The sequence below is a fragment of the Mixophyes fleayi genome, chromosome 2 (assembly GCF_038048845.1).
Source record: "Mixophyes fleayi isolate aMixFle1 chromosome 2, aMixFle1.hap1, whole genome shotgun sequence".
NCBI classification, from domain to species: Eukaryota; Metazoa; Chordata; class Amphibia; order Anura; family Limnodynastidae; genus Mixophyes; species Mixophyes fleayi.
In genome coordinates this window covers 170860946-171005124 of record NC_134403.1, presented here as the reverse complement: position 1 = coordinate 171005124, position 144179 = coordinate 170860946, and the positions used below count along the sequence as shown (strand labels likewise).

Below are 144179 nucleotides of genomic sequence, written 5' to 3'. Positions count from 1 at the left end.
AGTGGTGTCCTTTTATAATATTATATAAGATAAAGCTTTACTATATATTAATCATCCACGTCATCCTATCATCCACGCACTCATCATCTCCCGCCTCGATTATTGTAACCTCCTCCTCCCTGGCCTCCCCCACTCCCGTCTCTCCCCCCTCCGCTCTATACTCAATGCGGCCGCAAGACTCCCCTTCCTCTCACGCCGCTCCTCCTCTGCCTCCCCTCTCTGCCTTGCCTTACACTGGCTCCCCTTCCCCTACAGAATCCTTTTCAAACTCCTCACCACCACTTACAAGGCTCTCTCCAACTCTACTGCCCCTTATATCTCTAACCTCCTCTCTATTCACACTCCTGCCCGCTCCCTGCGCTCGGCCAACGACCGCCGCCTCTCCTCCACTCTTATCACCTCTTCCCACTCCAGAATCCAACACTTTTCCCGTGCAGCCCCCTTCTCTGGAACGACCGCCCTCGTTCCATCCGTCTCTCTCCTACTCTGTGCTCCTTCAAAGTGCACTCAAAACTCACCTCTTCCTCAAAGCCTACCAACCATCTACTTAACCCCCATCTCCTCCCTTTAGCTTGTCCTCCCTTCTCTCCTCTTGCCTCAACTGGCTCCTCTTGTGCCTGGTCTGTTTACCCTCCCTTAGGATGTAAGCTCGTATGAACAGGGCCCCCTCCCCTCCTGTCTCCATACTTGTTCTTCCGCTCCGTCTTTACTGCATATGACTAGCCGGAGTTTCTGAAGTATTGGTACTTTTTGTTCATTGTTCTGTATGGTTTCACCCTGTATAGTCTACTGTTAGTACTGTGTGCTGCGCTGCGGATACCTTGTGGCGCTTAACAAATAAATGATAATAATAATAATTAAATACATACATACATTATACACAATGACTACATTGTAATGGAAAGGCTGTCACTTCACCATGCTTATAAGGGTGGCAGTCTGAAAGGGGAAGTGCTCAGGGACTCCTGAAAATAGATGTACCAGTGATTGATATACACAGACAAGATTCTATCTTGATGAAAAAGTGCTTTAAGATGTTATCATTTGGCCAATATGTTACAATAATGTTTTCTGCGTTTTACATGGTGCAACTCTTTGAACTATGCAATTTTACAGCATGAAAAAATAGATGGTCTTTTATGGGTTTATTTTCCTCTGTACCACTGTCCTACAAAACTGGAAACTTTTTTTTTTTTTATAAAAAATTACTATATTGCAAAATGTAAACCAACTTCCATTACGAAAACAGTGATGTTCTCTTACCATAATGTTATAAGGGAAGAGTGTGAAAGTAGGCTTTCGGACAGGCTAAAAACAGGTCTTGCATCATTTTCAGATAGAGGCAGGCTGACAGATGGAGTTGGGTGTAGAGTCCCAAATTCCGTAAATTATCTCTGATGTTCTCTGATATGGACCAATAAATGTCATACCACAAACTATGAAACATTAACCGTTAGGAACCACAGAGATAGATAATATTTGCAACATTTCAGTGGGTTGGGAAAGCCTGGTGTGACTGATTGTAATTTGCCACGATGTTGGATGGTTCTGCGGTATTACAGATTTGTTTAACTCTTACCCTCAATACCTTGCAGTTACTATCCACTCCCCCTGTTGCTACTTGGTGCCCCCACTGTAGGAGAATAGGTGCTGTCCACCTCCAGGCTCCCTTATCAAATCCTGTAACCAGGTTTAATCACTTAACTTTCATGGAAATCAACTGGACCATGTCTTTACTTCTACCACTGTACTCCATATTGTGGGGGAGGGTGTTAGTTATGTATCACTGATTTCTACCAATAATATGATATAAAGAGCAATAAGTAAAAAAAAAAAAAATAGCCACGCCCTGATCAGTTTGACATTTTCCATTAAGGTTCCATGCAAACTGATTTTTCACCTGACAATGTTTTAGTTGCAGCTTATTTCTGATGAGTGCGTTCTTGGCAAGCACTGAGCTGCAGTAGTAATTTTCTTCTCCCCTCTTGGACAGTAATGCTTAGTGTATGGCAGCTAAGCTGGTGGTAGCACAGTGCTCCACATTATCAGAGCTTTTCACAGCTGTTTGAAATCTGTGTACAGTGTATTGTTAATTGAACATGATGCCCTTAGGAGTAATAAATGTTGAATGTGGCAATTTCTGCTGGGATCTGTCGCACAGAATTTTAAAGACTGTGATCCTTTCAAACACAAGTATTGATGGTCGGGGCCTACTTTACCTGTCTTAAACTTTTGGGATTTAGCTAAAAGGTTTTAAATGCTCACCCCCCAACCATAACTTTTGTGTCTGCTATGGAATGTCCTGTAGTATAAATTACCTGCTACATTAATGTTTTCAGGTCCATCTAGTCTACCTTTTGTTTTGGGTTTCTGTTTTCTTATATTTTAAATTTATCTAATGTTTACAGATAAATCTAGATAGATCTAAAACATAATCTAGTCATGTGTTTGCCCCATGCATTCTTGAATTATTTTATAATTAGGTTCTTCAAAAGTGCAAAGTAAAAAAAAGTTCCTGCTTGTGTTACCTTGTTACCATTAAGTTTTCTGTCCTTCAATTTGAAAGTGTACCCTTGTTCTAGAAATCTTGTAAAATACGGTCTTCCTCAACTCTCTACATTATTTGGATGTATTGTAATATTTCGATCATGCCACTTCTGTTGCTTCTCTCCTCTAAGCTGTACATGTTCAGCTCTTGAAGGCTTTCCTGATGGCTTTTGATAAACAGCCTTTGCATCATTTTAGTAGCCCTTCCCTGAAATTTTATTTTATTAATGCCAATTTCAGATGGGACCTCCAAAATTGTAAACCTTCACCAAGGTCTTTCCAGTGACCTATAAGGAGGTTATAGAACCTCTCTCTTCCTGTTAGATCTACCTTCCCACTGTTTGACTACAGTGCTTGCTTACCTTATATCATCTGAAACAAACTCATTTTCCTCTGTTATTGATATGACATCTTTCATTCTGTATTCTGCCTTTGGATGTTTGCGATTTATTTAATTTTGATGTATTAAACTTAGGATTTTATATACTTGTGTTCTGTAAATCACAGGGCATGTGACATACACCTTCTGGGGTATAAACCCTGCTAAAAAAAAATTCTTTCATCCTATCGGGGGGATCACTGCTACCATGGGTTGTGAGAGTGGAGGGGGTGTTGGCACTTAACAAGTTCACTTTGTTAATGTATCAAAGCTGACAAACCCCTCTCTGCAACCCCTGTAGCTCCTCAGTCTTAGTTGAGTGCCCAAGGGAGTTGGACTTGCTTTTAATGACAGGAAGAAATATTCCTCCTTTTCTAATTATATTTTGTTTTAATTTTTGCAGCTGTGTGCACTGTTAACTATACAGAACACACTTATCAGTCAGTAAGAGCCGGATGGCTCTCACTAACATCGAAAATCTTTTTTTTTTTTTTTCCTTTCTTTTAAAAACCACTCAGAGCTGACAAGGGGCTTAAAGCACCTACCACGCTGATTCAATAGCGATACACTGGTGCTGCCAGAAACGGCGAAGAGCGTCGGTAATCAGAACGCCGCTCCCTGCCATATTGAAAGATACCAAGTCCCCCCTTCAGCAAAGGAGGGGGGGCGCTCGTTCCTCTGGAAAAACGGCCACCAGGAATCTGCTATTAACGACTGCTACATAATATAGATGTAGCAGATCGCCTTGTGAGCAGCAGAAAATTCGAGAGGAACAGGAAAACTGTGCAGTCGAAGGGTACTAATGACAGTCTCAAAAGCCCCCCCACAGTCTGCAGCAAGTGAGATATTCCAAGGGCACCAAAAATTCCTGTGAAAAAGAGCAGTAGACATTTTCTGGGACACTGAGTTGCTGACAGACCTCTCCTGCTCCAGAAGACATCTTAGCCTGATTGGAAGTACCATTTTTTTCTTATATCTCTATATCATAGATAGGGGTATATTGAAATAAAGCTGTTGTTGCAATAGCATGTTTGATAAAATATAGAATACTAATTGCATAACACATAGCCTGGGTATACTAATTTTTGACTCTGTCAAAGATTAATTAGTACCTTTCTGTTTGCCTGTGAGTGATTGCCTGTATTTATTCTTTTACTGTTATACTGTTTCCTTAAAAAAATGTCTGATAAGGGAACGGCATCTCGGGCAAAATATTACACCTGTTCCAAGTGTACAGATAAGTTACCAATGGAACTACAGGATCCGAGGGTGCTTTTTCCTGACTGCAGTGACGGTACCCGGGCCGTGCATTCTCAGGTTAGCGCACCGCCACTAGCGGAAACGTCAACATGGACAAATGCCCTGACACTGGCGGTTGAGACATTGGTTAAGCTGCTATCTAAACCACCAGATTCCAGCTGCTGCAGCAGTTCTCCCCTCTACCTCAGTAGCCATTGACCCCTAGTAACAGGCAGGACTACGGAAACTGCCAAATCCACAGACTTGGGACAGGCTGGGATTCTGTCTGTCCTAACCTCACAAGGAAGGAGAACCAGCTTGGTTCGCTTCCCTAGTTAGAGGACTTGATAAGATAAACCGGTTCTTGGATGCGCCAAGACCGTTACCCAAAAATAAGACACACCAAACCACTAACTCCCTTCTGTTCCTCTCTGATTCGAAGGGATCGTCAGAAGAGGGTGAACTGATAGATGACTCTGATTCTACACAGGTCACACACCCAGAAGAGTCTTCCAGATATCAGGGTATTGACGACCTGGTGGTAACAGTTAGTCAGACATTTTGGTATTCTGGATCTAGAATAGACAAGAACATCAGAACAAAGTCTCTTCAAAAAAGGTAGGAAACATGCGATTCGCTTTCCTCCATCAGTCGAACTGAAGGAAATGGAAGCATCCTGGAAACAACCAGATAGGAAATTTACTGTTCCGCGAAGGTATTGGCTTTATATTCATTACAGACGGATGATATCAACCGTTGGGAATAGGTTCGAAGGGTTGATTCACCGGTGGTGCGCTTAGCACCACACTCCCTGTCCCAGGGGCAGCCACCCTGCAGGATAATACTGACCACAAAGCAGAGGGTTTTTTGTTTTTTTTAAAGTCTATCTGCACTGCGGCAGGTACGTCATTCAGACCTATGTTTTCATCAGCATGGGTTGCCAGGGCTATGGAAACATGGGCTGACCAATTAGCATCGGGTCTGCAAAATTCGGAATTGCTTCCCCTTGCCCTGCATCTCAAGGAGGCTTCTGGATACTTATACGAGGCCGCTTAGAATGCAGCCTCCATTTCTTCTTCAATTTCTACAACTGCAGTAGTGGCCAGGAGAACCTTTTGGCTCAGGTCCTGGGATGCAGACACGGAATCAAAAAAGTTGTTAGAATCACTCACTTATTCAGGGGGAATGTTATTCGGACCTGAACTGGACAGCATAATTTGCCAGGCCATAGGAGGCAAAAGCAGCTTGCTTCCTCCCTGTAAATGTTCCTAAACTTAGGACATTGAGGTTTGGTTCATTTCGGCAGTCCTTTCGTGGGGGCTCTGCTGGCCTGGCCCAGACACATAGACTGAGAACTTCGCGCTCTAGAGGACAATCGTAGAGAGGTAGCTCTTCCTCATCCACAAAACATTCATCTCCCAAGCTTCCGGAAAAGCAGTCAGTTTGACTGTCTCCCTCTCCTCGCTATTGTGGGAGTGGGTGGATGTCTGCGCTTTTCAGAGATCAGTGGGCAGCATCCTCAGAAGACCGTTGGATTTGAGGGATCATGATGAGAGGATACATGATAGATCTATCAGATCCACCTCCTCATCGGTTCTTCGCAATTAGCTTACCCCCGCGACCGTCAAAAGAAAGAGGTGATGCTTACATGTGTTGTCTCTCTTCTTTTCGTCAGTCATCCGCCAGGTTCCGGAACACCAAAAGAGACACATTCTACTCCAATCTCTTTTTGGTCCCAAAGCCGCACAGCTCGTTCTGGCCTATGCTAAATCTAAAGCATTTTAACCGATACCTATGGGTGGTCAGGTTTTGAATGGAATCTCTCAGGTCAGTCATCAATGGATTGGAACCAAATCAATTCATGACGTCTAGAGACATCAAATATGTCTTCCTTCACATACCTATCTGGAGGGCTCATCAGGCCCTTCTCAGATTTGCAGTGGGACTATCTCACTATGAATTCAGAGCTCTCCCATTTGGCCTTTCGACAGCACCAAGAGTGTTTGCAAAAATAATGGCAGCCTGTCTTCATTCCAGGGGAGTGCAAATAGTGCCCTATGTGGATGATCTGCTCATAAGCCTCCTCGGCTCTCCTGCTGAATCAGCACCTGGTCCTTACTATCAGGACCTTGGAGACGCACGGATGGCTCATAAATCGAGAAAAGTCACAATTGTTTCTGTGCCAGAAAATTACCTTTGTGGGACTAATGGACACCAACAAATAAGGTTTTCCTTCCGGAGGACAAATCTTAATTCCTGAGGAATCTTGAAGGCTCGGATTATGAACTACCGCAGGCAGTCGGTCCACTTGTACATGCGTCTGTTAGGAAAGATGCTTCTCTCCCCATCAACATTCTGGAGCTAAAGGCCATGCTAATGGCTTTAGAGAGCCCCCAGGCAATACTTCACATACACCCAGTCCGTCTGCAGTCCGACAAGACACTGTCGTCGCATTGTCGGACTGACTGGGCACCAGGAGCGCAGGGGCAATGAGGGTGGCTGATCGGAGAACCTCGTCCCTGCTATATTTGCAATCTTTATCCCAGGAATCCAAAACTGGGGAGCAGACTTTCTCCGCTGGCATGCGATGTTGCCGGGCGAATAGTTGCTCCATCCCGAGGTCTTCCGGCGGGGGATTCCGGACCTGGACTTAATGGCATCATGTTGCAACAGGAAGGTACCTCAATTTTGCTCTCGAGCAAGTGACCCCTTGGCCATCAACGTAATGGCGATGCCATGGGACTTCAGGTTGGGATCTGTTTCCTCCAGTCCCTAAGATTCCCAGAGTCCTTCAAGTGAAGGAAGGGGGACGCCCAGTCGTTCTAGTGGCTCCCGCTTGGCCAAAGAGAGTTTGGTACGCAGAAATTTTGGTGCTAGCGATAGGTCCAGGTCTGAAATTACCTCTTCGAGAAGACCTTCTTCAGCAAAGAACATTCACACATCAGGAATTGACTCTGCTCAATTTACCGGCATGGCAGTTGAGGCCAGCCTGTTGGAGGTCCAGGTTCTCTCCACGAGTAGTGAACACCCTCCTTCGGGCTAGAAAACCAGTTTTGGCACGTATTTACCACCACATCTGGAAAACCTACATTAGATGGTGTGAAAACCGATCATGCCACACGGCTACCTTTCGTCTTCCACGGGTTCTGGCTTTTCTTAAGGATGGCTTGGATGCTGGCCTTAGTCTAGTTAGTGAATTAGTTCATTGTGGCATACTGTAGCAAATGCCCTGCTAAGATCTAAGTAAACTCACATATCCTTTTTAGTTATCGAGTCAAAAAAATCTGCTACGTTTAATTTGATCTCCCAGCAACAAATCCACTTTTTATAGTAAATTTATTTGTCTACAATATGCCAGTGTATACCTTTCCCCTCTAGTGTAGATTACCCATTTCAATTTCCAACAGTAAATACAGAGCAAACAGTTAGGGAGTTTGCTATTTCTGTGTTCTTAAACATATCCACACTTTTTCAATTTTTAGCCTTACTATTTCTCCCTTTTTTGTTTTTTTTCCCTTTCATTAATGTATCTTAAGAATGTTTTGCCATCTTTTTTATCGACTGTAATCTTGTGTTCTGTTTGTGGTTTAATATGAATTATTGAGGTCATGCCTGAAAATAGGCATTTTTATGTCTAGTACATCAATCCAGTCAACAAAAGCAAATAAATAGAATTGTGTGTTTAGTCGATTTTAATTCTCTTCCTGTTTGTGTTGGTCTGTACTTCTTACATGTAGTCTTTTTAGCACTGTCAATTCCTTGAAAAATTATACTGACTTTCTCTTTTTTAGCACAAAGTTTTGTTGCATTTCATTATTTTTTTTTAAGTTTACTACACTGTTCCTGCACTCCACCTATCATTGTCCACCTATAAGAGAGTCAATTTAATATTTTCTCATTTGACTAGGCAGCCTTTCTAAAATCTAAAACCTATGTTTTAGCGCAGTTCTGCTTTACTGCTGTCTGTATATTTAACCATGCTAGACCTAAGTTCTCTTCTATGCATACATTTGACAATATGGGCACACTTCTAAGCTTAAATTGCACTGTTAATTAGTGTGCATTCTTACGAAAAAAGTATAGGTTTGTATGCAGACTTAAGTAATTACGCTTAGAGGCGCGGAACAGGAGAGGGAAAGGTAGACTGGCAAGCATAGGGTAAGTAAGGTTTTGCACACTTTACTTACTATGTAGAGGTGGAAGCAGCAGTAGATATGCCATTCAAGAGGACTATATGTGGTGGATGCTTCACTCCAGGTGCTAAATCCGTGCTAATGATGATCCTTGGCATGAACCATGCTAGTATGTTTTTTTTTGTTTTGTTTTTGGGTTTTTTTTTTCCCCCTTTAAAAAAAACAAAACTTGTGCACAATTTCCTATGAGCTCAAATTGATTATGAAAAATCAATTGATGTAGCATTCCCCAACACTTTCCATAGACCGTTTTCTCTGTTCAATTGCGGTATCAGTCAAAGTTTTCCCATCGGTGACCTATTTGGAAAAGTTTGTAAGTATAGAACTTGCTTGTCTACTTTCCACTACTACCAAATTGGCCTTACAAAAGATCATTTGTGTCCAAAATGTGGATTTCCTAGGTCAGACCTAACCCACTGCTTCTAGGAGTGTCCACCAATTAAACGGTTCTGGGCCCAGGTCTGGAGATTCTCATTTAATCCGTTAATTATTTCCCACAATCACCGGAATGGGCAAAGAGTACAAAGCTAAGAAAAACTGCAGAAACAACACTCCCAACTAGCAGTATCAGCACGGAAAAGTATTGTCCAAGTTGGGTCCAGAGCTCACCTCCTCCATCTCACTATTCAGAGAGAAACTGTTTCACATGCTTGATGGATTGGATGGAATTGGCACTGTAGAAAGAGACACAAGTACAAAAAAAATTTAAGACATGGGAAAGCTTTATTGACACTCAGAGTTGGTAAAAACAAAGGTTTGCAAATGCTTCTGCCAACCGACATTGTTTAAAACTCGCATTTGTATTCAGGATCCACCAGTCTTGTTGGGGTGATTTAGACTAGCCCATAGTTTCCAGGGGATGTTCCCACACTCTTCACTGAGAACAGCTAGATTATGGTACAATAATCTGCTATAGTCTAATGTACTTGGATGATAACCGTTAACTGATATGTTATAAGCTGTATTTGCTACTTCTGTTATTGCATTTTTTGGGTTTTATATTTTATGCTATGTATAATTAATATGTATTCATTGTTATTTGCGTCAGTAAAAATATATTTTAAAAAAATATGTATCTTGAAGGCTCTACCAGCACTAATTCTCATAGCCTGGTGTTGGCAAAATCAGGGGGATGAAAATGCCTATACCAGCACTAGGCTATGTCAGGCAAGGTCCTCCTGCCATAGTGCTGTGGGTTTGGGGACGGGTTATGAAAAAGTAGATGTAAACATTTTTAAATAGCGAACTACAGGTCCTAGCAATCTCTGGCTTACTTAAATTGCTAGAGCTTTTACTACTATTGCCACTTTTCCTTAATCTACCACTATTACCAATACACAGTTAATTATCTTTAAGAGATCTACCATTTATCAGCCTTCCCCCATTAACTAGTTTAAGTAACAAAATAAGAATTCTTCACTAAGAATCTGTTCCCCTAGTTTTGAACCGCATTGTATCCTTTCCAACTCAATACTGACAATGCCATACCATTCCTCCTTGCATCATTTCTTTAATGGAATGTTAAGTGTCTATCTTCCTCCTTCCTATAAACAGGCAAGTCTTCTGAGAAAGAAACTGAGGGTGCTGCCTGCCCAAGCTCCTTAAACAGACAGAAAGCAGAAAGCTCTCTGCACTGCTAGACATCACTGATCATCATTAGTTACATCTTGTATATAGCATCTACCTCTCCATATTGATCACTGATTCAACAATATTTGCCATATGCTTTTGGTAGGCAAACAACTCCACTATTTAAGAGTGAACTTTAATGATTTTAACACAGACTATTACATTAATAACATCAACCATAAACTATAATGCTGTGTCATTTAGCATTCAGGAATTTTAGAACTGGAAAGTTTTTGTATGAGCAGATCCTTATTTTGTGATTTCAAGGATATGATGGTTGGTTCTGGTCACCATCAATATTATGACATTTTGTTTTTGCCTTAAAGTAGGCCCCAGTATCCTTTTTATAGCCTCTTTTACCGTGAGATTCATGTATGTGATGTGTGCATATTCTGTTGAGTGACGTCTTTTATACTGTGTCTTAAGCCGGACAAACATGTTAAGTTCAGGATCTGTGTTCAATTTGGACACACTTTAAAAACTCAACTGAAAAGATCAGATTGTTTGTCAGGGAAGCTAAATGTAGGCTAATGATGGCACACACCTTGAGAGAGCAGCGCCCAGTCATGTTTATTTCCCAGAAGGATTTTGATTTAGTCACCTGGATTGCATGGGGTAATAGTAAGCTGGATTTCAGCTCAGGGAGCTGGGAGCTGAAATCCAGCGAGAAAACTACCGTAATAATTGTTTTTACGCGCACTATTATTGTAATAACGGTAATAGTGCGCACGTTGCAAGATTTTCGCCGTTTCCGCCGACAATTGAATATGCCCCAAAATGTTCAGTCAAGGTATGGAAATTGAAGACCTTTAAATCAACATAATATAATCTGTAATCTCATTTGTTTTCTTGTGCAAACAACCATAAGTTATGAGAATCTTCAGCATGTGACTGCTGTACTTTTACAACTAATAACTTCTAATAGAAGCTTAGATTAAACACGTGCTTTAGCAATCAAAAGAGAAAAATAAGAAGGATAATTAACCACTTCATGGCCACTGGTTTGTTTGATAGATCATCTCTTTAGCAAGCCCTAAACAATTAAAATGTAAGCCAGGTCTAATAGAGCTTCGGTACTATCCAGTTTACATAGATGTGATAGTGCTAGCACTTCTCTTCAGTACTGATCTGGGACTGTTGTCGGCATGTCACTGAAGTGGTGTCACAGGAAGTCTTCTACAAATGGATGCTTTATGCTCTATTTATGGTATTGGGAAGTTAATGAATACGTTTCTGGCACTCTCTTGAATCCCTCTGCTGGTCATTGACAAACTGACAAAGGGGTGTGTGGTTGGCAAGTAGAGAAACAAGTGAGAGAGAGATAAAAGTAGACAACCTGAAGTTATTTGCCACTTGGCCCATAAAGATTTGGCCACCTACATGTGTTGCCCAGTTGGCCATTGTTCCTGCTGTCTGTGTTTTTGCACTAAACGGCAGTATCGGACCACGTGTTAACGGCTTCTGCTGTGGAAGTTATACAATAAATGTATTGGGACTAGTCAGAACCCCCGGTCTGAGGAAGATTTTTCCATATGTTTGAATTAAACTTGTTTAATTGACTTCTGAAAATTGGCGCCTTCAGCCAATTGACACATGTGAGGTGACTATGACTGAATTGTGCACAATGCAGAGATATTTGTTCTTTATGACAATAATTTGCAAGGACTCACACTGGAAAGCAATTATGGAATATTTGTGATAGTCAAAATAGTTAAAATACAATAAATGTAGTGAAACGTGAGACCATCGCTTGGCCGCCGTTAGCATTTAGTTTTTGAGATCTGGAATAAACCACATATATAATTTAATTTATACTTTCTTCTATTGACTCCTCTGTACAATGGTATCTTTGTTTCTGCTCCAGGCACTAATATTGTACTCTATTTCCAAGTTCAATTACATGCTTTGAATTAGTATCTTAAATACTTAACAAATTCAGCAACTTAATTTTTCTCCAGTGTGAACAAGTGTTTGTTTGCAGCAAATATGAATTATTTTTTTCCTTTAACCTCAGGCACAAGCATGTGCTCTTCTTCTGAAAGCTCTGCAGAACCCCAATCTAAAGCAGACCCTCTCCCATTCAGAGTGGCAAGATCTGATCACAGAAGGCGTGTCTCAGGTTGCAGAGGTAAGTCCATTTAATACAGACTATAAAAGCCAGAAGAATACAGTAAAGCTACCCATGATGATTTTCCTAAGGAAGCATGTTGTTCGTGTCCCTTTTCCGCGTATTTAAAATGGGCACATTTTAATATGGTGTTCAAAATTATAAACTTTATTTTAAAAAAAATAATAATAATCATAATAAACAATCAGCTTTTAGACCTCTTGGAAAATGTTTCTATTAGTTATTTCTAGTTACTAATGACATAGTAGACTGCATCATCATGAATATTGGTTCAGAACACAAAATAGCTTCCTCTCTTGTGTGTGCTCAATGTTTGTCACATGATTTATTCTGAAAGTGTTTTATGATGGAATGGAGATCAGTCAGTAAAACCCAGTTAGATGCTGTATGAGGGTCATCTCATTCCAGCAACTTGGTATTGTTCAGATATGTCATTTCTTTATGCATATGAGTGATGGTGCGCCCATTAATGATCTGCTGATCTAACCCTGACTGTACAAGGATGCAGGTACCGTTTCTTCCATCTGGCAACCTGCTTTCCTGATGATAAAAAACCATGCCCAAAACGGTTCAGACTTGCATCAGTGTAAAGTGGTGGTAAATGATGCTCATCCACAACAGACAATAAATGAGCATAGGAGGTTTAGGTGAGATTATTAGTTTGCATCAGGGTCTAAAAATCATATATGGTTGGTGGGAGCATATAGTGCTACACTGCAGGGTTCTATAAAACCATTGCCAGAGAGTATAGCCCTGGTTTCTGTAAGTTTATACTAAATGTCTCCATAAGTGATTTGTTTATTAAGCACAGTTACCGATGTGGTCAAGTTTTTCCAAAATAGAGAACTGGTAGAGTTTTTTTTATTTATTTTTAATAAAAAACATAATAAACTGGCTCACAAATGCAGTCTTCGTTATTGTCCGTTATAGGGTCAGACTCCCTTCACTTCCTCTGTGCTTTTCTAAAAAAAAAAAAAAAAAAAGGTCAGGGCTTTTCAGTTGAACAGGCATGGGAGTGTGACAGAAGATGCAGAGCTGGCAAGTAACAGTGTTTGTCATAAACCTAATGAATTCCCAGTGTTTTATTCACAATGGAAGTGAGGGTCCTATATTGGTAGGGAATTGATTAGGGTGAGAGTGTAAATAATAACTGGGAGTTGGCAAACTTGCTTGCAGTAAATAGTTGAGAAAAAAAGGCTGGGTCTGAACAGGTTCTTGTGTTGAGCGCACTTAGAACAAACAAGCAAACAAAAAACTATGAATTCTCGACGGTGGATTTAAATGGAATAAGAAGAGCCCCCTCTGGGCAGTGTTGTCTGCTTAGTGGATTACAGAAATGATTTCTTTAGTTGGATTAGAGCACGTGAGGTGGTGATATACTAGAGCGAGATGAGCACGGTAAATCAGGACTCATTTGGAACTATGTAGGATGTTGTAAACTCTTCGAGTCCCATACAGATTACATTTCTGTGCTACAATCTGACTAGACAAGATTTACTCACTGCTAGATCATGAATGCTTATCGAACGTGTAATTTATTTTTTTTAGGTATGATTGTGGGCAAATAGTTTTTAGTGCAATATTTTGTAAAACATGGCCTCCAGAGGGCACTCACCTGTGGTCTGACGTCCTCTGTATAAGGGTCAGACCCCATGTAAGTAACCTTTGGTCACTGGGTTTCACTTTCCAATTTTCCAACCAAAAGCAGATTTTCACTTTTCGGTGTAATTATACCTAACTTTTTATCAAAGTTAAAAGGATAAGAACTTTTGGCTCAGTAGAAACTTTTATTTAATCAAACTCTATTATTAAGTGATGATCTTGGATAATCGTTAAAATTGTAGATTAAACATTTTTTTATGAGCAACTACTAAATAGTTTAACTTTTTTGACAATAAACAAATAAGTTAAAATAAAAGTGGAGAAATGTAAACAGCACAAATAATTTTCTTGTTTGTTAAATTTTAATATTGCATCTTATTAAATAGTTTTCTATGGCTTGTACAACAGTTGTAGTGTATTGTTATCTTACAGTTGATTCATTGTTTTGCCAACCATAACATTACCTGCAATCTAAGAATTTGTTCTTTGTTTGCAGACTTTGCAGAACATGGAAGCGATTAAAGTGAAAGTTGACCAGGAGAAAGTAATAAAGTGCTTTGAGCTACTGAACTTCCTAATTAAAATTATAACCCAACAGGTATGTATAAAAAACAAACTACATTTTCAATATCAAGTTTCATTACATTACTGTTTCAAGGAATGTAACAATCAGTGCTTGAGTTTCATCTCCTTCACCAAGCATTTTATTAATTGCATTGTTTGATTTGTTGTGACTAAGGGTGCTCACCAAGGGCCCAATAGTGTGCATGACCTAGTGCGTCTAGATACAAATGTGGTTTTTTTTAAAAAAAAAAAATTTAAATGAGTCTTGTGGTGAAGAGAGGTGTCTCAAGGAGACAAATAAAAGGCCAAGAAAGCACATGTTTGTAGTCAAGTACAGAGATGATTCAGAATGTTCATGATCCTTAATTCCAAATATGTGGTTTTTACATGGGCTTCCAAAGACTCTTGTAGTCTTCAGGGAAGAATAGCCATTACCTTGGTGAACACCTGAATGCAGACTTCACTATAAAATGGAAAGGCTTGAATTGGTTCTTTTCCATGGAGAACTGTAGGTGTTTCCCGTGGCACATGGTTATGTGGAGACTGGAGTCCAGAGTATCTGTGGAACCCATAAAGTCCCCCTGATTGGATAGCTATAAAAAAAAGACATTGAGGGCCTTGAGGACCAACAAATGATTGAAAGTCATTCTTGGGCATTAAATACAAATTAAAGTGAAAACCAGAGCCTCTGATACAGAGGGAAGAGGACTACTACTTTTGGAGTGAAACAGACTGTAGTCACTTGTGTGCTATTCAGGTCTCTGCGCTTGTGAATAAGCAAAAGGGACGAGGTTCCTCAAACTCTTGAGGTAGCTTTTAGGAAGGACAGGCAAAACCCAGTGACCCACCAGGAGCTCTCCTAGGAGTTCTTGAATGTGGTCCTTCCTCATATCTAGAGGGAAAAGTTAGGAAAATGTGATTGATTCAGCAGGCTCTGTATGCATTCTCTTGGCTGACCAAAAGTGATCTTCCCTGCGCCTTGCCTCAGAAGTATTTGCTGAGAAATAACTTCCACTAAAGGAGGGTTTTCCAGTAAATGAAAGGGAAACCATAATTCTTAATTTCAGGAAGCGTCTTTGTTCAGCAGACCCCATTTCTGTCTTGGCAGTTGGAGCATATCCTGCAGGCCTTTACTAACCAGAGGATATTGAGGGAGTAGTGTAAAGCTACCCCAACAATAACAAGCATAACATTTAGTAGACTTTTACAACTCCTGTCCATAGAATCCTTGTAGTGTTTTCAACACTTTTTAGCGGACTTTCATTCAAACTAAACTAACCAAAATGATTTCATTATGACAAGGACTTTTCATCCTTAAACAGTCCTGTGTCTGTGGAGTAGTCTGATAGTGACAGGTGTAGGATGGTTTTGAGAGCGTGCAGCAGCTGGTTACTTGGAAGGGGGTCTCTGGGTCCTCTCTTATGACGTCAAGGTTGATATATTGATCTGTGTCACTCCTGGGCTCTCCTTCTCCTGGTTAGAAAAAAATATTCGGGTTAACTCTATGAATACTCTTCTTAATCATTGTTGAAAAGTTCTTGGCAAGGCTCTGTCTTCCTCTCTTTGGGCACGTACAGAATGAAAGAGTGGTTCTTCACTACATGTTCACCAGAGCTGGATTTAGTATGTAAGCTTGCTGATGAACCATTAGTGAAGGAGCCATAGGTAATAGAAAGAGGAACTTGCTCATTGAAATGTATTTAAAAGTTGAAATCCCCTTTGATGCTATTTACAGTTGATACAGAATGTATTTTTTACTTGTGCTACAGTCTCAAACATCCATCTGTTTTCACCTGGGGTAAATCTTCATTAAAGTTTGCATTACAGTAATATGATTTTATTTATATAAGCTACAGTATTTACCTAACTGAATGTGATTAATTTGCAGAAACTGGCTATTAGTCTTGCAGAGCTCCATCCAGTTCTCCAAACACTGCATGAAAAAGAGGGATTTGGGAAAACGCGACTGGAAGACATGTACTGGAATATAATGAACCTACTTGGATTTGCGTATGTATATTTTGTATGGGTTTTAATATTGTGTTTTTGTTTTTTAAATACATGGAAATGTTAAACTTTCTTGTCTGAAAGCATACACTCTTCATAACAATAGTCCAAGTTCAATTCACAGATACTACTTTATTTTTATAGTAAATTGTTGATTGTGGGGCTTAAATAATCCACTGAGACAATGCAAACAATATTTTTATATCCAAATGTGCTAATGGATTAAGGGGTCTTGGAAACAGAAATAACCGATCTTACGTTGTTTCAAAAACTCTTGGGATATAAATTATATCCCTTTCAACAAAACCTTGTAAGTGTGGTGTAATTCATTCAGTACTATGGAGCATTTTAAGATTCAGCCAAACACCTCTTTTATAGGTGAAACCAATGCTGATAAAATAATTGATCAAATAATGTAATGTTCAATAAACATCTGTAACTGTTTTCCAGCTCTTTGTAATTTTATCATTTTCACTCCCAAGATTTACAAATCTAGTTATCTATGTAGATTGTACTCTAGTAACAGGGATAGGGGAAGTGGATGCGGTCGCACCAAATGTATGGAGTGAAAAAAACCCTCTAGGTAATAATAATTCCAAAATTATGGTTCCTTATTAGACGAGGGGTGCATCATAGCCCATGGGCAAGATTAAAGTAATAAAGAGAACAGAAAAAGAGGGGTTTTAATGAGATGCACTATTCACATCCATGTAATGGGATAGGGATTGTGTGAGAGTCTCCAATGTTAAAATATAACTTTTATTAATTACTTATAAAATCACAGCGAAATATAAATTCAAAGTAATATAAAATAGAATACAAGTGATTAAAAAAGATTGAGTTGATTCTCCCTTCAATAGTCTCAATAATTTGTAATTTCTACGGGTAAAATAGAATTATAATCCCGTAAGAGTATATCAAAAAGCTGAATCCTAAATTCAAAATCAATTATCTAAATTCCGAAACCTCATATTCCATAATGGAAGAGGTTGTTCCTGTTCATATATTGGAGAATATTATGTAATTCCTTAGGAGTCTGAAATGGAGCTTTATTAAAAGAACAATGCCGTGTTCGGGATTCCTTCTTAAATATTGGAGTCAGACTAACCTTATTTATATATTTAAAATGGTAGTCTATATTATAATCAATATTACGGCGAGTATGAGGTTGGTGATTAATCAAAGTCCTCCATAGTTGGCTGGTTTAATTATTTCTCCAAAACATCCCCTTGAAGTTTATAAATTCTTATGCACACTACATGTAACAAGCAGGTAGATTGTATTTATGATGATCACATTGATAATAGAAAGAGCGGGCAGAATGTACAAAGATCATTTATGTAAAATCCGGGTATTGTCCCTGTGTCAGATATTTTAATCAAGTACTAGTTCGCTTCGTACATGAACTGTTGGCTTAATTTTATAACTCTTATCACAAAGTGCTTGTAATATTGTGATTATGTAGCAAAGTGCATTATTTATAGGAAATAATGTGGCGAGCAAGTTTATTTTGGTGCCTAGTGCCCGTGGGGAACCCAAGGGGTAGAATGAAAAATTTAGGGTCGAAGGGTAAGGGGGTTTGAATTAACATTTCTATCAAAGCTTTAATTTCGCGCCAGAAGGGAATCCGTTTCGGGCAGTCCCACCATATATGTCGGAGGAATCAGGCCGTATCTTTTGTAGTCAAGTAGGAACATAGTACCATCGGTAGAGGAGTTTGTAAACATTTTCCTTTATTCGGATGCAGATTGAGCTGGAGGCAGCATTGTCCCAAATTTCTGACCACTCATCATCAAGAGGAGAGCCCAGGTCATGTTCCCATGACATCTCATGAGGGTCTCGAGAAGGAGTAGAGGGAGCAATTAGTTCAGAGTAGATATTAGAAATAAGACCTGACGTCGATGCCTGGCGCAGACACAGTTTTTCTATTGTTGTGAGATGTAGAGAAATAAGACGTAGTTTGGAGAAGGAGTGAAAATTGCGAATTTGCAGGAATTGATAAAATATCCGTGTGGGCAGGCCAATTTTAGATTAAATGTCCGTAAATTGGGGAAATGTTATGTCGCGGGTTATGTCATTTAGGAAACGTATCCCTCGGGAATGCCACGCAAGGAATGCGGAATGGTGTAGGCCAGGAGGGAAATCAGGGTTATTAAAAAGGGGGATAATTGGTGATGGATACGGAGAGAGACCATAGAGCCTGATTGATGAGTCCCATATAGCCAGAGAGTGGGAGATTATGGGATGAGACAATGCTTTTTTGGGGCGACGTGCCCACAGAAGGAAAGCAGGAGTAAGCATCCCCAGACTCTCCGCCTCTAGTGTCACCCAGACCCTAGCAAAAACAGGACCGTTCCATAGGACACACTGAGCGATTTGAGCCGATAGATATTATTTTCTAAAGTTCGGTATACCTAGACCACCACCCCGCGAGGATCTCTGTAAATCCCTGAGTCGTACTCGTGGGCGTCTACCTGCCCAAATAAATTTAGAAGACTCAAATTGGAGGAATTTAAATACATAGGGGGGAATTCGAATAGGTAAGGTTTGAAAAAGGTATAACAGTCTGGGAAGAATATTCATTTTAACAGAGTTTATACGACCTATCCAGGAGATAAGTTGGAGGGACCAGGTGTTGAAATCTTTCTTAATTTGGGAAAGGGTATGGGGGAAATTAGCTTGGAATAGATGGGAGGGATTTTTGGTAAGGAAGATCCCCAAGTATTTTATTTTATGGCGATGCCAAGTGAAGGGGAATGTCTGATCTAGGATTGCTTTATCTGATTTAGAGATACAGAAATCCAAAGTTTCAGTTTTGGCAGGGTTAATTTTATAGCCGGAGAAGTGCCCATAAGTATCTAATTCCGAAAGGAGGGGGGGAAGAGAGGTAATGGGGTTAGACATGCTAATGAGGACATCATCTGCATACAAAGCAATTTTGCTTTCTGTAGAACAGACCTTTATACCGGAAATGGATTGGTTGCAACGAATTCTGGCAGCTAACGGTTCGATTATAAGGGCGAAGATCAATGGGGAGAGGGGGCTATTTCGCTGTGATTTTATAAGTAATTAATAAAAGTTATATTTTAACATTGGAGACTCACACAATCCCTATCCCATTACATGGATGTGAATAGTTCATCTCATTAAAACCCCTCTTTTTCTGTTCTCTTTATTACTTTAGATTGTACTCTAATCATTCATTACTATAATTTCTCAGTTCATTCAGAGTCCTAACAGTAGCTCATTTTATCCTGATTGATTTCTGCATGTAATGCATTATGTTTTAAACTATATTCCCCACTCCTGGACACCATTTGCATAGGTAATACTTCTGGCTGCCCTCACAGAAACATTCTTACAATACCTTTTCTATTTTTAATTCTAGGCGTCCAAAAAAAGAAAAGACAAAAGCAGTGAATGATGCTGTCCCTGAAGTCGAGAGCATATCAAAGAAAAAGAAAGGCTTCTTGCCAGAGAGCAAGAAACGCAAGAACCGGAAGAAGGCCAAGTCTGAAGGTGAGCAGAGTGGTGCAGATGGCAAAGTGGTGCATTGCGAGGGGCAGGAGCAGCCAGATACCAAGCCTAAGAAAAAGAAGAAGAAGAACAAGAGGAAGTCTGGGCACCAGGAAGGTGGAGCACAGGAGAGCTCAGCCGGGGCACCAGCAAGCAAGAAAGCCAAACCTAATGCACAGGCCATGAGCAAGCCAGCCATATCTGCAGGGAAAGGAAAAAAGAAACAAAAGAAGGCAATAGACAGCTAGATATGGATGCCACAGCGTTTTGTCAATGAGCAGACTTTTTTAGTCAGATCTTGTACAGTGTTTTTGGTGTTTTGTTTTTTAAACTCCGGCTTTGTTCCTTTTTATGTTCTCTCATTTCATTAAAACACAACTTTGGTAAACTTTAGATGCCAAAGATTAAACAAAATAGGAGTCCAATATTTTGCGGTAATGTATTATAAAGCTGTTAGATATGACTGCTTTTTTATAATCGTTATGGAACTGAGTTTTATGATAAAAGCTGTAGAGAAAATTTTATTTTTTATAATACGAGTTGTAGTTGTAGAATTCTTGCAATAAGAAAATTGAAACGTTTTCTTTGCTGGAGTCTAATACAGAAGTATACATCTGCTTGTTATGGCTTTATACAGCGCATCTGTACAGGCCATGAGCAAATTTGGCCCATGGAATTTGTTTGATGCTTCATTGCCTTTTCTCCTTTATATTTCGGACACTGGTCATACCCCACCCCATGCCTCTAAGATATTGTATTGTGAGGATCACACATGGAAACGAGTGACACAGGGGTTGTAAGGAGAAAAGCATGGCACTCTACCTATTTTCTAGGAATGGGTGGGTTACTAAATCTGTTTGAACAGCTCACCATTCAGTAAAGTTCCGTAATAAGCATGTTATTCTCAATATACATGTAATTACACATCCCTGATCTTTTATCTGGAAAACTGTTATCCAGAAGGTTTCAAAAGTCAGGCTTCTAGTAAAGGCTGCAATTGGGTTAAATTGTAAACGAGGTATAAATTTGTGAAAACCCTTCTAACTAGACCTTTCTTTACACATAAATCCATAAAGGAAATATGGAGACATGTGAGATCTTGTTTATTAAGGGTAACAAAAGGTCTCGCTTGATGATGCCTCAACAGGTGCAGGGAATTGTTGTGTGTGCAGCTTTCAGAGTTTGTACTGACCCCACCCCTCCCCCCAAATGTGATGGAATGCAAACATGCTGGCTCAATGTTCCATTTTTATTATTGCCTCAAGGGGTTATCAAGGCACTAAGAAATTGTGGATCCCTGTCAGATCAGTCAGGGGAACTCAAACTAGGTGGACTTTATGGGAAACCTATCATTTGTAGTCTGAGTGTATGTAACAGTCATGCATGGTAATATTTGACTTCCAGGCTTCATTACAGAAGTGGAAGTTGCTCAATCAATTTATAGGTTCATGGCAGGTGCTTGAAAGGCTGAGGTTATCCAGCAAGGAGCAAATACAGAGAAAAATCCCTCAGCACACTGCTATACCCAGCAAAGGAGTTGCTATTTCTGTTTGTACATAAAAATGCAGACATTTCGGTTGCATACACTTGTAAATGTTGGGAAAGCCACCCGCCACTTCACGGCACTTCTGCTAATAGGGTGTTCCTATCTTTAAATAATGAGTCCCTATTTTTGGCCCATACATATGTGTTTTTAAATTGAAAGCTAACTTACCAAGAGGTGCCACTTGGAGTAGTTTGGGGTACGTCTTGGTAAGATAGCTCTCAGACATATATGTATGTCCCAAAAATAGGGAGACGCTTTGTTAACGTTCGGACCACCCTATTAGCAGAAGTGTCTTTAACTGGCGGATGGCTTTGCTGGTTATAGCAGTGTGCTGGGAGATTTTTCTCTTTCAAAGATCATAGTAGAGCTCTGTTTAGGACAGGATCATTTGCCTTTATTTTTAAATGCCTGAAGACCGTGGCATTGCATGGTTTGAAAATTATATAGTAACCTAGGCAGTATGTACGGTTTTAAAATGTACCATACACAATGCCTTGAGAGCACATTGCAGTCAGCCAGTAAATACTAATTAAAACTGTCCCCTAATTTTAAATAAGCGCAGAAGTCTTAGTTACACAGACTTGTAAATACATGATCAGCCACAACATTAAAACCACCTGCCTAATATGGTGTAGTTCCCCCTCGTGCCACCAAAACAACTCTGACCCCTCGAGGCAAGGACTCCACAAGACCTCTGAAGGTGTCCTGTGGTATCTGGCACCAAGATAATGGCAGGAGGTCCGTTAAGTCCTGTATGTTGCGAGGTGAGACCTTCATGGCAGAAATTTGTTTTTCCAGCACATCTCACAGATGCTCTATAGGATTGAGATCTGGGGAATTTGGACACCAAGTCAACACTTTGTCATGTTCCTTGGACCATTCCTGAACAATTTTTGCAGTATAGCAGGGCTCATTATCCTGCTGAAAGGAGACACTGCTATCGGGGATTTCCGTTGCCATGAAGGGGTGTACTTGGTCTGCAATAATGTTTAGGTAGGAGGTACGTGTCAAAGTAACATCCACAGGAATGCCATGACCCAAGGTTTCCCAGCAGAACAGCCATATATGCACTATGGAGCTTTGTGTATTTTTTAAACATCCCTTAAACGTTAATCGCCAAGTGTAGCAAGGCAGTCTCCTCTGTGATAACTTTTAGTCTAAGTACAAAGCCCTGTTAAAAAACAAAAAACAAGGTGCCTAGTAATATGCAGTATCCTCTTTATATTTAAAACCACTATGTGTGCACAAATTATGTATATAATCAATCCTCTTCAACTCTTGCTCTATCTATGTACATCTATCAATATACAGTGTGTGTAGATAGATATTACGAGCTTCGCCTAACCCTATAGTGAAGGGTTTAGTGTGCACAGTAACTTTACAGTGAGGGAGTTACAAAATTAGAGGTATATTGTCTACTATTGATTATACCAATCTCTTTACTATGTGTTCTCCATTGCTCATTATCTGCCTTTCCATACTGTTGACCAATTAAGCAGTGGGTTTAGTTTTACAGGTAGTCCAGTTAAAGCTGGATATATGCCCTAATGTGGGATTGGACAACCTGTGGCATAGTTTGAATGTTTTCTGATCTTCTGTCTTAATGGTTCATAAAAGAAACAGCAAACTTTTTTTTACAACAAAAAAACAAAACACCATTTTCCACTTTACAACATTGCAGACATTTATTTTAATCCTCCCCTTGCTCTAAAAATAATGTGGATCACCTAGTGGTAATTAAAGGTTTGCAAATTTACTTGTCTCTAAATCACCAGCATTGATACTATGTAATTATGTTGTGGTATTTTCTATGCAGAATTAAATATACTTTTTTTTTTTTCCCCTTGGAAATGTTATATTCAAGATTACTACAATTTCATAATTTGTCATTTGCAGATTACTCATACATGTGTTTTCATCTATTTAAAACATACACATTGATATTTATAGTATATTAGGTAATGGTTAAATGTAAGATAATGGCTTTAAAGCTGTGTTAGGGTGTCCTTTAAAGTTGTACTACCACCTGGTTAAACAAACGTGCTCCAGCACCATTATGGAGCCTTAGGGGGCCACATGAAGCCTTTTTTCCTGCGACGTTTGTTTCTCTCCTAACACAAACCAAAGGGTATAAGTAGGAACACCAATCATCATCATCATCCCCATTTATTTATATAGCTCCACTAGTTCCGCAGTGCTGTACAGCGAACTCACTTGCTCATTAGTCCCTGCCCCATTGGAGCTTACAATCTAAATCTCTAACATAATACACAATCACACACACACACACACAGATTAGGGTCTATTTGATAGTAGCCAATTAACCTACCAGTATGTTTTTGGATTGTGGGAGGAAACCGGAGCACCCGGAGGAAACCCACGCAAACACAGGAAGAACATACAAACTCCACACAGATAAGGCCATGGTCGGGAATTGAACTCATGACCCGAGAGCTGTGAGGCAGAAGTGATAACCACTAAGCCACTGTGCTGCCCCATGCTGACCAATCACAATCTCCAGCCACCCAGGTCAACATTGATTTGACAATTGTATAAAAGGCATGGAGCAGCCTCTGGGGCTCCAGCTATGGGGAGGTGCACATTAGTAAAACTTTCTGTAGGCGGTAGTGCAGCTTTAATTACATTTCATAGAATAGTCATAAATTTCAAAAATATCCTTGTTAACTACCTTTCAAGGAGTGCCAGTAAATTGTCCAAAATATTGACGTTCCAAATGAGTTTTTAATGAGTCATGTGCATATGAACGGTGCAATGTTATTGTCAGACAGATTAAGATAATATTTCACTTTGTTTTAGGACATGCTTCATCCTAACCACATAGTGACAGATATAGGGATATAAGTATGTATATAATACATTTACTACTGTAAAATGTATGGATATTTGTAGTCACTGGGAATATAAAAAGCATGTGACTGTAGGCTGAGTGCTTTTATTAAAGTGAGTGAAATCCAAGATGACTTCTAATCTCCATAATTTACTACAGGCAGTGCATTATGCTATTTTATACATATTATTTACAGGAATTTACATATATATTTACATGTTTTGTTTTTATAACCACATATTTCAGAATTATTCATCCATTGTGTTTCCTGCCCCTTTTCTTCTTCATTAATCACTTCTCCATATTGATTACTGCAGCCAGAGGTAATACATCCGGAGTGGTCTTAACAATTGTAATTACCACCATTCACTTGCACAATTTTAGCCATTCCCTTCATGTACGACCGGTCAGAAAACACCCATACAAACATAGCTATTTGGCTGCTTTCTGTAATTTAAAATAAGAAAATACCATTGAGTATGCTTTAAAAAAAAAAAAAAAAAATGCTTTTGTATGGTCACAGCATCATCAGTGCTATCTAATGTTTATTTCATTGTATGAGCCTCAGTATCTAGACTTTGTACATACATACAAATATATGATATTATTGAATGTGCAGGTGTTTGATGTAAAGCCTGAAATCATGTCCGACCCCATGCTTCACAGAAGGTATGGGGGTAAATGTATAAAGCTGAGCGTTTTGCGGCGGGTTTGAAAAACCAATCAGAGTCTAGCTATTCTTTAGTACATTCTACAAAATGACAGCTAGAATCCGATTGGTTGCTATAGGCAACATCTCCACTTTTCAAACCCGCCAGCAAACTCTCAGCTTGATAAATTTACCCCGTGGTGTTCTTTGGGTGATGAGCTGCATTGTCTTTGCATCAAACATACCTTTTAGAATTAAGGCTAAAACATTCAACTTCGGCCCCATCAGGCCATAAGGTCCCTTCATGGCTCGGCAGGTCTAAATGTATTGTTTTGGAAAACATGTTTGGATGGGTTTTTTTTATGAGGCATGGCTTCCATCTTGTCAACCTACCCACAGTGCAGACTATGGGTGATTGTCACATTTAAGGAGGAACCAGGTCCCGACAGCAATTCCTGCAGCGCCTGCTGTAGGCCTCTTGATAGTCTCCCTGACGAGTTTCCTCTTTGTCTTGCTATCAACTTTGGAGTGACGTCCTGATCTTGGCAATGACAGTGTTATACCACATTTTCTCCAATTAGAGGTGATAGTCTCAACAGTGTTCTATGGGGCATGTACTGCCTTTGAAATGCTGCTATAACTCTAATCTGATTGTTACCTTTCACAAATGAGATCTGATAGATGTTTTGTAAACTGTCTCTGGGCAATGCCTATCCCAGTAGGATGCAAACCTGAAAACTGCAAAAAATAAATCCTACAGGAACAGTTTATCTTTATTTGGGGTTAAATGCAATAGCTTTCATTGATGGCAGGTGTGTGCTAATTACATTTGAATGTGATTGGTTAACTCTGAACATCCTCAACACTTATGCAACTAGGAAATTGTAGGGGTTTGTTTTTTTTTCTTAATTTAGTTTTTCTCTTGAGTTTTCTTGGCTGCAGTGTCGCATTTAAATTGTTTTATTATATTGTCTTTGTTTGAGGGTTCCACCGTATAATATGTAAATAAATACACTGCTCATCATACACAAATCATTTGAATGCATATTTTAGTAACTTATATTTATTGTAATTATGTAGAGATCTGGTCTGACTTTGATGGTCAGGCTGAATGGCTGGTGTATATGAAATGTGACAGCTGTAGGGGTTCCAAACATTACATGATACCCTGACCCTACTCCAGCTGGTTTTTCTTTAATATTCTAAAAGTAGAATGGGTCATATTGAAAGAAAATCACTGTGTTATAGATGCCTTTTACGGCCAGCATCCAGGTGTACATGTGGTATATGGAGCCCTAGTCCTGTGTGCCGCTGGTGACCACACACAGCTACAGTGATCACTGCCCAACTGCATTTATTGTCAACAGGCCAGTTATGGCGGTCATTGGAGTCCCCCACATGTCGATCTTGGGCGTTAAACATGGCTCTTTATTCATGTGTGGTTATGAGACCAGAAAATGAAAGCATGCCACACAAACTGCCAGCTAACCCCCACAGGACAAGTATAGAAAAGTGAATTAGAAAGTTCTCTTTTCCAGTATGGTTTGTCACAGTATATATTTACAATGATTCAACAGCAGGAACCCACAGAATGACTAAACATACAGCCAAATTACTTTAATCATGGTGGAGCAATAAAAAAAAAAAAAAAATACCATACAAAACATTGCCTTAAATAGTTTATTTTGTATATCATTTACATAAATGTATATATTTGGCTTTCTCTTAGACTCTGAGGTTTACAATTTCTAAAAAATAAAATAGTCCTTTTTTCCCTGACATAAATCAGGAAACTATTTTACTTGAGTTCTTGTATGACAAGAAAGCACCACTCGCATACATAACATAGTAAAAGTGGTTACTGTAAGTGCTGGTTATACCCTCTAAAGGAACCAGCTGTACCTTACAGTAGGAAACGGTTAGTAGCAAAACAAACAACATTGTCAAAATATACAAAACCATCAATATTCTTGTGTCGGACAAAGCCTTCATTACTGGGTTGTAAACTAGTTAGTATTAAGGAGGCAGCGATTGTGGGGTAAGCAGCTGGTTAGGAAAAACTTATGTGCATTTCAATTGTTAAAATAATACAAGTTGCTAAGAATACTGATATCGCATGATATAACAAAATGAGAAATACACGAAGACAGACAAGTAGCAGTTAATGGATTTTGTTTTGGACTGATCAGACACCAAGCATAAGTCTTTAAAGAACACAAATGTATTTGGAAAATATCCCACTAGAAATAGAATTGGACTAGGGCTCAACCAACATTTTACCCCAAATTAATAGTAATGAATTAGCATTATGGGTAAATTCTCATTTCCATTGTGCAGCCCAACTCAGAATTTGTAGTGCAAATTCTATGTGAATTCTGGTATTAAGAATAAAAATAACATTTATACACATGCTATCTATATGAAAATCTTATGTTTGAGGATTTTACTTATTTCCATGCATGAAAAAAAAATTCATCCCAAAAAGTGTAAACAAACCAGCAGCTATACTTGCTGCAACAAATTGCTACTGCCACATTACATGTTATACAATATAGTGAGTCGTATGATACAAACTACCCTAGCAACTGACGGACACTTTACAACATTCTGAGCCTGGTGCAACTTGCATGCAAAAAATGAAGGATGTGATTTGTGGCATGCAACTATAAGCACATGAATTACTAAGGTGTAAAACTAGAATATGGCCGATCACAATCTGGGTTTCTTAAAATATAGTACATGTAACCACAGGGCATCGCCCACAGATTTTAAGGTTATTTCATAGTCTTCAATTAAAATATCTACATTTCTTTTTATTAGCATAAGTGGGAGCTTCTTGGCAGAAATGTCAGCGGTGTATTTACACTGGCTGATCAGAGACAGAAATTAATATTAAGTAATTTACAGCACCCATAGGGGCATGATTTATCATAAGTTATTGAATATGTAATAAGAAATGCTGTAAACTCAGCCCCCAGCATATTATCTCCTTTACCCCTGACACAAAATGCTCTGGACATAAACTTATCACTTTTTCTTTCGTGGTTACCTGTGCTGAATTAATTAGTGGGTGTTAATTCATCATTTAATTACTATAGGCTAGGTTACTGTTCTAGGAAAAGAAGTGGAACGTTTGGGAGCAGATCAATGTAGAGGGTGGTAGGGTGTGTATATTAGACTGTGAATTAAATTGATGTAAATAATATTTCTTTTTTTAAACCAGGGTATGTGTTCACTATTTACAAACTGAAGGGGTTTCATTTATAAAGTTACACACAGAGATTAATAGGGAACTCTTTTCAGACCGACATAAGAGGTCAACTCTGCTTTAAATAAAGAGCTGATTGAAGTTTTAACAGTGTGTGGATTCTGCAAATTAAGGTATTCCTATTCCAGATGCGACTGCTAAAGATAGCAGAATCAACATTTTATCCAGCTCAAACACAGGCCAGAGCTTAGAGGTAAATTTTGCTCTATATTCACTTTACTTTTGCTTTCACCTAAAAATAGCATTTGTGAACCAGTTGTTCTCAAACCTAAGCCCAGGAATCCATAAACAAGATAGGTTTCCAGAATTCTAAACATTAGTGTATTTGTTAGTGTTGGACTTATTCTAAGAGACTCACATGTTCTATATAATGTTTATAATGGAGTTCTTTAAAGATATAAGGAAAACTTGCACTGTTGGGAATGTAAATGAGCTTTGAACCATTGTCCTAAAATAATGTAGTCTCGTGAGACAATGGTAAATACAACAATCGCCAATCATCATAATATTTGTGAAACTTAAAACTACCATAGCTTTCTGTAAGACAAAGGATGCCAAACTATTACAGAAATTTCAACGTGATTCTTTTCAAATTACACACAATACTCTGCGCTTGTTCTTCCCACTTTGTTTTTTTCTTTGAAAAAAATACAACTTTAATAAGTTGTATGACATAAAGTATCAATAAATAAATTTTGAACGGGTTATGGTTAGTATTAGAAGGGGTTGTCCTCTTCTGCATTTTAAATTGTTTCGAATGGGTTATGTAAAGACCTAGTTAGAAAAACAGATGAAAGCCAAAATGATCAGGCAATGTATATTGATTTGTACATATCCCTTATCAAGAAGTTAAACTTGATGTGGAATGCACGTTTAGTTACCCTTACACGGACACAGATACTGAATGACGCTTCAGAACTTGTGTTTGTATACTAGATATTCTGAACTTGTTCTGAAACTCCATTCGTTAGTGTCAGTTTAAGAGCAGTCAAGTGCTACATTAGATGCACAACTATGTAGTTTATGAGAGCAGAGGATTGTGTGACAGATGTAATAAGTTTTGCTCAAAAAACAAGAGATCCTGGAGCATGTAGTTAGATATAGACTCAAGAGCCCAGAAATACACAATTGTTATATCAATATGCCTCATAAGTAATGTAGTGCTGTACAAAGCATAAGGTTACTTAAGAACATGCTGCAAATAGCACCAATGTGTTGTAACACTACCATTGTAAACTCCAGTCCTTAAGTTCCCCTAACGTGCCATATTTTGTTGATTTCTTTAGTCGGGTACAGGTGAATTTGACTAGGCAAATACAGAGGTCAGTAATTAAATAAGTGAAGCAGCACTAACAAGCGTAAAAGCAGTATCTCAGCCCCCACGCCTGCTTTTATACCATTTTTTATTTTTTTTTATTTATAAGTCGCCACAGATTCCGTAGTGCCGGATACAGAAGCAAGTAACAACTAGATGAGGTAATACACGTAAGTAGCACAGATAAGTGTGCGTAATGCTATGGGGACTCAAACAGAGTGCAGCAAAAGATGTGACAGGACGAGGGAGGGAGGGAGGCAGCAGACAGACATTGGACAATAGGTAGAGAGGACCCTGCAGTCTAGAAGGAGGAGTGGTGAGAGTCAGAAGAAAATGAAGATGGCAGAGAAGGAAGAGGAGGTGATGGTTAGGAGGTGGTAGGATAGGCGAGCTTGAAAAGGTGAGTTTTGAAGGACTGGGATTTATGACCTTGTGCGGCAAGCTGGTCACTTTACTGTGAACTAATATCTGTGAAGATTGAAATTCTAACACTCATGTCCATCCTTAATATATTACAGTCTGATGTTACACTTGTTTTTGTTGTTATTCTAGCTGATGGACTAAATGGGGTCCAAACAGATAATGCACCATATATCCACCTACTTTAACACATAAAATTAATAATCTATATTTAAATAACTAGCAAAGCAAATATTTTCCCAGGAAACGTTTGTATTTTTGTTTTATTTTTCAAAATGCAAAGCTGGTAGGGAAGGGTCGTTATTACTGCACAACTCTGTGTGTAAGGTTTTGGCAGTAAGCTACAACCCACATCATCCATTGAAGCTTTGCATGCATTTACAGCTAGTGTTTGAATTCTGCTAATACCTGCAACGCTAGTACTAAGGGGGAGATTGCTGCCGGTGATGTGGGACATGGACATTGCGCTTCCCACATTGCCGGCAATTACCGTAGAGGTGCGAGAATAAATGAGCGGAGATTTCTGTCAAATCTCCACCGCGAGTGTCTCATGTTGCTAGATCTGCCCCTGTCAACTGTAAGTGCTGTTATTGTGAAGTAGAGCCGTGTAGTAGAAACAACAGCTCAGCCGCAAAATGGTAAACTACAGGCGAGCTGGACGAACCCGTATTTGCCGGATACAAGAACACTTCCTATCCAAATGCGTACTACCAACTTTAAATTTGGTGGCTGTGGAATAATGGTCTGGGGTTGTTTTTCATGGTTTGGCCTGAGCCCCTATGTTCCAGTGACGGGAAATCTCAGACATTGCAACATTTTTGTGTATGAAGTGTAATCATGTCAGCATTCCACTTTTCTAGGGGACAGAGCAGCGATTAAGTCATGGGAGGGTTGGCAAATACGGTGCAAAAAGAAAAAAAAAAAAAAAGAAGAACATTGTTACGAGAAAGCAGCATTTATATACACAAAGCAGCACCTGTCTGCTTTATGTGTGCAGGAGTATGCCTTTACGTTCTATAATGCACCTGTACAAACAAAGTGTTTAGAGTAAGAAAACCAATATATATGACACTTGAAATAAAGTCTCTGAATTGCTAAGTGAAGGTCTAACAGTACATTGCTGCAATCTGTGTGCATTGGAATGTTATACAGGAAATGCCCAATGATTGTGTACTACATCTGAGCAGATGGGGCAAAACTTTACTCCTTGGTGAGTGAATCTATTTAAGCTTGGCACAACAAGGCTAATATGTAGGCAGTAGCACTACCAGACATTACACATTGTTAAACAGTGTGTTTACTTTATGACATTTGGCAATTTCTGATTGGTTGCAGCACATTTATGCTATATGCACTTGTTAAGTAAACCTTTTATAGGCTAATAACATAAACTCTAATACTGGTGATCGTTTCAGGATTTATGTAAAACAAAACAAATACTGCAATCTATAGACAATAACGTATACTCAATCTCTTCCATAGCCATAGAAAGACATCTGACTGCTAAATCATACCTCCAAGCATTCTAAGTTTGGGATTTAGGACACGGCCATGTCCCCTCCGGAAAAGGGGGTCCACATCATGTCCGCAGGGGGCATCACTAGTGCTGTTACAGCGCTAGGCCACCCATATACTCCCTCACCTAAAAACACTCCTGCCACTGGTGTGCGTGGCACACATACCTCCCAACATCCCCGGCAGTCACGGCAAAAGTCAGCTGGGGGGTATTGCAAATTCATACCATGGATTTGCATATTTAAGAAGGTAATTCTATAGGTAGTTAATTCAGTGTTTAAATTGCAGTTCCACAGATCAGTGATCTGTGGAACTGCAAACTACAGAGAATAAATAGCCATTATCTGTAGAAAACACAAGCGAGTATGATGCTCAAAGTTTAAATAAAGAATAAGTGTTTGTAAAATATATACATTATATATATATATATCTTTATATACAATAAAAAAAATATATACACTATTATACATGTGATATAATAATTTTGTCTTCCTCAAAAAAAAAAAAAAGTATCCTTCAATTAGATAGTTACACTTTTAACCTTGCATGTGTTTCTTGACATTTCTTGGCAAGGTAGAGGTTAATTGGGAGGGTTTGGATTTTCTTCATTGGCCTCATTGATCACAGTGTTATGTACTGTACACAGTGGCACCTCAGAATGATGCATTTCAGTGCATCCAATTTATCATGTAGGTAATTCTTCTGCTGGCCACCGGAGGCTGTCACTTCACATATCCGGAGTCACTTTGCATAGTCTAAACTTTACCACCTTCAGGAATTACAAAAATGTCCACTTTCAGCATGAGCTACTTTTCATTTTTAGGGTGTTTATACCCTATTGGAGCAATTTCCTGGGCTTTCAGGCCAATGTTTTAACGTACAATCCCTTGTGCTGACTTTTTCTTTTTATGATGCCACATTTATGTCCAGGAACTGTTGTCCTCCACTCTTGGTATTGACCTGTAAACAATAAAAGACTTTAATTAAAAATTAAATAGCACTGTAAACAATACAACATACCTCTGTTGGTGGTCATTAACCACAGTATAAATTCCTGAAAAATAATATTCATTACTTAAAAACATACTGTACCAAATGCACAAAGCTATGTAATTACTATTGGATTGTGATAATAATAATCAGGACAGCACTCAGAACAACTGGCATCAGCATTCATTCTCAATTTTTTCAACATAAATCACAAGTATAAATACTACATAAGATGCCCAAGTCATATCTCTCAACATTTAGAATCACGAAAACGGGACAAAATAAGCCCTGCCCTGTTGCTACCAAGCTCCACCCACATATGTGCAGAGTTTTGTTAAGTCCCACCCTTTTTCAGCTCGCGAATCAGAATGTTCTGCCAAAATCAGGACAGCTGGGAGGTATGCCAACTTACCTACCAAATTCTTAAAGCCAAATACAAGATGCTTATTGATATTAACATATATATATATATATATATATATATATATATGTAATTATTTTTTTCTGTTGAAATTAACTGTCTTTATCATTTTATATCACTTCCTTAGCTACAACCATGACATCAAACTGTTTTAGACTGCAAATTGTTTTAGGCCAGTGTAAAATTCCTATTTGTCTTCAGTTTCCTGGCCTATTATGACAGGCTGTCCTAGGGGTATATTTACTAAACTGCAGGTTTGAAGAAGTGGAGATGTTGCCACTAGCAACCAATCAGCGCCAGATTATTGAAATGAGATAAAGGGATAGATAGGGTACATTTCCAGAGGCGTTCCTTGTCCTGCCCACCCATTCCCCCTCCAAAAAAAGAACTTGAATTTTGCATCAGTTGTAGAGTTTGGGATTAGTCCTAATGAGACAAAATACTTCCAATATTTTATTTTTCCTCCATTTGGACTTAAAGTAAAATCATTGTTTCTGCTTTCTTGATTATTTAATAAACTAGTGAACAAGGGTTTCGGGAATTATTTTATTCAATGAACGTTTATATGAAAATCTGTGACCTCTGGGAGGAGTGATGTGCCATGATTTTTGCAGCTCCCCTTTCTCCCCATGGAGTCACCAGCCCTGTGACGACCAGCCTGGGTATGATTTTCACTATTGCAGGGGAACCCCACGTTCATGGTCTCACTCTTATAGTGGAAACAGTCCTAGGCTGTCTAGTGCTGGGTGGAGTCATGATGTCCCTCATTCTCAGAAGAGAAAAACTGGAAACTGTTCAATTAAAAGGTGATGTACTAAAGAGTATAGAGCAGTGTTTTTCAACTCCAGTCCTCAGGACCCACTAACAGTGCAGGATCTCCAGGTGACCAGTGAAATAATTATACCACCTGCTACACTGTGTCAGTCAGTAATGAATACACCTGTGCTCCAGCAAGGAGATATGGAAAACATGTACTGCTAGGGGGTCCTGAGGACTGGAGTTAATAAACACTGGTATAGAGATTGTACTTACAATGCGAGTCATCGAAGCACACTTTAAGCCTGGAGAGGCTGCTCCAGAGTGTGGAAATGAGGGTGTGATATGGTGCCCTTCATAACCGATGTCCATACCAATTACTCTGCATTGTCACAACTACTTTGCAGCTTCACATTTGGGAACAGCATAACCAAGGCACACCAGTAAACCAAGTTGGTATTGATTGTACATTACTATGTATATACATTATGAAATGTGTATGCACTGCATTAAATATATCATTTTAGCCTCTGCAACAGATCCCCATGTACATAAGTAGAATAAAGTCCAGTTCATCCTTTAAATAGATACACACAGCCTCATGAGCAAAACTAGAAGAAAGCTTTGTAAACCTCAGCATGTGACCAGTTTAATTCATTTGCAACGATCAAAGTGAATACAAACACTACTATACAATTACAGTCTTTCAGGTTCTAGAGATGTAATGAGGCAGACACAGTAGGGGCACTAGTGACTGCTTCAGAGCATAGGCTATGAAAAGCACCCAGGTGAGAAAAAATGTGCACTCTAGGGCATTAAATGCGGGTTAGCAGCTGAGTGCCAGCAACAAAGTTAAATGAGACACGATCGGTACATAGCCAATCACCCCTACAAACACACCAACTGAATAAACCACCTCTGTGAAGCTGGAGTAACAAGGACAGACACTAACCCCTGTCTTAGGTAACCGTACATCTGCCGTACTTTAATGTAATAAATGTTCAATAATAGAAAATAATAGATTATATACCACAAAAGTGATGACTTAAGACATCTCAACGCCAAGCCCCTATGGTGGCACATGGGCCATATTTTGGATGAACAGGGTAACCATTTGCTTGGGCTGTTATATACTGATAATCTGTTTCACAATAGATTGCAGCATACAATGGATAGTGTGCAAGTAGTCGGTGTTTCCTACAGGTCATACAGTAAAAGCAGTAGAGGGTCTCTGCAAAAGAATATTGTTGTCCTCGTTTTCACCATCCAGTGATACATTGTCCCTATGCTCTTCATAGTCACATATTTGTACTGGCACTGTTATCAGTATGGACTGACACTTCCTTTTGGCTAATCAGTACAATATGTGTTGTGTCCCTTTGCTAGGAAACCAGAATGCAAAGCAGCCCGAGTTGTGTACAAGCCACCAGGCTGACGTAAGACGGGTCACATAATGGTCCCTAGTGCTGCAAGACCTCTTGTGCAGCTGTGCATGTTCATTGCAGAGTATAACAAATGTATGTATTGTTGCAGCCAAACCCCATATATATGCCTCCTATATCTAGATAAATAGATATGCAAATTAATACAAAATACACAAATCTATAGAGGCCAGACCATGCATATATCAGGGCAAAGCACGTAATTATCCTCAGATTTGCTTGTGAATGTGTCCTAGTCCCATATGCCAATGATGACTTTACCTTATCAGACTTTCACAGAAGCCGGTGGCATCATGAGTTGACTCACCCTAGATAAAGGACAAACAGCAAATGTCATTTTTAAGAATAGCAAGAGGACAAGACGTGAGATGTCAGGGGTCTCAGTATTTGGAGAGTGCTATTCCACCTTGTATCTAAGAGCGGTCAGCTCAGCCTTATTTTCTTCACTGCATTCCTCACTATATATTGATTAAGATAGAAGAGTTATCGGGCCCGATTCATTAAGGAAAGTAAGGCAAAAAAATTAGTACGATTTCTCTTGGACAAAACCATGTTACAATGCAAGGGGTGCATATAAGATAAATACTGGCTGTTTGTTCATGCAGCACACAAATACTTGATAGCTTTATTTTTACACTGAAATTTAAAGTTGATCTAGTACATGCCCTACCCCAACTATAAATATGTCCCCACATTTTAAATTTACCACCTCTTCCAATGCAACATGGTTTTTCCAAGGTGCAAAGTTGCTCAATTTGTTTGCTTTACTTTCCTTAATAAATCAGGCCCATTGTGTACAAATATATATCGGAACAGCAGAAAGACATTTTATTATAAGAAGTGCATCCAATGGGAAAACACACTGTAAAACTAAGAAGTGTTTATACAGTATGTAAATGTTTGGATTAGCTCAGCAGCCTATTGGAATGGCTTTTGGAAACATATCTTGGGTCGACTAATAATTTCCTACTTATACTTTGTCTATATACCTTTTTGGCAATTCCAGTAAGAAGAAACGTTATCTAGTACGTCTTTTATGCAATTAACTGCAACTTCCAGTTTTATGCACACACTTTTTATGCAATGTTTAACCTACTACAGTAGGTTTTCTACATGGTTTTGTGTACCTCCTTTGATGCCTTAAGCATAATTAATTTAGTTATAAATGAAGAATGGAAACTCCCCTTACCAGAATACTTTCATGTTTTCTCTACCTACATGTGGCCACTAAAAAAAATGATCAATTAGAAGAGGAAGCCAGATGCTTGAGCAATTGTTCACCTCCGAATATTTCCCAAAATCTGCGTCCATGACTGGCCTGTACCCATACACACAGACAATACCAATTTCACATATTCTTGTGGGAATCACACAAGAAAGGGAGAGGAAGGAAAAGTGCACTGCCCCTTTCATCCTGACAGAGGAAGGTACTATTTTCAAATAAATTCTAAGCAGTAGTGCGGGAATAGTTTTATTCTATTTTCGGAATTCCCAATCGTTGCATGACAGAGAATGTAACGGCGGATGAGAAGTTAAAATAAAAAAAGACTGTCGTTGTCAGAAACTCTCAGCAAACAGAAGTGCTAATAGTTATTTAAGGGTTCCCTTACAATAAAGCCATTATGTCTGCCAGCCGGAGTTCTCAAAATTACAGGATATTAAAGGTGTAAAACCCTCTAGTTGGTTATTTAATTCTATACTATTATCATTGAACTCTTGGCTATGTCGTGACTGCACGGTCAAATTAAAAGCCTAAAGGTCCAAAAGTGGGCAGGAGGTGAAAATAATCTACAGACAGATAAATACAGTGGGGCCTGTTGGTTGGTTGTACATCTGTTTGCATAATGTAAAGTCCGCATATTTGTACTGCGCATGCAAACAAAACAAGTCATAGACGTCTGCGGATTTGCTCGCATCTGACATCTACACTTGTTTGCGACTGGAGGGGTTGGATGAGAGAGGGAAGGTGCAGTCTAGATTAGACGGAGTACAACAAGGAAATGTTTGCATTATTGTGAACAGACGCAGACAGGCACAGAGTCCCATATAAACCTGTCAGTAGCCATATCAATTGTGGTGTCTGATATGAATAAGTCGGCGTATATTAGCAAGATTTTGTTTTTTATTCATGCACGAGAAGGAGATTTATACCTACTGTACTCTAGAGGGTTTTTTTCAGTTTATTCCAAAGTAATAGTGAATGTGTTTTTCCCAATCAAAACAAATGTTTAAAAAATTAAGTAGAAGTGTATCTGGTGTACAACGTGGTCCAAACACTATTTGTGCAGGGCATTTTGTTTGTGAACTCATATGCATTCAAAATCAGCATCAGCCCCAGAGTGTGAAAGAAATGTCATACTATACTTATTATCTGAAGTTATTCTCACTTCACTAAAACTGCCTTCTAATGTAGTAAGACCTATGTGTATTGATGTCACAGCTGGGAAAGAAAGGTAAGTGAATGCAGATTAGGCAAATATTTTGTTTTTCCTGGAGGTATCCACATCAATATAGCATAAAGAGAAAAATTCAGATTTGGAAGATCAAGTAAGAACATGCCAGCTTTCATATATATCATCTTCAAAGTGCAGTGTTTCTCTCCCCCCCCCCCCCTATTCCTGTTTAGTGGAGGTGTCATCATCTGAACCTCCTTCTACATACAGGTGACTCTGGAAGAAATCAGTCATCTACGCTGTCCTGACACTAGATGGTGTTTCCAAGATAAATAACTTTAGCATCACATTTTAAAGAAACTTTGTACATTTAGTTTAATAACTTATGTGACATGTTTAGAATAGGTTCACTTGTCCTTTTAGATGTGATACCAGATACAAAGGAATGTATTTGTTCATCAAAACTGGTTATATTAACAAGTAAGGGATACACAGACCAGGGCTGTAATTGATCACTATACCCTCCCACTTTCTAAGCCCTCAATACGTATAAGTATTCATGGCAGACATTACACATTTGATCATTTAAGCCATAACAGCCACCTCCCAATAGTTCCATCTTGTTGTTAGACATTCCGTTGTTTCCTCTGACAGAAGGGCTTTGATCTACAGGGCTGGGACCAGTGTAGACTGATAGTATGACTGGCTAAGTTTGTCCCAGTTTTTACACCCCACCCAAATGCTCTGGAGTCTATTTGAGATTAGTGCCTGAGTTTAGTACAAATTGAAGTCTGCAGTAGACATTGAGCAAATTTATGGGTACACTAAGACCAAAGCGCCAAGCCCAAAAATGTTGAGTGACAGACTATGAAACAAGGGAGTTTGAGCATAATAGTAGAGCCCAGGTATCTAATCTGTGTGATGCCCATGTTTAGAGAGAAAAGAGACAAGGGACACTTAAATAATATGGGAACAACCAGACGCTGAGAGATGTTAAAAAGGACAGTTTCGAGGTTGACAGTTAGAGTCTCAGCGGAGGGGCAGAGTGGCAGCTTTTGTATACCATCTGTGGGACACTGTCCAATATTTAATTGTAACTAGTAAGTATGCTCTGGAAGTTTTTAATAAAGCTTTATCAAGAGATGGTTCATCATAACACCCATTCATCATAACAACTTTAAGGTGAACTTTACTGCTACATCGTTGACATCTGACATCTTGGTTTTCCAACTTGCATCTGTAAGTTCCCTTTCCACATTTTAACCCACAGAACTCAGGGATGTAAAGAGATCAGTTGGCCTGGGGGACAAATGAAGGACACCACAATGGATTCTGATTGTTGGGTCCTTTAAAACTTGGGGTCTTCGGCCAGTGCATAACTTGCTTTTCCCATCTAGATGTTCCATGTGATTAAGTCCTTGGCCTTTATGTTTATAGTTCATGAATTGGGTTGGAGCATCATGTTTATTAAGATAATATAAGACATATATGATTTTATGTGCCAAATTAATACATATGGTATAAGTACATGCTGCAGAACTTTAAGTAGACATGTTCGTATAATCTCTCTATGAACAAGCTGTAGTTCAGGCTATATACTCAATGCAGTAAGCAACCAGCCTGTACTGTATAAACAGCTTCTGAATGGATGCAGTAATGTCTCAGCAACAGATCCTGATTATGTCTATATGGATGTTGAACCACATGGTCAATATACTGAGAACTACAAGTAGAATATTAGAGACTTTACAACATAGCACAATTCACCAAATACACCGGCTGTGCACTTGTGTTTCCCACTTATATTTCTACAGCAGTAGCCTGTGCTAAATCAACTGATGCTAAAGGTGCTTTATACACCAATTAATGCAGAATAAGTAATTGCAAGAAATGTGGGAAGAACAGGGAGTCTATATATGGGTCATGTTCAAAGGTACAATGCAGTACAGCTCATACAATATTATTTACACAATACATTTATTTCCTTAAAAGCTAGTATTAAGTAGCCCATGTGGAAATGGGTAATAACACAGAAGTGTGTGATACATCATTCATACCCCATTACATTAATGCATTATACAATTTTCACTCTCCATCACTTATATTATATCCTAGATGTGCTCAACATATATCAAAGACAGTGTAAAAAACTACTACAACTACTACTACTACTACTACTACTAATACTAATAATGATAACTGTATTTTTTCCATCATAAATACGTCAATAGTTTGTTTTTAAACAAATCATAAGTAGTAATTCTGACTGTCATTCATGGGGGTATATGTATCAGCGGTTCTGGTAAATCGATGATTTTCTACGACATTGCCAGCAAGATATAAAATGGCAATTTAATTAAAGGCTAAAATGTTTCAGATGTTCCCTCTGGAGTTAAAACTTTCAAAGGAGCAGGTACAAAATATTCTTCCTTTTTCATAAAGCATTCACCCAGTGGTCTCAAATGCATGCTTTTAGACGCGTCTTTTAAAAGCATGTCAACTGGTATGGGGATGGAATCTTCTTTCATTGGTCCTGAACTAATCAAAGTGGAATAAAAATAATGAAAACCTTGATAGAATTGTGAGGATCTGATCCTAATGGAGCCGCCATGAGAAAAGTTAGAAATGGTCAATACTCGAACGGCCAATCAGAATAGCTTGTGTTTAATTGCTTGAGCAAGCCACTTTGGTTAGCTCGAATGTATAAATCCCTAAAGAATAATGAAGTTCACTCATTCTCATTGCTGCTCCACACGGAGCAAGTTCTCTTTGTTCTCTCAGGATTTTTGAAAGAAGAAAGAAGATTCACTATGGACTTAGAAAAACAACAAAGAGGAAAATAAGGGATTTGGTGGAATGTTGGCATTTGTGGGGTTTTTTCTACTTATATTCCAGCAGGCTCTGGTTGCCACAACATGTTCTGGCAGCCATGGACATGCTGGAGCTGCATTCCCAAGCAAGTAATGGCTGTCAGGTATTGCTGGGACTTGTAGTTCCACAACAGTACTTTTCCTAATTACCCTGATAGCCACCAACTACATTGTGCCAGGATGAAAAATAAAAATAAAACTAATAAGTAAGAAGCAGGGTCAACAATAATTTCAGTTAAATTACAGATTTACATTAAATAAAACTCATAGTATAAGGCTTGCATGGTTAGGGCACCTCCCCTTAACGGTAACTATTTACATGTACCCTTGTGTACCCAATTTTTAATTTTCACTGTGAATGGAGCCATATTTACAAATGCAAATTCATACGTAATAGCACTTCATAGCGAATATGATGCACTGTGTACTGAAGGTCATTGCTGGTATAACGGTTTTTCTTCAATGAACATACTGGGCCTCTCTTTTAGAGTTCGGAGCAAAGCAAAAATAAAAGAGCACAATTCTACTTTAGCACAGCAGGGGGGAGGTTGTGTGACCTAGCTCAACTCTAAATTGCACTGTAAAAATAAAGCTGCCCATTATTTGTGCAAAAGCAGCTAGTATTTGCCCTGTGTGCAAAGAACAATGTACGTGCACCCCTTGATTTCCAACAAGGTTTGTCCAGTAGCAAATGTGCTCTTTATTTATGCCTTTGCGCCTAACTGTAAATGAGGCTCAAATGAAAGTTAATGAGAAAACAAAAGAATCCTGCAAATGAAATCGCACAAAACAAAAAAAATGGGACCAACCTAAAATCTACAAGATGGAAGCTTCTTCTGAGTCACTACAGCTGCCAACAGTCAAGGTGTCTGAGCATGGCTCTCTAGTGGGAAGAAAACGCACTCTTTTTAATGTAGAACACAAACTATTTTAAGCAGAATCACGAGGGAAGCTAATAAAAGACAAAAGAACTTAAAATGCTTTGTGACTTTTTGCTTTGCCAGTGGTAATGTTATCTGGGCAGAAGCTGGGTTTTGTAGTGAAACCTTAGCATGCAACAGTCTATAGGCCATTAGCAGATCTAGAAGGGGGCAATCGTCCCTCCTAACAGTGGTGGACTGCTTGCAGCCGCACACCAACTACATGTGCCTGGCGGCCAAGATGCAGGCAGAGCATTTTCTGCCTGCCTGTCTCTGCCGACACGCACATGTAAACAGTGTTCGGCTACAGGCAGCCCAGCCCTGCTAAGATTGAAGGGGGCGCAATGTCCATTGATCAAAGTGACAGCTTTCCCCTTAAAAATGTCTAGATCCACCCTTGCTATAGGCTCAAAGTACAGTGCACCTGGACAAAACACACAGAGTTGGATGCTGAGTTGGACCTATATGCGATAAAAAAACGGTAAAAACAAACGTACATAATAATAGGGATTGTGTGCCCATATGCTGAGTCAGAGGCATCTTAGGATGTGTCCAGCTTTGTAGCATTAGCACACGCCCCAGACATACAGATATACTTACAACCAACCACGTCATAAACACAAGAAACGTTTTTTTAACGTGGGGTTTGATAGCAAAAAGTACATTTGCTATCAGGTTTAAATTTGAAAAAAAACCACCATAATACAGCAGATATAATCTTCCTTCTCATGTACAAAGTATCAAATTATGTATTATATAAAACACCCACAAAATCATATAATATAGGCATGATCGATGAAGAAAGCACTATCAGCTTCATAGATCAATCACATATCAGCAGTGGCTAGTTAGTGTTGGAGACAGTCATCATCCTCAGCTTGTATTTGCACCAGCCATCAGCCATGAGGCTACTGGCTGGCGTATGGTGTGTGGGTCTGCCTCTGGCACAATTACGTCAACACTCTCTTACTTTACTTGGTCAGCGTTTGCCCGGCCCTTCCCTCCCTGTTCCACCCCCCAAGCGCAAGGAGATGCAACCACATCTGTACACACTTTTTTTGTGACCATGCACAGTACAAATTTGTATATTTTACCCTAAAAAAAATCGCATACGTCCAACTCAGCATAAATCCCAAAAAGTTTTGACAATATTATCTAGTCCAATAATCAGTCCTTCAGATGCTTCACAAATGGACACATTTTCTGTTAGGTAAGTTGTCATTGCATGTGAATATTACATTTGTTATATGGAAACAAACAAGTGTTTTTGTTACTGTACATGTGAGGTTACCTTTAATATTATGAATACATTATTAGAAGTATAGAAAAGCTGTCTTAAAGTTGACATTGGAAGTCTTATGGTCCAAAAGGGAAATATAAATCACTGTAGCTATTCCTGTTTACATTTAGTAACGAGAGGAAGCATTTGATTGGGCCTTGATTACTGCCCGACTGTCCATATTATAGTGTACTACTCATAACTCATAATGCATAACATTTCAGGTGAGCTGACACAGCGACGGCTCAGCTTCCCAACATTTTACATGATCTATTTTGCACTCAATATAACAAATATGTTGATCTCCTCCCGATATAGTCACCTCTGATGCATTTTCATCTTCTGGGAATGATTTTTATACTGCTGAACTGTGCTGTAGAGTCCAGACCTTCTCTAACAACACATACATTGCAACTCATTGGCCATTTTAAAACAATGTAGGCCTCTAAAGCCACCATATATGTCCGAGAATGGTTAAAATTTGGATTTTAATGCAGGCGGGGACCATGACTGTTAAGTACGTGCTGTGATTGGCTAACTGCACTAATTTGAGCCCATGGGTTCCTGATGTTCAGTCTGACCAATTAAATACTTCAACTTTTCATTATGGCCTTCAAGGGTGGGACCAAACTTGATAAAGGTATGTATGTTGGACAATCAGAATGAATGTCTGGATCATAACACATGGCCAACTTAAAATATGGCATGGTCCAGGTATACAATTCCAGTGATTGCCATCTAATAACTGTTTTATCTTGAGTGTCGCTAAACAATTCAAGAAATGTAAAGCCATGCCCTACATATAAATCACACATGTCAATCACGCACCATCCCAGTTAAATCCGAAAATGGCCATGTTTAGATCCCTTTATACACATTTTGTTACCGTTTTCTTGTTTTGGAATTATTTGTTGTAATAAGGATTTGCAGGGTTAGTTTATTCCATTATAGACATAAATTAATATAGGTTATAATACAAAGAGACGTGTTGAATTCACACTTACATGCAGACAGTGGTAAATGACAGTAATCACATTAATAATCCAATACATTGTTGCTTTTTTTTTCCTACTATTGTTCATAAATGTTTCAGTAAAAATTTTACATTATGGGATAGATTTACTAAAGTTAAGTATTAATACTAGAAGTATCAAGTAAAACTGGCCAGGGCAGTGCAAACAATTTCTGTGACATTGTTGTTGTAAGAGTTACAATTAACATAAAGGGTAATGTAAATGTTATATCTATGTACAACCAAAAAAACTATTCACTGAGTTTGTAGTAAAATAGATCCAATGGAGGAATCTTTGATTATCTCTGACTTTTACATTAAAAACCAGTATGTAGATGGCATGTTGTAATCGCTAATATTTGCACTTAAAAAAATAAAATGTATGACTACATATCCAGAAATTCATTACTCTACAGCTGGCCGTATAAGTTAATATCTGATCTTGAAATCAGAGTGTATTTAATTAAATTGTAAAAAAAATCAGAACATATATGGGTGCAAATAGATTAAATATGATCGTATTATAAATTGTTGCAGCCTTTTACATCTGATCGTGAATGGTAGACCATCTTAATGTGAAGTAGTTGAATTGAAACTCTTTGAAGTGTGTGCATTCTAACAATGTGACAAACATCTAACAATGGTATTAATGTGTGAGTCAAATGGTCGTTCTTAAGCGTGTGTGTTGTTATTGAAAATGTATGTATCATACATAAATACATAAACTCACGTCATCTTTAAGTGACAGCTTGCCAATTTTACTTTAGTAAATGTATACCCATAGTTATGTATGAGGTTGGAGTATGTTAAGTGATGGTTAGTTTACTGAAGGCAAACAGAGCAGGCATCTTTTATCAGCTGTGGTGACCAACGAAATTAAGCTTAGTTTTTGTCCAATTTTCTACTTTGCAATATGATATATATAATTTTAAACAATGTACTATAAACCTGCAATAGTTATGCTATAAGATATAATGGGGAGGGCTGAAGTTAACCGTGAGACCCACTGCTTCCGCATCCAAATCCAGCTGTGCAAGGGTACACTTAGCAAGAGATAAAGTGAATTTGCAATAAGGAATATGCTATTTATTCTGATGTACCTGGAGTGTTCTCCACATGACCATATAAGTGCTTCATAGGATTATAAGGCATTGAGTAATTTAAGCAGTAAATGGGACACTTAAGCAACAGGGGTCAATGATAAAGTCTTGTCAAGGGCCAAAATGTGGTCTTAACACCGACATGATAAACTATTGTAAACCTTTCCAGGAGTGCGGACTTATTTTCATTGGTACCCACTAACCACCAAACAGACCACATTGCTTTCACATAGGGAAGGTCAACTTACTGTTGTTCAGCTTTGGCGCGATCTTCCAAAAAGTAAAGTGCTGTAGCTAGAAAAAACATTCCCCCCAGTACAACCACGAAGGGGCAGAGCATTAGTGCATAACCGAGACTCAGGAACTCCCACAGAGGAGACTTGTTGGTGCTCTCTTGGATGAGGTCCGAAATCTATGTGACAAAAACAAAAGTCATGTAAACAGTCTGCTCTAACCTGGTAGAAAAGAACAATTCATTTGTACAAGAGAGGAAATCAACATTCTAGTTGACTAATTAACATGGGCACTGGGGATCCTGGAGGAAAACAATGTTTAGCTAAACTGCTCTAGTGCTGTGATGTAAACACAATGTGCTAATGTTCAGCATACGGGTCACTTGTGAGGTGTGTACATGTCTCCAGTCAGGGTTATGTAGTTATAAAACACTAACAGAACCTTTCAACATACTCATCATTTGCTGGATTTATAATGACACAGTGGAGGAAGAGGGTCTCACAGCACAGACCATGTTAAGACAGGACTCTCCGGTTGACGCTCATTGTTGTGCATCTACTCAGCTTCCCATTTATCATCAATTTTTGTACGTGTATTATTTTTGTAGACATTCCTAATGTTACAGTGGCAACATGTAAATTATTACACTAATAAAATGACAGACATTTTCCCCATAAAGCTATTTTATTAACCATAGAAACAAGCTAATTGGTATTCAAAGATGGACTGTAATAGTAAATTGTGCTCATTTCAACCAACCAACATTATACTGATAAAATACTATTTTTGCACACAATTTATGTTTAAGTTATTGCTTGATGGTGGCAAAACAACTACCTAAGATACAGTGGTTGCTAAGGGCATTGCCAATTATGGTCTGTGGATGACAAATCAAGGATATCCACCCTACAATAATTTTAGTCCCCCAACATCAAGTATCATTATGGATGGTTACATTATAAATTTGCTTAATGCCAGCATATTCCTCAGTCTTTTACCATTACATTCCCTTGTGACCTCAGTTCTAGAGAGATAAGGAACGCTGAAGTGCCCAGGGAGGTGGGTGTCTGAATGGACCTCATTAATTATCTCTCTCTCAAAAGCCATAATGCAATTAGTAGTAGATGGGACAAGGATGTTCTGCACACAGGAGTATTAAATGTATACAGTAGATGGCTAGTCATCATTTCACCCCACATTTAAATTCCTATGAGCTTCTAGTTTCATTTTGAGCCTTAAGTAGTCCTATGAAAACTATTGCCATAAAAATGTCATTATAGACATTTATGGAATGCACACTTTCAAGGATTCTATGGATGATACATTTTGTCCTACATTCGTTTAAAAATTGTCGCCACTTTCAGTAAAGTCCCATGTTGCCAAAAAACCTATACAATGAGTTTTAGAAGTATAGTAATTAACATAATGCATTAACTTGCAACTGTGAAATGGCCTTGTAGTCCTGTAATGTAATGTACAAGCTCAGCTGGGCAGGCGCCCTGGGAGCAGTTGAGCTTAACACTGAAGACTCTTTGCCATTCGGACTCATCTGCTTGGTAAATGTTAAGGCTATGGGCACGTTTATTACATTTAGAGTATTTATAAACAAATGTGCAGAGCTGTGTAATGATTCCCATAATTGTTGGTGCCTGTCCCAGCACTGTTCTCTAGCGGTGCCAAGCTGTTTTATTCACTGTTGTGCGGTGTGGCTGATGTTTGAAGCAGGTTCATAATTCCAAGTATCAGTAAAAACCTGGCTTGTTCGGTCTCCTGGCTTGTAGTAATGTATACATCTCAATATTTATCTGTTTGACACTTTTTCTCTTTACCTGTAATTTCTTTGCGTTGTTTGCAAAGCAGTTAATTATTGTTATCTGGCTGTTAAACACTTCCAAAATAAATGCTGCTATACAGCATGGTGGGGCCTATTTACTAAGAACATATGACAGTGACAGATAGATAGTTATAAGTACATAGTGGCATAGCTAATTATCTTAACTATACCTAGTAACAGGGTAATTTTAGTACCCGTCACTACTGAACCATGCCCAAGGATTCAAACAATTTATAACATTAATACACATGTATATATCATTTTAAATATAAAATGTGTTTAATTTATAGCTAATTGTTTAAAACTGTTTTGTGTCTTCGATGGAAGTAAATGTATAATACACAGAATTTTATTTTTTTAATTTATGCGACTTTTTCTGTATTGTCTGTGTATATCCAGAGGAACTATGAGCGTGCCCTCATCACTTTGTCTCTCTCTTAATACCCAGTCTTGTTTTATTACTATGTTTGCCCCAATTATAAAGCAGAATGGGCTTTGCTGGCGCTATATAAATAAATGTTAGTAATAATGTGGTGAGCTAGGTTGTAGGGCCAGGCGTCAGGTCATTTACAACATATAAAATGTATTTGATGTATCCTATTCATGAAAAACATTTCATTAAAGTAAAGATCAGGATAAACCTTCTCAATAAAAGCCCATCTTACAGTTTATAATATAAACAACATTATAAATTCTGTAACATGACAGTTAAACATGACAGCCAATGGAAACAACAATGCACTATTTTAATACACAACTTTTTTGGGTATCCAACGAAACTGTGTATATAGTATTTGTATATTCCAACAGTCACATATAAAAGCTGTTATAGAGGTGAATAAACATGCAATGTGTCTGGAAGGGGAGGCATGGAACAGTTTTACAGTGATAAACTTGTGTAGTATCACTAGCATTACATACATGGGCACTGCGTACTTACAAAACCAATAAGGTATGGGCTGCCGGCGTCACCCAGAAGGTGCGACGTAAAACTCTGCAAAGCCACAGCAGTTGCACGACGCGTTGGAATCACCACGTACTGCACAAAACATAAACTTAAAATCATTAAAGTGTCACGATAATCCCAGTTTGGGTTTTGATAAACAGTGTTTGATATGGATTGAACGCATACAAGTAGCAAATACTACAGAAATTCTCAACATAGTGCAAATATTTCATATGGCATAGCGGAGTTAATTAAAAATACAGTAGTAAATTGATTTTGAGATTGATCCAGGTCTGGAATTTAATGGTTATATATGTATTTATTGAACATTTAACTGTCAAGAGTTCTGTGCTAAAATAATGTTTATCTAGTGATATCCTGTACATTGCTATATGACACTATAGACAATGCCCATTCTTACTAAAAACAGCATACTAACTTAAAAATAAGGACATGATTAGGTATCATGAATCATATATCAGTAACATTTTTGTTCTCCTTTTCAATATCAAAATTACTCATATCATGGGCTAGGGTCATTTCTGGACACTACAATGAGCACTGAGCAAGGGAAGCTTAATATGAACATTTTCTTTTATCTACAGAGGTATGTTCCACGTCAGCCCATTTTATTTGCGGAAACAATTGTGTGGTACTGACTGATTGGTGGTATCTTGAGATATCAAACAAAAACACACCATTCAAGAAGCTTCCTGTTTAAAAGACTCCATTCGTGGCCATCATTCCGCGTTTACATTAAAAAGTTCAATAGGAAATTCCTTAGGCTGCAGTAGACGATGGCCAAGATTCTTTCGTTGCTGGGCCAGGACATAAACATGGTGTAGGACATTCCAATCAGAGAGCTGGAAGTCATTGAAACAATGGGCCAGGAATGTTCTTGTCGATGAGAGACTCTGAGAAATATGTCTATAGCCGTAAACCAAAGAGCAAGAACAATATGAAGAGCTTTAACAAATGGTGGTTTAATGACTGAGTAATTTATGTGTATGACAACACGTGAGATTACACATTGTTTATGTATAAGGAAATAATAATTATTAACTACAATGAGCTGGTTATATGATGTTTCATTTAATGTAAGAAATTACAAGTACCCACACATGAGGAAGTTCTGTGGAAGTGCATTCCAGCACGGAGGGTAATGACGGTAATATATTATGTTACAAACAAATCTGCATTGGATTTAGGTATGCTTTATGAAGCAAGTATTAAAATTTATTTTTTGAACCGCCATTTATTTGATTCTTCATAACAGTTTATAAAACAAACTGTTTTGCCTTGAGAAAGCCTCGAATGCCGACACAGTTTTGCTTTAACTACACTACCACTATCTCCTCCACCTTTAATTACACTATACAGACCTATCCCATGATCATCCCCAGATTTAACATAGGCAGGGACGTTCATAGATACCCATGATGATTGGGATATAACTATCCAGTCTGTATCAGAGAATTCTTTAGGAGTGATAATTGGGCTATACTGTATTACTGATTATATAGGGTTTTCTATATAGATATCCCTGTGCTTACAGTATCCCATGATCATGCCTAGATGTGGCATAGGCAGGGACCTTTACACATACTCTTCATCAATGGGATATGGCTATTTAGTTTCCATAAGAGTGGTAGATTTGGCTACACATTAATACGGAAGTTTTTTTTATACAAACATCTCTGTGCTCACTTTTGGTATTACATCAATAGTTGCCCTTATAGATATATAATCAGACAGTTCCTAATAATATACTTTAGGAGAACTGTTTTGTTTAATACCACCCAGCATCAGTATTTGTAGATCTCATATTCAGTGGGATTAATATTACCCGCCATTACAAGCGGAGGAGCGATACTATACTATTATTTATGTCAATTTACTCATTTAGGTGTTAGTGTAGCCTGTTGCAGTTTATCTGCAATTGTAGCACCTTCAGTCCCAATTGTCACTTTTTTGTTTTTTGTTTTTACCTGTATTTCACTGCTTTCTGAGAAATAGATTATCCTGTGATTTTAACATGATATCTAATGAAATATTATATTTTGTAAGTAAATTTAGCCCGGAGTACCCCTTATAAACACTTTCTATTTTCTTTCTTTGTATTTGAAAACAAAAACAAGTAGAATACCAAGGAACCTTTTTTCAAGATCCCTTCTCTTCCTGGCTGCATTCTATGGCTTATCAAACCAGCTGTATCTCAACAAGCTACACCGTACTGCACCTCTGTACTGTGACACTGCAGGGGTGTACTATGAGTAAGTTACTCACTTAGTCTGCTCATTGGAAGACTCTGCTACTGATAGTTTATACTGCCTTTTATACTTGGGTATAAATGTGTACTATTACAAATATACAAAGAAACAAGGCAAAATGCATCACTGCCACTTTAGGAAATTAGAATTTTATTATAAAAAGTACAATCACCTATGTTATAAAAAATATTGTATACTTGCTGCACACAGAATGTAAAGTACTGCATATATTTTGGGTTTATAAACCTAAATGCATGCAAAAAGCCTCAACACTAACAAAAAGCATTTAAAAAGAGTGACTGCACAAAGCGGAGTATAAATAAGCAGTTTAGACAGCTTCTATCATTCATATAATATGGTTCGGTTAGACCCATGGTTGTCTATGTCAGATTCCTTTCCGATTTCATTAAGTGATGTCAGTTAAAGCTTTAACCTACACATGCTTTATGCAACATGATTCAGAATAAACTCATAGGAAAAACAATTATTATAATAACATGATGTGACAAAATATGTATAAATATAGGTTTCACAAATTAGCAAGATAAAGCCAAGCACATATATGAAATACACGTGTTGCATGGTTTTGTTGCAGTCAGTTCACATGCATTCTGAATGGCTGCATTCTAAAAACCTGAGTGTGTACTCTATCATTTGTTGTGACTTCCTTGACTGATGTGGATACTCTACATAAACAGGGTATCTCATAATGAAAGATGTGCATGTATCTCAGCAGTGTAGTCAGTGGAATGAAATGTGATATTTATTATAACTGTACACAGCAAAAATGTAAATAATTATAAAACAAAATTACTATATATTATAGTATTTAATATCTCAAGCATTTTCAAGCCAAATAACGTCAGTTGACTAAAAAGGATGGATACAATTTAAATACCCCCAATGGAACAGCATCACATCACATTATCTATAATAAAAACATCTATGCAGAAATATCAAATATAGATAGAAGGTTTCCCTGTTCTGAAGAGCTTACAGTCCTTTTAGACAGTTTCTGTACGTAGTGCTTAACTCTGTATATTAAGAAAAACACACAGCACTATGCTGTTTATGTATCCTTGTTTTATGTTATTTATAATACAGGAAACAAATATTTTACGGCCTGTGGTATTTAATTTAGCCATTACTCATTAGAGAAGAAAGTATGTGATTCTATAAGGATGGCCAGATTGCCATACATACTATACATAGTGCACAGAAGAAGTAACCACTGTATGCACAAGCATTTGTACTGTGATTATTTATATCCTTAATTAAATAGTGCACAACTAAAAGTATTCTGATAAATAGCTCAAAATAATAAATTACATAAATCTGCTTTATGCCAATTATCCTTTAGTAATAATGTTATAGAACTTACGGAGGTGTACAACAAGCAATGTATATATGATATGCGCATTTCTGTACTTCAACATATTGTACAATGACAGTTGTTCTAACAAAAAACTCGAGGCACACGTTTGTATAAGGCAGTATTATCACATATGCCATTTTCTATTATTGTTAGTCAGTAGCTTAATAACATAGTAGATTCTACCCAAAACTAACAATCAAATTCTGCAAAATATTAGTAGACTATTAAAAATACCAGTCAAGCCTCTCGGTCTTCCATTATATAGTGTCATTGATTTACTCTCTCCATAGAACATATCTAGTGTTGCCACAAAAAGCACAGACATTAAGTACAACATCATTACACAAAGGCTGTTTGCAGTTGTAATTACTTTGCACACTGAACCATCCAGCAATAGATTTTCATTAGCTTTTCGTAACATGTAGGCCTTATGCAATTTTGGGTAAAGGAATTAAACAGAATATAGTGATATTTTTACTCACCATTAACATATCAGCTGTAATGGCCCAGTTAGAAAAGAGTAGAGTCTCCCCGGCAAATATGCAAATCTGTAACAGATCAAGGAATCTTTAGCTTAAGAATACGACATGCAAATTACATTGTTTTCTGAAATTTCCAGGTACATAGAATATGTCTGTATGTATGTTTCCAATATTAACCATACTTCTATTAACATCCATGCTATATGCTGCATATCAGATTGCTGTCAGGTCATAGAACATTTACATAATGACTATACTGTGCTCCTTGAGTGGGGAGCCGTGACCAGGGAACAGCGGTAGTAAACATCCATGCTTAATTTAGGAAATCTAAACAAATTCAGCTTCACACATAGAATCATAATAACTGACCAAAATTTTCATACCTGACCAATCAGAAGAACAGATCACATAACAATAGTTCTGAACAGGTCTGAAGATGATCTAACAAGCAGGCTGATAGCTCTCATCTTCTGTCTGCATTTATCAACATGTCCAGTAATGATCCAGTTAATATTACTTGAATTGTTATTGAGCATCAAGGTATTATGGGGCCACACAGGCTCGGCGCTACCATTAGGCAGCTGCCTATAGCGCTAGGCCTTTGCAAGCGCCACTGAAGGCTGGTACCAGGCATTTGTGTGCGCTACGTGGTGTGCTGCCTCCCAGAGTAAGAGAAACTAAACAACGTTACACTGATCTGGAGCTAGGAAATAGTAAATATTCATAGTAAATATTCCTGATGAAGCAGTGGTCATGTGAACTGAACATTGCAATTATCAAAAGAGGAAAAAAGAGGAATTTGTTAGTAATGGATATAAAAAAAATCACAGCTAATTTTCTTTATATTTGGTACATGATATAAAGGAGGCATTCTATTCTCTAACGCTGCACTGCCTACGGGAAATAATTCATGTTACCACGCCATCTCTACATTGCTGTATTCTGACAATATCTGGCCTTTGTACATGGCTTTTTAGAAGCTGCACACAATGAAAAGTGCTTGGGGCTCTTTTGATGCACTCTATTCCGCTCTATATGGATGTGGGTAATGGAAAGCCAACCAACCCACTGTCCTGTATGCTTAGTAACACACTCTTTCCAGTTATTGTATTCCTGTACAGTCATCTTATATGCTTGCTTTGCTTCTATTGTGCCACTAGGCTTTGAAGAACAATTAGTTTTTATGCGGCATGTGATTATCTCATTTTCCTTATCTGCACTGTCTATATTTCATGCTATGATGAACACAAACATTTGCACAAGTACAAAAGATGTTTTTGTATATTATACATCTAATGATGCATGGATAGGCTAATTATAGCACTATAGCTTGTTAGCAATATGGATGGTAATAAGGAAATAATGACACCAATACTGTTGCGTATACGCGGTTTAAGCTGCCGTTTATGGACTTGACCAATATGCATGAAAATGCACAGTAGGAACCAGTCATACATAGTATAAGAGAACACGTGTGATCCCCCAATTAGATGCTGGAAGGAATGCAGTAGGAAAGTGTAGAGTGTGCAGGCAGCCATATAATAATAATGTAGTACTTCAGCTACCCTTATGTGTAAAATAACTATAAGTAAGTAAGGACGAGGGACAAAGTGCAACATGAATGCTCTTTTCAGTAATTTTACAGATTAACTTTATGAAATAATGCTTGAAGTAAAGTTTTCTCGTTGTAGTCAGCTTTATATTCCAAAAAAAGCAACAGAAAAGGGATGCTAATGTGACATTATTAATAAAGTACCTGCAAACCTAAAACCTGTTGATAACCAGTTAAATAAGTAGGTTTTGCATTTTATGACTGTCTAACAGCCTAAATTGCTCCTAAGTAGAATCATCATGGTTCCTACTTGTCCTTTGTAATTCCTAAATAATTTTTGCCAACATGACCTGCAGTTTTGTGCCAAATCAAACTTAATGCTTTATGTAGTGCCTTAGCACAAACATTTTTCTACTCCCCTATGAATAAAAATGGTCTATAGTGGTCATAAAACCATTTTTGTTATAATGTACTTTTGCTTTCTTGGAAAAACACTGATCCACAAGAGAACTATTTACATAGCAATAACACTGCATATACTGATTCTATTTTGCAGCATTACGCTTTCAGATGAAAATAACCTAGTATTGTCAAGTACGTAGTGGTGTTAACATGTGATGAGATGCATATATATTTATAGAGAACATTAGATAATCAATTGAATATGATGCTATAGGTACAAGAAACTCATGATTCCATCTAGTCTTCACAGCCCTAGATATTAGGTACAGATGAGAAAACCATTTGGGACCTATAAGAATGCTGAGAAATCCCATGGTCACTTCATTCTGTTCAAATTTATATAACGTGGAGTCAGAAAAGGTAAGAACATCAGCAGGGGAATATTTTGTACAATAAGTTCAGTTTGCTCTGTGGCCAATATTTGCTTAGACTGCAGGTAATGAGGCTAGTAAGAAATGTATTACATAATCAAATCAAGGCCGTTTCAGTCGTCCCCACTAATGGGTGCTACATGGTTGTCTTATGGTATTCCACAATAACCCTTTTTTTATGTTTACCTTCGGTGTATTGTTCAAACATAAAAACTAAAACCAATGCAATGCAGGTTCATCTAGAGCAGGCCTGTCCAACCTGCGGCCCTCCAGATGTTGTGAAACTACAAGTCCCAGCATGCCCTTCCAGCTATCAACAGGTTGTCTACTGGCAAAGCATGCTGGGGCTTGTAGTTTCACAACACCTGGAGGGCCACAGGTTGGACAGGCCTGATCTAGAGCGTATCCTAAGCTATGAGATTTCAGGACTGTAAACTGCCCCCATTAGTCTTTATCTGTTGGTTTGAACATGCATTACTATGATGTGTGTTTATTTATTATGGCACCTAGTAGCTGTCTGTTAGTAAATACAGTGAAATATGATATGTGTAAAACAATATGCTAAATGCAGTTACATAATAAAATACTCAGCGAGCACTACGTTATTAATGTGACACAGCACTTTTAGACCATCTCTTCTAAACTTAGCTTACTTGAACATCTGCTGCAGGGCACAGTACTCAGCTAGAAATAATAGTGACTGGGTGGGTGGCACCAGCTCTTTATCAGGAATATAACAATTGCAGATCATGTGCAATCTGGATATCAGCTGAGCAGCACAGAAGGCTTGTTTCAGGCTCACTAGGCAGGAATTATTTACATCAGCAGAGAGACACCAGAGAAAAGACTTCCCCAGTAATGTGACTTACATATGCAGCTATGCTGCTGCTCTTGGCAGCGACAAAGACCAGGCAGATGAAGATAGCTGATCCCAGCATACCGACGGCACAGACAAGTGGGTCAGCGCGTTGAGTTTTCAACCGACACCATTTAGTAGCTCCTGCTCCTGCGATCACACCAAGGAAGCCAGTGATGCAGGTGATTGCTCCAAAAATTAAACTGTTAAATGTAAAAAAAAAAAAAAAAAAAAAGTTTGGAATTAGTTTTTTTTAATTCTATACACAGAGTTGATATCAATTACAATGTGTATACAACATTACAACCCTATGTGTAATAATAAACATTGTGGGACTGCCCTATCTTAACACAATGAGGTTTTGCCAAGGTGCAAAATTGCACCTTCTGCCTGGATTTCTCCTAACGCTAAGGGAAAGATTCAATTAGCTGCATTGTTCTACAGAACACGGTCCGTGCATTATTACCATTACTATGGTAATTGCTGCACATTATTAATTTCTCCGCTGATTTTTGCTTGCAGCTCTGCGCAAGCAAAAATCCGGAGAAATCACCCTCTACCCCTAACTATTTGTCTCGCTGGGCAAATTTATATCAATTAGCGAATGTGCATTCAAGTTTTGATCCGACTAGTGTGTGCTCCTTTTTTAAGGTTTGCTTGACTAGAGTCCGAGCACCTTTTTGATATCAATACATGAGAGGTAGTGACATGTATTGTACTGTAATTATGTTAGCGAGGGAAGAGGTAGGAATGGAATAGAGGCAAGTGGGAAGTTACAGGTGACAATAAGATAAACTGAGAGTTATAAAGTAGACAGCAGAAACTAGTGATGTTAGGCACCTGTCAAACTAATCCAGGAAGATTGTGCTGTCAAACACCTCTTTATATGAAACATGGTTCATAGATCAAACTTGTTCTGAAAGGCGGTGGAAAAAAAAAAGGGTTTCCTCGTATAACGCAAGACGTCACATGGATACTACAAAATATGTCTTCCTAGATTTTGGGGTTGAGGTCTCATCATATATTATATGAGGAAACCAATGCGCACAGTCTGTCCATTCCTTCAGGAGGTCGATGATCCCTTCCCGTACATGCGGACATCACGTCTACCTCTCTACTGTCTTGCGGTAAACAAACAGAAGTCCCACTGGGTGGATCAAAACCGTGCACATACCGACAACTACAGGCAGACTCTAATCTAAGATTAAATATTTAAGTGAATGATTTATAGGTTTTTAACCAGTCTTTCTTCACAAACTTGGCAACGTTTCATTTGTCTGTCATGAACAGAGAAGAAGAGATGCATGAGAAACACTTTACAGAATAAATACATCTGTTATAAATTCTGGCTAAAATGAATGAATGTGAGACTTTTTCCTAAGATTTCCTGCGTGCAATGACTTACCTATCTTTGTTGTTGCATGGTCCAAAGCTACAAGGCTCCACTGTCTTCTGAACCACCTGTGCCCTGTATAGGTAGAGCGGGATCCACATACCCAAAGCACCAGTCGCAAAGGACACTGTAGATGTTGCCAGTGAAGAGAAGACATAACTGCGGCTGGTGAAATAAGTGGGACATACACAAATTAAGCAGTTGAAACCGGCTGCACACTTGGCCAGACATGACCCTGTCATTGATTTTGCTACATTGTTTCACTGAAATCCAAATAGCTTTATTGCTTCATTACATCAACAGACTAGTTATCCAAACTGTGCCATTGCCGCCACATGACATCATCACACAGTTATCTGTGTATTAATATTGTATTGCCATAAATGTATTAGTCTGACAACTCTGACAGTTGGATAGCTAGATATTCATCTGAAAGGACATCTCCAGCTGCTGTTCTGCGTGTGTTCAGTGCTGGATCAGTGTCACTGAACACCTTTGACCTGTGAAACCACTTTTGTTGCATTTTGTCTCTTAAGTGTAGAAAGCATCACAGAAAATAAAACAGCACAAGCATATGATAGACAGAATCATATGCAGCACGGTGGCTTAGTGGTTAGCACTTCTGCCTCTCAGCACTGGAGTCATAAGTTCGATTCCCGACCATGTCCTTATCTGTGTGGAGTTTGTATGTTCTCCCCGTGCTTGCGTGGGTTTCCTCCAGGTGCTCCGGTTTCCTCCCACACTCCAAAAACATACTAGTAGGTTAATTGGCTGCTATCAAATTGACCCTAGTCCCTCTCTCTGTCTGTCTGTCTGTGTGTTAAGGAATTTAGACTGTAAGCTCCATTGGGGCAGGGACTGATGTGAATGAGTTCTCTGTACAGCGCTGCGGAATTAGTGGCGCTATATAAATAGATGATGATGATGATAAATACAGCCCTGCATAGACTTACTTCCGGATCAGCGCCTTCATGTCTCTGAACCAAGAACTCCGAGCCTTTAGTTGATCCACATGGCCTCTTTTTGCAGTTGGCACGAATATTAGTATCAGAGTTCCAGTTATCATCCCTAGCACCGGTGAGACCTGCAAGACAATTGATTTGTGTTAGGTGATTTTATTAATAGATTGTATATTTAAATTGAAATTAGAAAACCGAGAAATAGCACTGAAAAGACTGTATTGAAAAAATATATATATTTGTAGCCAAATCCAAACAAACATCTGGAAAATGAGGACATGGCTGTGCTAAATGAGAGCTTGCGATGAGTGTTGTTGCTGGTTTGTGATCACAGTGTTAAGTACGTGTTCAGTCAGCCTCGAGTATTTAGCATCTGTTTATTCCTAATGAGCCTCACTGATGATGTCACACAACAAACCTACACACGTTCATGTTTAGGTTTGTTGCCTTAAGGATGTATATACTAACTGACACAGTTCTAGGAAACAGTCTGCAAGGCAGATTGCACACTCCATTAAATAAAGGTCCTCATTCAGGAAATGGTGTGATTTGGGTTCAAACATGTAGAGTATATAACACTAAGACATTTTCCATCTTTAGGCGACTTATTTATTGGTTTGTACATAACTTCCTAACACATCTACCAAATACATTAGCTTTTCTTTTGGACTTCCTTCTGTGCATTTTACTTTAAAAAAATGTATATTATCCAGGAAATGTTGTTCATTTGTGTTGCCCTTTGATATGACACAGAATGTTTCTGTGCAAATAACTGCATGCAATGCACATAGCAGAGCTATGTAGTATACAAGGGAAATAAGTTTAATAACTCTGTCTAGATTATATAAAACAAAAGCCCTTGTAAGGAGGGAGTCAGAAAGATACAGATAAAGTAGATAGGATCGGACAAATAAGCATTCATTATCACTGTTTTTGGGACATAGCTTGTAGCAGGCCAAAAAATAACTTTTCCTTACTTAAGCTTATGATCAACTCAAGGGATCTGCTTAGCCAGAACTTGCGAGGGAGTCAAAGGTGAAGAAGCAATGCTTCCTGCTTGTTAAGCCTTACAACCAAATTTATGGCCAGACAAGCAATGCCGTGCTGTGATAAAGGGAAGGAAGTGTAAGGTATATGGACAAAGTCCAAAAAAACAAATAACGGTGCGAACCAGCTATGTGTTTTTTCTTTAAAGAAGGAAATGGCCTTTGTTATAATCCTAGACGGCTAAAGTGTAGAGTTGGGAAAATAGTCGGTGGCAGCTACTGATTAAGATCAAATAATTGGTAATGTGATTACAAGGAACCCTGGAATGGCCTTTTGCCAATCACAGTCTATCTGTATATCACAACTGTTGAAAAACAGACTGAAGAACCCAGCCTAATAGTCAGAGTTCAACACAAGTATGTTAAGCAATTTTCGTGTTAAATGGGAAATTATTTCAACACATTAGCAAATAGAATATATTTTAAGGAGGCAACACCTATTGAGCCCGAAATAAAAGCTCTTTTTGAGAATGTGATGCTTTCTATACATTAGATAAACACAATAACATTTAATAAAACAGAAGCCTCATGTATTTTTCTGTGAAAATCAGACAAAGCAATGATTCACAATATAATTTAACATATTTACATCTCTGTCTGGTGTTCAGAACTTTAAATTAATTAAATTTGCCTATTGTAGGAAATGTCGTCAGTGACACAGAGCAGCACCTCTGTACTCGGGAGCTAGAATTTTTCAGGTACAAAATTAGATGAAGCAGTTATAGGAACCTATTCCAATATAGTCTAGATCATATAAAGTAGGTACAACAGCTACAGTTATACTAATAGGATCTAAAGATTATAACGGCTCTTTGAGGAAGCTCAGTGACCATAGATCACCTGCAGGTCCCCCGACTTACCCATCCCTCTCTTAGATTTTAACTGTTGTTCTTATACATCGACTAATAAACTTTCATTCATTAGCAAAACAATATTTGTGTAGCACAAATCAAGCAGAATACCTTACCCGCAATGCCCAGCGCCAATCTCCGGCTACCTGCTTGACACTTGAACCAGTGATGTAGCCTAAGCCACTGATGGCAACGAAAAGAAAAAAAATCCAAAAATAGATCAGCCAAACTCTTATACACAAATAAGGCTGATACATTTTTATTGATGGGAACTTTTCCGAGTTAGGACACCTTCCCTATTGTTTGCTTATCTTTGCTTATTGTTTTAAATTATGTTTAAATTTTGTATATTACTAGACTAGAGTGACATGCTTTTTTCATTCAGATCTGTTCAACTATTATATACTTATCAATTGCTATACTTACATTGGATTTTTGGGATCAGAACAATCCTTTCATTAAGCAAAACAAAATCTAAAAATATATTAAATGAACATCCTTTATTATAAAGTACTATGTAACAGTCACTACGTATTATTATGTCCTAAGATCAGTCCATACAGTACATTTGGTTCCGGTTCCTTATATTGATTACATTTGTTATTCTACACATGCTCAGATACAGAACAAATTTTGGCCTAGCAGATCAATACAATTGATATAAGAACATTTTAGGGGGGGGGGGGGTTAATTTTGTATATATTATTTGTTGGTGAACATAGCACAATATGTTGTCAAATCACTTAACATTAATCATGCGGTTACATCTCCATTGAAAGTTATTTGGAACTCTTAGCATGATAAGTAGATTACAAGGTTTGAACCCGCTATGGTGCGCAAGGGCATATGCATGCTGGGCCCATGCTGTCTCTCACTTTTAAATAGACTTATTGGAAATTAGCAGTAGATAAGTGTTTATGGAGAGGAAATGAGCTAAAAGAGCCACTTAACAATAGGAAATGGCCTGCAGGAACCCAGTTGCCTGTTGTGCGCCATACAGTCTGCTGCCTTTCAGTACAAAGGTCAGCTATTGTAGGGGTACCTTATCCTGGTAACTGGTACTAAGTCATACAATGCTTTTCTATGGGACGGTATAAGGCCCTGTAATATTATTATATTCAAAACAGGGAATGTATAGCTTTTTTTGTACTTGCTGATTACATGCATCAGTTCTCCACTCTGAAAGGGAAAAATCCAGCTGAAGTAGAACTTATCCCGTAAAAAAACAAAAGAGAAATCTTTTTCAACAGCAACATATTCGTATATTTACTAAACTGCGGGTTTGAAAAAGTGGAGATGTTGCCTATAGCAACCAATCAGATTCTAACTGTCATTTTGTAGAATGTATAAATAAATGATAACTAGACTCTGATTGGTTGCTATCCAACATCTCCACTTTTTCAAACCCGCAGTTCAGTGAATATACCCCTCTGTGTATTGCGTGTGTATTTGCAGTCTTTCTAGGTCTGTTGAGTTATGTCAATTTGTATCCAAATATCTACAGAGGTGCCGGCATGTCTATAAATAAAAAAAAAAAATCACATACAACGTGTGCTTCTTTGATCATTTGGAATGTTGAAAACTATACTAATGAAAAAATGGAAAGGAAATTAATTTCCATATACCATCTCAACTTTTTTTCTGGCTATGATGTTGGCTATCAAAACACTAGTTATAAAATGGTTCACAAATCATAGGCAGCCATATCAAAATACAGAACAACAATTTGCTGTCAAGATGCACCAGGCAGATACGAATGAAAATAGCAGCAATTCTTCTGATGTTTAATGTGTCAAGTTAATGGGTAATAAATACATAGCATAAGTATGCACTATATAATAAAATTCCTTGTAAATATGCGCCTTTTTGACACTTGTTGGAAAATTGCTAAAAAGAGGTCAATCTCTAAATACAGGAACAAGTCGCTGGCACATGTACAGTGTATGTTCTGCAGTAAACGTGGCCACAGCCTGAGTGACATGACTATAAATAGACCCAGAGCCTGTGCTGACTATGGTTCCCAGAGAACACTTCTCGTTTGCAGCTCAGTACATTGCGTGTAACAGTGATTACCTTCCAAGAGGGATGGCGAAGTAGAAGACCGAGAGCATAACTGTGCGGGTGTTCTTGGTAAACAGGTCTCCAATGATGGTGGGTGCGATGGTTGAATAACTTGCTTCCCCAATGCCCACCAGCCCTCGGGAGAGGACAAGCAACCAGAAATACTGAAAAAGGAAGACAATCACACAAAGAGCTTTATTCATTAAGTATATACCACACTAAGAACAATAAGCATGACTGGTACACTTCAAACCTTGAAAGAGTTAATGTGTAAGCAATTTTCTTTGGTTGCCACAGTAACTGATAAGGGACATGTAATGGGAATATACAACTAGAAGACAGAAGAAGCAGGGTGTATCTTTCCTGGCAGGGGTTCTATTATCAGCTCAGTCCCAACATACAGAGGAAAAAACATTACATTGCTATGTGTAGTTTGCTTTTTTAAAGTGATCAGCATAGTTTACTTTACAAATGATCTAGTATTAGCTTGTAAAATAGCAGATCTTATTATTAATTATTATTATCCCTAGTCTCTCCCTCTCTGTCTGTGTGTGAGTGTGTGTCTATATTAGGTACTTTAGACTGTAAGCTCCAATGGGGCAGGGACTGATGTGAAGGAGTTCTCTCTACAGCGCTGCGGAATTAGTGGCGCTATATAAAATAAATGATTATGATGAATGGCTAACACATAGCTGTTAGTGGCAAAGAAATTAAAGACATATTTAACATATGTAACTGAACCTTGGCAGATAGTTCCTTAGTGAAAACATACTTTCTACTACCTAAATTACTGGAAATATTCCAGCTAGAAGACAATGATTGTGCAGGATAAGGTTTCTTATCATGCTCTATTCATACCTCAAACAGTATCGAGGGGTACTTGAGTCTGGGTTATTTCTTTTTAATATTTAAAGACATTAGTAGGTTTCCTGGTTTACATGAATAAATATTAGGTTGTGCTGGGAATAAAATGTAAACTTTAGGGGTATGTGGGAAAAAATTGCCACACGTTAGGGGGTACTGTTTAAACAAGGTTATTTTATATTTACATAGCAGCACTGTACAGAGAATGTTTAATCATTCACATGAGCCCCTGTACAGTCTAAATTCTCTTCCGAATACCAGTACGGGAGGAAATCGGAGTACCTGCCGTGAACCCACAAAAACATAGTGAGAACAAATAAACACCACACAGTTAGTGCCCTGGTTGGAAACAACCCTATGACCCCCAGTGCTGTGAGGCAGCAATGCTATCACCCATGTCACTGTGCCACCCAAAGAACTGCCCTTATAAGCGGGTATGTGTGATACAAAGATGAGATGAGCTTGTGAGCGCCCATTCCATCATTATTATGAAAAGGATTTTTTCATGGAACAGGTATTTTCGAGAAGTTATTGTGGACATCTTAATCAATAGAATCTTACTTTGTAACTTTAAAGATACAGAAATGTATCAAGCAGGTGTTTGTTAAACTCTGATGAGAGACTGCTTCAGATTGGCAGCCCATCTATTAAGTAGGTGGGCTCCCTAGGGATTAGCGCATTTGTGATGGGATCTCCTTGGGAACAGTTTGTTTGGCTTCTATGTGGTATTCTTTTTCTTCCAAAGCATAATGACGGCTCGAGAAAAGAAAAAGTCAGTAGGTAAGTATTAAAAAATACAACTACACTACAGAAATATTAACACTATATTAACTATTAAAAATACAAATAGATCTATTTATTAATTTAAGGGGTCACTATTAGTTTTATTAATAAATGAAACACTATATTTTATTAATATCTATAGAGGCGCTATATTTTATTAATATGTATCCGGGGCACTACATTTTTTTATAATTTTTGTACAGGGGCACTGTATTTATTTAGCTTCCCTGGTACCCGTCTACCAAAAAAAAAAAAAAGCCAGTAAAAACTCCCTTAATAGAGCTTCTTGATCTTTGATAAATCTGTTCCTAGATGTACCCAAGACTCTGAGGAAATCCATTATATTGACAAAATTCTTTAAAGCCTCAACTTTGAACTTTCAAGAAATCTCCTCATCACTCTGGGACACTTAATTAATTAGTTCTGTAAAGATCTACCACAAGGCCGACCCATAAACGCCCTTTAAATACCCGTCCTCCAGCTTTATCAAGGGTCATAAAGAGAGGTGGCAATCCCACTCACACCCTAGAAATGTCTGTGTGTGTGTAATATAATATAATATATACACGCGCACGCTTGTCCTGTCAGCAGTTCTATGTAAATTTGTCTCGAAAAACTTCCGGATGTGAAACGGATATATATATATATATATATATATATATATATATATATATATATATATATATATATATATATATATATATATATATACACACACACAAACACATGTGATGAATAAACTGTTATTCATTTCCACAGTCCAATCTGCTGTTGGCTGGATAGGGAGTGTGGGGAGAGGTAAACAGTCCTAGTGACTGTCCTACTGCTGACTTTAAATTACTTCTACAATAGATAGAAGTGGAGGTTCTGAAAAGCTCATTTGCTTTTGTGGTGGAAGCCCTGTTCATTATGCAGTATATTGTTAAGAGGTCTATGCATGTCTTTGCTTTAGGCTATGTCCTTCAGGCTCTTCATTTGTATTATTTACGCAGTCTGCATGAGAATAGGTAACTCTGTGGGGTTGTTTGCCAATATTTGTCTTCATTCCTAGGCAGTAATTCAGAGGCATCCCTGAATACAAGATTAAGTTGTTTCATCAACCAGGAGAAAGCTAAAGAGAACAAGAGCTTAGATAGACATCAAATGCCATAAATAGACCATTTAATCCAGGATTGGGCAACCTGTGGCTCTAATGTTATGGCCATCATGGTCTCTTAGCCAATAAGGGTTGATGTGTGTGTGTATGTGTTTTTCTGACTCTTATATAGAGAGGATTTGTTAAATAATTGTAGCTGTTTATTGACAATAATATCCTGCTCATGGCTGTTCTTCTACAGAAAGTGTTAAATGCTCTGCAAAAGCCCCTTCTCCAGAAACCCCTACCTACCAATCACTGTTCTGCTTAAATGATGAAGTGTGTTTTTATTTTGGTTTTAGAGTCACTGTATTTATGTGATTCTCACACAGTATATTCTGTAAATTGACACAGTGAGAAAATGTGCTTATTTCTGTTAATGTAGTTCACTACTTGGCTCAATGAGAATATTAAATTGGGACATTCAGGCAAATGAAACCCGAGAAGATTTACAGTGAATGAAAAATGAGATGTCCTCCATGTGCTCAAAACCTTTAGTGAAGTGTGATGAGCTTAAAGTGGGAGTGTTAAAAATTGAGTTCAATCGAAAATAAAAACAGTCTAAAAACAATCTGTGGTAGAAGTGGCCTGGTATACGGTGCCATATCCCCACTTTTCCTACTGCTCTTATAGTAAAACTATCAAATTCCATACCTCCACTTCTAAAATTAACACTTCAATCACTGTATGTAAATATAAATATATATATACACACACACACAAAAACACACAAAAACACACACACACACAAAAACACACACACAAAAACACACACACAAAAACACACACTTCTTTTTACAAAAGTCTATATGCTATATTGCAAGGACTTATGCCTTTATATAAAACTACTGATCTTTTTACATGGTATCTACATGGTGAGCCAGTGATTGCATGTTTTTTTTTTATTTCAATCTTGTATGCAGGTTGCAAAAGCAATGTCAAACTGGGACAGTTAAGCTGGGTACACACCTATGCAATTATCGTGCAGACCACACAATTCATCACTGTTCAGTCAGATATTGCAATAGTGTATACGCTCCCACTATCCTGTTTTATTGTACCAAAACACACGATGAACGATGTCAGGCAAATGTGGAAGGTCGCACGCACTCGCAAGCGCTTGTCCAACATTTCTGCTGATAATTCCTCTGCATATCTGCAGAGTGTGTATGGAGTCATGATCTGTTCAGCAGATGTCCTCATTCTGCAATCCTGTGATGGCGATAACAGAACTGGTATAGACCGCCCCTCCCATCCCCCGCAAAGACACCATCCATAAAGCCCGCAGGGGTTATTGCTGTCGATAACAGTGCAATGAACCTTTCAAGCATAGGGCGAAGTGAATGAAAGCCTTATGGTCAGCGAAAACTCTTGCGACTGAAACACTGTCAAATCAAATGTATGTATGGATTCCTTCCTGGTTTAGAAGTCTCTACAATTCTGTCCAGCTCAAAGGAAAATACTGGCATAGGTACGTCATAACCTTTCCACTCTAAGCAATGTGATCAATGGCAATGGGATTTTATTAAATAAACAAAAAACCTACAAAAACGATATTCTGTTCATGCAGGATACACCAGACGTGGGTGTGACGATAGGTGTGCAACTGGAATGCAAATTTTAAAATTAAAAGCTTCAATGGCTGTGAATGTTCTAGTTAATCTCAATAGGAATGTGACACTTCTCACATTACAGCCTCTTGTAGCCTTGTAATTCTCTAAAGCTGTTATGTCATAATTACTACAGAAGAAAAACTGACAGGTTGAAACAAAGTCTGAGTCAATACAAGATATAAAAGAGGTTTTAGGAAAAGCAATGTAGAACAATTAACAGAAGCGTGTGCTAGTTTGCTGAGCTCACCTGATCCTGGAGAATGTAATGTGAGTGTTATTCTTTGAACTAAACAAATATACTTTTATTAGTATTGAAGAATGTGACTCAACTAGATATTTAAATATTTTGAAAGAATCGAGCAGGATGCCTTACTTTACCTGGTAGTCATCAATACAAGTTCTAGGTTTCTACAATTTACACCAACAGTAGGGGAATCAACTCATATAATCTGTTTACTTTAAAGTGTAACCGTTGCCTACACAGACAGTAACTAATATTCATGGTTTCTACTAGAACCTAGTAACATCACAACAAGACATGAGGCACTTGACCGATGTTGCAAGTTGCTAGTGAATGAACAGGTAGGATTCTCATTGGTTTATCCCACAAACGTAGGTCTCTAGTGGAGGTAATTTATGAGATGCACCACAGCTGAGGCACAGAGAATGCTGAACTCAACATGAGCCTCAGTTTGTGAAGTGTGAATGCACAGGACACAGATGAAGATAGTGGCGTTAAAGGGAGATCAGGACTAGGGGCCTGATTCATTAAGGATCTTAAATGAAGAGGTATCTTATTTCAGTCTCCTGGACAAAACCATGTTACAATGCAAGGGGTGCAAATTAGTATTCTGTTTTGCACATAAGTTAAATACTGACTGTTTTTTCATGGAGCACACAAATACTTCATAGGTTTTTTGTACACTGAAATTTAAAGTTGATATTTGTGTGCTACATGAAAAAACAGTCAGTATTTAACTTATGTGCAAAACAGAATACTAATTTGCACCCCTTGCATTGTAACATGGTTTTGTCCAGGAGACTGAAATAAGATACCTCTTCATTTAAGATCCTTAATGAATTAGGCCCTAGGGGTGGAGTTGGGTCATTCATTGCTAAGTACAGAGTAGCAGCACTAGTGTGCAAAGTGAGATTTCATTTTACAGCAATTTTGATTCTAGAGGTATAAGATAAGACCAAGAAAAAAAGCATGTATTAAAAATGCTCCTGATGTTCATTCACTCTCTAGACTCATTTATGGCTTAAAATAATCATAACTGAACAGCATTTTAGGAGAAAAACGGAAAAGTTTAAATTAAAACAAAAGATATTGCCCTAAAGTAACAGGAAGTTGGGTTTGTATGGATGCATCTCCTGTGAATGTTGATGTGCACTGGATGTACCGTCTAGGTATACTGGATAAAAGACAAGGCATTTGTGGTGCACATCCTGGGGCTCATGCTGAGACAATTTGTGTTTTTGGCATATAATAATTTTTTTTACTTCTAAGCAAGTTCACAAAGCACAGTTCAGTAATTAGTGGTTTGTGCGCATGCTCAGATGTAAAAAGCGTATTCAACTCAGCAAGAGCCTCCCAGTATGCTTTATAAATGAGGCCCACTGTGTAGAGACCAGTGATGAACTGCAGTGGACCCTCCACTGCCCCAGTTCCTTCCTGCTTTGATTGTTATAGGTTGTAACACTTGTATGCAATACCTGCTGTTACAGATAGGTGTCTCTTTCTTTCATTAAATGTATTGATACATTAATGTGATTAAGGGTATAATGTGTAGAACTTTTGAAGGTTAGAGACAACCAAAGTATAACAGGTTGCCCACCACTGGTGTAGATGAACATGCACACTTTAGTGCTTAGTTTGGATCATATACGTTTCTCTTGCATTAACAAAATGTTAATAGAGTTTTAATAGTGTCTCTTAAAACACATCTTTCTGAGCTGCCATCCCTCCAAGCCCAAGAGAAGCGAGTCAGGGCTGCCAAAAGTAGGCAACCACATTAATGATAGGGATGTGCACCGGCCACTTTTGGTGTCTCGTGTCTTGTGTTTTGGATTCGGATTTGCTTGAGGTTTTGGGTTCGGATTTGTTTCGCAAAACACCTGACGAAAGGTTTTGGTTCGGATTTAAGGTTTTGGATTTATTTTAAAAAAAAACATAAAAAAAGTGTTAAAATCAAGTTTTTTGGTTTATTTTCACTCCTACGCTATTATTAACCTCAATAACATTCAATAACAATCATTTCCACTAATTCCCAGTCTATTCTGCAGAATCAGTGAACTTTGTAATATTGCAGTACCAATGGACTTATACTGCAGGATTGTTTTTGGATATTTTTTTTTAATTTCTTTTTTTTCATAACTTTTTTAAAAAATTTTCGTGCTGTGCTGTGTCCTTCTAAGGGCATTGTTATTTCCCCAGCATAGCACAGAACAGCACAGCACGAGATATAACAGGACAGAGGACCACCCAACACAACCTCCCTCTACCCTGATCAATGCCCGAGTGAAGATGGCGGCGGCTAGCGGGGAATTTATAGGATCCGAGTATCACGAGATCCGACAGCGGGATTATGACTCAGAGCCTCGGTTTCAGTTTTGCAATTGGCGGGAATACCCGGATCTGTCTCGGATCCGGCTCGGATCGGCAACGTTCGGGTGGGCTCGGATTTCAGATATCCGAGGCCGCTCATCTCTAATTAATGACAATAGTTAGATCCCTTTACAGCAGAAACCACCTAAATGGTGATGTCCATTCTGCAGCCCATAGTGCCATTTAGCTGGTGCCTGTGGCCCTGGCAAAATCCGGACTTTTAGTGCACTACAAGCGGTAGGAGAAAATGTTATCACTAATGATTATTAAAACTATTCTCAAGCGCGAAAACAATGATTTAGAAAATAAACATTTCTAAAAGTAGTTCAATAAAATGTGCTTTTCAGACAAGCATCCTTTATTTGCTTCATTTATAGGCTCTCGCTGAAATCTTACACTTAAAACAAACTGGCTTGCTAGCCTTTCCAGTACCCAGCAGATGCCTTACTTACAAATCTAGACCATATTGTTGCTAGAGTTCATAGTCACCATAACAATAACATTAGAATCTTCTGTATGTCAGCCTTTCTGGGTTTAGGACTGAAAACATGTATTAATACAGTATACAGGGACATATAACAGTTGAAGTAAAGAGCAGCTTCACAGCGTATTAACCAGTTACATGGTGAAAATTGACACTGCACACAAATCAGAGCTACTTCAGGCATTTGCACTAGAACACCCTGTGGTCTATTCATACACTACCTGTTTGGAGATGAAGGAACTTGAGAGGGTGATTGCTGACCAGAAGAATATCCCACAGCTCAGGATCACTTTTCTGTTGAATCGGTCTCCTAAGTAACCAAATATTGGAGCAGCCACCATGAAGCTACAGATGAAAACTGCCAAGAGAAAAGTAACAGTGATTGAAGTATACTGATCTCACTGAATATAACCATAGTTACTACACATAACAGGGGTCACCAATAAACACCTGTCCATACATCCCGCACAGGTGGAGGTGCTGCACAGCAAATTGAAACCACACGTGTAACTTAGTTTCTGCTATTACCAAGCCTCCCTTTACCCATAACCGGCATGACAATTATCACAACTGTAGTTTTTACTATTCAGTATGAATGATGGTTGTCGTGGGGCTATTGCTTTAATATTTGTACACTGTAAAAGCTTGGATGAATACCAGATGGTAATGGTATTATAGTAACTTGTCAGACATCTGTAAATGTATAGTGCTCATTTGGAATAACAAAGAATGCACCAGAACAGGGCTATTCCTTAATCAACATATCTAGTAGTAACCCATTTGCTTTAATTACATTAGATGGGGCTGCTCCCTCTTCATTAAGGAAGTTAAAAAAAATGCTTCATTTACATATCATGTGACTAGCTGGGCAGACCTGATATATAAACCACACCAGTCAAAATATTTGTGTAGGACTGCAAAGCATTTGTTTTCTCAGCCTAATGACCTAGAGTGCTCCACTATTCAGTAATTGACTCACAATTTCATTTATGTACAAAGCATTCAGCAACCATGGCCCAATGCCGTTTTATTAAAAAGGAGGCTGAGCAGCCCATATTTTTACAAAAGTTGAAGAGAACAGACCAACCTGGTAGTATCTTAAGGGTCACCAGCCCTGCTGACAAATATACTAATAGAATGGTGACCATATACTAAACACTAGTCTAGAGTAACATAAAAAACACACTACAGAAAAAGTAAGGACTACGGCACTGGATCGGATAATTGAGGCTGTGGTGCTCTCTGAACTAAATGGTGTTCTTTTCAAAGGCAAATACTATTACAGAGGAGAAAAATCACAGGTTGCAGATCATAAACTGAATGTTTACCAAATGTTTCAGGTGTTTTGTGTGAGGTGTTTGTACATGTGAAACAAAATTATATAACTAGTACTAATTCTAGTTATTTAAAAGGCAATGCATTTAACCTTTTAAAATATGAAGATAAACCATACAAAACAAATAATTATCTCCCTTTCTTTACTTGTAAATCCCATTAACCCATTTGACCTGTGCCATCATTTACACATACTCTAGACATAAATATATTTTCTGACATTTCTTCTAAGAGCAACAATGTAGTAGTGAAATAACAAATGTATAAGATCAATTATACAATGTCAGAAATAAATAGTGTATTTGTAATTGTCCTAGAAATAGTTGTGAACAACATGGCAACAGACATATACATATCACCAAAGTATGTCATTTGCTGTTGCAGAAATTATTGTAAATTTTCCTGTCTTATAAAGTTAAAAATAAAAACACAATTTCTGAAATTTCTGAGTACAAAAAAGTCAGAGATATCCCACCATTGGGATGCCATGGTGGGCAACAGGCGGCTGAGAATACTCCTGCTTCAGGAAGCTCACGCAACATACCAAAGGAGGAGGATGTGTAGTGTGCTCTGTTCTCCTATCTTCCTCGCCAGCTGTAAAAGTGGAGCAGGTGTGTGAGGCATGTGGAGGAGGCGTGAGAATCATGTGCGGGGAGGTGAGAGGTATGAGGGGCATTTTTGGGGATATGGTGGGATCGGAGGGGGATGTCTGCAAGGTATATGGAGGCATGTGAGGAGGTCTAAGGGGTATTTGTGGAGGTCTGAAAATCATGTGAAGGAGCTTTGGTGTACATGTGGCATCTGAGGGCTTGTGGATCCGAGGGGTATGTGGTGGAACTTTGGAGATAGTGAGATCCGTGTGGGGGCATTTTGGGATGAGTGATGTAAGTGTGTTGAGATCGTTTTTTGGGCTTTTATTTTTCATTCTTTAAATTAAAAGGTGTTGCCCTTGAAGTATATCCCTGACAGAGTGTATCATGGTTTACACATTGTGACTAGCTGAAGGTTCCAAAGCAGCCCTGAAATTCCAAATGTTGAGTCATCATAGGAGTGTGAACATAAGAATATAGGGATCTCATGAGTTTGAAATAAACAATTGGATCCACCATGCGACCTAATGAGTGCAAATGTTATAAAGTCCACCCCATACTATCTCCGAAAAAAAATAAACAACTATAGGAAGCGGTTCCCATTTTCCCTGCTAATTTGGGTGCATTAGAGTTCTGAGTTAAGGGGAAATTCACATTGTGCGTTAAAGATTTTTGGTATGAAAAACAGGATTGTTGTGGCAAAACTGGGACACTTGGCCCTACTAATGTGGAAACCATTATCTTTAATACAGAGTTCCAATATTATGCCTTGATGCAGTCCTGATGAGATGCAGTTATATTGGTACTGTAGAACCACAATGGATCCTTTTGCGTCACGATGAAAGCACCCATTTGAAGTGAGAGAAACAAGTATGGTGAGCCAGCGTGAGCAGACAAACAAAACTATCCATTTGTCTAGCACTGTCCATAGGAGAATCATAGTCTGGATATTTTGTGATCTTCACAGTTCCAGCTACAACAACTAACTAATATTGTGGGAATAAGGATTACAATTTGGACTGGTACTGTGTTCTTTCTTTTTCTGCACAAAAAAAGGAACCAATGTGGTTTTAGAGTACAAATATAAATGTTAGTCTCAGCAGAACTGCATCAAGACATAATATAGGAACTCTACATTATCTTATACATCTGAATTTTCTAGTCACCATATGTCAATTGCATACAAGTGATTTGATTTTGAAGGACATTTATTGTTCGGATATTCTCACACTATTATGTTGCAAAATGGTATTCTACCATGCTGAGCAATTTTATTACATTTTGATAATCAAAATCTCTATAATGTTTTAAATAAATTGCCAATTTTTTTTATCAGTGCTCCTCTACATTTTTTCCTCTTAAATTGAGAGATGTCGGCTGTTGAGTGTACATGTTTAGGTTTTTAGGGGTGTTTCTTACTTTGCAGAAGGACAAAACCACTTGAATTTTGAAAACTGGATCCTGTCCCCTCCAAGTTCCTCCGCTTCCTCTCGTCGAATGCCTGTTGTCACCTTCCTCACCTCTTTAACCTCTCTCCCCCCACTGGTATCTTCCCCTCAGTCCTCAAGTATGCTCTTCACCTCTCCTATTCTCAAGAAACCTTCCCTTGACCCAACCTCTCTCTACAACTATCGCTCCATATCTCTGTTTGCTTCCTTTTGCTTCTAAAATTCTCAACTTGTCTTCAAATTGCCTGACCCACTTTCTCTCTTACCACTCCCTTTTTGACCATCTCCAGACTGGCTTCCACCCCCTTCACTCAACTGAAACTGCCCTCACTAAAGTAACAAAGGACTTACTCTCAGCTAAGTCCAATGGTCACTTCTCCCTTCTTATACTCCTCGACCTCTCTGCTGCTCTTGACACCACCGATCATTCTCTTTTTCTCACCACCCTTCACTCCCTAGGTCTTCAAAACAGTTCTCTCCTGGTTTGCCTCCTTCCTGTCTGGCAGCTCTTTTATTGTGTCTGCTTCTGGCTCTCCTTCCCTGTCTTCCCCTTTTTATTGGAGTCTTACAAGGCTCTGTCCTTGGCCCTCTGCTCTTCTCTCTCTACACCACCTCTCTTGGTGAACTCAGTCAATCATATGGCCTCCAAAACCACCTCTATGCTGATGACACGCAAATCTATCTTTCCTCCCCTGACTGCTCTCCTAACCCAGGTATCTAGCTGTCTTTCTACTGTAATTACCTGGATGTCACAGTGCTTACTGAAACTCAACATCTCCAAATCCGAGCTCATCATCTTTCCTCCTGCCAATGTTGCTATCCCTCCCAATATCTCCCTATTGGTTGACATCACTCTTTCTCATGTCAACCAAGCCCACTGCCTTGGAGCGACCCTTGACTCAGCCCTCAACTTTACCCCTCATATCCAGTCCCTTACCAAATCCCGCCACTTCTGCCTTCGTAACATTACGAAAAACCATCCCTTTCTCTCAGCAAGCAACTAAAATCCTGGTCCATGCACTCATCATTTCTTGTTTCAACTACTGCATCCTTCTTCTTATTGGTCTTCCTTGCTTTCGCCCTTCTGACCTTCAATCCTTTCAGAATTCTGCGGCTAGACTCCTCTTCCTCCGCACCTCCTCTGCATAATTGACTTCATTGGCTCCCTATCCATTTCAGAATTCAGTTCAAGCTCCTTACCCTCACTTACAAAGTCTTTACCAACACTTCTCCCCTTACATCTCTGACTTTGTCTCGAGGTACATACCTACATGGCCACTCAACTCCGCCTCTGACCTCCGCCTCAATTTACCTCTCAGTACCTCCTTCCATAATCCCTTCCAAGACTTCTGCCGTGCTGCCCCTAATCTTTGGAACTCCCTACTCTGTCTCACTTGACTCTCCCCCAACCTTCAGTCCTTCAAACGCTCACTCAAAACTCACCTTTTCAAGCTCGCATTTACTACCACCTCCTAACCATTCTATCCATCACCTCCTCTTCCTCGTCTGCCATCTAAATTTTTCTCACAGTTGGTTCTACTGTCTTTCACCACCCCTCCCTTTAAAATGTAAGCCCTCGCGGGCAGGGTCCTCTCTACCTATTGTCCCACATCTGCCTCCTGTCCCTCATACAGCCTGTCAAGTCTTTTGCTGTAGTCTGTGTGGGTCTCCATAGCATTACTCACACTCATCTGTGCTACGGACATGAATTACCTCACCTATTTGTTGCTTGATTCTGTATCCGGCGCTAGTGAATCTGTGGCGCCTTATAAATAAATAAATAATAATAATAATAATAATAATAATAATAAAATTCATAAATTTTGTTTTGCCTTATCCAGTTGAATGAGGCAAAAATAGAAATTCACTAGTTGAAACAGAGGCAAATCAAAACAGGTATTCAGTACATATCTGGATCAGAACAAATCAAATTTCCGAGGTTCCATAAATCTCTGGTCTCACTGAACATAAATATTGTATATTATAATCTTTGTATTATAACACTCTTATACACTACTATTACTACTGTGCCCTATAAAGCTGTGATTCTGTATAGTGAGTGCTGTATAAAGGTGGTATATCTGACATAACAGCACTATTTATTACTATGTATTCAAGGTTAAGCCCCAACTGGGTTATAAAATCCTACAGGTTTAGGTGATATAGGCTGGTCAGCTTGCTAAAGAGAGCCCTTTCAGCTTGTTTCTATATACCATTTACAACATGTGTTAATGTATCCCATTCCCATTACATTTGTAGACATATTAATCTATTGCCCTATGGATTTCCGAATCTGTCAAAATGTTGTTTTTAAGTGAAATATATATAGCACAGCCAGTGCTATGCTGTATAAAACCCTATGGTTTCAATAGGGTGCAAATAATTGAATAACTGAAGTGCTTATTGCATCTTGTTGATTAAAATAGGCTACTTGCCTGTTGCTGATGGTTCATTTAAAATGCATACATTCGTAATTACTGAGACCAGACAATAAACCTGAGGAATACACTCCTCTGCATCTATTGTTCTCACTTAGTAATGAAGCATCAGAGCAATCTCTGGGGCTAGTACAATTGGTAGTCGTCCGATAACTGCAATCTGACTGTGTTAATAGCTGTTCTGCGGTAAGATACTGCTGTTCACCATGTACAACATTATAAAAATATTATGTTTATTCTCTGAGCATGCAACAAATTCTGTCATTTTTTCATAAAAGTCTGATTTTCTCTTTTGTACTTTCAGTATTGATGAAGTACCTCCTTCCAGTTACCAGTAGCAAATAAGCCCTTTCCTCCTCATAGAGATAGACAGAGTCTTCTCTGGTCACGTGACTACCTGCGAAGCACCCAACGATAGGGTTACCAATTCTACAGTCTTCATTTTAACCTTAATAGTTAAACCAGTGTGGCGTCTATTCATTCTACCCCTATGATGCTTATCTTCTCCTAATTACATGTGCTCTCTAAATAAAAGGTGAAGTCTACACAAAACACAAAAACCAAGTAAAACTACTCTTATAATTAATATGCTTGAAGTGTTAACAGTTTGTCTATTGCTGCTAAAGAGAATGAGTTGTACTATAAACAATTGATTTTTGATACTGGCCTAGATAGACAAAACATGGTGTGACAGGGACACACGGTGTATGAAGAACGGCCTTTGGGACACCAGCCAAATATTTCAGTAAAGTCAGGTGCACAGTCCAATTTGTTTTGACAGCCCACACACAAACTGTGGTAACATTTTTCCTGTCAATAGAAATGCACCATTGCTGTCTAAGTATTTACATGACTAGGAAGGCATACGTGTAAAAAATATGTATTTGTGGGACAAATGTAAATAAAAAAAAATAATTCTGTGGGAGTTGGGAGATAAGGGTCACTTCCAGAACACAGGGATGCAGTTGGATCTGATGTACAATAAAAGTCTTTGATAATTCCCGATGAAGCCTTGTACAAACATGTCTTCTAGATGCCAGGATTTTAAGCGTAATGACTTTTCAACTTCTCTCTATAAATAAAATTGGATTTGGCCAGCCTGATTCCATCTCCGCTTCACTGTATCAAGTCTATTTTGATGAAAGCCTGCCGGAATGTTCTGAAAAGAAGTTCAATTACAGCTCCTCTCCAAGGTAATCAAGAAACAGCTATCTAATCTCATAACCAAAGTCTGGAACACTTTAGACAAAGCTTAACACCTGCTGGGAAGGTTTCTCATGAAGCCTCGGAGGTCACAGGCAAATTGAGACTTCTTCTAAAGGCAACAGCCAGGTAGATTAATGTGGATTTCAGCAGTTTGTATGTCACAAATATACGTTCAGCACTCATGAGCAAGTGATAGATGTGATAGTTATTCCCATTTTCAATGTAATGTGACAATTTTGCCACAAACGAGATTACACCATGGTAAAATAAAAAGACAGTTAATGTGGTCTAATTAACACTTCATTAAAATCATGTGGGAAGTTGGACATGAACTAGGACACAGACTCTCAGCAATGGGTTTACATTATGTCTCAACACAATTGTAATTTCCAAATATTGCAACTATACTGCAGTAGCTTTTGACTTTGGTATGGTAGACAATTGTTAGCTATTTTTAAAGGCACAACTTAGAAATATTTGGTAACTGCACTGCAGTGGCAGCACACAGTGATGCAGACATTTGAATTTAATGTTAACTTGTAAACATACAGACTGTGTGTGCTAAATTACCCATCATACCACATTCCATGAACATAGAGGGCCTGATTCATTAAGGAAAGTAAAGCAAAAAAAATAGCAACTTTTGCACCTGGCCAAAACCATGTTGCATTGGGCGAGGTAAATTTAAAATGTGGGGACAGGTTTATAGTTAGGATAGGGCATGTCCTAGGTCAACTTTAAATTTCAGTGTAAACGTAAAGCTATCAAGTATCCGTGTGCTACATGAAAAAAACCAGCCAGTATTTAACTTATGTGCAAAATAATAAACTAATATGCACCCTTGCATTGTAATATAGTTTTGTCCAGGAGAAAATGTACTCATTTTTTTTTTTACTTACTTTCCTTAATGATTCAGGCCCAGAGTGTGATGTTTTGTATAACAAAATATTACTATTCAAAAACATATAGAGTAAAAACAAATAGTGCTGAAAATTACATAATATATAAGGAGGTGGTCATGTAGATTTGGATTGCAAATTGCATTTTTTACATTTAATACGCTTATTTTCTTGTGAGCATTTGCACGATGCACTAGTTATAGAAATAGTGCTATGTGCACTTGCGCAGAAGTAAAAAGCATATTATACGCCAAAAATGCAATTTGCGTCCAACTATATATGACCCCCTGAAGATGTCATTCTGGGCTCTACAGTTCTCATTATGCAACATACTAACCATCCCACAACGTTTTAAAACCTGGGACAGTTGGTAATCATCTAGCAGTATAATAGCATAAAGTACAATCTGTACCTCATTACATATTACATAGCTGTGTGGCAGGCAATTACATTCACTTTATATGCAAAAGTCACATTGCCTTTGATATACAGGGCGGCTGTATTAGGCTAAAGCAGCTCAAACAGTGTGCGATTGTGGTTGATTGCTATATACTATCAAAATCAGATCCAATTGGATCCATAAGGTATGGCCAGTCGAGCGAAGACTTTTCTTGGTGAAGGAAGACTGCAAGGGAGCAATTTAAAGATGTTCTAGATGCCGTTGGCAGAATTATTTCACTAATGGATAATATACATTTTTGTAGCTTGCCCAACAATGATACAGAAGGTTGCATTGGTCTGTATATGAAGTAACAATGGCACTATTTCACTATTTCCCTCAGTCATCACAATGCTCATGACCACTCCTACGCTGTCAGTACGAGAGAGATTTTCATCTCGCTGACAGACATGCAAATTACGTAATAGTATTACAGTCCCCAGCCTGTAATAAATCCTGATAATGTATACACTGATAATTATCATCATTATTATTATGCTTTTGTATACAGCACCAGCATATATCACAGCACCGTATACAGCGCCGGTGCTAGGGTTCACGGCGCCCTAGGCAAAATTTCGCCGCCCCCGCCCCCCCCCCTCCGCGAACACACTAGAGGCGGAGTGATGCATTCTGGGAGGGGAGGGGGGCGCCTGGAAAGAATTTTAATCACACTGTCTGTCTGACAGACAGTGTGATACTTCACAGATGCCCCGCGGACACTGAAAAACAGTGGCGGCACCCCGCCGCCGCTGCAACCCTCTCCTGAGCCGCTGACTAGATTAGAAAATCTAGTCAGCGGCGCCCTGCAGGTCCCGGCGCCCTAGGCAACTGCCTAAGGTTGCCTAATGGGAGCGCCGGGCCTGACCGTATAATTAGAGAACTTGATTCAAGTACATCATTTCCTGTCACAATATTGCTTAAAATCTAATTTTACTATAAAACACACACAATCCAAGGCTGATTTTGTCAAAAGCCAATTAACCAACCAGTATAACACTGGTCCATGAGAGGAGACTGGAGCACACAAAAGGAAATCCAAATGAACACAGGAAGAACATGCAAAGTCCACCCAGGTCGGAACCAAACCCAAGTCGAGGCTGCAATGGTAATAACTTCCTTAGGTCAAAGTGCAGCTACCTGATTATCTGATAAACTGAGTTTACTAAATTTCTATTGTATACAAGCACCTTACTAATTTACACCATAAATCATATTTTATACATTTATTGACTGAATCATAGAACAAATAGTTTTAATATGTTTTAATTATTTTACAGCTAATGCTGTTGAATCAGAGCCTGGGTGTGTCCCAGGAATACATACTGAACAAAAAAAGATATTGCCTGTGAACTCAGTGAACTTATCCCTCCCTGAAACTCAGTGTTTCTGCCCATATTCCCCAGACACACTGAGGATATCCTGAAAGGATGCACTGACTAGCACAGTCAGCAGCACAGAATGGCCGCACTGGGGATTGCCGGGAGCGCACACACACACACACACACACACTATTCTCTGCTCAGGAGAATAAACGACACATTTAGTCATGATATACTTTACATGAAAGGAAAAGTACAGTGAAATAATTATGCTTTTGAGAATTGTATTGTTAAAAATAAGTGATGAGATATCAAAAAGGATATATTTTCTTTGTACAAAATAAATAGCTCAGACATTGAAATAACATATCTCTGATTATTTTCCTTGGCCGCTTCTAGGTGTGATGGTGACATCTTACAGAAGCATAAACATCACAATGACCGGATTATTAGTTCACACAGTTTGCGATGCATCAGTTACTTTACAGTAAAATTAGTTTAATGGATATAAACTGTATATATGTATTTGAAAAACTATATGTTGTGTAAAGATTTATTTCTGAAAATAACAAATTACCCCCTGGGGTCATATACAACATAGGACACATGGTGAGGAGAGGCACATTCAGTTTTTTGACTAATCCCCTCTGCATGAACACTAAGCAAATATACTGGTGCCCTACCTGTACTTTAATGTAAGTCCGTTCATGCGCTGTGTGTGACATTTTGCCGGTCAGCAAAAGTAAAATGTCACTTTGAAGTCCTGCCTATTAACATTTTTATACCATTTAGTATATTCTAATTTTTCTTTTTTTTCCTGCTAAAATAATGATTATTAGCGCTTCAATTTAGTCTCACGTATCGTCATTAAAGTAAGGGGCCAAAGGGGTGTTTTTATCTCATGTGTTACATCTATGACTTGTAATGGTTTATTTCCATTTGTTGATGGGTATGTATACATTTTGTCTGGATGGGACACAAGTCATTCCATTGATAGTAATGGAACCCCTCTATCTTTCAATTGTAGTAATTGTAGTTGGTTTCAAATGGGACAGTAATCATAGAATGATTACATTACAAACATGCACAGATACATCTAAAGTTGTAATGTTATTTCAATTTAAACTTGGTCTGTGGACCCCCCCCCCAAAAAAAACCTCCCAGATTGTAACACATGAATGTTGTTAAGGCGGAATCACAAGTTATTAATAGCAATTATGGGGAGATTACTTAATTGGTATAAAACATTATGCCATACTTTAATTACACAAATTGTTAGTACTCCACCCTTTATAAATGGATGCTTAAAAATTACATTACTAATGTTACAAACAGAATGAAATGACCTCCACTCCATATATTCATTTTACTGGCTAGAGATTCGGTCATATGAAGTCAAAGTGAATCTACAGATTTCTCCAGAGGGTTTCTGCATGCACAATGCATATGAACCGTGTAAGTAAATTAAAAAAATCAGTTTGGATATTGCAGCTTTTAAATGCTTTATGGTAAGTCAGCTAGAATAACTTTACCATAAGTTTCTGGTAAGTTGGTAGAATATTTGATAGCTGTACGGACAAACATATCTATAGAGGGACATACATCAAAGCTCCCAGATCAGTGAGCACTATGACCAGGCTGATCAGATAAGTTTATGTCATGTTAAGCAGGAAATGAGCTATTTGGCATCACACCCTTGTTTTGTGCAGTTATCGCCAGTAATCTACTAGCTGCAGTTTAGGAGATAGAGGACAGTTGTACAAGGCAAGGAAAATTCAACACCAAAATATGAAGACCTGAGTTTTAACAACGCAACTGAGTTTACGGAAACAACTTTATTTTTAAGAGGTCGTACAGTATTTAATTATAGAAGAACCTATACTCACACACACACACGCACACAATATATATATATATATATATATATATATATATATATATATATATATATATATATATATATATATATATATATATATTCCTGATTGTGAACGGTGTCTAGTCGACTAGTCGAGTAAATTGCCTAATGATGCAACACATTTAAATGAAATATTTATTATATCTACGTGTGTTTTGCTGTTGCATATCAAGACTTAAAGTGACCATTTTTCTAGCTTTAAAAAAATACAGAGTACTGGTTTTGAGTTGAGCTAGGATACGCCTCCCTTCCAACTTCTATTGTTTGTACATTCCAAATTTGCTCCCCCTGCAGTGCAACATGGTTTCGTCAAGGTGCAAATTTGCACCCACTAGCTGGATTTACTCCTAACTGTAAACAACGCTCTTAGGGGCATATTCAATTACGATTCCGGAACGGGCCGCAAACTTAATCCACGGTACCGCAATAACGTGGATTTTCATTTGCAGCCGATAGGGTTGCGTACGAAAGTCTGCGTTATTGCGGTACCGTATTACCGGCAATAGTGCACACTTTCCGCGGTAACGAGCGTTACCGCGGACCGGAATCCTGATTGAATATGCCCCATAGTGTTGAGCCTTTGCTACACAACTGTACAAGAAGAAAATAATTTATACATACTTATTTTACAATGTGGGTGGAAAACAAAAATATGTTCATAGCACCAGTTGAAACTTAAATGTAAATGTTAATGTTGGAGAACACCCGACACATCAATACTGGATATACCAAAGAAACTTGAGATTGATAAGAGATGTGCTGATAATATTCTTCATTATACTGACTACAGGACTCAACTAAAATGTAGATCCAGGTTATATAAATATGTACATGACACATGGCATACATCTCTGTGTGTTGAATAAGAATTAAAGCAGTTCATTCCCTGTTACATGAATCATTTAAAAATTATGCAGAAATGTGGAAACATTTATTGGGAAGCAGTGTACTACATTCTTATAACCAAACTGTATCAATGTTGTTGTGTGCACTGAGCTTCTAAACATTTCCATAAACTGCAGCCCTGTCACTAGGAGGATGGTAGATCCAATGTACGTAAAGCGGACACAAAAATATGAATTTCTCAGAAAGTGAGCTGTACATTTCACTTATGGTAAACATATTAATAATATATATTAAGATTGCACAGGCGGAACTGGCGAGCTGTGGGCCCCGGTCTCAGGGAGGAGGGAACCAGGCAGGGGCGGATTGGCCATTACCTTTACCGGGAAGCTCCCCGGGAGGCCGGTGGCCTAACGAGGCCGCCTTCTATTTTTTTATTTTTTTTTTGTGTCACCCGGCGCTGTTGGAAGGAGGGCAACAATCCAAAAATTGGTAGTCAGTGGTAAGCACCAGGCAGCCTCACGCATCGCGAGGCTGCCTGGTGCTGCAGCACTGTGGGTGATACAGCACTGTGCCCGCGATCAGACAGGAAGCAGGAAGTATTCATTTCCTGTCTGTCTGATCAGGTTTGTGCAGCAACGCTGCAGAGCGCGCCGGCCCTGATACTTAAGGTAAGTGAAAGGGGGCTACATATGTGAAAACTATATGTGAGGGGGCTACATATGTGTAAACTATATGTGAGGGGGCTATATATGTGAAAACTATATGTGAGGGGGCTATATGTGTGAAAACTATATGTGAGGGGGCTACATCTGGGAAAACTATGTGAAGGGGCTACATCTAGAAAAACTATATGTGAGGGGGCTACAGCTTTTTTCCTGCATTGCTTTAGAAATGACCCACTGTGTATTAAGTCATCATATATAGGTTTTCCTAAATGTTTTCCCAACCAAATTCCAAGTTCTAAATCCCGCCTACTTTTGTGTTGGCCCCACCTACATTTAAGTTGGCCCCGCCCACACGAGGCCACTTCAATAATTTTTTCCAGGGCCACTTTAAGTTCCCAATCCGCCCCTGGAACCAGGGCCCCCGACCCTCTGCATCTGCCATGCAGCGGGCCCCATTATCTCCATTGGCCCCGGTACACGGCACCTGCTGCACCAATGGTAGTTCTGCCACAGATTGTATTTCTCTTAACAAAAGGAAGTAAAATAGATGTTCGATATTACGTTAGGTAATATGTATAAACGTGTAAGCCTATGAAATTCAATATGTCAATGCAAATGGTCACCTTTACAACCATTTAAGTAAGACTTTGACTCTTTATGCTTTTTGGTTAGCACATTGCTAAGAATTGATTATAGTTATGTAAGTACCTTACATTTCTATGTCGAATAATGATAAAGGACCTCTTTAAAACTGACAAGGGACCTACATCACAACATTTTATAGTTGTATGGTATAATTATAGTTTATAGTTGCGTAGAATATTGTGATAATTGTGCAATCAATTTATGAGGGTCTGAAGCTTAAATAATATTGCAGAATTCATTCTTATTATGGCTCAAGCAGTAACTCAAAACCTTTCAAGTTCTGTACTATATGCATTTATTGTAGATAGTACTAAATTTCACTGTTGTTCACTCCTAAACGACCACTATGAAGACCAGTAACGATAGACAGGAATGACATGTACAACCCTGTAAACAGCACACATCCTACTATGACTTTTATCTTTGGTGCTCATTTAATAACAATGTAAAAAGATATCCTGTAACTCATAGCAACCAGATATATCATTTAACAGTCTATTGTAGTCAATGTCTGGTTGCTATGGGTTACAACACATCATTGCTATTTGTCCCATGTTAAGAAAGAAGCTGTCTGTGAGGATGGAGACTGCAGCATTGATCCTCATGCTCCAATGAACTAAACAAGCAGGTATTTTTAATCTTCTAAATCTCAAAAGGCAAAACAAAGGAACACAGTATATTTAAACAGAATACAGCTGTCAAACAAATCAACCAGAAACACAAAGTTAAGGAAAGCAAAATTAAAAGCTCATAAGAAAAATATTTTCTCTGTATTACAATTTGCCCTTTGTTCAGTACAGAAACACTAACTCAGACAGTACATGCAGGTCTATTTGTACTTGCACATATCAAATAACAGGTAATGCAAGTTTTAGTGTAGTGTTCATCATTTAGCTTTCTGAGTATTGGTGGTGGTATCTGCTGTCCTAGGTGCTGATTCTTCCCTCAAGACTCAGATATTTGGTTTATATAAACTTTTCCAACTCTGTACCAAACAATTCAAATAACAGCCAATTTAATAATCCTCCTTTGCACAATCAATGTAGATTTCTTTTACCTGTGATTCAAAAGTGTATGTTCGGAAAAATGTCACCTGAAAGTATTGCCTATCACATTTACACTTCTCTAATTAAGTTGAACTTTTCCTTTTCTTTTTTCTCTTAATGTTTTGCTTGTTTGGCTTTCATTATGGTCAGTGATTACCAACATGTGTTGTTTTTTGACACATCTGCCGATGCAGACAACACAAAATTTATTTTATTGTTACATACTAATGATAAAATATTGTAATAACTCTACCCACAATCATGGTTAAATATCTGTATATTTAAATTATAGCTAATTTGTGTAATTTAGAATTACATCATAGTTCATAAATAACCTCCATTGAACAAATTAAAAACTTATTTTCAGACTCTTTCCATTTCCCCTGAAATCTTGTGACACGTCCAGCAGCATTATGACGCAAACATGTTTTGCCGCACTTGTTGGGACTTACTGATTTTGGCATTCAGCATACTAATGAAATTATCTTAAATTTCATGTATCACAATTTAACATTAAAATGTTTTAAATACAGCAATAGTTTATTTTTTTTGCATAAAAAAGTGTGTTCTTTGTAAAATACACCAGGGGGCATATTCAATTGTACACGTATTGCCTCCAGAAAAGGCACGAAGGCACTCCACGTTACAGCTAATTAAATATACCCCCTGAAGTGAGAAAAGGGCACCCAAAGTAATCAGTTTATGATATTACCATTGATTTATACACAAAACAATATTACATTAAGCCCCACACTACTACACAAAAAAATCAGCCTATACTACATTATTGCTTTATATATAATTTTATCTAGGAGCTGCTTACTTAAAACCATTGACCTGAAAAGCATTGTGCTTTGGTATCTGTGTTAGGTAACAGTATATACAAATACACTTGTAAGGTATATTCAAATGTGAATGGGTTGACATATTGCATGCAAGCAAATGCTTTCAATGATGAATCATTTAAACAGTTTTTATTTACAAATGTAACATTTTGCATTTTTCCCCTCTATTACAGAATATATGGCCAAGAACTTCACATTTACTTGAATGAGGAGAGTGCTCCACAGGAGAGCCTAATTGAGCTGCCAGAGAAACATCTCACTTTTACCATCCAGCTTCTGATTAGTTGGCCAAGGATAATACACTATTTTTATATGCATGTTCTTACCATGGAGATTTATGTAAACCAGCAACACTGTGGATAGTATAGACTTATGGAAAATGGGGGCTGAATTTTAATCATGCTGTGCATGAATGAGTGAGTGGCAGGAGACACTCAGGAGGATTCAATAATCTACTAACAAATATATAGAGTTGTCAATTTTCATCATACACTGGTTCCTATGGGCATTTATGCATTGACTATAGGCCTCAAACAACTCTACCCGAATATAGCAGCAAATGATCTGTAGAGGACTTAACGAGAAAGAAAGAAAAACACAGAAGCTGGTAATAGACCGTAGAGCGAGAGTGATGGATAATTGTTTCTGACTGACTATGATGTCATGCTGACCTCACATGACCCCAGCCCATACAGGGTTTCCAGGAGGACGTTTAAGTGCGGTTATAAATAAAACTGTAAAATGTATGGAAATAGCACTGGCAAAGTGTAGTTTTCAGTGACGTAGCCAACGTTAACTCCAAGGAATAAAAAGTATTTCTTTATTATTATTATTATAATAATAATATTATTATATGTATTTATTATATCTTTAAAACTGTGTTTAAGTATGAGGCTTAAAATTTAATGTACCTATATCCAAAATAAGGCAATTTAACATACTGATTGGTGTGATTCATGCTTTCTTCTCAACATCTGCAATACATTATAAAATATCAACTATAATAATAGTACTTGCATACACATGCTTTGCAATGTGTTATTTAAGCTCATAGATAATAAGTCTTATAGCATGACTTTGAGGTACATACGTGCAGTAATTGCATGTAGACTAAGAGGATGCAACATGTCAGCAGATGTCTTTTCTTGGCAGCAACTGAAGCTGAAGGAATCAAGCCAACCAGACCAGGGTCCCCTGAGTTCTATATAATTAAAGAATAAGAGCTGCCACAATGGCTTGGGTATTATTGCTACTTCTCAGAGATGTGTGTATGTGACATGTCTGTGCTGTGCTTCTCAAACAATATAAACCCAAAGATGGTAACACTGAGGTTATAGTCAAGACTGTAGATATTGTAAACTTGTCTTGTGTTTTTATTGGGTTGATTGCGTATACAGTACATATACACTGAATATGACTAAAAACCAAGGCCATGTAACAGACTGCTGAAGAGGAAATAAAGCCACAGACAAAGCTGTAATAATGATATCATACGATGGCAGAGTTCTGCCTCGAGTGTCAAGACCACGCGTCCTATTATTAGCCCATATAGGAGACTTCTGCAATGTTATTTATATATATTGGCTGTTTATTTCTATCCATAAACAGCAGGAACTTAATGTGTGATATACAATTATTCAACAAAGTCTTGTATTGTAAAACAGTGACAATGAGCACAAAGGCAGCAATTTCTGATTTTATTTTTTTTCAACATATATATTTACTGAAAATGTTCCAAAATGTACAACATGTTTCAAGTAAATATGTGAAAATACATTAACAATATAAATAATGGTGTTTATTGTTTATTTGTCCACACAATCAGTGACAAAGGTCTTACAGCAAGATGACTGCAGTAAGCTGCCAATATACCTTCTGTAAATAATCTTGTATCGCTTCACCTCTACAAAGCCATTATCCAATCTTCTCTCTGCGCACAATTAACCGCACAGAGGAAAAAAAAAATGTTTGGACCTGCATTTAAATAGGTCAAATATTTTGCAGGCAAGGTGAAGTGGTTTCACAATTCTTATGATCTGAACTAGTTTCTACAAAAATATTTCATGATCTAAATGTACCAAAGTATCCTAATAATTTAGAGAAAAGAGAAAGTGCTTACAATGTAATATAAGATATCTGTTTGAGTAACTGACCATATAAGCAGCCAATCCTATCCACTGCAAATCCCTCCACTTGGGACAACATCAGAAACCGAGAGGCATTGGAATAGAGATACAGTAAATTATTTTAGGAAGACTATGTGAGCTGCATTTATTGTTTTTATTTATAAACAACAATCTTAAATTCTGGACTACGATTTTTTTTAAATCAACAATATAGAAGAGTTTACTTTGTTAGAAATTAAAATGCGGATTATAATTTTTAAATGATTTTAAATTTCTGTAAATAACGAAAACCTCATAGGCTGGTAGAATGCTGGACACCTTTCACAGGAAAAAAGATGAGAAATAAAAAGTAAGGTAATTTCAATGTTAGGCAGGCTTCCCTGACTAATGTCAGAATTAATGTCTCTTAATCCCAGTAAACTGGACTATGTAATATGTCAATAAAAATGTTCATTTCTCTAGTTAGCATGAATATAAAAGTTCTACATTTTTGTTGTTGTTACTGTTATTACAACTATTATATTACCTTCAGATAGATCATGGTTCAAGGGCTTAGTGATGTATAACCTGCAATCTGCAAACACTGATCATTTATGTATGGTCAGGTCTCTTAGGACCTAAGTGTGCACTACTAGGCCTGGGTTCAACATGCGGTGAATCATGGAGTGTCCATTCATCTGCTGTTCTACATAATTACACTGAAAACACACTTCCTGACTGTGAATGATAATTACACAGATTACCTGCACAAGACCAAGGGCTAGATTTACTAAACTGCGGGTTTGGAAAAGTTGAGATGTTGCCTATAGCAACCAATCAGATTCTTTCATTTATTTAGTGCATTCTACAATATACCCCCAAACATACTTATATTCCACATACAGCATGCTTTGGGATTGGATACCAAAAGCTTACATAAGCAGACATTCATAGAGATGATTTAATATGTTATAATAATAATCACGGAAGCTTTAGACTAATTTACTGATTATTTAAGCATTTACTTGCACAATAAAGGAATAATAAGTCTTGACCACATTGATCATATAAGACACTTTAAAATAAGCTATACACATTATAAAAATATGATGCTATAAAATTGCCCTGACATACATGTGTGTGATATATATATATATATGTAGTGACAATATAGCTGACAAGATACCTTAGAATAATTGACTGTGACAAAATTAAATTACCAGAATGCTATTTGCACAGTCATAGCACTTGTAGTGCTGAATGCTAGAGGTGACACATTAGCACTATGTTTTGTCTGCAGTGAGCACACTTTTTAGACAGAATCTCCCAAGAGAATCACTTAAGTAAAGAGCAGCAATTTCACATATTTCAACACAATGTACATTTAATTAGCCCACTCCGGACCAAAATGATGCAAACTGATCTAGCAGTGAAACGGTTAGAAACACATTACTATAAAAGTTTTTCTGAATAATTATTCTTGGTATGTATAATGTGTCTTTCTTTTACAGTGAGGGACCACCAGATGTGTTATTTCTGTAACATGGAACTGCAGCAGCGGCTCAGTCAGATCCCATATGTCGACATAAAGCATCAGCTGTAACTGCCTGTTTAGTCTTTTCCATTCTGTTTGGGCTAAAGTATCTCAAGCTGAAAGGAAAACGGAATGTTGAAGCCAATAGCTGCTTGTGCTGGGGTGAATCTTAAGTTTGGGCATTGTGGTGCAAGTCACTGTACAGACAAAATGTTTAAACGGTGTGCAATACATTTTATTATTTACTTTGGGTGCTTGCTACAATTAAAGTTGCATCCTGTTTGAAATGATGAATTTGTATTCTTATTACTAGCGGGGTCACCCGGCGTTGTGTGGGCCTGATTTCTAATGTGTAGCCGTTTTTATGTATTCGTAAATTATTTGGTAAATAGACCAAAAATGCTATTTAGAAAATAAGATTTGTTGCTTTGTTGCGTTGTCGTTATGTCGTGTCGTGGCAAGATTTCCTTCCAGCAGGCAAACAATTGTTTACAACCCAAAAATGAATGTTTTCAATATTTGTCGCTCTGTCGCTTTGTTGCTATGTGGTCTAATAGCTTACTTTTTCGATACTAAATAACTATGTAAGATTTGCCAGCTTTACTTTAAGAGCTGTGGAAGATATTTGACAACAAATAAACTTCTTCTTTGATATGCACAGATTATTATTATTACATGTACTACTTTATTACTCTAGTTGCAGTTTAGGATTTATATTAGTAAAAAACAATTTGTATTCAAGTAGCTCTTTTCTTCCTCTCAGCTGATGGCCCATAGGACATGCGGCAATCAAAAGCATTTTTGTTTTCCTCAGCCTGGGAACCTATATAGACTATTGTATGACATCATTTGTGTAATGGGTTCTGACTTCTGACCCATGAATCCATACTTGTAGAATCCATGCTGCCTTTCTCAAAAACAACTTGGACTGCACTATTTGAGTTCTTACAATAACACCAGAATTAACACGCTCTTCCAATGACAACAAAACCTATAATTTTCTGTCTGATCTATTTGTCTATATTCACTCACAGACCCCACATGCTTAACTGACTTCACACCGTAACAGTAAAATATAATTAAATGCTCTTTCACAATGTAAAGGGTCTACTTCTGCTTATATTTTTGTGCCAAAGCTCATGGATCTCTGGTCCATAATGGCAGTATCCGTGGGGTCACAGAAATTTGCACTGGCCAATGGGAAGTTGGCCAGATCGATGGCCTTGCCGAATACCGTTTAGGCGCACTTCTTTCCGCACTTCTTCACCTTTGTCTATATACTTAAAATGTGACGCACTTTGCAGCTTCCAATTGCATTTCTGTGGGAAGCGCATTTTTAGGAGCACCTTGACTGATGTAATAAAAATATTCAAACACACAAAAGTGACGCATGTAATTACAACACTCCTAATGTCACCTCAATGTCATGATTCCTTTATAACATAAAGAAGCTAAACCAAGTAACATTTTAGGAGAATACTAGAAAAGTTTAAAGGTTTATAGAGGTTGCGCTTAGTAGTAGTTGGTTGGACTTTGATGTGATGCTTTAAGCACCCCATACAGCATATTTTCAGGTTTCTCTGCTGTCCTACAGGACTACACTTTTACGGGAGTGTTTCCAAATACATTGAAGCGGGTGTGCACTTTTAAATGTGCTTGGCAGATGGAAGGTTCATTTGCACACATAAAAAAGAAACGCAGATGTGCAGAATTTGCACTTCGGAACTACAGCTTTGCATCAGCAGTGGTGGAGGCGTTTTCTTGCACTCCCCCCCCCCCCCCCCCCAGAGGAAGTCACCAGAGTCCCAGATGCCAGCACTTCCTGTGAATCAGTGGTTTCATGAAAAGTGCTTGTAAAAAGGGGGCAAATCAGTTTCTTTGCATAATGTCGCTCTGATGTCACTGAATGCAACTACAATTGAAATTAATAATCCCATAGATTGTAAGCTTACGAGCAGGTTTCTCTTACCACTCTGTCTGTATGTATTACCCAGTATTGTTTTATTAATGTTTGTTCCCAATTATAAAGCGCTACGGAATTTGCTGGCGCTATATAAATAAATGATGATGATGAATAATGCGTTTCCTCAAAGCTCTACTGAGCATTCTTATATGGAAAAACAATCACTTTTATACCCAATGTTATGCTATAGTTTAATATTTAAAGCATTGCAAATATTACATTGCATTTAACATCCTTATATATATTCTATACTGTAATACACAAAATCAGTGTTTTAACATGTAATTTACCGCATATATATGGAGTTCAATCATTGGAGCATTAGACAAAGTAACAAAACCTAGCCATATTGAATAAATAGAATGTGCTATAGAGGCTGGATTTAGTTCCTTAACAGGTGGGCTTTGGAATTCATAAATTGGCAGGATTATAATTCCTAATAAAGCAACTGACCAATCTCTCTCCCTGGCACTTGCCAAGAGTAAATATGTTTTATTATTACCTCTTTATGTAGCACTAACATATTCAGTAGCATTTTTGGCCCGTGGGTCTATTCCAGAGATGAGCAACAGGCGGCCCTCCGAGCCTTCCCCTGCGGCCGCAGCTCCTTCCTGCTTTAAGGTCACATTTGTTTGTTATAATTTATAATACTTGTTTAAAATGCTGATGTGTTATTACAGATAATTGTCTCTTTCTTTGATTAAATGTATTACTCTTTACTGGGGTAGAGAGTAATGTGCGGCCCATTAAAGGTTAGAGAGCTGCTCATGCGCCTCTGTTGTGTACCAGGTTGCCCATCACTGGTCTATACAGAGATCATAGCCCTGTATATGCAGACAGACATTATAAATGACCCTCACAGATCACAGTACATTGCAGACATTTCTAGGACACTTACCTGTTTGTAGCAGACCGGCACCACTGTCCTTGACTCCAAAGTGTTGCTGAATATCCAGTAAGACACCTGTGAAAGGCAGACAATATAGGTGATTTGCGTTGGTTAAATGACAAATACGTGACAATGCTATATAGGCAGGATGCATAAAACATATATACTATAATTGGGCTGACATCTCTTGTCTATATGACAATTAGTTGTGTGAAATTAGGAATAACTGTATTTAATCAATCACAAGGTGGTATACGAGACCCAAGTATATTCACAAAGCATTTTAGATGCTCAAAAACGAAAACAAGATAGTTGCTTAACAAAAAAAATGAAAGACAATACGCTAGCAAAATTTACAGGAGTATTTTTGGAGGCAGATAAAAGAGGAAATAAAATGTACAAACAAGTTAAATATTGAGGAAGAGAAAGTGAATGGATGCAGTATGTTCATGTTAAGCATCATCCAATGCACCATTTCTCCAGAACAAGAGCCCAATTACTTTACAAATGGATCCACATTCAGGTCATTCAAGCTCAAGAAAAAGTACCAGGGAAATTAGATTTAGCTAATCTTTAAGTGGTTTTTGTATCTGTAGCCAGCTTATTTTGCTGCTCTCCACTATGAATGCATTCTGGTTGCTTTTGTACTGTAGACAGGGCATTAAGTAGGTCCTCTATTATAAGAGTACAGTGACTGATGACTACAAGACTACAGAGACTGATTCAAATAGACTTTATTAAAGCACTGCCCTTCCCTTATCTACAGCACTTTACACTGCAATCTGCAGAAAAATACTAGACTATGCTCCTATTTCTTTTTTTAGATAATAATATTCACCTCTGTAAACATTTTTTCAGAAAAATGCAAGTTACAGGATAAACAGTTTGGTGGAAAAATATATTTTTTTCCAAATCAGATCTTTTCTTGGAAATAGTACACTTTCTGCCTATGTAAGCTAGTGTTCTCTTTTATGTCACTGTCAAAGTTTTAGGAATGAGCCCTTCCTGCAAGTGCTTATCACATGTGGCAACTGGAGTTTCTGTTCATCATTAGTACAAGGATAAGGAAAATATGATAAGAAAGCATTGATCAGCACATTTTGTGGTTGTCATTCGTGTTTTTTTTTCCAATTGAAACAATAAAAATCTACAGCTTAATAAATGGAAATATGATTAGAATATATTTAAATGTCAGACAAACATAAATTATATTGTTTTTCTGTTTACTTATTATTGTTGACAACTAAATTTAATATAAACCTGTATTTCACGTTATTTGTTCCATAACTGTTTTACTCTTTACTTATATCTCCTTTTTAATCTGTCTCCTCCTTTTCCTGCGGGTATATCCTTCCTAGCACCAGTTGGTCCAGCATGAAAATAATAGGAGACAAACTCAATGGATTTCTAGTAGTGTAAGGAGAAACATAGTTTGTGACTCCAAATTTGAGGGCTGAGAGGACAGAATGGTAATAACTACAATGTCATTGGGGCACATAATCATCATTCCAGGCCAATCTTTATTTGTGGTTTTAAAAACGCAACAGTAGCTGTATGCGTGACCGATGTGTGTGTGTGTGCACATGTTATATATATATTTATTACATTTTATTTTTATTAGGTACATGTGAATGCAAGTTAGAGTGTTAAAAAATAACTCCACTAAAACAAAACATTTTGTTATGGGCAGGGTTCAATGAAAATAATTTTTTTTAAAAATGAGATAGAAGTTATCGTGAATGCTGTGAAGGATCTTTTTACTGCATCCATTAGGTTCACTAATCATAAGGGCCGTAACTAGGGCTGTGCGACAAGGGGCGACCGCCCAGGGCGCAACACTGAAGGGGGGGCGCAGTTTAGGAATATTTTAGGTTAATTTGGTTAAAATTGAGGGGGGGGGGGGGCGGCATTTGTCTTTCTTCCCCCAGGCGATAGAATTCTAAGTTACGGCTCTGCTAAATCGGTGTAATTGTCCCAAGTCAGACTCCTCTCTTCTCTTACTGGTTGCCCTCTTTGAAATGGGCCAAGTAGGTGTAGATGCCATTCTGCCATGAACATCACATAACCCCATTTGACCTGCTTAACACAGTGTGAGCAGTAAGAGGAAGGAGGGATGTTGCATTACAGCCATCAAGGACCCTGGCGAATCCAACAAACAGCATGCCCATGATAAGGGCAATTTCATTTTAACGCCTACATTAAAATACGGCATACAGCCATATACCTCAGCGCTGCGGAATTAGTGGTGCTATATAAATAAATGGTGATGATGATGATGATGATACAGCAGATGTTCACAAACTGCTTACTTTCTATACGAAGACAAAAATAACATGTCCCATGTTTTGTCTCTTTCTAGAGAAAGTATGTCACATTGTGAAACTACCCCTCTAAAATGAAACACATTGTCTTTCTTGCATGAATTCCCATGAGATACTCAGCTGTGTCCACACACAGAAAGCTACAGGCTTTACATATAAGATGAAAAGATGATGAAACCAATACTACATAGAGACAGGGCGGTATCTCCCTCTTCTATGCACCTCTCCGTCTGAAGGTTGCATGTTCCCACAGCGGGAAGCAGTACAGCAGTTGCAATAACAATCCCAGAGTCTTTATTCCATACATCCGTAGGTATTGTATGCTCTGTTTGAACACTACTTCATCTGTTTTAAGGGTATTGTTATTGTTGTATAGATATCTTTTTCAGCTAGTGAGTCATATTAAGCCCATTTGGTCCCAAGAGGAAAATAAAATGTAAGCTCTGTGTGATTGGATCGCTCAATAACTTCATCTCAAGCAGTTAAATTATATATCAAGAAATGTGTTGATCGTGACTAAAGGCTGCTATTTTTGTGTCAACACAAACAAGAACTTATCTGTACTTGTCTTTACGCCCCTGGCCTATGCTAGTCGTTTAGTATGTCAGCATACCATAAATAATGTCAATATCTCAACACCATTACAGTCTCAGGATGTCAGTCTAGGTTATTACTTAGTGATCTGAGGTCAGTCCTGATGATTTATATAAACCCACATAGAGGATTCTGGGGCAGAGCAAGGACAACACACTCCCTAGACCCCTGGTCTCCAGAGGCTGCATGGACTATAATTTGTTCCTTTAAGTTGCTTATTCATCAATATGCAGCACTTGCTGTAGAAAAAGTCATGACAAATTTAACACCTTGCAAAAAAAATTAACATAATTGAATATATTTATAATTTTGCATTAGATAAAATATTTATTTTTTATTATCGATTGTTATGAAGCTCTTTTTTTGTGTATTTTGTTTTTTTGTTTTTTTAAAGTATGCAAGTGTCTCTGTTGCTACTGCTGCCTGTACAGAATTTTAGCCTGTGGCACCGAACAAAAGAGAACCTTAAGAACAAAAACAAAATAAAACTAAATATGTCTTATTAACTGCTTCAGGTTTACAACACTGCATGGCCAATTTTCAGGTTTATCATGTTGTAACACTGAGTGACAATTGTCAGGGGCCTGCTGGGCAAGGGGGCATTTGCCCCCCCCCCCCAGGCCAGTCACTAGAATACCTGCAGTTATTTTTGATTTAATATGTTCCCAATAGACTGCTGAGCCTAGTCTCGCCGCCCCCCCCCACCCACCTGACAATTATTTTTCTCTTTTTTAACATACCCAAAATTAATTTGATATTGTTTTTTGCATGGACAGATATTGTCTTCATTTGGAAGCAATATTAATAAAAAGGCTTCTATTTTTTATTATATGATGAAAAAAGGCCCCCAAAATTTTACAAATATATATGTTTTATCTTGAGTACAGGACCCCAAATATGCGTGTTTAGTATAAGATATGACCAAGTTAGATGAAATAAAAGGTGTATATATTAGATTTCAAAGACTTGATAGAATCCCAGAAATAACCTTCATCTAAAATAGCAGACGCTCCAAAGTATTCGTCTGTGGATACTTTAATCAGAACTATTGTTTTTTTCTCAATCCTACTGAATGTTTTTGTAAAAAGAAATAAAATCCACTACAGCTGTGTTTAATGATTTTTTCTTTCACTTCAAGATATATGCAAATGGATAATAAACAAAACACCACAAATATATTCCGCCACGTCTCCAGTGTATAGGGATACTACACCCATGTGCTTCATTTACTGCATGTATACATTACTATGCAGGGCATTTTGGCTTTCAGAGGCCACATGTTCCATAGTCAGGGGGGGCTGGCAAATTTTAGCGCAGGGGGCGAGATTCCACTAAGCTGCCAATTAGAAGCGTTAAAAGCGGAAAACAAAAAAATTGCAAGCAGCCCAGTGACCCAGCCAAAGGTAGCAGCCCGGGGACGAGATGCATTTTTGATGATATACTATAGAATTAGATGACAATAAATATTAATATATATGTTTCCCCCACGTATACTACATTTCAGAGATGCATTTTTTTTCACTTACAACATGTAGGTTTATGGTCTGCAAAACACCAGCCATAGTCCCCAGCAAAGAGATAGGACTGTTGCTACACAATGTGAGTGCCTGGTGTCCACGGAGCGGCAGTGGGAGTGGTCAGTAACTGACTAAGAGGAACCCAAGACAAATCTGTAAAACCACTTACTTCAGGCAGGATGACTCAATAAGCCCATCCTGTCACAATGATAAAACACAAATATTTGTGTGGAGTTGAGGAACACACTACAGTTATCTAAACAGGAGTTGAAGCGCTAGACATCACCAATGTAGCCCCTGCTAATAATGAGCCCTCATGTCTTAAAATAAACTTAAAACTTTTGTTAACAATTAGACATAAAAAGGGCAAAATAATAACGTAAAGATGTGCAATATATTATATTTTGAAGCAATCATTTAAGCAGAGGCCAGGATGTGAAGGACTGTCTGGGCAATGGTATCTCAAATGTCCTCGTCACTTTTGTCACTAAACCCTGCATGTTTTTGGGGAACCTTTCTCCTTTCTGTAGGGGTGACGGATTCTGTGAAATGTCACTGCCGACTGCTTATAGTTCTCATGGACATTGTCTGTCTGTTAAATAAGGAATGTGATGATCGTTGCTGTGGGATGTTTCCCCTCACAGCTGTCAATTTGTAGATGATGTATCATTTGTAAATGGCCAATTGTAAGATACTGTATATATGGAAACGTTATACACCTATATTTTGATCTGCAGATGCACAGCTTTGTTCAAAACCCCAATATATTTGCTGCTCTTCATGAGTACATGGCGGTTTTCTGTGTACCCTTTATCATTATATTTTAAAGCCAGCATTTTTGGCTGTGGAAATGAAATAATCCATCCCTCATGTGTGTCACTTTGAGGACCCACTTTTAACACTCTATTAAAGTGAGGACAAAGTACAAGTTTCAGCACCTGTGTGTGACAAAATAGTAGCTGTGTTTGGTAATTGACATGCACAAATAATAAGGCTGTACGGTTAAATGAAGTGCTATTCAGATTTAAAAGTCTGATAATTGTAAGGGTCCCAGTTTACGAAACCATTTCCTATCAAACACTAAACCTCAGCCCAAATAATGTAATAATTTCCTGCTGTCATTACCAACACAGGCAAGACTAACGCTGTAGAAACACTTCATTCCTATAGGAAGTGATGATCGGCAGCTAATAAAAAAAATTGAGTGCAAAGTGAGGTGACATTTTCTAGCACACCCTATATAGATGATGCTTTACTAACTCGCACAAGCATCATGCTCAGTGACATATACCTATATCAAGCCACACCTTAAGTATAATGTTACTAATGGTACTAGCTGCACGTCATATGCTTTACTTCACTTTTATAGAGCATTACATCAACATTCACACAGTTATAAGACACTTATAGCTTTAGGAATGGCTCTGAAAAGCACATGCTTAATTAGAGTGACCTAATTCAGAAAGACTGGAAAGATATTCCTGTATTTCATTCATTCCAGAACACAATCTTATCGGCTTTTCTTTCCTGAGTAATCACTAGTTCTGCATTCACAATTTTTGGCACAATGATGGAGGTCTGTGGTATGGTTTCAAATCTACTAGACAGGTGAGGAAACCTAATGAGAACTCAACTGCCCCTGCTGGGGATAGTATGGAGTCCTGGGGTACATTTATCAAGCTGCAGGTTAGAATAAGTGGAGATGTTGCCTATACCAACCAATCACATTCTAGCTTTCATTTTGTAGAGTGTACTAAATAAATGATAACTAGAATCTGATTGGTTGCTATAGGCACTTTTCAAACCCACAGCATGATAAATTTACCCCCTGGTTGTCTTGGTCTTACCTTAAACCAGGTAGTGCATGTTCACTACCTGAGTCTGGATGAGGTCGCTGGCAATGAGGGGGTGGGGAAGGACAGACAGCACATTGCCCCTGTTAACTTGGCAGTGTGATACCTGCCCAATCAAGAATTGTAACCCTACACTTGTTTCAGACATGTACATGAGTTGTGAATCTGGTTTGAGCACAGATTTGTCTGTTTAACGTTTCCTTCTTAAAGGGATTGTCCACCTTTTGACAAGCCTTGGTATTCAACTACAGAGAATTTTGTTGTTCGCCCCCACTGTGACTGCTTACCATTACTGGCATACCTACATATTGTTAGTACTGACATTCATGGCTGTATTCTGGTAGCTTTAGGACTCCCAGGGACGTAGGGCAAACACATTTATTTTAAAATGATTACATGTTGTGTTGGCTGAAGGCATCAATCATGGGGGGCATGGGATGGCACAAAATATGTGCCAATGGGACACCACTGTTTAATTCAGTCCTGCGTGATACTTGGTGACAGAAACCATCATGTGAGTAGCATGTACCAGGTATATATAATACATAAATCTATTCAAAATTTAGGGCTGTGCTTGTAGAATAATAAAGGGGAACTGAGGGAAACTTACTTTCATAGAAGATAACATTTCATAAGCTCCCAAATGAATGAAACCATTCTCATAAATAAATAAGAGTCCTATCATATATGCTGAATGTATTACTTTTATGATGTAGTGCGCTTTAGGTTTCATAACTAAATGGTCATTTTAATGAACCAAGTGAGATGAAATCCTTCACTTGGCAGATCTAAAAATACTTCTCTGCACTACTGTAATAAAATATTAATTGCGTCTGGTAGTGGTTATAATTATGGATAACGCTCAATTTTAACTTTACATAAGAATTATCCATTACGTACTGGAATATCTACTTACGGTTTAATAAACATTTATTTCTGGAAAAATATTTTTTATTGAATTAGCTCCATTAAACGTGGTCAAGCAACAGGAATCTTGCACTGCAATGCAGAAGACTACAGTACAGAAGAGCAATTTCGTCCTGACACTTGTCACCAACAGGGCAATGTTATATTTACAGTGACACTGAACCATTTGGAAAAAAGTGTTTCATTAAAACCCCATATCAGCAATCTTATTAACTGAGAATGGCGGGCAGAGGCTTTTAGCATCATGTACCACGGTGTTCTACAATTAAATTCTGTAGTATCAAGTTGACGTTTTGTATGTTCTTATGATATAGCAGTGCAGCCAATTACTGCATTTGTTCAATGGATGGTGGAAGCCATAAGGATTTGCTAAACATATATAATCTCTGATTGGCTGCTGGAGTTCATTGAACCAAGCAGCTACATAGAGCAGCTAGGCTGCATTGCCTGCTACATATTCCAGCCTGTACTGTGAATCTATCATAGCAAACAGTTACCATATGAAGATGTGTAATGTATTTTAGCATTGCTTTGAACACCACATACGGGTTGTTTAAAAAAACATTAAATTAATGATGCTTGAACAAGCTACAAATCGTTTCTAAACCCGCTCCAGCTAATCGGTCCGAAAAAAAATAATTCAGCAAAATTTGAGAAAATCGGACCGTTTTTGAGCCAGTTTGAACAGGTTCAAACTTAAATTGATACTTGTTAACGGTTATTAATACCAGGTGGCAAACCTTTGATGTAACCAACGAAACTCAAATACAGTAGTGTTCAGGTTTTGAATTTAAAATATTTAAAAAAAATTTAGTATCTAAATAGTGTTTAAAAATAAAAATATGAATATATTTCTAATACAATTGGTGAACTGTGAATGTTGAACATGAACAGCGACCATGAGCCCAATTTCGAACCACAAATTCCAATCAGGGTCAACTAATGGTTGTACCGCGGACATGTTGGTGGCCATAGAACCTGTGAAATTCGATTGAATTTTGAACAGGTTCGAAATTTTCAGGAAATCTAAAGAGCATTGAAGAGGAGCTGTGCATTGTGTAAAGAGGATCAGAGGGGACTCTACAATGTATGTAGGACATCAATGAGGGCAGCGCCTTGTATAATTCACATTAGAGGGAACTGTGTAATGTACAAGTGACCCCACAAGAGGCAGCGTATAAAGGATTAGGGATTGGCCATAAGAGGGGGCCGTATTATGTAATATGCACATGCATCAATTTATTTATATATATATATATATATATATATATATATATATATATATATATATATATATATATATATATATATATATATATATATATATATATATACATATATACACACACACACATACATACATACATACATATATACATATATATATATATATATATATATATATATATTTTTATTACGATAATCACAAAAGCTAAAACATGTCACTAGTGACTGCAAATACTACAGGAACTTAATGCTTCTAATAAATGTTTTTTTTGTTTGAACAGTATGTTTATTTAAAATATTTTTCCCTGGTCTACTACAGGCCCCAACAAGTCCTGGGTGCCAGGGCATGCTGGCACTGTGGATCACCTAGTGCCAGCAATAATAAAAACCTCAGGATTTCCACCATTTACCTTTCTGAAATAGAGGATTTAAAAAAAATAAATAAAAAAAATATTATATATATATATATATATATATATATATTTACTGCTTAGTTATGTGATTTACATTTGGACTGCAACAGACATCTACTTTGCCAGTTTTCTTTCTGCAGCATTTCCTAGGCATGATCCTGTGCTGTTCTCTATACAATCAGAGGGTTTACCCATAGAAAGACTCCTCCCAACAGCACGCGTGCATCCTTTCCTCAAGTGTATTGATTGAAAGTGATAACTCGTGGCACGCTGCCCTAATGAATTATTCATGCTTTGAATAAATCTGGGGATGCCACTTAAGGAGAGCTCCTTTTAGTTCATCTCATGGTCTCAAGAGAGATCAGCACTGCAGCTGAGCCTGTAGGAGCTCATACTGCATGCAGGGTGTACGCGCTCAATATGCTGGTGCTTACTGGTGCAGAAATGTGTTCCTGAGAGTGTGTGTGTTTCCAACGTGCACTGCTTATATTGTGCAGTGTTTGCATGTTAATGGACGTTACAGTACTAATGCTTTGTGTCATGTAATGTAAAAAGATTTATCCTGTCTGGTACGTTGTTACTGGACAGCAACAGGACCACATGTATGTCAGAACGGAATTACATTTTCTCCTACTATAGCTCTATGTCTATAGATCTATCTTTCTTCTAATTAGTATTGCTTTCCTAGTGAATATTATCATAAGGGCCCATTAGTTATTACTAGAAATCGATTGGACTGTAATTGTTAATTCTATTTTTCTTGGCTTTAGCTAATAACCTAACCATATACTAAGAACCCAGAGAGACTACTTTTGTATTAAAGTAAAACAACAAAAACCGACATTATCTGTGATGACCTGATTCTCTACTGGCATCAATCTTCAGAAAGATTCATGTTATTTATATGTGAGCTTCCAAAAAACAACTTTCCATGTGATCTGTATTCCTAGTATTCATATCTCTGCCCATATTAAATTCTGCAGTGTTAGAATTAGGTGGACAAGCCCACAGTGATGAAGGGGGATGCTGAACCGATGTAGCTTTACCTTCCTCCCTGAGCTCAAAAGAGCTCTGGAAAAGGCCATCAGCAAATTAAACAAACATACAAATCGTTTTATATGGACCAAGTTTACGCAGGCTTCTACAACATCTTGAACATATGATTTATTTTTTCAAGATGGAAGAGTTATCCAGTTTTTATTTTCATTATTTAATATATATGGAATAGGGTTTTCCCTCCGGAGTCAAATAATTGCACATTATGGCCTAATTAGCAAGTTTAATTAGTAAACAAAATTAGATCTTCAGTTCCTCAAGCATGAGGTGGGGAGAGGACTGTGAATTGTAGATGAATTTTTTTCTACAACATAACAGTCTAAAAATGTAGAATTTCACAATAATTTCTTCTTAAAACGTCTTCTCGATAAATCAGATTGATCCGTGATATCATATTTGAACATCTCCAAAAACATATGATTTAACTAACAAAGCCATGAATTTCTATTTCACAGCCATAGAAAATCACTTATACCGAGATTGGCCAGAAGTGGCATGGTGTAAGGCTTAACTTCCTGAGATGTCGAGCCAGTCTCTGGGCATATATGCATGAGTGACACATCATCATCATCATCATCAATTATTTATATAGCGCCACTGATTCCGCAGTGCTGTACAGAGAACTCATTCACATCAGCGACACAACTAGTGGATTTACACATGCGCAATGGAACAGAATGCCCGGCCCTCTCTGTGGGCTCTCAGTTCCACTAAAAAAAAATAAAAAAAAAAAAATATCATACATGAACACAATACATCTTTTCGAGACATACTAAAGTGCAATTTGTATAGAATATATTTTACTTAAAGTGTATTCTTTAATTGGTTTTTTTTCATGCAATTATATAAACATTCCTTTTAACAATTGTATGCTGTCAGGAATTCTAATCATATTAGATAGGCCAAGCTTTGCAGCTAATCTTTTCCTAACCCATACAAAATCGAGTGGGTTTCTGTATGTTTGCACTGTTATAATGCATGATAAAAATGTCATATTTTTCTAAACTACCATGTCTAAAGCTGAAGTTATGATGCACAACTTTACTTTCTTTGTCTTAAGGTATCTTGTGATACACTTAAACCGCTTTAGAATGTTTCATGGGATTGTGGCTAACTGAGAAGTGGACATGTGACTCAATAATCTGCTATACTATATTCACTAGGGTAAAACAGTACGAAATACTCTGAGTAAAGTGTTACATTGATGAGAGATCTCATTCTAAAATGAAGGTGAAAATACTGTGTGCTGTTTTTTTTTATAGAGGCAGATGTCTTAGGCAGCAGGATTTGAGGTATACAAAATATGAGCAATTCAAGGGTAATATTTATTAATCCACATTTTCAAATTATCGCTACATGTATCTCGCACACACGTGACTTAAATTATTTCAGTTAGTCTATATAAATGAAAAAGATTTCTGATGCAGATGTTGGGGGTCAGAATTTGTCATAAACAACATATATCCATCCTGCCTTCGGTCAACGGTGCAGGCTGGTGGTGGTGGTGGTGGTAAAGAGTGGGGTATGTTTTCTTGCCACACAAGAGAGCCCCTTAATACTCATTGAACCTCGTTTACATGCCACATCCTCCCTGAGTATTGTTGCTCACCATTTGCATCCCTTTATGGCCACACTCTACCCAAGGAATGGCTACTTCCAGCAGGACAATCCGATAGGTCTAAAAGCACACATCATCTCAAGCTGGTTCCACAAACATGACAATGAGTTCAGTGTACTCTAATGACCTCCACAATTACCAGCTCTCAATCCAATATAGTACCTTTAGGATGTGGTGGAACGGCCGAGATCTCCAAGGAATATTTCCAGCACCTTGTTGAATCCATGCCAGTCAGGCTCTTCTGAGGGAAAACTGGGTCCTGCCCAGTACTTCTACAGTATACCTAATAATGTGGCCACTGACTGTATGTAGCTCTTTACATGTAATAGGGCTGGTTGATGAATTTATTATAATATAATTACTAACTTTTTCTAGTTTACTTTATCTTATAAACAAACATACAGTTATTTTTACAAAGCAAGTTAAAAATCAATAAGATTTTGAATTACAACGAATGATTTAATTTCCTGTCTAACAATAACCAAAAAATGTCTAGGAAGATCTGAAGCCGTTTTCCAAACATAATTTGATTAATATATCTGGAAAATAATGTGAAATGAATGTCTGTTACAGAGCTGGCACATTCAGGCATGACTGGCTGACACAAGAACACTTTGCCAGCAGTACAATGGTTCTCACAGCTTGACACAGCGATATAAAAAAAAAAATGATAATTTTTTTTTCTGCAAAACAAGTGCTGTTCAAAAATGTAACCGGTGTGCATGTACTGCAGTGACAAAGCCAACTAAACAGCTGCATGTCATATCAATGTCTAGGAACACTGCTATACCTGCGCTCAAGCAATCGTTGAGTTATTGTAATTATTGAACAAAGACATCAGGGGCTGGCTGGCAAATTTTAGTCTGGGGGCAAGATTTGACTCAGCAGCCTGTTAGGAACATTTTAAAGGGAAAAAATGGCAGGTAGCCCAGTGACCCAGCCCAAGGTAGCCCGCTATGGGATAGAACTGTGGTGGGGGGGGGGGGGGGCAGATGCCCCCTAGCCCAGCCTTCCCCTGAAAGACTTACATAATGATGCTACTGCATTCACTCGTGTGCCCCACACATTTCTGCTTGGGTAAATATGTCAGAAACTAGGTGAGATGGAAGATATCACTGGGGGGCTGCATCTGGACAGCTCTGCTTTTAGTAATACTGATAAGTCACACAGCCTCTGCCCACACTCTGCACATGAATGGCAGCGTGTCCCCATTGCCCTGTCTTTCCTATTGTAACCGAAATGACACCTAAAATGCAAAAGGTTTATCAAAAAGCTGCATTTTGTACCATTCCCAACTATGTATGAGAACATTTCCATACCTTGGGACTTTTACAGTCATATGGCTCTTTTGGAAGCATCGTGTTTTAATACAAACACTTCCACAACTATTTATGACCATTAAAAGAAAGATGCTCCTAAAACGCATGCATGGATTTTATTCTTTATCCCAGTATGAAACATTATGTCTGCTTCATTTCTTATATTCCTGGACACTAGTATTTAAACACTAAAACAAGGTCTTTGTACATGAGTCCTTTAAAGTACAAACCAATTTTAGTTGACATGTAGATAATTCCCCTTTATTCTCTGAGCCAGGTGGCACAGTTGTCACGGTGATATATTCCCAATAGTAGAGCTCCATAGCTATGCTCACATCTATGCAGAAAGTAGAAGTAATGCATGGAGTATAGAACATGCCATATGATGGGATCTGTACCGCTGAAATGAACTTGCTCTATTTTTAGTATGCTTCTCATGCATTAAATAATGCATTAAAAAGACTTGTGACCGGACCTGTGCTCTAGTGTGGTGTGCAGATTGAACACATTGACATGAAAATAGTACAGGTATGAGGATCAACGATTGTATGCATTGAGGCACAGCCACAAATAATGGTAACTCGCTGCTATATCTGAGGCTCGTAGAACAGACAGGCCTGGAATTAAGCCTCTACCATGATGTAAGAATGAAAAAGGGTCTTTGGAACCTGAGCCAGGAAGTGATTTATTTCACCAAACCCTGGGGCTTGGGCGGGAAATAAATACATAAAAAGAAAAAAGCAACATATATATTCCATTTCTCAAAGGACATACATTCATGTATGCAATCCTCTTCTACTTTTCCTGTGTAACTTATCCAAGAGTAGAAGCTTTAATTACAGCCTATACTAAATAGAATTGAATTTAAGATACAAACAGAAACATACATTAGCAGCATTTTCCAGCTTAACCATGACACATAATAGGGGTTCATCCTTATGTGGCTTACTAAACATATTAAATTAATCGTTCATATAAATATGTAAATGTTCTATTCACTTTATGGCAAATATATATGGTATTGTTATCTAATATAATGTTCTTACTCATATACATATACATATATATATATATATATATATATATATATATATATATATATATATATATATATATATATATATATATATATATATATATATATCTCTCAAGGGAAAAAACTGAAAAAGGAAAATAAGAGACAAATTGTGTGTTTTGCATAGCAATATATTTTATAATTATTAGTAAACAAGCCTTTATTTTTGTAATAACTTTTAATAGAAAATAACTGGATTCTGAACCACAAGTTCTTTGTAGCTTAAAGTTGCTACAAAAGCCACAAGGGGGGGACTATGCATAAGCTTAACAATATAACCAACTGAGAAAAGAATAGATACAAGTGCATGCTACAGGTATTCTCTGCACCTGTCAATGGACAGAAATAGATTTCACTTAAAGGGATTGTGCACTTTTGGATTACCCCTAACTGGAACTGCAAACCTTGTGTAGCAAATAGCAGGGTCCTCTGGGATTCCCTGTTACCAAAAGCCAGAAAGGGGATCACACCACATCTTACAGTACTAGAGGAATAAATCCCTCTATAACTCTTCAACAGAGCTCCCTAGAGTTTCTATTATAAAAGGTACCGCCTTACTGTTATACTTTGCTGTGAGCTGTAGTTGTATTGCAGCCAAATAAGCCAATCTGGAATTTCATCCAGCTCCTGGCTTTAGGTAACATGAGCTCCCCTATTTGGTACTTGTGGTAAGTTGAGTATCTTATATAACAGCGGACATATTGTATATATTCAATCTGCAAGTGTTTGAAATTAATAGATACACTGTAAAATATATCAATCTGTATGTGTCAAGATGTGGTCGGAACAAGGCAATAGTCATCTCTAAAAGGGTTTTGGGAAATACAAGTTTTTAGATCTAAATCTTGTATGAATAATGTATATTTACAATCCAATAATAAGACTGGAGACAATAAACTGACAATGGAGAGAATTTTTATTAAATGAAATAGCTAGTGGTATCCGAGCATAGGTTAGTTTTTAATTATGGAATGTATTAATGCATTGGACATCATAAAACAAATATACTGCATTAGAAATTGAATGTAAAAATCACAAAAATATGTAAATACAAGTTTATATATATTGATACAAATGTAAAATATTTTGACTTGTATAAGAAGACAAACCATTTAACATACTGCATTTGGTCATCTGTTGCAATTACATTATCTGTAGCATTATTCTACAAATTAGCTGCAGGCTCCCCTGACTTAGATAAAAAAAAAAAAAGTTCACACGCTAATTAGCTATTTTTACATCATGACATTCTTGTGATAGTATCAAATTAAGTATTATTACTCCATTCAAATATAGAAGAATGCATTATTTTCATGCTTGTCGCCTTTGTATTATTACTTCTGTTCTATTTTAATTTGTTTCAGCTTATCTGGTGTGTTACATAACATCTTTCTAGTGCTCTGAAAACTTCACACAAGTGTTTCATTCAGAAAACAAGAAATTAGTTGTTAAACAGAGACACTGACGGATTGCAACACCGTTTCTCTATCTCAGTATATACAAAGTAACGGTTACATCATGTTAGAGAAGTCACAGCCTACACAGTCCACAATACACACATATACACATATTGGGTTACTGCGGAAAATCTACTGGTGACCTATTTATACAATAGATATCTAAGCTCACTGCTGATCATTTACTCTCATAAAATAAATAGAAAAAAACAGCAATCTTGAATAATAAAATACTCTTTATATGACCTCCTCTCCTAAAAATTATGTTTAAGATTTGTTCCAAAAGGTGTCAGCTCCCTGCTGAGCTCCTGACATTGAGTAATATGTGCCGACAGACATAAATGGTGTAATTTAAGGAGAAGCATTTGTGAACTATCAGTCATCTAGAATAACCTTCTTCCTTCTGCTAGCTTCCACACCAGTAAAATGGGAATTCCACATGCAGACTGTCATACGTTCACCAAGTGCACAATATACTTATTGTTTATATATAAAAACATACTAAAATATGGATCCCTAAGCAACCACAAAAACAAAGAGCCGCATATTACTATTCACTTTACATTCATAGGTGCAACTTCTTAAAAAGTATATTTAGATTAAGTAGCACTGTACATTTCTACTTTCATTTTGTCCTTTCTATAGTAATGTTTTAGTCTTGGATACGGATATAGCAACTAGTCCCATTAAGCGATTATATAAAAAAAATAGAACCCTTTACAAAAAATACATGTAGTAGTATAATGAGAGGCCCCCAGCACTGTACTGTGCTGGAGAGGTACAGAAACAATGAGAGTCATACAAGCGCCTGCAGGTGAACTATTATAAGCTGATAAAGCTCCATTTCTGGTCCTGCAATTTACTCCAATTGGCTGTTAGAGCTCCATCTCCAACCACACACTGAGCTCCACCAGTCAATATTAGCGGTGGCTGGTTAAAGCTGTGCATCCCGCCAACTGCACCTCTTTTACTCCTCATCATTCTGTTGCTCCATCAGCAACTGTTACATATGTTTTTAATGTTATTAGTAGCTCTTTAATATAAAGCAATTTGTATTTTAGGTTTGGTGGTTCATTAGCCATTTTTTTTTTATTTATTTATATTTTTTTTACATACAAAGGTAGAAAACATGAAGATAAAAGATTTAACAGCTGACAGTAAATCTAAAACATAAATTAGGGATGCTTGGAACAGAAAACCACCAAAATCACAGAAAGTCAGTGAAAAACATGGAGTGATGATTTTGGGAGAGGCACGTCACAAGGTGGTAATGGCCTTGATGAAATGTGGGGGTCGGTCGCTGGATTGAGGTGATTAAATTTGGGTGGATAGGTGGCAGGTCTGTTTTTGTACTTAAAGTTGGGAGGTATGGGTAAGTGTCTTTAAGATGAATCATGCATCATATGTAAGGCCCTGTAAAATAGAATGTTTTTATCTTACTGTTCAGAGTGTATTAGAGACCTAAAATAGTGTATACCTAAATTATAACAATATCGCCAGAACTCAGGTGCACCAATCCTTATATCATGGTCAAAAACAAAGACGTAGGTAACCTCAGAGCGCATGAGTCATTAAGGCACGTATCTGTCGATTTTGAACGCATCATATGCAAAATCAGTCTGCGCAGGCCCAAAACCGGCCCATACACCAGAAAGCGCAGCCTATCTTCTACTACAGCATACGACTTCGGGGAGGGAACAAGGCTGGAATGGGGCATTTTGCCATAGTCAATCCACAGTAAGGGTGTGCCAAGCACGAGCGCACACATACAAGTCTGAGTCAAGCTCTGGGCATCTCAAAGTTACTGTTTTTCCTGCCTTATCTCTTGCACCAGTTATAGGGCTAGTCTAAGTCCTTAGTCCTAGTGATGTCAGTATCGTATGCATGCTGTAACATGTGTCTGCAATCAGGAGCAACTGTAATATGTCCATTATGTGCAGTAGATATTTAGGACAACCTAATAAATGTTTTCCAATGGAGAAAAAACCCTCCAATGATTATATTATGGACAGGTACCATTAATGGCTTAATATATTTTTCTTCTTCTTCCTTTCAGATTTTATATTAAACATATATATTGTATATATCACGTAGTGTCTGGTAAGAGCAGAATAAAACTACACCCGTAGTCAACACCACACGTATCTTTAGATCTGTTCCTTGTTGACTTTGAGAGCGCGCAGAGCGGATTTATGTGCGGTTTATAAGAAACACACAATGCGCTCAGGATGCGCTCAGGATGCGCTCAGGATGCGCTCAGGATGCGTGCCTTAATGACTCAGGCCTCTAGAGAATGATTCCCTGTAGGAAGTCTGGATGTACCAAACATTACAGCCAGGGCCGTAACTAGGGCTGTGCGACAGGGGCGACCGCCCAGGGCGCAACACTGAAGGGGGGGCGCAATTTAGGAATATTTTAGGTTCATTTGGTTAAAATTGAGGGCTAGGGGGGCGGCATTTGTCTTTCTTGCCCCAGGCGCTAGAATTCTAAGTTACGGCTCTGATTACAGCAAATGGCCACATGAGGCAACACCACTTCCCCTAGCAAGAGACGGCACTGTGGCGCCAAAGTAGATTCTGATTGTTGGAGTTTTGTATGTAGCCAGACTTGGCTATTGATGCACAAGGAGTGTAATGCAGAGTGCTGTCCTGAAATCCTATCACAGTCCTCAGAGGGATATGTGACCCTGTTAATACCTCTTAAGGTGTTTTATTTCTCATGCTATTCAATAATTATTTGTGGAGATGTGGTTTTATTTTACTATATATAAAAAAATAGTTTTAGTTTTATGCTATGAAGCATATTGTGTTTCTTGCATGGGTGCTTTATAATATGCAGTAATGGTTATCCATTAATCATGAGGTTCAATTTGCTAACACATATTACATTTTTTTACAAATTTAATACACTTTTGTGCATGTTGCAGCATGTATGCTATGTGAGCTAAAAAGCATATAGCCAATACACGCATGCATATGTAATCTTATGTTCAAGTGGATACTGTAAACTTAGAAGGTAATGTCAATGTCAACTGACAGGATATTCTATATTCTCTATTAATCATTTTAATGAAGTCTGGTGTGCAGACCTCTGAGTGGAAAGTTATGGTGAAAAGTTTTAGAGCAGTACTGACACTTATTTGACCCAAAGCAGCACATGCAGCTGAATCCTATGTGTATACTGGAGATGTGGATAGTCACACAGCTGCAGCCTCTCTCGTGATACATCAATAACTGCTTCTTTGTCCGAATCTTAGACTCATGCAACCTTTTATCTTTGTAGCATTAAAAGTTCTACTGTATGTAGGCACACCATAGAAATGGTGCAATTTGTTTTTGCTTAAAAATCCAATAACTGGAATACAGCACCCTAGCCTAGCGTGCTGTATTCCAGTTATTGGTCCCTAGGACCACAGATTGGAGTGTCTCGTCCATGCCGAATTATACTATATGGAACTAGTAGTTGTAGAGAAGCAGGTGTTTTAACACGACTGGTTGCTACAGGAAGAAATGTAATGGTATATATTTCTTTCCATGTGTCCTGCGAAGAATGAACCATTAATTCCCCCATGGTATGGCCATAGGTCACATAACTAAAAAAAATGTAATATATTTTAGGAAAAGATCAGAACATTTATGTCAGAATATAAATTCCTTTTTTTAAACTGCTATTCGCATTCCACCTGCCTAGCAGAGCACAAAACCTCCTACAACCAGCCCTACTGCAAATATATTTCAAAATACTGCAGACACCGCATGCAGCATTAAATTAATATTTGCAACAATACTGTCAATTTCTGGCTCTGAACTTTCAAATTAATGTGCCATTTGGAAGTAAAAAAAAAAAAAAAAAAGACACATTTATTATTTCTGGTCTTTAAAACAAGTTTTCCAATCAAGTTAATTATTAGAATTAATTTAAAGAGAAGTACATCTAGCTTCTCGTCTGTATTCATACATCATAGTCAGACATTTCTATGGCAGCAGACTCAGGAACCTTAAGGGGGCGGTAATCACTGTCCCAACCCTCACTGTGTAATTCACGTCATCACACCAATGTATTTGTCCTTTAAAACACTCCTCCAGGATCACCCAGAGGGGAGAGCCAAAAAGTAGGCAAGTATGTATTGTTTTAGGTTAAGTTCTCTCTGTATTGTATGGCGGTCACTGGCACGCATCTCTGTATTGTATGGCGGTCACTGGCACGCATCTCTGTATTGTATGGCGGTCACTGGCACGCATCTCTGTATTGTATGGCGGTCACTGGCACGCATCTCTGTATTGTATGGCGGTCACTGGCACGCATCTCTGTATTGTATGGCGGTCACTGGCACGCATCTCTGTATTGTATGGCGGTCACTGGCACGCATCTCTGTATTGTATGGCGGTCACTGGCACGCATCTCTGTATTGTATGGCGGTCACTGGCACGCATCTCTGTATTGTATGGCGGTCACTGGCACGCATCTCTGTATTGTATGGCGGTCACTGGCACGCATCTCTGTATTGTATGGCGGTCACTGGCATCATTTCTACATTGTATGGCGGCCACTAGAAGTCTGTACTGTATGGTAGTCTCTCAGATCCAGCCTGCATTGCATGGTGTTCACTAGGATCCACTTCGTATTTTATGGTGGTCACTTGCATGCTCACTATTATATATTTAACACTAATACTGGCCAATTTAGCATTCAAAGCAATATAATGCCTGCTTTGTCTTGCAATACATTTTGCATGCCGTATTTTCATTAAAATCAAACAGAAAAATAATCTGTTGATTTGCTAATGCTAGTGTTTACTAATAATCACAGTTAACCCCCACGGTTGGAATGTCCCAAAGTTTTGCATACAATTAGGCAGAGGCCATGTGATTTTTATTATTTTTTATACCGCTAGGGAGTCTTTAGAATCAGTGGGAGATTGACAGGGATGAGATTCCAGTTAGAATGTGATAGCGGGTCTACCCACTACGTTTTGCATTGGCCTTGCCTACCACCGATGTGGCAAGGGCCAACAATGAGTTAGCCCCACCTACTTATGTGTTGGCCCCACCTACAATTAACTTGGTCCTGCCTACATGAAGCCACATTCAGGTTTTTTTCCAGGGCCACTATAAGTTCCCAATCTGCCCCTGACCTCCTCTTTTCATATCTTACACTCACATTTCCTAGCAGTGAGGTCTGACAAGTATGCTTATACCTCTTAAATAAACTACTGCTCTGTACGGATTAAATTTGGCAAGCTGCATATAATATTAAAAACAAATCATTTTAAGGTTTAAGCTTCAGCACAAAATGAGGGGAAATCATTCTTAGCAAAAAAGTGATCTATAGTAAAACATAATGAAAAGCACAATTTTCTCAAGGATATGTTTTCATATTCTAACTCTGCCATCATTAGAATGGAAGTAATCCCAGAGAGAAATCTGCACAGATTGTCATTTGTATGTCTACATAAAACATTTTTTGCTATGAATCCTAATGTGCAAATGACATGTTTAAGAGTTAAAGAGAAACAAGTGCAAAACGGTCGTCCCACCGCTAAGATTTCTACAGGCAAATTACTATGTCTTACAGGTCTACAAACTAACCAGCAATCACAGAGGAATCTAAATTACCGGGAGAAAAAAAGGAAAACCACAAAATTACGCTTTAAGAAAACATTCTTCAGTTATGCCAGCTTTTTAAAGATATTATTGTATTTATTTTGGTGGCTTCATTTTTCTCTTGAGAAATTGTGGGGGATATTTTGCAGTTCCGTCTTTGAAATCCATTTGCTTAACAGCTAATTTAATTGAATTCCTTGAAAAAAATGTTTAATTGCAGCACAAGTGCTATTACTGCAAATTGGAAATATTTATAATGAACAGAATGTAGCATTTGTCATATAGCCTTGCCCAGTAATTATCCTATAAATAGTGTGAGTGAGCTGTGAAGCATTACAGATCTGGGTCACACCCACTGGACTTCCGTGCTGTAGGAATGAGGCTGGTATAGGATAGTGGTTTTTCCCTTCCAGACTTACCCGGGTCTTCCCTAGATTACCTGTTCATCGTTCTACTTTCTGGACTTGTAGGCTTTTGTTATTGACAGATGTCTTAATGAAGCTGACTTTTGAAAGAACCCAGATATTTTTTTTGTCTTGATCCCTCTATTTTCTTGCTGTAGCCATGGGAATACTAAAAAAGTAGAGTACAATGTGTCTAACAAAAGTGCTCGATATCAGAGAAAATCTTTGGGGTGGGGAAGGGTTTCTGCTTAAAGTGACTCATTGACTATATTTGCCAACATTGGAGATTACCCCTGAGGGAGATCTCCAAACTTAAGCTGGGTACACACTACACATTTTTCATCCAATAATCGGCTAAATCAGCCGACATACGACCGCTCGTTCAAAAGTCGGGTCAGTGTGTGCAGTGACATGATGGTCGAAAGTCTGCCCAAATGAACGATTATCGCCTCATTTGGTTGGTCGTACCGTTTAATATTTTCGTTCCAATCTCATTTCCGCTGTGTAGTGTGTATAAACTTCCGACCGATCCACAACAGTGAGTATGAAATTACAGTCATTGCTCACGACAACATGGCTGTAAAAAGTTGCTAAAGGGACGTCCGCTCTTCCATTTATCATCCTAAACAAGGCTAGTGTGTATGCAGTCCATGGACCGAGCGATCGGAACATCGATCGCATGTAAAATCGCTCGGCATAAAAAGTTGGTTGAAATTTCTGTAGTGTGTACCCAGCTTTAGCTGTGTCTTGGGGGCGTGGCCACACAAATCATGTCGTTAGGCCATGCCCATGCTATACAATACCAATTTCGGCCTATTATAGCAGGGGGCTGGGTCAGGATGATGCAATTAACCCCACCCCTTCACCAACGAAGCGGGCAGGATTCAGGGAGAGCTCCCAAAAATGTGCGAGTCTCCTGGACATTCCGAGAGAGTCGACTACTATGTCTTTGACTTCCCCACTGGTATAAGGTCTGTTTTCAGACAATGTATATCAAGTGGAAAAGCAAAAGAGCTTAAAATTAAATACCGCTAGGGAAATAAAATTAAAAGCCATTTAAGCAAAATCAAAATGTTGCTCAAAAGGAACAATATTTTAAACACAAAATAAAATAAAATGTTGAACGCCAATTATTTCACATTCCACCTTTTAAATGTATCCATTTATTTAAATTACAACTCACCACAAACCTTCAATGATATGGCAGTTTACTTAAATAAAGTAATTGATAACACTTGTTGTGCATACATCATTTTTCAGGAAAAAAAAATGATCAAAAAGCAGCATTACAGACGCATCAATGCCTTATAAATAGGTTGCCTGTAGAATTAACTTTGTTGTGATGATATGGCAAAATAAAAAAACCCTGTGGTAAATCTGGTTGATCTTTGCGTTGTACAGTATGACAGGTGAATAACAGCGATATGCTTTTTCACGAAAGAAAGTTAGCAGAAACAACACACGGACCTTCCATAAACCAAAATTCATATAATAATACAATCTTAAATAAGTACAAGAGTCTCCTTTAGGTGTTAGGAAATCTCTCTAGTGACAAGGCAAAGGTAAGCATTGATGTTAGACAACAGTAGTAACTATGAGGCACAAAAGTGGAACTATATTGAGGACTCTTTTTTTTAAGTTTTAAATAAAATAACAAATGATATACATTAAAGGGTCATAACACATAAAGCAAGTGCCTTATATAAAAAGAAGCTACAAGCAACTGAAAAGAAGTCTGCTGGGCAGAGTGAGAAAATATCTTGCCCTACACTCAAATGTGGGGGATATTCATTGTAGGGCGATAAGCCCTGTGCTTGGCGAAAACGGGCGTTTTCACAGGTGATGGTGTGCACCCTATACATCAGGGGGGACACCACTGGTGATAGCACTACTATCACCCACCGGGTTTCAATGCCAATAGCTTATGCATGCAAAGTATGGGGAAGACTATTTAACAAGCATTGTGGCGGTACATGTACATGCTTGTTCTGGTATTGCCGTCTCAGGATGGCAATAACAGAGCATAATGAATGCAAAAAGTGTTTTATTACTATTCCAATTGTGAGCATCTACTTGTAACTATTTTTTATCTTGTCAAGTGGAGTCGAGTCTGGGTGTCCAGTTGAACCGAACATGCATGCTTATATCCCCTAGGAGGAGTGTGGCGAAGCACTAGGTTAACCCAAACACTCTGGGTCAGCATCATGGAGGCAGCGTAATATCACTTGTCTGCTTCTGCCAGATTGAAATGATACATTATGGTGAGAACAGGTTTTTTTCGCTTTGGGAAGACTGTTATCGCTTTGCAGTTCATCATTAGTAGGATCTGGCATACCCAGCGTATAGAATACATGGCTAGTAAATTTCACCAAGGTTTGGCCTAAGTTGGTATTTTTTCAATCACGCTATCCTTTTACCAAAGATCAAGCCTCTCCTCAATCTTTGTTTTTTTTCTTCCTTATGTCTCTTTGATTTCTCTTTGATGCTTTCACCACTCTGTTCCCCTCACCCCCTTCTCCCTTTCCTAATTACCCCTTTTATAATCAAGTTTTTTTTTTTAGATGATCCTAATAAGTTGTGTTATTCTCTTGTCTGATGACTTGTTTTTCTTACTTTATACTACTGTTATTATGCTTGTAATGTTTTGTCCCTTAACAAAACAAAAATCAAATTCAGTTACTGACACTTCTTAAATATGCCCCATAACCAGTGGCGCACGCAGGGGGGTTTCTGGGTCTCCAGAACCGCCCCTCCGCTAACTAAGTGCCCACCATAGCGGCACTATGCTATACAGCAGCCGCGGCGCTGTCAAAGAAGCGTCTGCGGTGGACCTATATTATCAGTAGATGGATGTGCTGATGCCAATATATTATTGAGGGCAGGGCTGCATTTGAAGGGGCAGTCTCATATGGATGGATAGGATTTTGGATATGATTTTGTTTAGTAGTTTATCAGCCGTATTAACATAAATATCTTTCAAAGAAAATCTAATGTCCATGAATCTGCCAATGCAAGTTTACTATTGGTGCCATTTTCTCCTTTATTTCTCCCTCAGTCTATCTTTCTCCTTAAGTCTCTGTCAGACTCCTTCCCTGTCTCAATTCTTCTCCGTGCTGAATCTGTTTCTTTTCACAGAGGTGCGAGCAAAAATGAGCGGAGATTTCTCTGCCAGAATATTCCGTAGTGCGAGCAGCAGGAGTTTGCCCTGAACTGAATCCGCAACCTTATGTCCAGAAAGAAAGTAATTGGGTTTAACATAAGTATTGCATACATAGTAATCTGAAGTTCAAACTGAGCCAGACTACAGTATCCAATTAAGTGATTCACACTGATTAGTGCTCAAAAGACCCCAAGTAGGATAAGTTAGCACATTTCATCAAAAGCTTGGAAGCAATGTTTGCCTATATCAGCATCATTTCCTAATACCCCAGGGCACATATAAGGTGTTATGTTAAATAGGGGAAGGGTGGGAAGCAGATGCACAAATAGACCTGCCTGAGGTCACAGGAGAGAATTTCAATCACCAGTGCTTGATGAAAAGGCAGAATCTGACACCTCTTGGGTCTATTTGTTATGGTACATATTAAGAATGTGGAACACCAGAAAATATAATATGCATAGTTCATCATATGAAATACAACAAAGAACTATGTGTCAGATGTCTGGGGTGACAAAAAAAAGTTTCTTTGCAAGTGTGACATATAGAATTCATTTCACAGGTAACCTATTATGTAAATCTAATTTCTTCAAGAGGAAACCACAGTAAAACCAACAGGTAACATAACAGCAAGAAACTAAATAGAAGACTCACTTTTGCCAACATGAGCATCTAAGTTTTAGCAGTCCGGTTCGTGGCTCTCCAAGGAGAATTTACCTGGGGAAAGGATATTTCATATATGGGGCAGCAGGGTGGCTCAGTGGTTAGCTCTTCTGCCTCACAGCACTGGGGTCATGAGTTTGATTCCCGACCATGGCCTTATCTGTGAGGAGTTTGTATGTTCTCCCTGTGTTTGCGTGGGTTTCCTCCCACAGTCCAAAAACATACTGGTAGGCTAATTGGCTGCTATCAAAATTGACCCTAGTCGCTCTCTCTCTGTGTGCGTGTTAGGGAATTTAGACTGTAGGACCCAATGGGGCAGGGACTGATGTGAAGGAGTTCTCTGTACAGCGCTGCGGAAACAGTGGCGCTATATAACTAAATAAATGATGATGATGATGATGATGATATGTTCCCTCTGAAACATGACAGTTAAGTTAAAAAAAAAAAAAAAGTATATATATTAACGATGAGCGGGCTTGGATTATCGCAATCCGAGCCCACCCGAACAGTGCGGATCCGAGGGCGATCCGAGCACTGTTCGGGTATTTCCGGCGGAGAGAAACAATGAAAACGAGGCTCTGACTCCAAATCCCGCCGTCGGATCTCGCGATACTCGGATTCTATAAATTCCCCGCTTGCCGCCGCCATCTTCAGTCGGGCATTGATCAGGGTAGCGTGAGGTTGGGTTTTTAGTGGTGCTGTGTCCTTCTCCTCTGTCCTGCCGAGTCCATGGTGCTTTGTCCTGTGCTCTGTCCTGCCGAGTCCAGTGGTGCTGTGTCCTGTGCTCTGTCCTGCCGAGTCCAGTGGTGCTGTGTCCTGTGCTCTGTCCTGCCGAGTCCAGTGGTGCTTTGTCCAGTGCTCTGTCCTGCCGAGTCCAGTGGTGCTTTGTCCAGTGCTCTGTCCTGCCGAGTCCAGTGGTGCTTTGTCCAGTGCTCTGTCCTGCCGAGTCCAGTGGTGCTTTGTCCAGTGCTCTGTCCTGCCGAGTCCAGTGGTACTTTGTCCAGTGCTCTGTCCTGCCGAGTCCAGTGGTGCGGTGTCCTGTGCTCTGTCCTGCCAAGTCCATTGTTATAAAAAAAAAAAAAAAAAAAAGTATAAAAAAAATTCTACTGCAATATTTAACTACGTTCACTGTTCCTGCAGTCCAGAAATATTAGTACTGCAATATTTAACTATGTTCACTGTTCCTGCAGTCCAGAAATATTAGTACTGCAATATTTAACTACGTTCACTGTTCCTGCAGTATAAAGGAATTTGTACTGCTGTATAACTCCAGTCCAGTGGTACTGTCCTGTGCCGCATATAATTTTTAAAGCCTTTGCCGGGTGTGTGTGGCTTAGGGGTACGCTCTCTTCTGCTGCATATAATGGAGTACAAAAATTTGGAGGATAAAGTAGGGAAAGATCAAGAACCACTTCCTCCTAATGCTGAAGCTGCTGCCACTAGTCATGACATAGACGATGAAATGCCATCAACGTCATCTGCCAAGGCCGATGCCCAATCTCCTAGTAGAGGGCGACATCTTGTCTCAGTAGAGCCAGTTTAGTTTGTACAGGGAGAGATGAATAGCTTTTTTTGTGTGGGGGCCCAAACAAACCAATCATTTCAGCCACAGTTTTGTAGGCCCTGTCGCTGAAATGATTGGTTTGTTAAAGTGCGCATGTCCTATTTCACCAACATAAGGGTGGGTGGGAGGGCCCAAGGACAATTCCATCTTGCAACTCTTTTTTTGGCATTATGTGCTTTTTGGGGCCTAGCTTTTAAAACTGCCATCCTGTCTGCCAAAGCAGTTCCACTCCTAGATGGGCCACGTGTTTGTGCCGCCCACTTGTGTCGCTTAGCTTAGACATCCAGCTACCTCGGTGCAACCTTTTGGCCTAAAAACAATATTGTGAGGTGTGAGGTGTTCCGAATAGACTGGAAATGAATGTTATTGAGGTTAATAATAGTGTAGGAGTGAAAAAAAAAAAAAAAATATGGATACCCAAAACTCGGCAAGTGTAGTCCGGCAGAGGGGTGGGAAGGGGCGGGGTGCGAACAAACGCGTCATTTTGGCACCGCCCCCGCGCCAAAATGGCATTCACGTCTCGCGGGGGGGGGGGGGGGGGGCGCAAAATGACGCGATTCACAGCGAATCGCGTCATTTAGGCTAGGCAGTAGCGGGAGACTTGCCTCCTCTCCCGGGAGTCCACAAGACCGACCCGAATTACGGGAGTTGGCAAGTATGGAACTTTGCGGCTTCTATGCATGCAACCAGAATAGTGCTGTAAATGTGCTGTTCTGCTGCTGCCTTAAAGCTAGGTAAACACTACAGGTTTTTCACCCTATAATCGTGCCCATCACATAATAAATGACTGTTAGGTTCGATATCACATTAGTGTGTACGCTCCCACGATCATGTTTTATCGTACCAAAACACATTGTATCATTTGATTTTATCACCGGAGTAAAAATATCTATAAATGGTGGAACAATGTCGTTCCAATTCTGCAGTGTGGATGCACTCACGACCAGCAGTGTAGGCAGATCTCCATAGAGTTTACAGAAACACAATCTTTTCAGCCGATCCTTATGACAGAAGAAGCAAGATCTGAAGGTACATCATATAAAATTGTGTAAGTGTGTACATATGAATCAGCATACTGATCAGGACTTTCAGTCATTGGTAAAATCATTAACGATATCTAGCTTTAGATCAGATTTCAGTTTACATTGACATGGTTAGTCAGTGTGAACAATCATTAATAGTTATATGCAAAGAAAGAAAAAACCTTTTGCCTACTAGTGACCATGTGTGACCATGTGTCACACTATAAAGTAGAAAGCAAAACAAAACTATTTTTCATGTGCATTTACCATATACATGCAGTTACCTACACTCCACTAGAAAAGCAAAGAAGATGGACAAGTCGAGCTGCATAGCAATTTTCAAACACACCACTTCCCAACGCCCTTCAAAACTATCTATAAATGCTGTGACTACTCCTCCCTCCACTCCAATAAGACAGGTGAATAAAGAAGTACAACTATATAGTTGTAGTCTGCCTTTGCTTTTAGTATCCTAAACAAACAGGCACTTTTTCTATCATGGTTTTGTTTGCTGCCTTTACAGCAGTAGATAACAAAATACAATGTGCAAACATCATGCTTATGGTGCAGTACACACTCCAGTACGTCCAAAATAAAAGTTGTAATGCTCTAAAGGCACCCAAGTCCAAACACTCAGCTACTCCTTACAGTGCTTTGCTCAGGTGATAACGTCTGTCACATATATGTGTGCGGTACACCCAAAAAGTTGTGCTTATTTATGTTTTTTGATAGTTCAGAAAAAAAAATATTTAAAAAAAAAAAAAAAATGTGTTTGTTTTTCTTCAATCTTCCCAGTACAATGCTGCTTTTCTCTGTTTACCAGCCGTATGAAATCCTATTACAGTAATCCCCAACGAACGGCTGTGTTTTAATGGGATAGACAGCTAAACTATGAAACCATTCACTGCACCATCCGAGCAGCTTTAAACTGGTGATAAGAACAGTATTACCCTTATACTGGTGGGGATACGGAAAATCTATGTTAACACTAACAAAAGCCTCTTCCTCCTATCCTCCAAGAAGATGAACTATGAAAAGCACAGCTGTTCTCCTTTTGCACATAATCTGTGGACTATCAGCAATCCTGCACAATTTTGCTTTTTCAGCACAGAAAGAAAAACTTTGGACAATGAACACAACTTTTGCAACTGAAAACGAACACGGTGTGCAACAACTTTTCAGGAACCTACAAGTATACTATATATATATATTATATATATATATATATATATATATATATATATATATATACATACATACATACACCATCACAAATATCAGAAATGTATAGTTTATTAAGCCACATTCTATGGCAAGCCTTTAGATGCCATAAACGTAATTTGTAAGATATACAACCACACACATTATTATTTTTTACTAAATAATGTGTTTCAATTGTACAGCTATGCTATTTTTTATTTTTTATAAATCCCTTTTTACCTTGGAATTTTTTTAATTTAGAAAACGTGGTATGTAAATTTTAGATATTTTATGGCTGACATTACCTACAGAAGGTTTGGTTGGCTTATATATAGAAACTGACATGATTATCCCATTCTCCGTTAGGTCACACCACAAATGCACACTCACTAAACAATACAAATAAAGTATGTAGGAAGTTTCACAGTAAAGTATTGTGAGGAGTTGAGGGATTTCAGAATTTTGAATCCGAAAACTTGGACAGTCATAAAACATTCTCAGTCTATAATTAACATCCTATGCTTCCATTGCAGTAAAAAGGGTGTAGGACTCCATGCTCAGTTATGTTAACTCGTTAATTTAGACACATATGTAGGAAACTAAGGGGTATATTTTCTAAACTGCGGTTTTGAAAAAGTGGGGATGTTGCCTATAGCAACCAATCAGATTCTAGAAGTCATTTTGTAGAATGTACTAAATAAATGATTACTAGAATCTGATAGGTTGCTATAGGCAACATCTCCACTTTTTCAAACCTGCAGTTAAGTAAATATACCCCCAAGTATTCTGAGATAATTTTCAGTAGTGAAAATTGTGACAATATGGCTAAATAGACAAATGAGATATTATGATAAATAAAGAATGCTACGTATACGAGAGCACATTTTCATCAAGAATTTTGATTTATATGCAGTCTATTCTGCATTGTGACATACTTCACTGCCTCATTGCTTTGGAGGGGCTATTTATTAATAACTGATGATAAAGCTGATTTTCCATCGTCGCTTATTGCAGTGATAGAAAATCACCTATCACAGTCAATTATCAGTTGAGCAACGTTGGCTTTAAAAAAGGGTTACCTTTTTTTTTTGCCAGGCTAGACTGTGGCAATAGGCGCATGCATGACCTTACTAACATGCGCAGTGCAATCTCAAAGCTCAGAACTTGGTTTTAAATTCAACTTAGTAACTCAATAACAATAATTGTAAAAAAAATAAAAATTGATAATAATGTTTTACATTTATTTTACAATGGGTAGCACTGGCACCTCACAGCGCTGATGTCATGAGTTTGATTAGGACCCTGTCTGTGTGGTGTTTGTATGTTCTTCACATAGTTGTGTTTGCTCACACAGTCCAAGAGCATACTGGGAGTTTAATAGGCTTCTGACAAAAATTGATCTAGCTTTTATTTATAGGTAAATTAGATTGTAAGCTCCAGTGACTAATATGATTGGCTACATATTATCTGTACAGCATTGCGTAATGTGATTGATACATAAAGAAACAATAATAAATTCAAAATATTGACCATTAAAAAAAGAATAAAGCATTTCTTCAATGATTTGCTTCTGTTATCGCAAATCTTGCCTCCAGTGTTAACCCATGCTGGCCCCACTGTTATAACCAGCGGTGACCCCTAGATATATATATATAAGCTATTAGCCCTTTAATAGACTCCTAAGTGCTTGCTCAAATGAGTGTATCTGTTGTGTTTAATTGCATAGCAGGCGATATACGGCCTGTATGTCTCATCGGCTAGATACACGTAAACACACATTTGTGGGCAGATTTGAATCAGCCTGCCATTTGGCAATATGTAGCCTGCATACATGATCAGATGTGGTCATTGTAAGACCTCATTCACTGCCCCTCTCTAAATTCCAGGGGCAATCCCAGGTATGTCCCAGGAAACGTCCCTGTTTTTCAGAATTGCCCACATTGCTTTCTTAAGCATGTTCTCACCATTTTATTTTATTCTCTGGCTTCATAAATTAATATTGCAGTAGTATGCAAAGAAAAAAAAAAAAAAAAAAAAGTACATTAATACCACATTCAGTAAACATGACATGATGGCAACTATAGTGATCCAAGGGTCACAGAAAGAGTATCGCTCATAACCTGTGTGGCTGCTCTGGGTCAGTGTCCCTGAGAAATAGTTGACAACTATGTAAATACAATCATATGTAAAGGGGTAGGAATGCCCCATTCATTAATGGCTCAAAAGTGACAATTTGGGTTCCCATACATCTGAAGGATCCCATTTGCTGATGGGAAGTGGGGAAACACAATGAATGAAAACAGTTCTTCTAGGCTGCTCTCATAATAGCTCATGTACTGATAGAGAACTCAGTGTATTTTTATCATGGCAGTCCTGGGATTTTGTTTAATCTTTTCCTCCAACAATAGTCATCTTATTAGCAGAATGAGTAAAAAGGACTGTAACAGAGAGCATTACAGCTGCAATTAGAAGAGCCATCCTTTGATCATATGAAATGTCACCATTAGTGGCCATAACAGTTTATTCATTTGGCACGGACAGTGTTTATGTGCCATTTCTCGAAGAGCATGAAAGCTTCTGTGGACACGTACAGTCCCATAATATAAGAAGCCAGCAGCTTCCTCTTGCACATTTCCTGATTTGTTTCACATTGATTTTCCTGGAAGTCTGGGCATGCCTGGCACTGAAAGAGTTAATAGACAGAAGCATGAACTCCTTTTGGTACTTAAATGCTACATTTTAGCACTGTTTTCACAGCATGGAACACCTGTCCAAAGTGGGATTATTGATCCGTTGTTATTTGTGATGTGACCCTAAAGCCAAACATATCGGACAAATATTGTAAATATCTTAACAGCATTAGGGCTTGTACACACAGGTGTTAAAAAAAACAAAAAAAATTTAGCTCCAGGTCACAACATTCTGCACTGGGGTTTTTTTTTCCAACCCTCTCCTCAAATACCAACATCAGGTCATGTCCCTCTGTGAGAACAGGTGTCATCATTATTGACAGTCAATGAAATGAAGTCACCTGTGGAGGATTAAAGTAGCAAAGGTCATCGGTACTCCACAAGAGGGTGACATTTCTTAAGACTGGTATGCAGATAAATCACAATATTTTTTTTATAAAATGTCCCCAACTTGCACGTTTCCTACAACAGGTCTGTTGTATGAAAGTTGTATAACCTGAGCCTTTTTTTTTTTCCTTTAAAAACACACAGTACTAAGGCCATCCCAATGATATTGTGCCTGAAAACAAAGGGAGGCATGTCATATGTATTGCAGAAATCCCCAGAGCATCCAGGGCTTACAAATGTCATGCACAAGGAGCCCTGGGAACTTTTCACCCCAAAACCTCACCACAGTAATTTACAGCCCCTGGTGTATTCAGAGTGCTTAATGCCTCCCATTGGCAGTTTAATACACCGACAACATCTCTATGCGAGAGGTTCCCACCTATGTTAAGACCACCATGACTGGAAATTATTTTGGATTCATACCAGCTTCAAAAATATGTCTCCACGATTTGTACTGCTGTAGCAAAACCAAAAACGCCCAGTCTAGTCTGTATCAACTACTTACAGTGACTGATCTGTGGCTGCCAAACACTGGGAGCCCGAGTCATTAAGGAGAGCAAGGCAAAAAAAAGGAGTAAAATTTGTCCTGGACAAACCATGTTACAATGCAAGGGGTGCAAATTAGTTTATAGCACATAAGGAAAACACTGGCTGCTTTTTCATGTAGCACACTAATATTTGATAGCTCTCATCTCGCTCCCCTTCGCTCCGTACTCAATGCTGCCGCTCGGCTCATTTTCCTTTCTCGCCGCTCCTCTTCTGTCTTCCCCCTCTACCAATCCCTCCACTGGCTCCCCATCCCCTACAGAATAGTGTTCAAGCTCCTCACCTTTACTTTCAAGGCCCTCTCCAAGTCCAGTGCTCCCTACATCTCCAACCTAATCTCCATTCACGCTCCATCCCGCCCTCTGCGTTCGGCTAATGACCGCCGCCTTTCTTCCCCTGGTTACCTCCTCCCATTCTCGCATCCAAGACTTCTCCCGCGCTGCCCCCGCTCCTTCGGAACTTCCCCCAACTTGTCCAGCTTCAAACGGGCCTTAAAAACCCACCTCTTCCTTAAAGCCCTCCAGTCCGCCACCTAATTGACCTCCTCCTAGTCTCCCCCTACCCCCCTCCCACTCCTGTCCCCCTCTTACCTCCCTCCTTTTCATTCTCCTCTCCCCCCCTCTCCGTCTCTGCCTCTGTTCTCCCCTTTCCCTCCTCCTACCATTGCGTCTCTGTCCGTCCTACCCTCCCCTTAGATTGTACGCTCCTTCGAGCAGGGCCTCCTCTCCTTCTGTTCTCCACCACCTTAACTCTGCTCTCCAGCTCCTGGTCTCTTCCGTGAGGTCCTCCTGCCCTTCTAGCCCTCTCTCTACCCCGCTGGGGGCTTTCACCTCTCATCTAGCTGTACTTTGAGCTTCTGAGTTACTGTGCTTCTTGTTAACTGTACCGTGCTGTCTCATCCTGTATCGTGTTTCTGTCTGTCCCTGTATGGCGCTACGGACACCTAGTAGCGCCCTATAAATAAAAATTAATAATAATAATAGCTTTATTTTTACACTGAAATTTAAAGTTGATCTAGGCCATGCCCTATCCCAACTATAAATCTGTCCCCGCATTTTAAAGTTACCTCCCCCTCTAATGCAACATGGTTTTGCCAAGATGCAAAGTTACTCCTTTTCTTTGCTTTGCTCTCCTTAAATGACTCTGCATCTGCAAAGCTCTGACTGGCATTTGGGGAAAGAGAGGGCTATCTAAAATCAATGGCTAAATCAATATAAAGCTCGACTTGCAACAAAAGCAAAGTATTCAGAAGTAGTGCTTTCATTGAATTATTATCATTGATCAAAAAAAAATAAAAAATGAAGGAGGTTGTGTAATGTAGAATAAATGATACAATAATATCCATTTACCCTGTGGGAGCAATGGTCATTATTAGTTGTGTGTTACCATACCACATGTTACTGGACAGGTGCCAAAACTTGCCCCAAGGACTCAATACAAACCGGAGGCTAATCTTTCTACACCACTGTAGTAATTTCCTGAAACTTAATTTCAGCAGCACCAAACTGAACCCCAAAATAATCCCTGGGATGAGCTAATCTGATCAATGACATTTACTGGTGAGCTCAGTCGGACTGAGTTAAATCATATGAAAGTACAGTGGGAAATCAGTCAGGAACAAATTGTGTATTGCTTTGTTCAGCAGCCACTACAGCAAACATGTCAGGGGCAGTGATCAATAATACACACAGACTGCAAAATAATAATGGTTTTCCTACATCATGTGTTCCTTTCACTACCCTTTAGCTCAACCCCATATATTTAAAAGATTTGTTCATACAATCAGTGGAATGAGCCAGAAATGCATACAGTAACATTACTGCCTATACAGCAAGCTCCAGATGTACAAACTTGGCTTGATTTAGAGTGCAGAGGAATAACCAAGGATGAAAGGACTTAAGATAACTATCTTGGAAGGTTCAGTACAACAGTTGGTTAACAGCGCACTATATCCTATTTTATTTAACAGTCATCATTTATGACTGCTAAATGGCAACAAACAAAACCAGACTCAGAAGAGAAGTAGTGTGAGAAACTTAAGCAGAAACAAATGCTACATAACAGGCCATGATATATAGAAATTCTCCAGTGAAACCAGGTTCAGTTAAATAAGGTGGAAATGAAAGTATAAATATATTCCACATGAAACTTGTTTTGCAAAGAGTTCAAGATTAAGGACTCTCCTGAAATGTCCGGGAGACTCTCCAATTCTGCGTAGGTCTCCTGGACTCCCGGGAGAGCAGATAATTCTACTGAATCCTGCCCACTTCCTAGCGAAGTAGCAGGCAGGATGTAAGCTTTCACTACGTAATTTGCGGGAAATCGCTTAATTTTGGCCCCGTCCCGTGACAAAATATCTACTACTAGATGAGGGCGGGGCCTAAATGACGCAATTGGAACCGCTAAGCCCCCTCCCTCCAACCACGTCCCCCTCTGGGATCTCCCAGAATTAAAAAACTAAAAGTTGGCAAGTATGAGTTAGTGTTAGGTTTAAAGTAATGTGTACGCTGAACCGAACCGCAAAAACAAATGTAACTTTATTTTACACAGCAGATTCAGCCTCTTGTCGCTTTGCAAGTGTGTGTGAGAGCACCTCCCCCTCCAGCCTAGCCATTAGCTGATTACATTGATGACATCACATTACAGAACTTCAATTTAGGTTTGACCACATGCAGTATTCTATAAATGTAGTGGTCCCACCTAGGTGAAGTAAGAGGTACACCTGCCTGAACAAATCTTTAATACCAAGTAACATGTATTTTACCTTTAGCTTCCTTTTATACATTCAATGACTTGGCAATATGCATTTGCATACGTTTGGTTGTTAGAATAAGAGAACTGGGAATGATGACCATACATCAGGGAAGAAATCATATGCATGTGTTACTACAACATAGAGTTAGTATATTGCTCAAAACATAGTTAATAACCAAAACTGACAGGGACACAGAAAATATTTTTAACAAAATCTGAATGCATTATGTGAATTTACTCGCCTTGCATTATGGACTTGATTGTCACTGGCTCCTTGTATTTGATAACGAACATCTGACAAAAGTACATTTGTAGTGTTTTGCTTTGTGTGTTCTTCTGCTATTTGTGACTCTTTTAGAGACAGTTCTGGAGGATGCAGTAAACAGCAGCTCTGCACAGGTAAGATTGCAGGAGAGTAATATAGAGTATTTGCAGTGAAAAGCAATTTAATCCTAAATTACTGAGTTTACAGAACTGGCAAAGCAATAAAATCAATGCACTGCCTTACAAAAACTTAGTGGTGAGACTCCTATATTACTAAGTAATTCCACTATTTCAGCTTTTCAGTATGTACTTTACTCATCTTATTAACATACTAAAAATAAAACAACTTCACCAAGGATTTTTAACATTGCCCCAACCCTATTCCAGATGCGGAGTCACTTAGGAGAGCAAAGCAAAAAGTAGGAGTAACTTTGCACCTTGGCAAAACCATGTTGCATTGGAGGGGGAGGTAAATTTAAAATAAGGGTACGGATTTATAGTTGGGGTAGGGCATGTCCTAGATCAACTTTAAATTTCAGTGGAAATATAAAGCTATCAGGTATCTGTGTGCTACATGAGTAAACAGCCAATATTTTCCTTACATGAAAAAAATAAACTTATTTGCACCCCTTGCATTGTAACATGGTTTGTCCAGGATCTACTTTACCTCTCTCTCCTTAATAACCCAGGCCCGTTGTCTTTTCAACTTCCAATTCTCCGTAGACCTTTATTTACTGCAGCGTATTTTGTTTGCAAGTAACAGAAGTTTATTTGAAAAGACATGTGTATAACTTGAATTAATGTGTTGAATACCCAATCCGTTATAAACTTGTCCTCCCGTGGACCAGTCACCCTATTAAATGTCCTGCTGCTCTCTCACGGTCAGCATTAATATGATAGGGTTGGTCTGTGCAGAGTGTAATGACATCATTAGTGAAGTCAACAGTGCTCTGCACAAAGTTCCATCCCACATGGAGTAGTAAATGTGGGATTTGCTGTGAAGACCGGAGCCGCCCTCCACCGGACACCACAACAGTTAGGAACATGTGACAAGGTGAGAATGATGGGGGAACATATGTGACAAGGGAGTATGGAGATGGTATACTTTACATATAATGTGGGCCCCAAACACTATTCTTATACACAGGCCCACTAAATTCAGAAAACGCCCCTGTCTTGGTGTCCTCTGGTGTATAGAAATACTGTGGACTATGGATGCATGTTGGAAAGTCCTGTTTTCACCATTCATCCACAGTATTTCTATATCCATTATATATAAACTAGCTGCGGTGGAACTACATGTCCCAGCATGCCAAATCAATGTCAGTGGCGGTTATGGCAAACTGGGATATGCGGGTCAAAGGCTATCATGGCAAGGATATATGGAGCAGATTTTTTTTTTTTTTTTTTTTTTGATTTTTTTAACTGATTTATATACACTGAATATAGAATTACTGTGTTGGAAACATGCATCCACAACTCTATGTGCAGTATGTATAAGTTTACCACACCCACTTCAGCGTCCCACAATTTTTTAAACTGATCTTATTTTAACAGCAGGCGTTCTGGTACTAGCACACAATATAGCAAAGTATAGACAGGCAAGTCACAGGTGATTAAACACATTCCACACACAAAGAAGACATTCCTTTCTTATGATGTATATTCCCTTCTACCTGCTGACGTTCTAATGCGTACAGTCATTGCCGTCTGATTGCCAATTTCCTTTTGCTATTTAAGGAATGCCTAACTGTATAATGCAGAGGTAAAAGTTTTTATTTACATGCTTAAGTATGCATAAATAGCAGGTGCTTTCAAAATCTCTATCTCAACATGAGATTCCCCACATATAATTGAAACGGCTGTAAATGTCAGTATTACCCACAATGCATATATACTTTGTTTCCTTTTGAACTCCATATCAGCCATAACAAATATGTTAACTCACTAGTCAGCGGTGTAGAGACTCTATAAGAAACACCCATGATAGTGTGACTCCTCCTTCCACTAGTGTTTTTTTTTACCTGTCCCTTAACTGAGTAAGCAGTATGCAAGTATAATGTAGCAATTTGTTGTTTTTTCTATATTGGGGGCTTAACTTTTTTCCCAGTGATTCTGGAGGGTCCCTGCACTGTACCTCTTGGAGTGGGACAGGGTGACTCCCCAGGGGAAGCTAGTTGCTACAACAGTGTAGAAAATGCAGGGTCTGGCTGTTGGGCCTTCTCTTCGGCTGTGTGACATAACTTTCGCTTCAGAGGCCATAGGAGTGGCATCACTAACAGTTCAGACGTCATATCTCGGCCTGAGGCTTAAAACAGCACCCTGTCAGGAGTACTATCTGTAGAATATTCTGCTGCTCTGGAGCCTGAGCCTAAACCTAAGAAGCTGAAAAGCATCCATTCCATGTTTGCCTCTTACTGAGGGGTGCTTTCTACATCTTCTTTATTAATTAGGGTTCATGTATATTAGTCTTTTTCTGGACATTAGATTAGCATTGAAGGATCTTATTTATTTTATATATTTATTTTCCAAGCAATAAAGAGTATTTATTCTTGTATTAAACCTTTTGTGGCACCTTTGGAGCTCAGTGTTGTCCTGGATGTCTAATTCCTCTGAGCCTTTACAAGGTGTTTCTGGTAGCATTCATGGCTGCCTGACAAGTGGGAGGATTACATGCCCTATGGTGTAAGGAGCCCTTTCTGAATATCTATGTGGACAAGATGATGTTACAACTAAACCTACTTTCCAACCAAAGGTAGTTTCCACTTTTCATATAAATCAAGAGATCATACTTCCATATCTTTTCCCACAATCAACCAACGACAAGGAGGAAAGATTAAATACACTGTTGTCAGAGCAATTTCGGTTTACTTCTCCAGAACATGAGGTACAAGGAATACTAAGGGGTAGATTTACTAAACTGCAGGTTTGGAAAAGTGGAGATGTAGCCTATAACAACCAATCAGATGCTATCTATCATTATTTAGTACATTCTATATAACAGCTAGAATCTGATTGGTTGCTATAGGCAACATCTCCGCAGTTTAGTAAATATACCCCTAAGAGTGCATTTTACAAGGACGGAGGCAACCTCCTGGGCACATAGGGCTCAGCAGGCATCATTATTTGGATGCGACATCTTTTGCTGATGCTCAAGTTTGGAAGAATAATCCTTCCAGATGTAATTCAATAATAGTTTTTCACTCTGCGCTCCGTGTTGATTTTGCTTGAGGCCACCCCCCTTTTTCATGTATTACTTGTGGATGCCCCATTCATTTTGGCTACCATGGAGCCGATTAGGAAAGGAGAGAATTACTACCATTAATTTAATTTCCTTGAGACCTATGTTCCACTATGTATTGTTTATATTTTTCAGGAACAGCTTGGAAAGTTTCAAGCCAGGGATGGAGGAGTCACATTATATACCTCCTGTCTCTATGTCTCTACTCTAGGGAGTTAAACCATCCGTTATTGGTGCCATGGACTATCTCAAGGAAATGAAATTAACAGTAAAAATGCTCTCATGTTAGGAAGAACTTACTTTGCTCATGGAACAACATCTATCATCTAAAATAAATACTTGACAATTTTTGTAGCATATTAACATAAAAAAATGCTTCCATCATATTGTAAAGGAGAATCTATATTCACAGGCTTTATACACCCGATCAAGTGAAAGGCATCTCCAGCCATACAGTTGTTTAACATCTACAAACAGCTTCGGGACTTGGCTATACAAGTGATTTTTAAATCAGTTTGTAGTGTGATGATATCCTTCAATTGCGCCGTACTGAGATTGATTTTCAGGCGAATAATCTCCTCTATACAGGTTATAGGGATGAGCAAAAGGTTTACATCACTCTGGGCAGGATATGTTTATTGAAATAGAGAACACAGGAATGTTGTTTTTTTCCCTTTGACCAATTCATCTTTTAAAATTAATCACATAAAATAATTAACATCATCTTGAGGATTCCTCTTCATAACTCGGTAATAACAATCGTCCAAAATTACCGGCAGTTGGCAGTTTTCTTACTGGACCAGTGTGTTTTATAAAGAGACATTTACCAATTGTTTTTATGGGTAAAGTTAAATATTATTTGCATAAATACAATAAATGTGCCATAAAATACCATGTGTCTTTGAATATGTTTTCCATTACATGAGATGTTCAGTACGGACAGGATTATTGGGTAGAACCATTTCCTTGACTTCATCTTTGTACACATGTAGCTCCACCCATTCAGTGGCATTATATATTTGGCATGCCTTGGATTAGTTATCTACAAACCCAGGATTTGGAGAGGGCATCTCTCTGCCTTACCATATATCTGTAACTTCCATTACATATTGTGAATTATATTGTATATTATTATATATTATAGTGTATGGTATTACATTTTGTTTATGTTAGATTATAGCAATTGGGTCCAAAAGTAATGTAAAACTGGACCTGATGCATACACATGGGGGGGTATTCAATATCCCGCCTTGTTCTGAAGAAGGTGCGCATCATTTTCATTAGTGCGGTCATTATAATACAGATTTCTGCTCAGGGAGCTGCGAGAAAAAAAAAATCAGCATTGAAATTACCGAACTAACGGTAATGCTGTGCATCGATTACCGTAGTAGCAGCCCGCGTTACTCTTTAGAACAACGTGGGGAATTGAATCTCCCCATGGACTGACAGTCCATAGACAAATGATAAAAAAAAAATGTGCCTTATTTCATGCAGCAAAATCCCTGTATTGCTTAAGATGCATCTTATTTAATAAAAACGTGCAGTATTAAGGCAGAACTACTCATGTACAATACCAAAAATGATACACATTGCAATATAAAAATAGTAGTAGTAGTAATAGTAAAAGTGTAACATATATGCCCAATTAACAACTAGCAAATTAACTCATTTTCAATGCATTTCTTGGAAGATTCCCTAGGTGTACAATTATGATATTGTCAATGATGTCCTAAGGGAAAAGGGCAAAATTAATGTTGAGAAAGAAACATCATCAGCTTGTTTCTGTGGAAACCAACACAAGCAAAGACCATGTTCTCTGAAAACATACAGAAGAGTCAACTGTGTTTTGTTTTCTACATTTTACAGAATTATTACATTCACTTGCTGCCTATAGATCTGAATGTGGCGATGTATTTTTGGTTTTTACACTGCACGGAAGTGAGAAATTTGTGATTTTGTTTTATAATATAGAAATATGCTACAAGCTTCCACAATTTTGTTGCAATTTTCTATAATTTATTATTCTGCCAAATTATATAATTCCGTGGTTTTACATCATACTTGCCGACTTTCTCCCATTGCTTTCCGGGAGATTCAGTGGAGGAGGTGGGCGTGCGGGGGGCGGGGCTCCAAAATCGCGTCATTTTGGACCCGCCCCCCGTGACGCAATGACGCAAACGCGTCATTTTACAGTCAGGGGCGGGGCCAAATTCCGCGATTCCCGGAGAATCGCGGTATTGTGGCCCTATTTCTGTAAATGCGGGATTTTGCCATACTCCTCCGGGAGTCCGGGAGACTCCCCCAACATGCGGGAGTCTCCCGGACATTCCGGGAGAGTTGGCAAGTATGTTTTACATACGAGCATTCTGCAAACAGGTGTAAGTGTGTTGTTACTGTGATATAAATGATCATTTTCAAACATGACTGTTACTCTTCAAATTGAGATACTAACTAGATCATTCCTTGGAATTGTTAATACTCCTTTCCAGACAACGACCTCTACTCCTTACACTTTGGTGCATGGGGTATACCAATACACAGTATGTGAAAAGGAACCTCTTACCACACTCTCTAAAGGGGTGGATTGTGATTTAAAACTAGTGACAACTAAACATCCTACACATTGCTTCTCATATTAGAGGGCAAACTATGAACATGCCCCTTTGAATAATCAGAACTATATAAATATTCCTTATAGCACAGGAGTTCCAACAACATTTAAAATTCATTGTAAGAGTCAGGTCAATCACAGTGTATTGAACATAAAGAAGCCAATCAGTGAACATCAACAAATGGCACATGTATATAGAAGGAGCCTGCAGTCCCTCTTGCACCTGGATTGTTCAAGTAAAAAATGTCTGTGGATGCGATTTGGAACTTGTGACATAGGCTGCGAGTATCAGTGGCCTGGCCCTGACTATTCTTCACTTCTGTGCACATCAAGGTCATTTACAAATCCCAAAACAGCTCGAGCACAGTGCAAAATCACGTTTTGGTCCCACCATGCACCTAGATTTCTGTAAGTGCGCCTAGATATCCGCCAAGGAACATGAGAAAGCAGAGCAGGATGGCAATGTTTGTAGAGAAGTACAAATCTGCACAGGCCTAGGGGGAGAGTTGTGGAGAGTGTGGTCTTTCTTTGCAAGGTATGGATTAAGTGCACTAGTGACCAGTAAAAAACTGAGATTTCCAGAGTGAGATTACTGAAAGGAGAAAATAAGGTGAAGAGGGCACATATTTAGAGGCGTTACTTGTTGTGCAGAGGAGCACACGACCAGGGCCGTAACTAGGGCTGTGCGACCGCCCAGGGCACAAGGGGGGCGCAATTTAGGAATATTTTAGGTCCATTTGGTTAAAATTGAGGGCTAAGGGGGGCGGCATTTGTCTTTCTCGCCCCAGGCGCTAGAATTCTAAGTTACGGCTCTGCACACGACTACTTTCACTGTGCTAGACAACTTGAATTTGACACCAGCTCTGAGCTTTTGGTATTTGGGTCCTATCCTATGCTTTTTAATTTAATGGACGCACTTTGCACTTTTGAATACTGATCTAGGTACCCTCTGCACTGACAGACAATACACTGCAGGATACATCCAATACATATGTGGAATATTAAGTCCCAGCATAACGCACAGAAAAATAAAAAGTATTTAATTAATGTCAACTGTTATAGTGTTAATAACAAAACATAAAAAAGTTTTTCATATTTTCCTTAGGACACTGCTGTGTGCGCTCAAGCTTGGGACGCCCGTTCCCACTCTGCCCCTGAAATTGTAGGCTGTCGTAAGGGTACTTAAGGGGCGCAGAGAGAGCTGCTGCGCATGAGCCCGAGCATGCGCAGCAGCTCCGTTTCGGCAGCTCTGTATTATAAAGCAGCCGCGGCGCTGTCAATGAAGCGTCCACGGCACTTAGTTAGCGGAGGAGAGGGGTTTCTGGAGACCCAGCAACCCCCCCTGCATGCGCCTCTGTACTTTCAGCTTGAAGATGAATTGGATGTCCTTGTGCTAACTGGTGTCTAGTTCAGTTCTGGACATGCACAGAGATTTTACACAAAATACTGCATGTGCCGGCATTTACAATCCTTAATGAATCAGGCCCTGTGCACTCCGTAAATAACATCCTGTATTAGGCAACAGTTCAGAAGCATTGCCTGATTTGCATATTTTTTTTATTTACTCCTTAATTAGCCCTATATTGAGTCACGATTCATTAAGGTCCAATAGATTTGTGAAAGTTTTTTTTTTTTCAATCTAAAAATTTCCAATACCCATTGTCTCTGTACAAGACATTACCTATATAGGTGTTCAAATACCCCATGCAATACTTTGCTTGCTATTACTATCAAGTGGGTCAAAAGCTATTTTTTTCTGCATTTGTCATTAACGCCATTTGCTATCTAGGTGTCCAAATACCCAGGAAATACACTGACACTGACATCTCAACTACTGTGCTTTTTTTGTTGCACACTGACTGGCATAAAACACATTTCAGGTGCCATAGGAGCCATATGTAATGACACTCTGCTGTACTGTTTGGTTTGAAATCTCTGCTCATTTACGCTAAAAATTATCTACTGTAATAATAACTGTGCAGCGGGACCTCAAGCTGAATTTTAAAAATTTGTGTTAGTCACATTGGTTTTGGACGCTACAGTAGTGCTGTATTCTTGTACTAGTGGAGTATAAAATTGTGACTTAAGAGTGTATATATTATACCTATTTATTATATGAGAAAAAGTAAGACACCAGTGATCTATCTATGAGGGTTCATCATTACATGAAAGATGTAATCTTGAAATAAGTTGCAAACATATACATTACGAAACATTTACAGCATCTTCATGGTTTATCCGCATGGCTGTACAGCTAGATCAAAAACATGCAGCCACACATGACTTGAGAAACACAACATGCTATTACATCTTTGTGGTCTCTTCTCTAACTCACACCCATATCCCCTTGGGATGGGGCAGGGTCTCTCATCTGGGTTTACATATGGTCAAAAACCTTGAGATTTTATAAGTGCTCCAAGTATTGCATGTGGCTAAGATTGAAGGTTAGCCAACTGTACTGAAACATACAGTCCTCCACTGACAATTCCTAAAATACTTCTTGTGGTCTCTCACCTGCTGTGGGACACCTACAAATTACAGCACAGGTTTAAATAGAATTGTTAAATGGATTTGCAGCATCTTTTCAGATAAATCAGATTTCTTTAGATGTCCAAATGAAGGATCTGTTAAGCAGGTTATAAAATGGCAGAAGAAAATGAGACTGCACCTTGATGTACCCGATATTAACTGGAAAGTCCAGAAAGTATCAACAAACCTTATGCTACAAAATTCTGCTGAAAATGTTCTGTGGTCCTAAATGAACAAAATATGACATGAACCACTTTGGCCAACCTGATAAATTTGCAAACTTTCTCAGTTGAATTTCTACTTAGACCAGTGTTGGCTAACCTGTGACACTCCAGGTGTTGTAAAACTACAAGTCCCAGCATACTCTTTCAGTAATAAGCTGCTATATAGTGGCAAAGCATGCTGGGACTTGTAGTTTCACAACACCTGGAGTGTCACAGGTTAGCCAACACTGACTTAGACTGTGCACATACATGTGTGTGGCCATAAGATCGAAAAAAAAAACCCTCACTGTGAGATCAAGATTATCTGCATTTATTCTTGTACTATAAAGAGGCTGAAGTAAAATCCTGCAATGCTGCAAAAATCTATGTTCTTATGCTAGATTACACCAATAATCAGACAACCATTAAAACAATGTTATTATGGATAGGAATTTCTTAGGTGAGTTCAGGATCCAAGCTTACTGTTTTAATGCATAATATAATTGTGGATAAAGGATGATTATGTCCTTTTAAAAATAATGTTATAGCAATTGGTAAATGTTATGAAATTAGGGAGAGTATATGACCTTGAAGGGTCTTACATCCCAATTGTTGAATGTCTTACTGCTTCTGATAAGAAAACCAACACAATTGTCCTGAGCTAACAACTTCATCTGTGGGGTGACATTATAAACATATACAGAAATAAATAAAGAACAGAGCTGCATATTTTGCATAGAGCATTCTAAGACTCATTAGCAATCCCCAAAACAGTAATGTCAAGTGAACACAACATGGATCACATTTTTGCAATAAGCCAAAAATTCCCAAATATCCTAAACCTTAACTTTCTGTATGTATGGTTTACTGGTAATTCCTACTGAATGTGGGAACATTATAGGAAAACATGAGGGTACAGTATATTTGTGAGCTATTTTATTCCAGCACAGAAATATTCTGCCTATACATTGACCCATGTTTTTGTGTTAAGCTGGGTACACACAAGTGAAATCATACTCTAGATGCGATTTCTGAAATGATTTTACCAACGACAAAGCCCCGATGAGTGTGCCGATTCATGCGTAGACACCTACACAATTTACAGTCAGATTAGAGATCTTCATCTCATAACCATCTACTGAAAAGGTTGTGACTCCATAGAGTGTCTACAGATATACAGATGAACTATCGGCATAAATGTTGGACAAACGGTAGCGAGTGTGTACACACTTCCAATTTGCTCAAAATCGTTCCATCATTGATCATGATTTTTAGGAAGATTATAAAACCAAATCAAATGGTCTGATGTTTTTTAGTACAATAAAACACGGTAGTGGGAGCGTATACACTCATACAATAGTGGACCAAAGGGTCATTTGTTGTGTGGTCTGCAAGATAATTGCATAGGTGTGTACCCAGCTTTACATTTTCAATATTTATTAAATTATCACTGCCACTGTAGATACATATTGTACATAAGTGGAAGCATAGATGTAAAAATGGGATTATAATGCAAATTAGATAAAAAGTATGCTGTATATAATATGGAACGTTCCTGCCCAAACATCAGCAGGGTGGCTGCACTGCTCAGTGACATCTTAGGATGCAAGTCCTAGCCTGGGGAATAGCAGTAGCCACTAGATCATTCATCACCAGAAGTCATCTCTAACACAATAGCTTTTAAATGGGTTACACATTCCTTATGAAATATAGAAGACAAAGGCTTAATATCTTACCTGCTACCGTATACCTGTCCAGGTAGTTCAGCACGTTGCCCACACTTAGTATACCAGCTGCTGCCACCCTGGCTCTCCGCATATTGAAGGGTTTCTGGGGAAGGGTAGGTTTGCTAGTGGGGCTCTCCATCTCTGGGGACTTAATATCCAGAACGGTGGTAGCGGGGTTAATCCTTCCCGAGAGGGTCTCCACACCCCCTTCCTCCGCTCCCGGGAGGCAGTTCTGGCTGCTGTCACCCGTGCCTGGTCCATCACTCTCCAGACACATCATGAGCTGCTGCCCGGAGCTCCGCCAGTGATTCCGAGCAGCTGAATGTAAGAGACTCACGTTGCTTCTCTTTGCTCCTCCTCAGTGAATGAAACAAAGCTGCGAGAGTGTAAATAATCCAGGAGGATTCAGCTGCACATCTCCCGGTGCCTTATTTGACACTTGACAGCTCAGACTGGATGACGTCCTCCCCCTTCTACTACCCTTCTATACTGCAGAGAGAGGTGTGTGACTGTGTGTGTATGGGGTGGGGGGAGAGAGGGCACTCCAGGCTGAGGAAGCACCTCCCTGTTTTAGCAGTGCTAGAGAAGCCGACACCTGATTCTTAGTATTTGTTGATCTAGTAATACCATTATCAGGGACGTACTAAAAGGAATGACTGCTCCAGTCTGCTAGAAGGAATGTCAATTGACTATAATCAAAGCTAATTGAATATTTATGGATATTTTATAAAATCTTACACCTCTGAATTATATCTACCACACGCTTATTGCTAAGATATTTAGTCATGTTTTACACGTGGAATGACGGCCAAATACTATGGAATGACAGCTTCTTTATACACCATGTCAATGCAAAAATATCAGTAAAAGTTGCATATGTAAAGGATTTAGTGAGTGGGATTAGGGGATCTGGGAGAAATAGGGGTGTTTTTATGAGATAATGCAACTTTTTACTGATATATCTGCTTTGACATGGCGTATAAAACAGATGTCATTCCATAGTAATCTGCCCTTATTCCACATTATGACACGTGTGTAGTGGGGTACCGTTATGGGGGAGCACATATGCAAAGGGTTTAGTGTGTGGGATTAGGGGATGTGGGAGAAATAAGGGGGTTTTCCATGAGAGAACAGCAGTTTTTTTTGTTACATTTCTGCATTGACATGGTGTATAACACAGCTGTCATTGCATAGTAATTGCCCATCATTGCATGTCGTTCCACATGTAAAACATGACCAAGTTTCTTAGCATTAAGTGTGTGCGAGATGTGATTCCGAAGTATTAGATTTATTTAAAATATGCATAAAATTTTAATTTGCTATCATAGTAGTCAATTGGCATTCCTTTTAGCAGCCTGGAGTTGTCATTCCTTTTAGTTCGTCCCCATTATCATCAGCATCATGTACAGCACCACCTACTGGCTTCTTAGCCCCATTCCATCACTTGTCTTACCATCGCCACAAGCTAATTGCATTGCAGACTTGTGTATCCCATTGATCTCTCTCACTATTAATCATGTATATGCGACTCTTAAGTCACAATTCCTGAAAAATAATTTCTCAAGTGAACTCAGAGCTTGTGACACACGTCAGTTTGTGTTTTTGTGATTATTTCAATAATTTATATCCATATGTGTGGTTCATGGAAATCATTGTTGAATACATTTTCCTCTGAAATTATGGGTATCATTGGATACCAATACTAAACTGTATCTTATGCTGTCAGTTCTTTAGTTACAATATTTTCTAAGTAGCTGCAAATACTAATACATATCGTATGTGTTTGTCTAACTGGAGTTAAATATCATGGGTTAGATTTACTAAACTGCAGGTTTGCAAAAGTTGAGATGTTGCCTATATCAACCAATCAGATTCTAGTTATCATTTATTTAGTACAGTCTACAAAATGACAGCTAGAATCTGATTGGTTGCTATAAGCAACATCTCCACTTTTTCAAACCTGCAGTTTAATAACTATACCCCCATGTGTTTCTTTAACTGTGCTTGCTAAGCTAATTACCATGAACTAATTGAAACACATTTGCACTAGAACAAAATGTGTACAATGCAATGTTTTTTCAGGGGTTAATTAATGCAGATGTAATTAGCTGTCCAACAATTTTGTTTGTCTGTGCAAGGAGATTTGATTATCACTATAGACTGTTGACTTTGACACGTTATTTAGTGGAAGTACATAGGCAGTGTGGCATACAGGATTGTAGCACATTGATAATGACATTCTCTAAGTTTTATATATATACTTAGATCTCTGCTTGTGTATTTTACAATCTAAATTTTGTCCAAGCATGACAATAAGACCCTCCTAGGGGGAACAATTTATACATGAGATGCTTCAAGGTATAACACCTTCCGCTTTATTTTCTTAAATCAAATGTTGTAGAACACGTGACCATTTACATAATAGCGTTAAGTAGATAGTTAGCTCTTTAGGAGTAGAGTCCTAATTTTTATGCTTCTTTTATTCTTGATCCGTCTAGTATCAGCTAATTTTATGTAGTTTTTAATGGACATTTGTATGTCCTTCCTTGATGTTGAGTAGATAATACATGCAAACATACTGTTTGCATACTGTATAATACATACTGCATACTGTAACATACTGTAGCTAATAAATGTATAAGAATTATTAAAGGGAGGTCAAACATAAGGCATCACAGATTTGCAACATTAAACACTTATAATGGGACAAGCTATATGACACATCACTGTTGTCACTACACACCCAAGTCATTTACTTGATATTTTAGTGATCTAAATTTGAACACCAATAAATCAGTCAAATTATTATATGATGAGCCATGACCACCCACTTTTATTAGTTTATCTTATTTCCTATAGTACAGTGTTTACCCTCTAGATAAGTAGAGCCTTATGACAGTGGCAAGTGTATTATAAGCATTTGACACATTTTTTGTTTTGGGGATTGCTAATGCTCTTTAGATTGCTGCAATGCACAATATGTAGCCCTATGCACTGAAATATTGGACTTCCCAACATTTTCCATAACACCCTACAAAAAATTATAGGTAAGCATAAGGAGATGCGTGGGATCCTCCCTCCATATCAGATTTAGCAGCCAATTTATCAACCCTTAAATCATGAGGAAATGTTGGTTTTCTTATGATGGCTTATTTGTCAAGCCATAAATCAGACCGAACTACTGTTTCCGCATGGTTTAGGCAAATCTAAGTATTGGGGTTATTTAACATAAGCCTAACACAGGAAATATTGGAGATATTGGCAGTATCTCTTGTATTAGGCAAATTAATGCAGAATATCACAGTCACCATAACTCTGAATGGGGACTACATAGTGGAGTAAATTTTCATGCTTTGAAAAGCTTACACTTTCTGAGAATGCATCTGAAGATGGTGTTAGTACGTCTAAGGCTGGGTACACACTACAGTGTTTTTAGGCAATTAAAGGGCCAATCACCAGATAAACGGCAGACTGGATGCTCCTCCCCTCCTTCCTCTAGCTACTGTGTGCACTGGATCAGAACCTTAATGTTCATTTTTTTGCCTCTAGGATTCTCTGTCCCGGCATGGCATTTATGGTAAATAGCTCCCTTATCATTGTGAAAGGCAGTTATAAGGATGCTAATTCATGTTAAATAGATCCCTTAGTGATGTAGAGAAACTGTAGCACTGCCATGCCTAGCACTGCAGGAAACATTTGCACTGATTCTTTTTTTGCAGCGCAATTTGATTTTTAGGTCAGGGTGTATAAATAATCTGTGCTATATGTAATATTTGTAAAGTACAATCCAGCATGAAAATTTTGGTAACGGCAAAGTTGTAATCTTCCCTATCAAAATCTGTGCTTGCCCTTGAAACATAATTTGTTTTCAGATTAAGTTCTTTTTTTTGGACCTTGGGAAAATAAAGTATAAAGTCCAGGATGTTTTTTTTTAAAGTGGCGAATGCAATGAAACAATAGGATGCTCATTATCTGGGAGAGCAGCTCAAGAGCCTGCACATCCTGAGTTTCCTATTACATTTCCAGTACACAAGAATACAGTTTATTAAAGTACCTTTGGGTAAAAATCCTTTTCTAGCATATTTGTTATACACCATTGTGGCGTGTTTTTACAGTTCTGGTTTTGACCCTTATTTAGCTAAGTGTGCATTATTTAGGCACTCCAATTTAAAATCGTATTGAATTGTGGTTGGACTTTGTGAGTTGTAAAGTACTTTAAGATCTTTAAAATACTGCAGGATTGACTTATAAGCATTCTATACCACAGCCATACTTAGAGATATTTGAGGAGATTAGGGAGTTCTACAAACTTCAGTTGGACCTATTATTGTTTGGGAAAAAAAGTCTTAAATAATCAAAGATAATTTAGATCAGTGTTTCTCAACTCCAGTCCTCAGGACCCCCTAGCAGTACAGGTTTTCCATATCTCCTTGCTGGAGCACAGGTGTATTCATTACTGACTTGCACAGTGTAGCAGGTGCAGGCCCGGAGCTTCCATTAGGCAACCTTAGGCAGTTGCCTAGGGCGTCGGGACCTGCAGGGCGCCGCGGTTTGCGACAGAAGTGCAGCGGCGGCTGCTTTGTAGTGTTCTGGTTATTACTCTTAAGATGCGCCTGCTCTCGCACATGATCACTGACAGTCAGTCAGTGATCATGTGATCTGACTCTTAGGTGGCTCCTCAGTCCACCAATGTGCCGGCGCCCCATGTTCTAACACTGTCAGTGACAGACAGTGTGAGTAAAGTTATTTCCTGATGCCCCTCCCCTTCCAGCATGCACTGCTCCGCTGGCAAATTATGGGGTAGAACTAATGGGAATGATAAGACCCCATACCTGTAAGCTGTCTGACACACCTCAATTAGTGAGACAAATCAGGGACAAGTGATATGGAGCTGATGATGAGAGATCAGAAGAACTTCTTAGGAGGACCAATTAGAAATCAGGAGACAGAGTGACAATCATCCACACGGCCAGTTAGTGTCAGCTTTTGTACAGAACCAGTGAATCACTGCAAAATTTTTATTTCAACTATTAAGTGTGTGCTGCAGGTGTTCAATAAATTAGTGAGTTGTATCAAAATATGGTCTGGCACTCATTCTTCTAACATCTGTGACATGTACTGCCCCACTACAAGTTTTATCTAGCGGCTAAACTGTTCATTTGAAATAATCTGTGCTGCACATTCTGATTATCCGATGGGCTAAAAAGTGTTCTATTTCCACCCACTTCAGAACTTGGGGCTTCCAGGTGAGTAGGAAAAGAATAAGGTGCTCAAACGCCAGGAAAAAATGGTGTCTTACACACACGTGTTCTTTCACCTTTATCACTGTCATTCTTTGTAAAGTCCCATCCCTTATTTTTGTTTAAAAAAAAAATAATTACTGAATGTGTCCTGTTTCAAACCCGTTATACAGTGGTAAGTGGTGTGAGTTAGCAATACAACAATGCTTATTTTCGTACAGGCAGCACATGCTTAGAGCTTCTTTGGATAGAGGAGTACAATCATACCCCCACATGAACCTACAGCATTTACACATTTTCTGCATAGTACATTTAATTATTTCCTGGAAACATAATTCAGTTTTTCAGTTTATTTTTGGGCTATCTAGTACTGTCTGAAATTGAACTTCATGATGAGTACTTTGTGAAAACCAGCAGAGACCTTTCCTGTGGAAAAAACGATTTCTTTAAATAGATCACAGACTGCTGTCTTCTGATGTGTGCTATATTTTATATCATGCCAGTCATTTTTATTTAGCTGTATTTTGTTTTCCACTGTGGGCTTCAGCACACTGTTTTGAGATTTGAAGAGCTAGGTTAACACCATAAGAATTAAATAGCTAATTATGTGAAGCATTATAAAAGGACACTAGGGAAGCTCAATAAGGAGGTAGGATAGGGATACTCTTCTATGGAACATACAGAAGACTTCAAAGATAATCATAGCAGTAAGAAAAAAACATTTGCAAATCAATTATTCTGAAATACTGCAAATTTGAAATTGTATGCTGAAATCATAAAACCCCATATATAGGACACCCTTTCTGATGGACAAAATAATGAAATGGTTGTATGTGAGTGCACAATGACATTGTTATATGGAAACTTCACATGTTAAATTTTCACCCCTTTCATTATAACATGGTTTGTCCAGGAGAAAACTTACTCCTTTTTTTTGCTTTGCTCTCCTTAATAACTTGGGCCCATTGATAATATTTAAAAACAGTTTAATACATGTTAGAAAGAGATCGCTACAGAGAAACTGATAAGATTTTTAACCAAGTGACAGCTGAAAAAACTAATGATTTGCAAATCATCTTACCAATTGGTAAGATAATTTGCAAATCATTAGTTTTATCAGCTGGTTTTCTCCTGGACAAACCATATTACAATGAAAGGGGTGAAAAATTAGTTTCTTATTTTGCATATAAGCTAAATACTGGCTGTAGTTTTCATGTAGCACAAACATACATGACAGCTTTATTTTTACACTGAAATTTAAAGTTGACCTAGGACATGCCCTACCCCAACTATAAATCTATCCCTACATTTTAAATTTACCTCCCCATCCAATGCAACATGGTTTTGGCCAGGTGCAAAATTACTTCTTTTTTTCTTGTCTGCCAGTCAGTTAGGCTAAGAGTACACAGGCAGTGTCAATCCTCCTATGCTATTGTGGGAAAATGGAGATTGTAATAATAGTCAAACCCACTTGGTACCAACTGTACCCAATCTCAGCTTCAGTATGTGGCCACAACAGGTAACAGTCCCTATCACATTTAGATATACAGCACAAGAAAATGTTAATGTGCGTGTGTGTGTAATACCTTTATAAAGGAGGGACCAAGGCATTATGTTAAGATATCCAGGGAAAGCCCATCTAAAGCAGTTTCCTGTCACCAGTTACCTGCTGAAGTCTTGTGCCATTGAAAAGGAGGCCATCTCAAATGGAGGAGAGCATTTAATAAAACTACTTCGTAGTGCTCTTGCTGGTCACCTATTTCAGGTGTTATTATTCTGCTATTTACTGGCTCAGTAAGAGGCTTAAAAAACTGTCTGTTTTAACAGATTGTATCTGTGCAGTTCAATGGTATTATGATCCAAGGAAGGTCATTACATATCTTGTAAACTACTGATATATGAGCCACCATATTGCTTTCCATGAAAGTAGCCTTCTCTTTCTCAGTCCCGTCCCGCAGTCATACCCCTGACCTCAGTGTCCTGCACTGCACATCACATATAAGAATGTCATTGAAATGTGTGCATAGGTAACTGCAAAAAAAACTGTTCAGCGCTATAGTACTAAAATACAGTTACTGGAAATTACAGTCATCTCTCAGTCCAAAAATGTCTTCATAAAATACTCTTATTATTGTGA

General features: G+C 38.4%; 2 protein-coding genes across 6 annotated transcripts in view; one reads left to right on the top strand and one right to left on the bottom strand.

The window, feature by feature from the left end:
- MYBBP1A (MYB binding protein 1a) overlaps nucleotides 1-23005 on the top strand; it is a 94960-nt gene extending 71955 nt beyond the window's left edge. For both annotated transcript variants that reach the window (XM_075194980.1, XM_075194979.1), the window contains 4 exons: nucleotides 12002-12115; nucleotides 14214-14315; nucleotides 16170-16291; nucleotides 19677-23005. In XM_075194980.1, coding sequence (XP_075051081.1) covers nucleotides 12002-12115; nucleotides 14214-14315; nucleotides 16170-16291; nucleotides 19677-20052 — 714 coding nt within the window. In that variant the 3' untranslated portion in view covers nucleotides 20053-23005. The remainder of the gene's footprint in view (nucleotides 1-12001; nucleotides 12116-14213; nucleotides 14316-16169; nucleotides 16292-19676) is intronic.
- Nucleotides 23006-26509: 3504 nt separating this feature from the next.
- On the bottom strand, nucleotides 26510-137304 carry SPNS2 (SPNS lysolipid transporter 2, sphingosine-1-phosphate). 4 transcript variants are annotated; one of them, XR_012688014.1, is made up of 14 exons: nucleotides 136812-137304; nucleotides 90870-90935; nucleotides 68949-69085; nucleotides 61253-61404; nucleotides 59296-59362; nucleotides 57277-57407; nucleotides 56336-56488; nucleotides 54944-55133; nucleotides 51690-51755; nucleotides 47557-47655; nucleotides 44797-44960; nucleotides 41047-41120; nucleotides 35236-35282; nucleotides 32287-32325 (listed from the first exon to the last, which is right to left on the bottom strand). XR_012688014.1 is itself a non-coding variant. In XM_075194981.1 (13 exons), exons 1-12 carry the CDS (start codon nucleotides 137080-137082, stop codon nucleotides 41054-41056), a joined length of 1563 nt encoding a protein of 520 aa, XP_075051082.1. In that variant the 5' UTR covers nucleotides 137083-137304; the 3' UTR covers nucleotides 26510-32325; nucleotides 41047-41053. The 4 variants fall into 4 exon arrangements, 3 of the variants coding, with proteins under 3 accessions (XP_075051082.1, XP_075051083.1, XP_075051084.1); XM_075194981.1 differs by lacking the exon at nucleotides 35236-35282 and having other exon boundaries at nucleotides 26510-32325; XM_075194982.1 differs by lacking the exon at nucleotides 41047-41120 and having other exon boundaries at nucleotides 26510-32325.
- Between the last annotated feature and the right edge of the window lie 6875 nt (nucleotides 137305-144179).

Coding starts and splice junctions, on each gene's coding strand:
- SPNS2 (XM_075194981.1), bottom strand. CDS start 137,082: ATGATGTGTCTGGAGAGTGATGGACCAGGCACGGGTGACAGCAGCCAG. Junction 57,408..59,295: donor ATTGGCGCTGGGCATTGCGG/GTAAGGTATTCT, acceptor ATTGTCTTGCAG/GTCTCACCGGTGCTAGGGAT. Junction 56,489..57,276: donor ATGAAGGCGCTGATCCGGAA/GTAAGTCTATGC, acceptor TTATTTCACCAG/CCGCAGTTATGTCTTCTCTT.